The 103467-nt window shown below is 39.4% G+C and overlaps 2 protein-coding genes across 6 annotated transcripts in view; both read right to left on the bottom strand.

Moving 5' to 3' along the window:
• zgc:162879 (ras and EF-hand domain-containing protein) overlaps positions 1-9381 on the bottom strand; it is a 14973-nt gene extending 5592 nt beyond the window's left edge. Inside the window, exons 1-7 of one of the 3 annotated variants that reach the window (XM_031283326.2) lie at positions 8784-9381; positions 5770-5922; positions 4707-4797; positions 4289-4384; positions 2014-2091; positions 1812-1927; positions 1623-1691 (exon numbers count right to left, since the gene is read on the bottom strand). In XM_031283326.2, coding sequence (XP_031139186.1) covers positions 1623-1691; positions 1812-1927; positions 2014-2091; positions 4289-4384; positions 4707-4797; positions 5770-5922; positions 8784-9094 — 914 coding nt within the window. In that variant the 5' untranslated portion in view covers positions 9095-9381. Of the gene's footprint in view, positions 1-1622; positions 1692-1811; positions 1928-2013; positions 2092-4288; positions 4385-4706; positions 4798-5769; positions 5923-8658; positions 8680-8783 lie in introns of those variants that run through there. The other 2 variants (XM_031283325.2, XM_036003699.1) reach the window with 2 other exon arrangements.
• A 971-nt stretch (positions 9382-10352) lies between these two features.
• On the bottom strand, positions 10353-88848 carry sema4ba (sema domain, immunoglobulin domain (Ig), transmembrane domain (TM) and short cytoplasmic domain, (semaphorin) 4Ba). Of its 3 annotated transcripts, XR_004102160.2 has the most exons (16): positions 53961-54206; positions 33235-33642; positions 22153-22313; positions 21904-21966; positions 21148-21246; positions 20495-20606; positions 20164-20280; positions 19710-19867; positions 15300-15481; positions 14842-14992; positions 14264-14474; positions 14010-14125; positions 13421-13578; positions 13222-13313; positions 11691-13036; positions 10353-11643 (listed from the first exon to the last, which is right to left on the bottom strand). XR_004102160.2 is itself a non-coding variant. In XM_031283323.2 (15 exons), exons 2-15 carry the CDS (start codon positions 33350-33352, stop codon positions 12264-12266), a joined length of 2511 nt encoding a protein of 836 aa, XP_031139183.1. In that variant the 5' UTR covers positions 33353-33642; positions 88770-88848; the 3' UTR covers positions 10353-12263. The 3 variants fall into 3 exon arrangements, 2 of the variants coding, with proteins under 2 accessions (XP_031139183.1, XP_031139182.1); XM_031283323.2 differs by lacking the exon at positions 53961-54206 and adding an exon at positions 88770-88848 and having other exon boundaries at positions 10353-13036; XM_031283322.2 differs by having other exon boundaries at positions 10353-13036.
• Positions 88849-103467: the final 14619 nt, after the last annotated feature.

The raw sequence follows: 103467 nt of genomic DNA, 5'->3' as shown, positions 1-103467 counted from the left end.
CAAGGCAGAGTCACATACATGCACACACATTTACTTTCATACAACTGTTGTGTGGTAAACAAGTTCTATGGACAATTCATGGAGCTCTTTGTATGTGGTTTAACATAACCTGGATGGTATTTTCCAGACTGGACAACACAGAGTGAAAGAAAAATAATCACACAAAAATAGCCGACTGGCCATACTGTCTTGTCCAGTACACTAAACCATCTCCTTCTGATAATCCAAGTATGGTAATGAAGTGGTTCACACAAATGGCATAAAACACATACTGTCGGGGCTATTTAGCCCCCTATTTAGCTTTTATAAGCATATTAAACATTACACAAATGGTTTATAACACACTTGTAGTTGTACAGAGATATGACGGGACATTTTTACTGTTCATTAATGTACAGTATTTGTTAACAATTATAATTTCTCCTATGAGACATATTTGATACTACAACAACAACAACAACAACAACTGTGTTTTACTAATTGTCATTCATTATTTGTTTATACAAAAGCCTCTGCATATGGGTGCCCACAAGAGTTATGGTTATTAAAAAAATACATTAATACTCATTTATATCCATTTACAGCTATATTATAGTGTGTTATAAACCATTTGTTACACGTGTATATTCCACTTATACATGCAAAATAAGGGGCAGTTAAAGAGCTGTTACAGTGAGGTCTGTGGGTTAAAGGAGAATCCCGGTCGATTTCAACACGTAGCTATGTAGTTTATGGTCATGGAGTGAGTCAGTAGCGAGAAAAACGAAAATAATCAGCTTTGCCTACACCGAGTTATGCTCCTGCTACAGTGCGCACCCAGGCGGCTGAAACGGGGCAAGTTTTAAACGTGCTTTTAGCCTCTTAACATGTTTGAGATGTCATATTTTTTACACCAAAAAATGACGGCAATTCGTGACCATCGTTTTTTGGTGGAAAAAATAAGTTTTGGAATATTGGATTGTATGAGTCATATGCAGTCATATTCACTGTGTTCACTCGGAAGGAATCAGTTCACATGGCTAGGCACTTGTAATGACATCTCGAACATGTTAAGAGGCTAAAAGCACGTTTAAAACCTGCCCCGTTTCTGCAGCCTGGGTGTGAACTGTAGCAGGAGCATAACTCGGTGTAGGCAACACTGATTATTTTTGTTTTTCTCGCTACTGACCACAAACAACATAGCTATGTGTTGAAATCGACCGGAATTCTCCTTTAAGCAATCGGGACATTGTTTCTGAAAAGAAATTTTGCTGATGTACCTTTTATATGTTTAGTGTATTTTTTACTTTTAATGAGTCCCACAAACAAAATTCCACTCACATCCACTGTATTTTGGTGGTAACAAATCTCAGGGACACATATCTCAAAACCTGAGCAATTAAAACCAACACTATCTTGCCTGGCACCAGATACCACCAGAGGTAAATGGGCATGAGGATTTTTTTTTTTAATTTTGATGAACCAAACCTTTAAAACAAAAGATGGTAATTATTAACTTTTCATTGTAGCTTTCAACTGCAGTCCAACTGCATTCTTGATTGAGACACCTCCCCCCCAAAAAAAAACAAAAAAAAAAAAAAAACTAGACAGCTTTATCTTATTTAAGTGAAAGGCAGACTTACTGGAGAATCTGAATCTGATTGGAATATGATTGGTATTCCATAACCATCCTCTTCAATTCATCCGTTTCTCTGTAAAGAAACACAAGCCACATGTACTGGATGTTACACTGGATGCTGGATTGTATTTTGTGTCAACTGACATGAGCCGAGCTGAGCCGAGCCGAGCTGAGCTTTAAGACACTGCCTCACCTTTCATGTTGAGCTTTCTGGTCTGCGTACATGTTCTTCAGCTTGTCCAGCTCGGAGTGCAGGATGGCGATGTTTGTCTGGGCTTGCAGCAGAGAGGCTCGCAGGTCCTCATTTTCCTGTGAGGAGATTTAGTGAATAAGGAACATTTCTACACAACATGCATGTGACTTTAACTAAAACAATCCCTTCGAACATGACGCACCTGTGAGAAAGCACTGATCTGTCTGTTCAGTCTGACCACCTCCTCTTTTGAATGGTTTAATTCAGAGTCCTCTTGGCTCTTGAAAATAATAAAAAATAAAAAGAATGTATATTTTTATTAATCCCGCAAGGGGAAATTACAATGACATGATACATAATACATTAACACAAGCAATTTGTCAACAACAGTGTTTTAATAGAACATTAAATAAAAAACACAGGCATTTCCAGAACTGCAGTTATGATCTAATTATATGCCCCACAGTTATTGCATTTACATTGTTTTATTTACTCTGCGATGTAGAGGGACAACGGGAAGGTTTTCCTCATCTGGGTAATTAATAGAAGACCACTGCCATGCAATCAATAGCTTAAGTAATTGTGTTTACACTCTTTAATTCAATTTGTGATATAAAGCATAATTGCTGTGAGAAGGTTTACTGTGGAAATGGCTTTCAAAGATGCGCGTTACTGAAAAGGAGAACATTGCTGAGCCTCTCTTTAACCTGCTTGATGTTGGTCTTCACTATCGGCAATCGTCATCACCTGTATTGGAAAGTTGTCGGAGAAAACACAAGCTGCCTGAGTAGACCAATCACAGTTCCGTCTCGACATGCTGTCTACGTAAACACTGTAGCCCTAACGCACATTAACTCCAGTTTAGCCTACAACTTAGCTACTGCAGGTACATTCAGAGGCTCTGCTGCTGCGCTGTAACCTTAAAGTATAAAGCTTTAATATAAACATGCGACTACTTCAACAGAATTTAACATTAAAGCTCATTTGTCTTAATGTTCAGATGCTGTAAAAATCTATTCAGTAACTTATAGCTGTTTAGAAAGGAAAGGATTGTAAGCATAAACTATGGGAGCTAGCAACAACAGCATTCCACAAGTTGTATTAGGGCTGTCAGCATTAACGCGTTAATCGCGATGCAATGAAGGGCCGAGCATAACGTGTAAATTTTTTTTTTTTTTTTTTAAATTGCATTAATCGCATGCCGCCATTTATTAATTTATTTTACACTTCACTCGGCTACGCGTCGTCCCTAACAGGCTACTATTTTGACCCTTTGCCGCACCTTTACTTATCATCAAGCTGCCATACTTTCTCGTAACACATCCTGCTGCTGCAGGCTGCAGGCATGATGGAGAAAGACAGCAAAAAACACAATTCTGAATGGCGCTTTTTATTTTCCAAAACTCCCGGATGGCTCAGTAGACAAGTCGAAAGCAACATGCCTACGAGCTAATTAACATGACTCAGGTTGATGCTAGCGGGCTCAGGCAAAGCACTATTTTGGAGAGTGCTACTCGCCGACCTGCTGATAAAACCAAATCCAAAAAAATTACTACAGCTCTTGCAAAATGGGTGGCAACTAACTGCAGACCTGTCAGCATCGTAGAACACTCGGGTCTTAAAGACGTACTACTGTTGGCATGTTCTGACCCGTCTTATACATTGCCGTCGTGGGGGACAGTAGTTTCACGCATACACAGCCTGTATGACACGGAGAAAGCAGCCCAACTGGAACTGCTGCAAAGTGCAAACGCTGTCTCATTAACCGGTGATCACTGGACGTCAGTGAGTAATCAAAATTATTTAGGAATTACTGCACACTATATTGACTCTGGTAAGGATAGGGATTTTTAGTTTTTTAGTTAGGTACTTGGAGGACTTGTGCAATAATGACATTCACACATTTTTCTTTTGTTTACAGTAAATAAATAATAAACAAATACAAATCTTAAAGTCAAGTTCATAAAGTAACTTTCCTTGCATTCATTTGATTCCCAGTCAAGATACACTGGTAAGAATTGTTTTCCATTGTTAATATATACTTAAAAACTGTTCTGAAATGCAAAATAATAGAATTGTAATGATGTGATAAAACTGTGATTAATCGCGATTAACTATAGAAATTCAGCGATTAATCGTGATTAAAAAAAATTCGTTTGACAGCCCTAAGTTGTATACATACAGCATCTTATCAAACATGACCCTCTATGCTTGTCCTTGCACTAACTGCATCTGAGCAGCATCACTAATTCCTCAATCTAACTACCTTTCTCATACTGGATATTGGATATTAGATCTTAGTAGGTCTTCAAAGGTCACCTAAAGAAAATGCAGAAATTAAGCCAGAGCTGCACATTGCAAGAGCTTTTGTGTTCCCTCTTTGTTTTTCATGATGTAAGAAAATATAATTATTATCTTCATACAATCTGTTTACCATGGAAGAACAAAGTAAATGCATGTTGTGTGGGAAAACCTACCTTTAACAGTCTGTCCACAGTTGCATGCAGGTCTGCGACCTTGTTATCGTGCTTCCTCTGCATGGTCGCTATAACTCCTTCCATTTTCTTACGCTCCTACAAACATTAAACCAAACTAGTTAGAGGTGCAGACCGGCTCAGGCCTTAAAGAGGGGCTTTCATCAGCCTTAACAGAGGCTCTTTGTGAGGAGACCTGCAACCTGCTGCTGTGAGCTGCACCACAAATATGCAGGTAGCTCACAAGAACCAGTGAAGAGAAATTTAACATTCTTTTAGTCCATTTATCGGTGTACTGTTTATTGATTAAATGCAGCTGCTTTTACGACAGCCAATTTATTTGGTTTTATTACATTTCACTTCACTTCTATGAATCACAGCAGCAATCGTCCACTATGAATACTGCAGGTATCACACTTACCTCGTCTCTCACCCTCTCCTCTGTTCTGGCAAGCTGCTGCTGTATGTCGTCCTCCAGTTCTGCCAGCTGACTGTTGTTCATCTCCTCAGCTCTGTTTAAACAGACAGGTACGTTCAAGTTTGTGCTGGCAGCCTCAGTGCTGCTGAATCAAAGCCAACAAGACAACAACAAGAATCCATTCACCTACAATCCATTTGTCGATTCTACCGGACTGATTTGACTTCAAACGTGCTGCAGTTGTGACTGCTCTGCTCTCGTCAAACACATGAAATAACCAGAGTCGAGGCAGGGACAGCCTCAACAGGTGCACTGAACGGTTTCAGTGAGATTTCTCAATGAGACCTCAACTTTACTTGAGTTTAACTTTAAATGTCAAGATTTCAAAAGGTCTATTATTTTAGGTTTATTTGGTATAGCCAGTTTGTAAAAGGACTAAAAGAACAAGGCAGCACATTTAAGTGTTCCTACTTCCTTGAATAAGGAATGTCACCTTTCTCATGCTGTGTAGTTACTGAACCACAGAAAAAGCTTAAAGAGTTCATTCCAATGTGTAGGAGTGTTTTAATGTTTTTACTGCCCTCTAGTCTAGTAGGCTTAAATCAATAAAGGCAGCTTTAAGTCAAGCAGCTAATCCCAGTTGATGTGGTGGACTCTGGGAACTCAAGTTCCAGGGTTATTCCAGCGTCTCCATAGGTTTACAGCCACAAGAGGGCAGTCTTTTTGCATTTAGTACAATTATGATTATTCAATATATTCTACAAAACTAAAAACTAACAGTCCAACATGTTATATTTGAATCATTCACTTAAATGTTAATACTCAATGTCACTGCTCATACACACATTATAACCACATAAGCTGAGTGTTCATCATCATTAACACCTATGTGACGTGGCTTATTATTTAAAGGTGCAGTAAGTAAGACTTATAAAACTAACTTTCTGTCATATTTGCTGAAACTGACCCTATGTTTGAGTAGAACTACATGAAGCAGGTAGTGCGATTTGCAAAAATCCACCGCTCCCTGTTCAGATGCCACCCCCTGGCCCTGATTGGTGATCACCTCTTTAAACTGGTCTCCAGCTGTTCACACTCTAGTCGGTTGTCCAGGCTTTGACTGATCAGAGAGTGGATGATTTCCTCATACTGCTGCAGCAGAGTTGTGTTTGCAGAGGAGTTCATGGCCTGGTAAAGATCAGCCAGCTGCTCCCTGAGACTGTGGGAGGAGAACAAATAGTTACTGCCAGCAATGAACAGGTCAGTGCCATGTTCTCAGTGTCATACTAATCTATCTTTATAGTATCAAATTCTCACCCCCTGTGGGCCTGAAAGGTGGTAGTGTCATAGTGGGTAAAAATGATCAAAACACCAATATAAACTTCTCATACCAATATGCTCCACTGGCAATATCTTATGCTCAGTATGTTTGATTTCACCACAACATCTAATAATAATAATAATAATAATAATAATAATAATAATAACAACAGTAAAATATTAAATTAGATCAAACAAATAGAAGCAGCATGCTTAGGCATTTTTTTTAGCAGAATGTAGAATTAAAACATTGTCTAAAAATCTCCAAACGTACACTTTGACAGGAACATTTATATTTTTTTAAAAGGTCCCATGGCATGAAAATTTCACTTTATGAGGTTTTTTAACATTAATATGCGTTCCCTCAGCCCACCAATTTGGCCCACCCATGAGAGAGAGACATCATGGCTTGAAAACGAGGAAAGTGGCAGTTGGTCAAGGCCACACCCCCACTCTCCACTTTGCCCCCCCTCTCTCCTCCTCAATAGCTAGAGACACAGAAATGGCACATACTAAGGAAAGCTCATTGTGGGACTGGCTCTAGTGGCTGTAATTCTGCACCAAGGCTGAATTTCGGGAAAGAGACTTCAGATACAGTATTAGGGGACCACTAAGGCCTATATAAAAGAGACTTCAGATACAGTATTAGGGGACCACTAAGGCCTATATAAAAATACTTCAGATACAGTATTAGGGGACCACTAAGGCCTATATAAAAATACTTCAGATACAGTATTAGGGGACCACTAAGGTCTATATAAAAGAGACTTCAGATACAGTATTAGGGGACCACTAAGGTCTATATAAAAATACTTCAGATACAGTATTAGGGGACCACTAAGGCCTATATAAAAGATACTTCAGATACAGTATTAGGGGACCACTAAGGTCTATATAAAAATACTTCAGATACAGTATTAGGGGACCACTAAGGTCTATATAAAAATACTTCAGATACAGTATTAGGGGACCACTAAGGTCTATATAAAAGAGACTTCAGATACAGTATTAGGGGACCACTAAGGTCTATATAAAAGTACTTCAGATACAGTATTAGGGGACCACTAAGGCCTATATAAAAATACTTCAGATACAGTATTAGGGGACCACTAAGGTATATATAAAAGAGACTTCAGATACAGTATTAGGGGACCACTAAGGCCTATATAAAAGATACTTCAGATACAGTATTAGGGGACCACTAAGGCCTATATAAAAGAGACTTCAGATACAGTATTAGGGGACCACTAAGGCCTATATAAAAATACTTCAGATACAGTATTAGGGGACCACTAAGGCCTATATAAAAATACTTCAGATACAGTATTAGGGGACCACTAAGGCCTATATAAAAGATACTTCAGATACAGTATTAGGGGACCACTAAGGCCTATATAAAAATACTTCAGATACAGTATTAGGGGACCACTAAGGCCTATATAAAAATACTTCAGATACAGTATTAGGGGACCACTAAGGCCTATATAAAAATACTTCAGATACAGTATTAGGGGACCACTAAGGTCTATATAAAAGATACTTCAGATACAGTATTAGGGGACCACTAAGGCCTATATAAAAGATACTTCAGATACAGTATTAGGGGACCACTAAGGTCTATATAAAAATACTTCAGATACAGTATTAGGGGACCACTAAGGCCTATATAAAAGATACTTCAGATACAGTATTAGGGGACCACTAAGGCCTATATAAAAGATACTTCAGATACAGTATTAGGGGACCACTAAGGCCCATATAAAAGCATCCAAAGAGCACCATGTCATGGGACCTTTAACAAATATGACCATGTGTGTAAATCCTACACAGATCATCATTAGTCTCTCTCTCTCTCTCTCTCTCTCTCTCTCAAATCTTCAACATGCATATCTACAACAGCTTGAATTTGTGTTGTCTAATGCACCTGCAATAAATCCTCCTTTCATGAAGATAAAGAGAGGTGTTCATTCAACGTGGCTATAGCTATAGGCCACTCCATTTAGGCTATATTAATTTAAATAAATGGTAGATCAACACCTCTTTGAAACACATCTTAACTCAATGTCCATTAACAAGCCTTTTCCGGGGCTTTTATTCACATCTCACGGTCTTCATAAAGCAATGGAGGTTGGTTGTCAAGATGATAGCACATATAGCCTATACCACTTAATTGGGGCACATGATAACGATGAGCTATCTCAATGACAACAAAACTAATTCCACACACTGAGCAAGCTCAGTAAAAGGCTAATAACGTTAGACCTTGAGTTAAGATTTGTCATTAAATTTTATTTCTCATGTATGAACACAGACCATTGTGGGAAAAGTGATAATAATAATAATAATAATAATAATAATAATAATAATAATAATAATAATAATAATAATAATAATAATGAGTTGCGCTACTGTTTAACCGATAGTCTCAATTTAACATAAACGTTACACCTGTATGACTAATCTGTGCGGCCGGGCAGAGCCGTTAAATCCATATCAAATTAAACCTCGACGTAGCTATATCTTGTGTACGCCGTATGCGTCACCAAGACAATCCGACACGCTTGAGAATAATGTAATAAATCCCTGTTGTACCCGGTAATGAAATTACAAAAAACCCCGACGAGGAACAGGTTACCAGCGCAGCAGTTAGATAACATTTAACTGACAGTTGGTTACTAAGTAACATTCCAGAAGCGGCAGTCAGTAGCCGTTGGCTAAACTTGGCTAAATCCTTGAGCGAGCAGCCGGATGTGAGTTTACCTTTCAGAGAGGAGTGACTCCGCATCTATCCTGCCTACAAACTCTTCCCACGGACAACCTTGGGTTTGGGACGAACCAGCACCAAAAGACGCCAAGTCCAGAGTCTCTGAAACCTCCTGAAACCTGGACGAAAACATGCTGTAGTCGATATATCCGCCTTCGTCTGCGTCGAACTTGTTGAACAGAGTTTTGATCTCAGTTTCGGAGACGTTGAGCTCCCTGCAGACAACGGTGAAGTCCTCGTACTCTATTTTACCGGACTTGTTAACATCACAAGCAGAAAATAACCTCCGAAGGCTGGGTCGGTCCATATTTGAATTAATCAAAAACACAAATAAAATGTTCAGTTAAAATTCAACCCGGCTTCTCTCACGAACTGATAAGCTGACAAATAGGCTGCGTGGCGTGCCAGCCAAAATAAAAGTTTCAATAAAGGTCTCACAGAGGTACTTTAAGAGCCACTCATTGGTCCACATCTCAGTGTAGGCGGGTATCATCCGAATCAATGGACCATGTTACGACCCAATGTGCCACTTTCTACCTGGATTCAATCAGGCACTAACTAAGTTTATCATTATTTGGCTTCATCCTGAGTTAGATGTCATCCCTGTGTGCACTTGGGCTGTAATACAATAGAAACACAACAGATACGCAAGTGCTGGCCTCTGTTTACCTTTAAGGTGTGTGGTGCATGAGTTTTATCAGAGACACTCCTCTGTTCCCCTGGGTTTGCAGTGTGTTTCTGACTCCACCCTACATTGTGGCCTCTTATGGAGATTATGTAACAGATTCATCTGCATAAATAATAGGACATTTTACTTAATATAATCATGAGCCATTCAAATGAAAAAAATATCCATTTGATCTTTATTTGAAAAATTAAAATAAAGTGCTTTTTATATACAATACAAAAACAAAAAAACAGTAGTGATGTATGAAACAAAAAAAATACAATTCACAAGATTTTTAACATTGGCAGCTGAATTTACAAAACAATTTTACATAAACAATTTTACAATAAAAACTCTTTACTTTACATGTTGAGCGACTTTTACTGTCACAAATAGAAGGCCAGACTATAGTGGTTCATTAAGAGCGAGAGCAGACGGCGATACTTTCAATGTGGCATTAACAGTTTAGGCTTGTATTCAAATAAAAACATGTTCAGTACCTGCACATATTTTACTAAACCACTGCCCCTTTATATTTGCTCTGCAATTTAATATTATTATTACAGCCACTTCACCAAAAACTTCCATTTGTTTGTTTTTAATAACAGTCAAAGCATGAATCTTTCATACGGCATGATCGATTTTAGCTGACCAGTCTTTGAAATTCACACAGTCATTTTTGCAGTGCCATTTACAAGAAACGTAACATACGGTAATGCTAATGGTTACCTATAATTCAGTATTTTAAAATCAGTCAGTGGTTATTCATGTGCTACAGTTTTAGAATAAAATTTAGTCCCTGACTAAGGTGTAAGCCACTTTGACAACAAATAAAACACCCCATGAGCACATACTTTACAACGTTGACAGTATTAAATCACATATATTCAATGTTCTCTTTTACTCGTTTCTGAGCATGGCCAGTCCTATCACACCTACAGTGTAGCATTTGACTCTACAGCACTACTACCTGGTTAGTTTATTATCCCAAGAGGCACATCTCTTGGTTATTGTTTCAGAAGGCATTATCCATTTCAGATTTGTTATCAAATCCATAACCTGCATTATACTAAGGCTTCTCGACATCATGTGCAAATCCTATGCATTGAGTCAAGCAGTATGCTTTCCTGCATTTTTGTGAAATTTAAACTTTGCTGGCCACATTGCAATACTTAAAATACAAGTAAGACTTAAATAATATTGTATAAAAATGCTTTCAAGTTACTCCAACATCTGACTCAAATTTAGTAAACAATAAGGTTTAAATTCATTATTTCTTAATAAGGACATGGCTAATCAAGACAATTAAAAATTCTAATGTTTATTACTGGATGAGAATGAAAAGTATTGCTTTTATGGTTGCCTTTAAAACCATTTAAGCAAGCAAGGGGCATTTTCTACCCTTCGTTAACACTCATCTATTAATATGTGTATCAAAGTTGAGGCTATACAGATGTGTGTTATTTAGATCAGATTATGAATAGGTGTAGTATTTAAATATTTATTATTATTTCCCTTTGAGAAAATTGATGATAGATATTTGTAACATTAAAGAATGACTATGAAAAATGTCTCTCTGTAAAAGAAACAATTGGTCAATCTTCCACACTAAAATACACCAAAATGGCTAAAATCTCTTGCATACTTATAGTTAGTGTAATGAGAGTGAATGTGTGTGTTGGTGTGTGTTTGCAGTGCCACTGATCCTAAAGTAATTAACAACGCCCTTGTGCTTACTCAGTCTCGAGGTGAGGTGTTCTTGGTGTTTACCCCACTTCACATTATTTGCTTTGCATAGACTGCCTATCTCATGAAGAACAGCGTGATAATACCTGGAATGAGATTTTTCCCTTTACAACATTTGGTGAAAGAAACACCTGTTGAAAGTCAGACTTCCATAGAGGAATATCTGTATCTACTAATAATATCAATACTTTAGAAAAAGCATAGGGTCTTCATTCATAACTATATAATGTTCATGTTTTTGGTGTGTAGTGATTGAGGTGGTAAGAGTTTCTACAACATTTCCACTGAGGTGATTCCTTGTTTGTGTTTTCTGTCACTTAAATAACAAATAATGCTAAATAATGGTCTTTTTTAAACAACCTTTTCAGTTTGTTGGCACAACTCTTCTGCTCTTAATTCTTTCTATGTTGCTGTGTTATATTCAAACCTAAACAATGAGTATACTTTGATGAATGCACACTGGCTATTGAAATACAATTTATGACAGGACTTTTTTTTTTCTTGCCTGCCGCTCGATTGTTAGTGTATATTCTTGTGAGAGTGTTTGCCTTGCTACAGTACAGTACATAGTGCATAGCCTCAGCAAAGGGTGGGCTCTTACCAGATGACAGAATTAAAATAAAACAGCAAACCCTGTAAGCCAGTAGTGGGAACATGTTTGAATATCACTCTGCCTTTTAAAGCATTACCAGTAGAGTATATGGACGGACTGAGTGGAAATGCTATGAAATCCAATCACTGAATCATATTCATTAGTTGTGACACCCCTTCTACGCTTGTTACATTCCTGTGAGCCGTATGTGATAGCGTCAAAAGTCTGAAGGCAAACTGGAACTTCTTCAGCGTGCTTCGAATGCACTTGAATAAGGGGGAGTGAGAGGGAAACAAAATGAAATGAACATGGACCACAGGGACAGAACAAGTGCAAAATCTGTGTAATGAAATGTCTCTCCATGAAGAGTCTAACGATCCTCAGTTTTCCCTCATAGGGTTTTGTCTCTCTCAGCAAGTGCACTCTTTCCTTCCAGTTTAAAATGTCACTCCACGCAACATGAAGCCAGCCTCACACTATAGAGTCTTTAATCTCAGAGCCCAGTCTGACTCTTGGCCGTGGACATGTGGGAGAAATCTCTACGTGGCTCTCTCTCAAGTTCAGAGGCTTCTTCTCCGACTCTGAGAAGCTCTTGCTGTTGTCAGGCGACGAGCACTCGTGCGGTGGAGTGCTGCACATGTAGTTGTCGTTAAGGGTCTGGTAGCCCTTGTGATCTGACGCCGATGCTGTGACTGTGTTGCCGTTTAGCGGCAAGTTCTCAGCCGGTTTCCCCACAATTCTGGGCTTCTTCTGCTGCATGTTGGGGCACTCTCCCTCCTTGAGCATGGACTTCATGTGGTCGCGGTTCCTGTACACCACAAATAGAGAGAAGACCACCAGAGAAAACGCCAGGAGGGCACACACCACTATCAGCTCGTTCCAGTAGGTCTTAGTGTTGATCTGCGGTGAGCGGGTCTCTCCTGGCAGGATGATAAACTCTTCCTGGGAGATCTGCGGCGTACGTGAACGGCCTGTCAGGGTGGTGCTCTCGTGCTTGGCCTCGCCCCTCACACAGTAGTTTGCCAGCAGCTGTCTGAAGCCTTCCTCCACTGACCAGCACTCGTAGGTTTCCTGCCTGTCAGCTTGAGCTACCACTACTAACCCCCCCTCTGGGCTGGGATAATGGAAGTGACTTGCGCTCTCACTGAACTCCCACTTTCTTTCAGCCAAATTAGAGCGTAGCTTGCAAGGGAGTACTTTGAACGTGTTGGCTGGGATAATGATCACCTGGCATAAAGACATTCCTGTGGAAAGGCAAAGCAGAGACATAGATTGAGTCAGATATGTCATGAAATAAGCTTCAGATTCAGAATAATAACGGTTTGATGAAATAAACACATTTGTAATCAAGACTCAAATTTAAAGGCAAAGTATGGAAAATCCAGTGCTGAGTAGTGCTCTGTAAATCTATGACAAAGAGTTCACTTACGTGTGGGTGGAGGTTTAGCAAACCGTGGGCTTGGCACTGTCTTGTCGCATATAGCTGATGTGTCTGCTTCGTCTACATCCTGTTGCCAGGCACTAAAACACAAATATTTAATCAATATATATATACAAATTATTAAAAAAATGTTTGTCTGCAGCTGCAGTACAACTGATTGTAGATTACTGTGCAGAGGGATGCATACTTGTTTGGTGGAGCCTGTCTGACATCCACACACTTCCTCCCGTTCCAGGCACAGTAAGGATCCCTGGAGAGGATGCACTCCCCGCAACTCTGATAATTAGTGCAGTTAGCTACTGGGACCTCCACCAGTTCAGAGAAAGAGGAAACATAAAGCTGGCCCTGTGGAAGAGAGATGACAAAACAGGGGACAGAAAGGAAGTGCCCCAAATACAGTTATTGGGTTACTACTTTCATCCAGAATCTTCCTTGTCTGACCCTGATCTAAACACAGCACACTTAGCTTTTCTTAACGTCAATTTAATAGGAATTTCTTTGCCCCAATGTACAGATCTAAGCAGAGTATCGAAGACAAGCCAGGATTCAATAAGTGTCAGAATTCCAGCTGTTAAAACCCCAGCTGTTTGCAGATCCCCTGAGAGAAAGTTGCATGTAATTAGCTCATTGAACATGAGGTCTGCTTTAGGCTATGACTTTCATGGCTCATGGAATCTCTAAACTGCCAATAAATGCATTTCCTGAGCTTAGTTCATACCACGAGTAAGGTCTTTAAACAAGCTGGGCTTGTTTTCTCTCTCATCACTCCACTATACCTTTTTGGTGTCCAGCTCGATGTGTTGCACTGGTTGGGAATCACTGAAGAGCGCCATCTCCTCAATGATGTGCATCTTGTTGTTGACATTAATGGCTTTATGAAGTCTGCCATCATCTAAAAGACACAGAATAACTTGAGTTTTGATTAAACTCTTTGTGAATATTGAGAAATGCTAGTAATGGATAACACAGGATGCTGCTAAAAAAAATGATGAGTGTGTTTGTGTGTGATTGTGGGCAAGGAGTCCTTTACCTGTGCCAATGAAGAGCACATTATACGCCTTTTTCGCTGTCTGGACTCGATGGACAGCAATCTGCGTGTAGCGAACGTTGCGTTTGAGCAGAAGAGGCTGGCTGCGGATCACGCTGTCCATCAGAAAGTGGTCTTTGACAAAATTCAGCACCTTGTCTGGCATGTGCAACGAGGATGAGATGCCCTGTTCCCTGGCAGCGTTTGTGATACACTGTGGAGGCAAAATATCGGGTAATTTACAAACATTCACTCACATTGTATAAAGACACATACTGCAGCTGTACAGCACCTCAATGTTTCTTTAGCTTACATTTTTCAGTGATTCAACTGTGATAAGTCTGCCAGGAAATGAAAGCGACAGTAATGATGAGAATGATGAGAATCATGTTTAGGTGGACACAATAATGCCAGCTCGGATATTTGTTTGAGCCTTGATTGTCAGTCAAAATCGAGGATGTGACTGATGAGCAGACAGGAACGTATGAAACTCGTTCATGCAACTGTCATGATATGATGCTGATAACTGACATGTACCTGTCTACAGGTTCTCCAGCAGAGGGCAGCAGGTAGTTACTCACCACTCCAGGCCGAGGCTCTGGGACCGGATGGTTGTATGTGTACCATTGTTGAGTCTCTCGGTTGACCTCGCGGTATCGCCCATGGAACGCCTTTTCCACTTGGTCCATAGTGAAGGAACACACTGCAGAGCTTCCTGAAGCACCTTTATACCTTATAAGACATAAAAAAGCATCTCAACAATACTGATTAATCTTTCTTTTTTTACATTTTGATGTCGTAAAATCTTTAGGAAAGCTGTCTGTGACATTAGGGGATATTTTACACTGAAAGCCTAAACAACTCTGTATAGAGACTAACTGATTTAAAAATACTGGAATACAAAGTTAAATGTGATTCAAAGTATCTCCTCTCTTCTTTTGCATTTGCTTTGGTTTCAATGTGCCAGATTTGCACAACATATCAGAAGATATTACTACATTAGTTTGATGTAATCAAAGCAGTGAAAGTTGGTCCTCACCACTGAGACGTGAAGACTCCATAAAACACAGTGTTTTTCCAATCATCGGGGCTGGGTGTCAGCACAAACATGTCTTGGATAATGTTGAAGGGGAAGCCATCATCTGGCAGAGAGCACAAGAGTTGAGCCTTCAGGAATGTTGTCCATTTCTTCTGCAGAACCCTCTCGCCTCCCATGTCGCCCTGCAACACAAATATTGTAGGGTTGTAAATGTTTAACATGTGGGCAGTAGAGGGTGCAAGCATATAAGATTGACACCTGTTTGAGGTGGTTGAAAATGCCTCTGAAAAAACGCTTTGATACACAAGTGTGATTTGATGGGATGTGACAGGCTTGTAAAAGGCATGAAATAATAATGTGCACCATATGGTATGTTGCCATGGCATACCTCACATACCATAACATACAGTACATACAGGTGAAACTCAGATAATTAGAATACTGTGCAAAAGTTCATTTATTTCAGTAATTCAACTTAAAAGGTGAAATTAATATATTATATAGACTCATTACATGCAAAGTGAGATATTTCAAGCCTTTATTTGTTATAATTTCTATGATAATGGCTTACAGCTTATGAAAACCCCAAATTCAAAATCTCAGAAAATTAGAATATTGTGAAAAGGTTCAATATTGTAGGTTCAAAGTGTCACACTCTAATCAGCTAATTAATCCAAAATACCTGCAAAAGGTTCCTGAGCCTTTAAATGGTCTCTCAGTCTCGTTCAGTAGAATTCACAATCATGGGGAAGACTGCTGACCTGACAGTTGTGCAGAAAACCATCATTGACACCCTCCACAAGGAGGGAAAGCCTTAAAAGGTAATTGCAAAATAAGTTGGATGTTCTCAAAGTGCTGTATCAAAGCACATTAATAGAAAGTTAAGTGGAAGGGAAAAGTGTAGAAGAAAACAGTGCACAAGCAGCAGGGATGACCGCAGCCTGGAGAGGATTGTCAGGAAAAGGCCATTCAAAAGTGTGGGGGAGCTTCACAAGGAGTGGACTGAGGCTGGAGTTACTGCATCAAGAGCCACCACACACAGACAGATCCTGGATGTGGGCTTGTCAAGCTGCTCCTGAACAACAAACAACGTCAGAAGCGTCTTACCTGGGCTAAAGAAAAAAGAACTGGTCTGTTGCTTAGTGGTCCAAAGTCCTCTTTTCTGATGAGAGCAAATGTTGCATCTTATTTGGAAACCAAGGTCCCAGAGTCTGGAGGAAGAATAGAGAGGCACACAATCCAAGATGCTTTAAGTCTAGTGTGAAGTTTCCAAAGTCTGTGTTGATTTGGGGAGCCATGTCATCTGCTGGTGTTGGTCCACTGTGCTTTTTTAAGTCCAAAGTCAACGCAGCCGTCTACCAGGACATTTTAGAGCACTTCATGCTTCCTTCAGCAGACAAGCTTTATGGAGATGCTGACTTCATTTTCCAGCACCTGCCCACACTGCCAAAAGTACCAAAACCTGGTTTAATGACCATGGGATTACTGTGCTTGATTGGCCTGAACCCCATAGTGAATCTATGGGGCATTGCCAAGAGAAAGATGAGAGACAATGCAGAAGAGCTGAAGGCCGCTACTGAAGCATCCTGGTCTTCCATAACACCTCAGCAGTGCCACAGGCTGATAGCATCCATGCCATGCCGCACTGAGGCAGTAATTCATGTAAAAGGGGCCCAAACCAAGTACTGAGTACATATGCATGATTATATTTTTCAGAGGGCTGACATTTCTGTATTTAAAATCCTTTTTTTTAATGATTTCATGTAATATTCTAATTTTCTGAGATTTTGAATTTGGGGTTTTCATAAGCTGTAAGCCACAATCATCAAAATTATAACAAATAAAGGCTTGAAATATCTCGCTTTGTATGTAATGAGGCTATAATATATTAGTTTCACCTTTTAAGTTGAATTACTGAAATAAATGAACTATTGCACGATATTCAAATTTTCCAAGTTTCCCCTGTATTGTATATTAGGAAAATAATCTTTATCTATCTTCTTCATGACTAAAAACAGAAACTGAAAGAAAGTGTCCAAAGGTGAATGACATAATTGAAAAACATTAACCCCATATAGTAAAACCATAATGAGCTAAATCAATTGTGCCGGTAACTCAGATATACCCTGAGGCAGCAGACTTCTAGGTCGTAAAAACAACATATATCACCACAACTGGCTTAGATTTAAAAAAAAACAAAAAAAAAAAAAACTTGGGTCTTTGAAGAGGGAAAATGCTTTTAAATAAAAAAGAGAAAGAGGCTTTGCTCCCTGACAATCTTTCTTCACTGACACTACCGCTGTGATTCAGCGCCTTTGGCACTAGCCTTCAAAGTGATGTGTGGCATGGGACCACCTTGCCATGGATACTAATTTGGCTACACACAGATTTCTGTGCAAATTGGAGAGCAACTACATCTTTAAACCTCAGTGTGAAAGTGATTTACAGTATGTGATATATGACTGTAAAACTATATTTTACAGGGAGTTTCAAGCCTCAGGAAGGTGTCTACAGATATTTTACCTACACAAACCAAGAGCGTATTTTAGTTTTGCAAAAAGACCTGGCATTTAAAGGTAGGATGATCTTCTGCACCAATATCATAGGCTACTGTCTGTTTACATTCAGTTCATGGCAACAATTATTCCAGTTTTCTCACAGGCTTAGATCTAACAAGATCAAAGTTGGCCGCTGAAGAAATGAGAGAAACACTTAATATTCTAAACTACATAAAACCCTTTAACACAAAGCTTCAATCGAGTCCACTTTAGTATTACATTAATCAGAGGAAATAGCAGCGCTGGATGGAAGGGGAAATGACATGACCAATACTGAGCTTCTGAAGCAATTACTTATTGCAGTAACCCAGGCAGATAATGAGTAACATACAGTATATTGTCTCGTCCTCCTGTCTGAACCTAGTTTTATAATTTAATGCCACTCTGTGCTTAAACTGACTTCTGAATAACTGAAGCAAAAGCATCCCATTCATTAATCCCTTGTGAAAGCATCCATAGTTCAAAAGGCCATTCAAAAAGCATGAACATGTCAGGCAATAATGGTTTCTTTCTGGGAAACTGAACAATCCAGCTAATAAGAAAATGCTTTGTTTTGTTTGTTTCAAGCAAAACAGTGTTTATCATTCAATAGTTAGCCTCTATGAAGAGGAACCTGTGTACTAAACACCTGGATAAACAACAAAGAGGGGGAATGCTGCCGACATAATAAGTCAAACAAGGGACAAGGGAGATAGTAACAGGATTTAAAGTAACAACTTATTTGAACAGGAATCACTATATGGTATTTCTTATAGGAAGTGACACTATCTTTCTTCAGAGCATTTACCTCATTTTAAAGCTTTGTTATATCCCACATTTGTTTGGGAAACACACTCCCAAAAAGTGACACATTATTACTCATTTCCTCATGGGTAATCTGTACCACAATACTGTGTGTGTATATGTTCAGCACATATTTTAAGCATAGGGAGAAAACCTATCAACATGATACATAAGTCAATATTTATATAACTGTTAGCTTTTTTTCTATTGGATGTATGAAAACACTGAGTGGATAATTGCATTAAGATGAAGAATATATAACCCTGTGTGCAGTGTCAGACTGACACAGCTGGACTTTCCATAACAAATAAATATACTGGCTCTCAATGTAGATTACTAAAACATTGTGATTGACAATAATGGAAAAAATACATACAAACATTTAAAAAATAACCTTTAAGATGATGTCACAGGACACATTTAAAATACAAATAAATGTCCTCACACAACGACTTTTCTCTGATGCGAACATCAACTAGTAGTTTTTCATTCAATAAACATAATTATTTTCACAGAGACAAGCAGCAGTCTGATCTGGAGAACTGGTTTGTGATAGTGATGTTTACAGAACTGAGAATATCCTAAAATATATTACAAAATACTGTGTGAGGTCGGCATGTTAGTTTAAAAACCCTGGTTTAAGTATTCCAGCAGGTGATAAACCTTTTCTGCGCATGGATCTTGTGCTACAGTAACACATTTCTGACTTGGCTACTCTCTGAAGGCAAATATTTGTTGAAAAATGATAAGAATTGAGGGAGGAGAGAGTCTGGAAAAAAAGAGTCAACAGAGGGAGACATGCAAGAGGAATGTTTTTCTGTAACAAGAGATCCTGCCGAGAAACACTGTGAGCTATACTCATCATATTCAGGCTGTAAGAAGCTTTCAGAATAATACATATACATCTGTATAGAAGCATGCACTGAACACAAACATGAAATGCACAAACACAAAACAAATCCCTTCCCTGGCTGATAGATTCCTATAGTGATGTGAGGGGGTGTCAGGATATATCGCTAAAGAGGAAAAAGGCCTTTAGATAGACTATATACCTTCAAACATCACTCACCTTACACACGCGAGCAATGCGTGACACAATGGTGTTGTCAAAGAAATCAAACTCTTTTCCTGCTTCACTGAAGAAGAAGTAAATCTTATCGTCATCGCCCACTAGGTTGCCCTTGGGCAGGCTCTCCTGTATGTAGGCTGAGCCAACAAATGCCGGGTCTGAAAGAAAAACGACACAAACAATACTGTCAGACTACAGCATATGAAATTCAGGCACCCAGGGACAACCATCCCTATTCCCTCTGACATAAAACACACTAAATTCTGACAGATTGCAGGTAAACACTTTTCATCTATATAATCTCCAATTGTGTCAAATTCTATTCTCATGCAGCATACAAACAGTTTTAGAACGGCATTTATCTCATATAAGATGTGATATCAAATAATATATATAATTTTTAATTACATGACGACATAATGAAAAGTATTGCCTTTCAGCCAAAGCACTGTACCTTGAAGCCAGTTGAGTGAGTTTTCTGTTTTTAGAGCAGTTCCTTGGCTTAGACTCTTGTAAATGATGGGTTCATTTCCTTGGAAATTACTGACTGTACCAGCATACAGATCTCCATCTGTAACGCAATGAAGAAGACCAGCATAATCACAGTGTTAACCAAAAGGGAATGGGCTTCTGCGTCATCCACAGTAATGAAATCTAGAGGTTATGCCCCAATTTGTCTCCATATCAACCACCTGTAGTTACTTTACTGATTCCCACAGTAGCTTCTATAAAGCAAAACATACATCACAAAGCTGGATTGTATCGACTGTCATTTTGGGACCTACCAGCCATGATGGCAGTGGACTTGTATTCAGGATTAAAAGGGCAGCGGCTTCGTCCATCTTCTGTAACAATCTCACCATTATCACTCTTGACAAGGGAGAAGTCTGCAGTGTTCTGGAGAGCACAGAAACACACAAACATCACACTTAGTTGAAAAGTAGAGCTGTAAGCTGCTCTGACAGTGACCTCCATCCGTCTGTCCCACAGTGAAAAGGTGGTCAGTCAGTCTTCAGGTAAAGTTGAAGCACAGTCATCCCTGTATGTTTGTTCTGGATAGTTCTAAAAGGCTTAAAACAATTTGTAAAAAGAGACTGGGTCGATTCTTATATAATCTGATTCCATGTATTAAATATTTTGATCCATTTCCCTTCAGCACAGGAGATAATAAAATAATGTACATACAGTATTTGCGTCTAGCTGGGCATGGGCCTCAGCCAGACTGCTAAGTGAGCTGAGAGGCAGGAAGCAGCATGGATCAGATTTGAGATGCTCTTCCTCTTGATTCTAATAAATATACACAACATATGGTTCTGCACCATGGGTAATCAACATGACAAAACAATGAATGACACAGCACTTTATATCCCCAACACAAGCGCAGGTTGCACACAGCATGTCACTGCAACAGATGTGACTGGTTCATATAAACACTTACTATGTAAGCACAGGTGGGGCTGAAGGCGTATGTTCCACACACATACAGATGAGTGCTGTTCATGCGTAGTAAAATCTTGACATAGTTGAAGCAATCCGTCTGTATTAGAAACAGAAAAGAATTTCATGTAAATGATTGACATTTTCTTTACAGCTGCTTAAATACTTTAAAGGATATAGGTGATTAGGATGTATTCATAAAGATAAATAAAGCTGATTGTGTTTGGATTGTACCGAATTTTAACCAAACAAGTTTTTCCAAAAAGAGCTTTTTTATCCACCATCCCAGTTATGTTGTTTCCTGTCTTAAGCCACTTACTTAGAAAGAAAAATTAGAAATGTAAAGTAGTTTAGAGAAACAACAAATTGTCAAACTAGAGTGTTTGAGAACATTTTTAATATTCAAAACAAACGCTGCTTCCTCATGCTCATGTGTTTCCTCCTAACAAATATGTAATCAGAAATTCACAAGGTTGTGGGTCTGTATGTTTGCATGTTAAACTGGTAGTGGAGTAAACTGAAAAAAGAAAGAGTATAATAGAGGAAACATTTGTTTGAAAGAAAGGGAAAAATCCATTGTTGTAGAATAGAAAGTTACAACTTGACAGGAAATGTCCAGGGTTCTTCCCTGGATCTGTTTCCAAAGTGCCCTGCAACAATGGTCAACTTGACCAAAAAGGTACACCTGCAGTCGTGTAAATACAGATGAGACATCTGAGTTTAGCTACTTGAGCTTTCACACTAACAGTTCACTTGCCTGCAGGTCTTTGCCTTTGAAACTGCACTCGTCTCTCTTCCTCTCTGGAGTTTTCCACGTGAGCTGCAGGAGAGAAACACTGTCAGACTCATACTGGAGGTATAATACAGTGAGGCAGGTTATATTTACATTGGACTTCTGGGACCTAATCATATTCATATTGTACCACTGGGTACCTATTATTACTACGTTCATATTGACACAAGATGCTGTATATGATACTGCAGTTTACAGATGCTTGGCTCTTACATTTCTTTGTAGCTTGACTGCACTGATATCAGTGAGGTTGAGTGCAAAGAGAATCTCCCGAGCGCCAACGTACAACGTGTTGTCTTCTTTACTGAGGAGGAGAGAGGTGTAGTTGAAGACTCCACCGACTGAGAAGCTCCTGGTTGTCCTCTCCTTCGCATCTGGGCAGACACAGACAGAGGAGGACACATAAGGTGTAATTCATAAATGAGCCATTATAAGCTATTGAAGACTGGAAATGCAAAAAGACACTCGAGTGTGTATTATTTTGATGTTTTGAGTATGGTCATAAAATTTGATGCACAACACAGAGTCTAGATAGTTAGATAGATTAGACACACTAGGACAATGTGTCACCCCTGACAAGCCTCACTGAGTTGTCCAGTTTCTAGCCCGGAAACGTTTAGTGTGTTTTAATGTTGATTAAATAGTTTGACTACAGTTTGAATTTCATAAAAAACTGAAATACACCCCTGCATTGTCTTTATGTCATCTACCTACTCAGAAACATTTAAGCTTTTTCTGACATTTCTACCTTTATCAGACAGTACATAGTAGAGAGCTGACAGAAATGGATATAAACACTGAGGTCATTTCAATCCATTTCATTACTTACTTGGTTACTGGACTTTGACTTTGTAGGGCAATATACCTACTGCAGGATATCTACACAGCTAAGGTCTGAGCCTCATGACGTATTCAATACCCCTGTGTAAAGAAATCAACATGCATGCGTTTCTATGTTTATGCAACTGCAACTTCTAAATCCTGTCAGCTTCGCATCAGAGAGAGATTAAGAAGTAAATAACAAGGAGAGAAAAATCCTCATGTCTCTTACAGAAAGTGAATGATTTGCCCTAACCACATTAAGACCTCCAGAGTAAAGCCAAGGGTTAAATCAAGGGTTAAATCATCAACCCTCCCAATCACTGCTTTAAAGGCCCATGTGTATCTCAGATTTGCAGCAGCCTGAAGGCTTTCAGTGCTGGCCCAGCTTGAACAACTTTCCTTAATTGCATGCCAGCATAAACAGAAGCAGGGAGCTGATGGAAACGTGAAGTGGCTAAAGCTATGATCCAGGACCTTTGCCCCTGTAATGTGACGAATGGGGGAAAAAAACAACTAAAAAACTCCATTCATGTTATTGAGGAGGGTCCTCTAATATTTGTAATTATAAATTTCTGCTCTAAGGTACTGTACAAAAATGACTGGGGTGGGGTTAAGAATGAACATTATCTTTTACTTCCAGCAAGGCCCAGTGTTAATATTTACTCACGCACCCTCCTTTTGGCTCAGAAAAAAAGAGCAACATCCTCCTCTCAAAAACTCAAAATAATAGAGTGAGTCCTGAACTGCTTCAACTAATTTAATAATTAATAACCAAAAGAGGCAAAAACAGCATTTAAGATGTGCATCCCAATTTAAACCATAATAACTTAATGGAACAATGGAGCTGAAAAAAAAAACCGCAAAAGGAAATTCATCTACCTTGCCACAGATGCTGGTGGTAATAATTACAATTATGGCACTTCCCGGCATAAAACTAATCCAGTCCAGATGGAGTAATGTGTCATTAAGTTGTACTGATAATAAGCACACTATGCGGTCCGTACCCTGTAGTACGTATGACCTGGTATAACCTCACCTCAGAGGGTATGTAGAGGAGGTTGACACTTCCTCACCCTCGAGAAAACATCATGTTAATAGCAGTCCATCACCGCGGCAACAGAGAGCCATATTGTAGTTAAATCCGTCAGTAAAACCACAAGAGGTCTACGTATGTTCATGGGCCCATTGGGGCCGTTCTCTCTCTCCTTCTCACTATCATCACAGGATAAATAGAGTGCTGCCCCCGCCCCCCCTTCTTTTTTTCTCCCCACAGTCTTGAGAAGTTTAACAGTGATTTACAGAGAGAGAGAGAGAGAGAGAGAGAGAGAGAGAGAGAGAGAGAGAGAGAGAGACCAAAGCCTGAATCAAAACAAAAGCTTTGAGGGATTTTCACAGAGGTGGATATCTACACAATTATTCTCTGGAGTCAGATCACCACTGTCTTACTTAGCGACCACAGCTGACAAAGAAAAACAAAGGGGTCTCTAATTGAGTATCATTAAAGAGATCCAGGAGGTTTTGCAACCACACAAAGCTTTCCATTTCCAATTACAGGAAAACATGAATTATCTCTCAGTATAGATCTATTGGTTTACAATGCTTTATTCCTCTGAGGGGCATTAATTGATAAATCGTATGTTCTAACATCATGTTTTGCCCATGTTCTCTATTAATAAAAATGTATGCTTAAAGAATTGATTGGTCAGTCTTAAAATGACAGGTTCAAATTGCAGCAAGATGTTTTAAGTTGCTCTAATCAATATTTCACAGCCTTGTTTTAATGTCATGCAGAAGGAAGAGACCTTTCACTGGACTCACCTTACCCATGTTTGAGACATCATGGTTCATTATGAAAAGTTTCAAACATGCTAACTGGCTTCTTCAACTTTAATATGTTTTTACTTTTACTTTTTTTTTACTATTAAGCCTAAGTCTTGATGGCAAATATTTCACACATTTACTGGTTCCAGCTTCTCAAATGTGAGGATTTGCTGCTTTTCTCGGTTTATTGTGAATCGAATAGTTTGGGGTCTTGGACTGTTGGTCAAAACAAAAAACAAGCAATTGGACGACATTACATTCAGCTCAATCAAATTGTGATGGCCACTGTTCACTATTTTCTGACATAATAAAGTGCCACAAACTTGAACTTAATCTCTGAACATGAGTGGCAGTCATAAGCAGCAACACAGTCCTGAGACCAGAAAACCCAGACAGAATAACTGCTAGAGGTCGAACACCCTGCAGACTGTTAATGCTAAAAAAAAACCATCACAAGCTAATTGAGTGTACCCTTCTAGAACTTGTCCTACTCTCCCCTCTGCATACACCAAAGTCTTATTCTTAAAGAATCCTCTCTATTGTTGCTTGACTGTCTGAGGTTGATTCCTGAGGGACCATTTCATGACAATGCAGCCCCAGAAATGTTGTGGTGTATCAGAAAAAGGGGAAACAGACAGGGCGGTTCAGAGGAAGCACTTAAGAGTGGAGGAGCAGCTTGTATCTGCTGCAGCCACAGAGACAGGGTGTCAGAAAGGGCAGCCAAGTGACCAGTAGGGCTGGGTACCGAATTCAATACTTTTTAGCCACCGACCAAATTGCCTCTGAAGTATCAAGTATCGAAAAATGCCTCGTCATTCAATAACCAATTTCAATACCTAAGGAGTAAATCTCATCAGCGTCAGTGAGCCAGTAAGCATGCAGCATGCTTCTATATCCTTGACGTTCCACTTCCAGGATTGCTCCGGTGCCACAGGAAATTCCACCGGATGCATTTATTTTCTTGACTGGGTAAACCCAGCCCGATCTGCCGGCGATTTGATTTTGCCCTGCAGCTCAGGCTGGAAACCTGTACATTATTCTATCCTGCTTCCATTACAAATTTGCGGGGACCAATCACAAACTGGCTTATCCACCTGGCGCGCCATTGACCGGTTTAACACGATGACGATAGAGAAGCGACCAAGCAGCTTTTTGTTTACATTCAACATGGTGGGCACCGAATTGCAGCAACCCGTTGATGCCGCTGTCGCTGCTACGTCACCTGGATCGTTGGTCTGATAGGTTGAAGGACTATCCAATTGCGTACAGTCATTTGAACTATGCCCGTTGATCATGCCTCTTGTGCAGTAGAAAATACAGAGCAGACTCCCCAGACTAACGTTCAATCTTAAAAGATTGAGCTTGGTCTGGTGATAGCCAGACTATTTATTTTCCGTTTCCTTCCGCTTTCTTTGTGGTGGAATTTTAAATTCGGTGGATTAATGAGGACTATTGTTAACTGCTCCTCAGATCTCTGCAGGGTAATTTGAGACAGTTAGCTAGACTATCTGTCCAATCTGAGTTTTCTCTCGCAAGACTATTTTGCAGCGGCTCTGTGCAATGCTTAGCGCCGGCCATGACGATTCTGATTGGTTTAAAGAAATGCCTTTAAAGAAATGCCTTTAAACCAGAGCACGTTTTCCTCCCATCCCTGAATGCTATGTGGAGTAGCCAGACCCTCCTTCAGAGCGTTTTGGAGGAGGGTCTGGCAAAGCGAGACTACCCTCCCGGTGACTTCGGGGGAAGCAGGAGGATTTCATCTCCAACTCCGGGAGTGGCCAAGTTGTCTGTAAAAGAGCAGCTGCAGGCTACTGGTAAGCTAACATTACCCTGTGTCTTTAGCTGAATGCTACCAGCCCGGTAAGCTACACTGTATTTTTTATTTTTTTTTCTTCTTTTGGACGTGTGCAAGTAGGCGGGGGGTGGAGATAGAAAAAAATACTGGGGGAATTGCCAACCAATTTTCGATTTAAAATTGAAATAGTGGCACCCCTAATATTTACACATATATACTGATATATATGTCTTGGATTAACTTATCTTTTAAAGGCAAGTAACTAATGAATTTTGACATTATTCACATTATGTAACTTAGGTAACAATACACATATTAAGTTCTCTCCACTTTGATTGATGATGGAAACACAGGTCACAGGTTAAGCAGGTATGACTGTCTGTTTATACTTCACAAAGAGGGAACCAACAGGCAGGACTTAAGGACTTTTCACCTTACTGTATCACCGTTACCTGACCTCTGATACAGAGAGAGCAGCTTTGTCTGGTTTGACTTCTGTGACCCTTTATAGAAGTGCATAAACAGCACACTCAGTGGTTCCCCCTCTGGCAGCTGCATGCAATATGAGATCATTGCCATTATTATGTAATTAAAAGTAATTTCTGCAAATGACACTGCTAAATGGATTGAAATACTCGTCTAGATTGCCTTGCTAATCTATTTAGGGGGGAAATTAATTATATTGGGCTTAAAGGAATCCTTCTACATTTATACAGCCGATTTCCTGATGGGTATGTGACCAGGAAGTGAAGAGGGATAATTAAAAGAGTGGAACATCCCCTCCAGAGGGGAACTGTGGAGTAATCTGTCCTTTGGTGACAGAGATCTAGGTGCCTTCTTTTACAGAGCAACTATAACAGGCTGATTTAATCAGTGCCCTCTTATGAGGGGGGCTGCCTTTATCAGCTCTTACAGCTGTATGTCCAGGAGATAAGACAACTGCATACCTTATTTAAAGCACCCAATCTTCTGCAAAACTAGAAGAAAATACTGCTGCAAACACATTTACGGTACTGTATATGAGTAGCAAATTGATCTGCAACAAAATCTCCATTCAACTGGAAAAAAGTCTGCTCATTAGTAAACTTGTCTTTGCAAAAAAGATAGACTGAGAAACATAATTATTGTCAACATTAAAAATAAGGTACAGCTCCTGACTTTGAGCTAAGATGATGTCTAAGTAGCTTGTAATTTCATAAAGATTAGAGCTGGTCGTAATTCACCAGTAGATGACCTGGAAAAAAAGACTGCCTCTCTTTGTTAAGATCAAGAGAAAGCAATAGACTCATGATAGGTCATCTTTAAGGGACGTCAGATGCTCCATTTCAAGTCTCCTGACCATAAGCATGACCTACATTCTTATCTCTAAAGGAATATAAGAAAAACTGATCCCTGCATTGCACCTTAACAATATGTAGTATTTTTGAATTGTTCCATTAAACCAACAAACCTAGGAAAATAGAGATTGATGTAATTAATCTAACTTTAATCACAATATCACACTCTAAAATCATAAACACAATGTGATAACAAGACAAAAAACAAAAATCCTTGCATTACATTAAAATATATGTTTTGAGTTTATTGACAACATTAAAATATATTTATAAACTAATATTTTATCATTGTCTATGGTCACAGTTCGCCATCTTATGTCATGCATTTAATGTTGGATATTAAGAAATATATAGTAAGTAAAAAAACAAGAAAATTAAATGAAATTAACAATCAATAAAAAATATTTTTCAGGGAGAAGATAAAGGTATTAGTAAAGTAAAGACTATTATAGACACCAACAAAAATTGTAAAAGATAATGGTTGTATTGTATTGATCTAAATGCAATAATATTAAAAGATACTCACTAACTAATGTATGAAGTGACAACCACAAAGGTCAGGCAAAATGTATCCCTGATGTCAGAGGTGAAACAATTCGTTTTTTGTTAAAAAGAGCAAGGATTGACAGTTAAACTGGGATATCTCAACATTAGAATAAGATTGCGAAAATAAAGACAAAAATGATACTTAAGTAAGAAACAGAAGTAAGGAAGAACCCGCTCAGGCAAAGCAAAGAGACACCAGAGGGACAAATCTCTTTTCTTTGTCTTCATCTGCTTAGTGTACTTGTTCAAGGACTTTGCTCGAGATAGAACACATGAACTAAATTCAATTTCTTTGAGAAGAAGTAATTACGACCCTCCGCCGAGAGAGAAGCAATGACCACTGCGACAGGAAGTTGCAGTGCCAATAGGAGTCCCACTGGGTCGGTGTCCCAGCAAAGCCAGAACTCTCACTATTGTTGCATTGTCAGTGGTGACATCAAGACAGAAAACAGGCCACAATGGAGCGCTAACTAAATTATCCAAAGTATTTTCAAACTAGCTATTAAGAGCTGCTGCTGAATGGGTAATTGTGTGGGAGAGTAGACCTGAGAAGCTGAAGGACAGAGACTGAAGCATCTGGAAGGCATTAAGACAACAGGCAAGAGGGTCAATTCACTAGGAGATTCATTAGGCAAGCTGTGAGCCTGCTGTTTGTATTGGTAACTTGTGGGGCTGCATCTTGTTAGCAGGATATTGTTTCCACTGCACCATGCTGAGGCTGAGATTGGTGGCAGTTTTGAACACAGCTTCAGGAAACAGAGGCTGAAAAAGCCATATTGTAAACTCTGCACATACTGTAAATATCTACAGGAAATTGTAAAGTGTAGAGATAAAGTATGTGCACTATGTATCCAGCATCCATGCTGTGCGGGGATGGGCAATAACAGGCTTTGGAGGTGCAATTTAATGGGGGGATAGAAACTAATTAATGTTTCAACATTTAAATTAAACACCTTTCTCCAAATCTATTAAATCTGTAGTTTGCAAAAGAGCATGCACCACGCCTTTAAAGGATCCTTTTCCCATGAAAAAGGTTGACAGGGCAATCTGTTGGTCAGGGAGCAACACAAGTTGACCCTGGATTAACCACAATAATGTAAACCAGCTGCTGGTTTATCAGGAACTCACCATGACCCCGTCCTCTGAACAAGGCTGGAGCATCAAGAACAGAGAGACTACATGAAGTCATGACATGTTTCTAAGTGTACAGCAGCACGCTGACGGTGACCTGACTCCATGCTGTGTATTTACAGTAGGAGCAGAAACACCGTTGGGGTGTCCTCGCAACACCTTGAAAATGAACGTGCAGTGAGAGTGTTTTCACAGGGTCTGCTGAGTTTGATTTATATCCTGCTCCCTGGTGGATTGGACAGGGTGGGTGTCAAAAACATCTGCAATATCAGGATCAACGATCTGTCTTTTCATGATGGACTGAAAACAATCACTTAGATGGAGACTGGTTAGTCACACATACTGCTGTATGTTCAAATACAATCAAATCACCTAATATTACTCTGATACAGGCTGAATCTATAAAACAAGATAATAACCCAAAAAGTCTTCTACCAAAAAAATTGGTTGATTAATTGATTAGTACATCGACAGAAAATGTATGTTTGATCTTTTTTTCTGTTTAAAATTATAATTTGCCTATTTTGGATTTATTAGCTGTTTGCCAGTAAACAATTTATCAGGGCTACAACTACCAATATTTTCAATCAGCCAATTATTTTCCCAATTGATTGTTTGGTCTTCAAAATGAAAGAAATAAAAAATCCCCCCTGCGCATCAAATTGCTTGTTTTGTGTTCAACGATCTGAACCCCACAGAAGTTTTAAGTTATTATCATAGATACCATAGAAAAGAAGCACATGCTCAAGCTGGATCCAGATAAGTTTTGGCATTTCTGCTTGAAAAAGGATTTTAACTGCTAAATTGATTATCAAAATTGTTGCGGTTGTTATGACACCACTTTGGGCTCTATTGAATTTTGATGAGCCCTGGTCACTATTTTTGCTATTATTCAGTTAATCAAAGCAAAAATAATACTGAACTAAGTCATAACAAAAATAATCCTCATAAAAGTTACAATAACTTTCCACTTTAACAGATCTTTAACAAGTGATCTAGTGGAGTGTGTTTGAGCATTCATTAAGAACTGCCGTTCAGGTATGTGGCACAAACACAATATTGAAAAGCTGTTATCTCACTTGACACTGCTGTCACTTTGAATTACCTGAGAGTGGTTGATTCCACTGGTCTAGACATGACAGCTTTTGAATAATTAAAAATGCTTTGCCCCCAGTGTGGCTGTGCGTATGGCCCCTAAATAAAATTAAAGCAGGACTGTCCACACGCATGATGTCTAACTAAGAGGGTTGAACAGATTAACAGGCAAAGACAGGCAACTTAAACGGCTTATAGGTGTGCCTTTTAATAGTGATCCAACACACTAAGCCATTCAGCATGGTCTGTATTAAAGCCTGGAACAAAAGCGGAGAGAAAAGCAGATGCAGGCTCTACACCCTGAACCCATGATCCGTCCTGATAGGCGCATAATGAGAACCAGACAAGTGTTCACACCATAACACATACAAATCCTCATTCATTATTCATGGTAGATTACCCTCTTCATTAAGGCAGAGGCGGGGACCAGGGGACAGAGAAAGCATGAGAGAAGAGGAGGGGAAGTCAGTCTACGAAAGTGTTAGGGGATGAGAAGCAACCATGCAGCTCCGGCTCGCTTACACTACCGAGGTTAAGGCATGCAAACCGTCAAGTTAACTGGCATCCAGATAGGACAGAGAGGACCAAAAAACCATGACGAGACCAGGCGGTTTCTGCTGTATAAAGTTCAGGTCCCTGAGGCCTGCAGCTCTGCATTCTGCTTTGATACTGTAAACACAATGTGACAAAGCCCTTCTGCGGGAGGCTGGGAAATGTCAGCGTAGCAGAACCGACATTGAAACAGCGAGACAACTTCTACCAGCAGGCCCAGCTAACCTTCATCAGCAGGATGAAGCTTGTTTTTTGCCTTACATCACAATCTAAAACCTAAATACTGGTCTTTTGAACATCCTGCTGAAATCTGACAGGAAGTTCAGTCTTTTTAGATATATTTTGTCAGACTTACTGCATATGCCAGCTAGTGAACTTAAAGTCACTATGAGCCCTTGACCATGTCAAGATATGTGAGAAGGACCTGATTAAATGACTCCCTGCTAAGTTTTATGGTGGTTTGTAACTACTTCTGTTGCTAAAGCTGTGTTGTTTCCTTAATGGCCCCATCATGGACAAAGCTTATCATTGTGGTTAAAGTTACAGCAACATAAATGCTATTTTGAAACAAGCTGATGACTGAGGATACATCTGGTTAGCTCCATCCTTGCTTAGCCTCAGCTATACTGAATCCATAGCCCATCTACACAGTCTAGTCTTCTAGACTTCTGACATGTGGGTTTTGCATGTTTTATGTTGGTGTTTAACATTGGCTGCACGCCCTAATAGCAAATCTTTCCATCAAACCAGGAAGAAGTGTGAACGCGAAGCTTCTTTTCAGTGAGTGATTGATGGTGCGTTGTTGTGAAATGCTCCGCCATTGCCCAAGCTTTGGGCTTTGTTGAGGCTGGCAGGTGAGAGAGATTACCTGTTGGTGTAGAGGTTCTATGAGGGAAGACACAGGCTCAGACAGGCAAGATGAATGACCTATTTGAAAGCTTGCCTGGTTCAAAATTAGCCCCATACTGGAAATGTTATCCATGTCTATAATAGATTAGTAAGAGCGAGCTATCAACATAATCTTCCCTGACAGTAAGACTCTAATGATGCCTGAACGTGAGTCACTAACAGCAGTTCAATCATTGAAAGCCTGCATTGATCGCATAATACATCATTTTGTTTAATTTTCTATGAAGCTACTTAAGCACAATACATGTTTAAATCCAGCTTGTCATCTCAAGTGCACTGGTACATCATTTAAAAGATTACATCAGTGATGATAAAATCACTACTTGGTACTAGTGGCCATGGCACCATCTACCAAGAGAGCACAGCAAATCATGCTCCACAGAAACCCAGCACCAAAGGCTAATTTAACAATATACCCAATATATTTTAAAGGTGAAATACGACAAGCATATTTGTTACTGTATGTTTCTAAGATGGCTGGATAGTATGGCATTCTGCAAGCAAACACAAAGATACAGATTATATCAGAGCAATAACTCTGTGCTTGTGAGACTATGTCAGACTGCCCTCAGTAAGTCGCAGCACAATAGGCCTGTTCATTTTGTAATTATGTCTGACCTGTAGGTACTCGACAGAGCCATCCTGATGGAGCTGCTCATAGTGCAGATTTACATGGACTTTAAATCATTGTGGTGTAGACAAACACCATTTCACCCATCTTAATCCTTTTAGCTCTTACAATGGACACATACGAGGTGTATTGATTTGTTTCACTGAACTGAGTTAATGAACAGGGACACCACTGGGAATTACATAATCTGTCCTGCAGGCAGGATGTGAGAGTCGAACATGTAGGTATATGTAATAATCAAGAACTACTACATAGTAAATAGTTCAACAGAAAACAGCGGATGTTTCTGTTGACCGTTCATGATATACAAGTTCCCAGATCATGCAGCTGTGTAAAGTTTTACCTTTGGCAATCTGATTTGAGGGAGCTTTACAACACAGAGCAAAGGAGAGCAAGTTTGCCAAGTGCTGCTGTTCATGCAAAAGGATTTCACAAAGCTCCATCTGGAGCCCCAGGCACCCCCAAAGCTCACATCATCCTTTCTTCACTGATAAATAACAGCCTGATGAGTCTGCTACCTTGCACTAAAGTGATTAAAGTGATGTAAGCATGTGGTGCCAGAAAAGCTTGGGACTAAATACTGCAAGAAACTTCCCATACAGTAGTTGACTGCAATGTCTTGGTAATTCTATAGTCAAGAAGTTAATAAAACTTACTGTAGGAGAAGGTGAGGCGTGGAGTGACATCGCTTTCCGTGACAGCTGTATGAAAGGAACCAACAAGGAGGATAGTGTAGGCTGCGAGACAGAGCCAAGCCATACTCATTGTCCACATGCTTCCTCAGGACCGCCAGCCAACTTGCAGTATTTGCCTTTCAGGTTTTTGGGGAATTCATGAAAAGCGTCTTTTTTAAGCTGTTTATTTTCTCTCCCTCTCTCTCTTTTCCTACAGCTCCGGCTCCCTGAATGAAAGGCCTATGCACTGTGGTGAAGTCGGAGCACTCCTTCGGGCCTGCAGAAGATGACGCTGGTTTGGAATGACGACCTGTGACCTCAAAACAAGACAGAAAGTATCCACCGATCAGCCTCCATGCGTACGCAGCACCGCTGGGTCTCAGCTGTGATCTGTGAAGATGAAGGAACGACATATACATTAGTGCTTTGCATAAGCAAGCTTGTGGGGTTCTTTATTGATCTGGAAGGATAAGTGGGTTAATTGATTAGTCAAAAATGAATCTGCAACTATTCTGATAGTCGATTAATCGTTAAGACACTGCTTTTCTTTGTCATATGAAATAGTAAATTATCTTTGAAACAGCCAAAACAAACAGTCAAGACAAACATTTGTGGATGTGACCTCGGAGACATTAAGACACTATAATGTTTTTTTTCCCACTATTTTGTAACATTCCATAGACTATACAAGCTATTAATTAATCAAAAACATATTGGCGGACCGATAATGAAAATGATTGCTAGTTGCAACTCTACTAGTTCTGTATAATGGGTGCAATTTAAGTGCCATCCTGTACAATAACAGCTGCAGTGCTAAGTGGGGCACTATGTTAAAAAAGATGTCCTTCCTTGTCATTGACAGTGTGCTTAGTGTTTATCTTAACAAAACAAAAACTCTGGCAACAACAATTGTGCCACATTACATTGACAGTTTGAGTGTAAAATCACAGTCTACTTTCTCCATCTATGGGGCTCCAGGTGACCTTTGACCACTCCATACTACATATCTAAGGTTGTGTGGTATTGCTTTTAGTTTCTGTTCAGAGGAATAACCAACAGGTATCACTGTAGTGATCATTAACATAATACTACATGAATGAGCTTAGCAGCAGGATATGTTTGAACACAATGCTCAGGTCAGGTTAATTTGATAGTGTCAGCTAATGACAAACAACCTTACACTCCAAAAACTCCATATCTCAACTGCACTTACCTGCTCTATTGTGCAATGCACAGGAAAGAAAAGAAAGCAGATAGTTCTCGGAAATCTTTGTTAAAGCTTAAAGAATGATAAGGTGTGACACCCCTATAACGGCTCATATTACAGGAGTTTCTGTCCCACTGTTTTTCTTGGATGAACTTTAGTTTAATTCCCACAGATCATAGAGGGGTTTAGTTCTGCATGCTCACAGTTGCGAAGAGGAATTTATGGAGATAAAAGTGTCCAAAGCAACAGAAAATTGGTTAAATATTTGCATAGGCCTGCTGTTCAGTTTTCCATAAATCAATATATCACTGCATGTTAGTAGACACTGGCAAACTCATGTATCCACAACGTCTACAACAATTCTTAAGAAAACATCAGAACAAAGCCACAAGACAACTATTATACCAATAATGCTGATTAACTGAACGTAGTAGTGAGACGTGAAGGGAAATTCAATACAGACATCCCAGTTACAACTGCAAACGCTCCATTACGGTTGCCACAGGGAGCTCCTCATTAAATGCAACCAACAGGAGATTCAGTTTCATGTGAGGTATAGCAATCAATAGAAAAATGTAGCGAGTGAAGCTATTCCTGGCTTCTATCAAGGGGCTCCTGACTCTTAGTCAATAAGCCGTCTGACGCTTGTTGCAAACACAGACATCTCCAAATCTGAGCTGGGGAGATGACATTTGAAGGAGCAGGAAAGCCATGATAAAGGCCAGAGATCAACACACAAAAATGGTTATTTCTAAAGCAGTAGACACACACAAGACTTGAATATGAGAAATACAGGCAGACATACTCTATTCTGTCAATTTAGTCTCCAAAATGAGGAATAACTCTTAGTAAAGCAAAGGACAAATTAAGTATAATTCTTCCCAGATAAGTTGTTTGAAATAGGCTCTTTCATTGATTTTAAGTCTCTGAAAAAATTATCTGAACATGAGAGCTAATAGATCAAAAATCATTATTCCTCTAACCAATGATGCACAGTCCAGATACTATGTAAAATCTGTTAAAAGGAAATATAATCAAGGATGTCTGAAGATTGAAGAATTTCAACCTACAGCAGAGGGGACTATGACTCTTAATGATCATGATGACAAAAGCAGACGAGGTTATGTTAAAACTCCAGGCTAGGTCACAGTCTGAAGTTTTTGGGACGATGCCCCCGTAACAGCAGCCGACGTGATGCCAGTGGACTGTAACATGTAACAGACAAGGAGGGCGGCCATAAGCATCATTAGCGTCCTTTGTGTGGAACAATTTCAAAGTGAGACACCACTTGTAAAGCTAACATTAATTCTGTGTTTGTGTGACAGTCAGAAAAAGAGGCCCGCATGCATCAAGCTGAATCCAACTGAGGTAGGTAGAGAGAGCTCGACTCAGCGTGAATGAGAGAACAAGGGCCCCTCTGACAGCACAGAAATCTATATGCAACTCTGCACTTCACTGCTCTCTCCTGCATGATGCATAAACTGAATCATCTCTTTCACTCCCTACACAGACGTGATAGTGTGCTCTGGCTATGGATGATACTCTCCCATCTCTCGGTCTATGATTTCCTCTTAAATCTTTCCAGGGTATCTTTGTACATCCCCTCCAGCAATATATATGCCTTATTAGATCAGTTTCACATAATCATTACATACTAGGTCTGGGTATCACCACTGTTTTGATTTAATTTAATTTCCGATTCAATGTCAATTTGGGATATTTCATTGCAAAACATTGCTTGGATATGAAAGTGATTCTACAATTGTACAAGGTTCACTCTAACCTGGTGCATTATTAAAAGTATCAATATTACATTAAGAATTGACCCCAAAGCAGTTACATTAATGTATTTTTTATTTTATTTCATTCAGATATATTGAGGAGAGAAGTCTTTTACAATGGCCTTGCCAGTTTTTCCCTCGCCAAAATGTATCTTTGGAGCGTTATTTAACGCCCTTCCTGACAATCGATAGATCGATTGTGGATTTTATAAATCAATATTAGATCATTTAAATTAAAATCAATTTGAATTGCAAAATACATTTTTTTAAACCCAGGCCTATTGCATATGTCGATTACAGATTATTAAACAGTGAGGGTCTAATCAAAGGCATAGGTTTGGTTTTAGTGGGAGGACACAATTAAGTCTCGGGTTCTTCAACCAATGAACCTGGCAAATAACACATTATAATGAAAACGTGCACATTCCATGAGACTAACAACGCCATAGAAATGTGGCCTACATTTCTTAATAATCCACACAACTGAAAAAACATAAGGTTTCATTAATAGAGAATGATATGGACTGAGATCATGTATTAACATCTCCACAAACCACAATAACCAAACAAACACAAATAAATAGATAAATAAAAAAAAGCATAAGACTTAAAGGCTGAAATACAGTTTAAGTCTCTCTAAAATCAATTCTTGTCACAGGAACATGCTGCCAAATTAGGACTTTAAAAAGTGAGGGGGGCATCTCCAGTAGAAATTGAATGTTATGCTTTTGGGTGGGAAATAAGTCACTTTTTGACTGATGGGACATAGGAATTTGCTCACTAGCCCATCATCCAAATAAGTAATAGCAATAGTTTTGTCAGTCCAGTTTTGTCAGATAGTCCATGAAGTGAAAATAATTAGCTGAAGAGGGGAAGAGACCATTAAATGAAGCAGTAAGAGGCTCTACTGGGAATAGGAAGTGAGTTCCACACAACAAAAAAACTGAATCATTAACACATGTGGTTGTAATAAGAAGAGAACTCCCATAAATAGGCAACTCCGTCAAAATGAAACTGAAAGCTTACAGAATATGAATGAGTAAATTAATAATTTTATTATTGCCTCATGCACAAAAAAGTATGCCCAGCCCAAACGGGCTTACAAGACACCATTATTTATAGCAAGGAACCAGAATAGCAACATAAATTAAACAAATAAACCTTCAACCCTAACCCTTAGACTAATATTGCCAACTTATATGTATATTGTAATAAGTTCCTGTAATGCAAAGTTAAATTTACTCTTTCTCAAAAAGTTTCATATACCAGAATAAACCATTGGACATTTTATTTTCAACACTGTAAAAAGTCTTCGCAGTAGAGTATGTCAACAAAGGGGTTTTATATTTAACCAAACAGGGAAATTTCCAGCACTCTTTACCAGTCATTTCCTGTAATACAGCTCTTGGTATACAGTTAAACTATCCCTGAATGGCAGAGACTGTCCAATGACAGCACTACTTATACAATTCTGAGTATTATAAATAGCAGCACTGCGTATCCTGCTTAAACCTTCTTATATACTGTCTATGGCTTAAACAGGTGGCACCAACATTAACATTTGCCATCCGAGTAGAGTAGGAGGGGTCAAGGCTCCCGGGATTCCACACACAACCTGTTGACTGGAAAAGTGTTGACTGATAAATACGACCTGTTCGCATGCCTGTCATCTCAGGAAGCCGCGCGCACACACACACCCCCACACCCACACCCACACCCACACACGGCCACCTACTTCACACCCCTTAGACAACCCAGGTCACATGCTCCCAGATGTGGCCTTCAACCTGTGATCAACATTTCCCCTCTTGCCCCCTTGACACCTCCACACTGCTGAAGGACTCTCAGATGTGTGAAGAAGCAGATGTTAAATGTGGAGGACATCATCTGTCAGGAGAGGCTTCAATGGAGGAGCACGCCTGCACATATGGACAGAGTGGCTGATTCACCATGCGGACGATGTGGGAGTAGTGTTGACACAGTTCTGCACTGGTCCTACTGCCTCTCAGGTTATTTTGCAACTACTCATCCAGATCCAAAGATACCCATCTATGAGTAAGACATTACAACACTTCTGTCAGAATATCAGGTGAACAGACTGATCTCATGAAGTGGCGTATGTATGTAGGGTTGCAAAATTCTGGGAATTTTGAAAGTTGGAAACTTTACATGGGAATTAACGTAAATTAACAGGAATAAACTGAATATTTTTAATATTGCTTGTTATGATACTATTAGTCTATGACAGGGAACTTAAATGTACTTGAAAAAAACCCATCTTGCAGCATAACCTGATTTAATGCAACTTCAGTTGAATGTCCTCCCTATATTCGTCAATGACATGCACACACGCAGTAATCAGCATAGGCTACTACATAGTTTTTAAAATATGGGAGGGGTAATACATAACCCATTGCTATTAACCTATGTGTGTTAATTGTATGGCCCACTTGTTCTTGATAGGCTGGAAACAATAGACAGCACTGATGGTTAGCTTAGCATGCATATAACCATAACCATAGTAAAAGGTAGGCAGCAAAGGCAGCATGCTAGCTACCTTTATGTTAAGCTAAAGGTCAATGGTTTGGGCTACTACTTAGCCTACTGCAGGGCTATTGAGGCCACACCCACTGCACGGATGATTTATAGAATCCAACATTCGTTTCCAAAAATTCCCCAGCTAAACTTTCCATGGAAAGTTTCCGGAAATTTACCGGGAAATTTCCACCCCTTTGCAACCCTATATGTATGACATGCCAATTCGTATGCCATTTTGGGAGTGTTATCAAGACGCATACTCGCTTTTTAACGTGTTTATCAACACCGTTTGGCCTCCATTGACTTACATTACCTTGCAATTGTGTGGAATTTATGCCGTAGCGAGTAGTATGAAAGGGCGAAATCGTGTCCCACGTGTCATGTTTCCTAAACCCAACCCCATTCTTCTTTTCCTAAACCCAACTGGTTCTTCTTTTCCTAAACCCAACCCTTCGCCGTGATGCTAATTCCTCGAGCCGTCTTTTCTGCTCCGTCTCTGTGTCGCTCTTACACTGTTGCCCCTGGCAACTGACACCTCCCAAATCGTCACGTGACAGCAAGCTACCATGACGTATGTCCTCATTGTCAATACAGCGTAGACATACATGCGGATAACTCAAAATGCAACATGCTGTATACGGTAGACATACAAGCGGATAGCTCAAAATGCATACATTTTGTCATGCTAATAACATTAAACTAAAAGACCAAATCAACTAGTTAAGCGTAATCAGATATGTCCCACTCATCCTCAATTCATGAATTTGACTAATTGTGAAACATAGATTTATTCATATATACAAATAGAAATAAAACAAAGTAATACCTAAACTTACAAAGGACTGGCAGGTAAGTTTAATATATTATGTGCGCAAGTAAAACCGTGACTTCCTGTTTACATAGTTTTGGGTATGCTAAAAAATGTTTCCTAGTAACAGACTGACACATTACTAAAGTATTTACTAGCTATCTAATTTCTTACATTATAATGGTGCAACCTGATTAGATACATTTCTTCTTTAAAACTTAGGAACGACTTTACACACAAACTAACAGTAGTAATGGATTCACGAATAACTGGTGTAAACCAACCCAGTTCCCCAGTTAATAGAAATTCAGAAGTCTGTATTTCTGATTAGGTGACTGTGAAGTCTGAAGAAATACCCTCTCTTTCCTGCTCGACCCATTTTAAGTCCAATCCCCAGACCCAGCTAAGAGTAATTAATGGCTCATTCATCCCTGAGTGAACCATACAGCAGTAATTATGACCATATGCCATTCCAAAGACTTTTAATTGCCTAATTAAAATCTTATTAAACTATTGAACAGAAATAGGGGACATTTTGAACTTAAGGTTCAGGGGAGTTAAATTCATCAAGCTTGCTTCTCCTCTGGGGCTTGTGACACACGGTCAGAGATTGTGAATTTTATCACAAGCGCTGACTTCTTAAAACATCCCAATTTTGAAGCTATCAGGCACTAAGAATGTATTGATAGATTAGAGTAATATATGGCTGTGAAAGTGGATGAGCATATTTCATCACCTATGTCTTTGAAACCTTTACAAGTGCCTAAATCAACCCAGTTTTAGAAGTGAAAATATTTGAAATGATATTCCATTTCATTCCATTTCACCTTGGTGCAAATTTCCATAACAGATGTGGAGCCAGCAGAAGCAGCTTGCTGATGAAATGTAAAGCAGCAGAGCTGGGTCTGTCGCCGGGCCTGCTATCACTATCAAGGCCGAAGTGGGTGAAAAAAGAGCAGCAGGGGCTCTGCGACAGACAGAAAAGTGCATTAATACTCAAAGGGGAAAGGACGACAGAGAAGCAAATGAAAAGGCAATGGAACATTTTTCCTTTCTGAAGGTGATAATAAGTATTTCTAGTCACCTCATCAAACTCAAAATGTATTTATTGGTACTATGGAGATGGAAATAACCTGAGAGTGACTAATAATATCACCAGACAAATACTAGAATCAATGAGATTTTTACAGCTGTGTGAGAGTCATTTGCCTCTCTTGGCTTAGTGCCCTTTTATTCCTGGTACTCAAGCCAAATCTCCCTGTCAAAACACATCACGCAGGGCATAAACCTGGATTAAAACTATTAATGTGTTGTCATTAATGAACCCCTCAAACATGGTAAACACTGAGGGATCGGGGAGAAACTGGCAGAAAATTTTACTTTTCTCCCTATCTGCACTCTTTTCAGATTCAGAACAATCCAGTGAAAGCTGATCCACTTTTAGGAAGCAGCCTGCCCTGTTGATCTTGCTGAGATGGCCTATTTCTTTTCTACAGTCTGTTTTACTGCTGTCACACCCTTTGCTGAGGAAAAGGTACACCTATAAGTTTGAGAGTATCCAGAGTTTTATCATTTGATACACCTTCCAGACACCAATTACTGGAATGATCAAAAATCTTCTTTATCCATCCATCTGTAGCATTTTGAACGCTCAGTCCACTGACCCATTACATGAATCCTGAGCATATGCAGTGTATGATAATATGATAAGCTGACAGATATTCTACAAATTCAGTGGTCAAAAGTTGAAATGATTTTGACGTTGACATTCAATAATTGCATCTGAAACTTATCTGCAACCCCCATAGAAATACTTTCTTCTTTACTGGGCTACGTAACATATTCTGACATTTGCTGGAGCACCAAAGCAAGAGCCATACTACAGCTCACTACTGCTGCTTACACCACAATTGTTTATACTATAATAAATATTTGTACTATAATAAAGATTGCTTATAAAAGGGTGAACACAAGTGCTCTGTAAGCAATGCCAGTGCTTGAATCTTTATACACTTTTGTATTTGTATTTAAAGTGAAATAAAACAATACTTCACTGATAACTAAGTTCAGGTTGAGGCTTCATCTTCCAGCTGCAGCTGTTGCTCAAAGACTCATTTAACAGCATAGTTTATGCATTAGTATATGTATTTATTGTGCAAGATTAATTAAATATCTCACACCCTCAGCTGCAGCTGGGAAATTCAAATCAGAGTCTCTGCTGTCAACACAGTAATGCTCATGAGCAAAGTTAACAATTATCATCTTGCACGTTTATGCTGCAGTATTAGGATCAGGGTGACATTTTTGTCAGCTTCCCTATGTCAAAGTCTTCTGCTGAAAACTAATACTAGGTTTACAATGTTGGTGATGAGATATACATATGAACCTCTTGCAATGAAATTATAGTGTAACTGTTTTTCCATTTCTCTTTTCCATTACACACATGGAGAAAACGCTTTCAGAATGGCTTGTCATATTAGCCATTCTGAAAGCGTTTGCTCAAACTGTCCTTTAAGAAGAAATAACATTTAAAAAACATACAAGGTAACATTTGGTTTAGATAGTCAAAAGTTCTTGCTCAATAATCAGGTGCCAAAAGGTAGATTTTTAAACAAAGAGAGTTTTACTAACTGGTAACGAATACTGAACTTGGCCCAACTCAAGTGCGGGCAGTAACCACTATTACTAGCTTCAGGTCTCGGATTAATTCTATCTTACATATTATATCCATTACTGTTTATAGAGTGGTTGTCCTGCTACTGAGAGCATTAGTTAAAAATAAGCAAGGGTTTTAGTATCACATACCGTAGTCAGCCAGAGAAAGTGCAGCCATATGCATTCCAGTCCAGTAAAGGCAACAAATTCATCAAGGATTGTTTTATGATAAAAAAACAACAACAACAGTATAATATTTTTCAGTGTACTGTTCAAGATATAGAGGGGCCTGTGTTTTTTATGAGGGGTCCTGGCATCAGCCAGACACAGGTGAGGAGCTGTTTCAGCCCTGGCTGCTGTAAGTAGGTCAGGCCTGTTGAAACACTCACTCCCATTTAAAATATCTCCACTTGTTTGCCATATAATTGTCTGCATCTGGAGTGAAATACTGATCCTGATAGAGTGAGTACTGATAACACAGCATCGACCTGAGGTGCTTTATCTTGCTTGTTCACCCTTCACTAACTTGATTTGTTATAATAGATAAGTCGACAATACAAAACTACAGTATGCAGAGGTTGTTGTTAAAATATGTTCATGTGTAATTACCCGAAATGTCAAACACAAAAAATTACATTATAGTATTCTATAATTAGGCTAGAATGTGCTTAAATGGACATGCCCTTACATTTTAATTTGGCATCTATAGCTTTTAATTGATCAGAGGACAGTATTCAACACATGGACTAGAAATGAATCACCAGATAAATAAATACATAAATAATTAATAACAATACTATGCTTTGCTAAAAAAGTCTGTGGGACACAAATGAAAAGCTCTGAAAAATGCTAAGCGAGCCTTGAGTTTAGAATATTTTATCACAAATACTATACACCTGTATCTTTTGGAGAAGTCAACTATAAAGGAACTATTGTGCTGCATTAATATTTGCTGCCCAAGTAAATGTATGGAACATTCAATCTCCAACAATGCATTGAAATATTTATCCTCTTCAAAATTGATTAGGCTGGTGTGGCATCCATGAAAGGCTATAAACAAAGCGGCGTGGCTGTTCTCCCTTGATGTCCACAGCAAGAAGCTGCACGCATTCCAGTAGCTTAGAGGCTTAGACAGAAGCTCATGCTATGGGCCATTGGGCAAAGAGCTGCACACATCCATCACTGTGTAAGACCGATAAAAGGCTCAGAATGTCCGCTTCTCCACATGCCCATCAACGGCGCAAACCATATAGACCCGCCTTAAACTTGACTCAAGTTTTTTTGAGTCTACGAAGCACATCGTAACCCTCAAGATCAAACCAGTAGGTGACTCGCTGTTTGAGGTTTCATAAGTCTTACTGTGGAGGTGTACTGTGGAGTTATGTAAACAAATAAAAGTTGTTTACAGTGTTACTCACCAAAATGCATTATGTGTATCTTGAGATACAGATGACAGTGAGATCTAACAAATGTGATAAATGCATTTCCTTCCTCATAAAACACTTGTGAAGCCCATTTTAGGTGTTAAAGGAGAGGTAGATCAGTGGAATAGTGTGACACCATTGGCAGGATATGAATTGCCCCCCCCCCCATGCAGGTGTGCATGCATGTGCATCCTCATGTTATCCTTATGTGCGAGACAAACAAAACCAGGACCTACTCATGAAAGAATGGCTCCATTGCGCTACTAAAGGGTCAAAAACTCCACAGTAAACCTTTAATGTACAGAGGAATGATGCAGTTCTAAACTGGTAAATGATGGCCTCCCAAAATGTAATCAACTAACTTTCTATCAAACAACTAATAGATTAACAAACTAATAGATTCAGCACTAATAATGATCTTGTAAAGCCCCATTAAGCTGGGCAGCTGAGACCGATTCCATTGATCAATCAAAGACTGAGAGAGAGTTAAGAAAAAATTAGATTTTTCCAGAGCAGCTGTCATGTTTTTTTTACCCTTGTTTTTTTTAAATCACAAGCAAGGATCAATGATAGCCCAAGGAGTGGTGTGTTCATCCAAGCGTGTGTAATCAGGTTCATGTTCACTCTTTAATCATCTATTGTACAGTCCATTTTAAATGACACCGGTGAGAACTGTTTAAAGGCTAATCCAGCTGTGTGCTAAGTAAATTTGATTTACTATGCCCCGAGCTTAAGCAAGTGCCTAGCACGCCTTGGAAGACTATAAGGAGCAAAGTGAAATTTGTACTTCTTGTTTGTGTTTTGTTTTTTTAAATATTAATTAACAAATATTAATGATAGGTCTCTAACTTGGTTTGATTATTTGCATATTTCAGAAATTTCATTTAAGTATACACAACTCTTAACATGCCATCAACATAGACGTAGCCTCCTTTATAATCACATTACACTCAGTAACATAAAAATATATTTTAAGGGATGCAGATGGCATGTATTGCTCTTAGAACACATTTGAACACAAATCAAAGATCTGATAACAACACAAAGACCAGCCGATACTCTCTAAATCTAGTTTATGAGACAGAGTATACAAATGATGAACAACTGATCCTGAGGCAACACATAAAGTACAAACAATTTGCTTTCTTAGGCCTGGGGCTGTACTGGTTCATCTGCTTCTCATCTCTGGCTACAATCCTCAACATATCTTAAAAGTTGATATCAAACATAAGACAAATCCTCTTTACTTGACCTATTTATTTATTCATCGGGGTAGTCTGTCCCCTTTATGTGGGGTCTGAGAGTGGGGCAGCTGCCCCCCACATGCAGTGACCTCACTTAGTAAAGATCAATAGCGGGCTGCACATTCCTCACTCCAAGTCCTCAGGAGTCACTTAGGCCTTGGTATCCCAGTCATCCAAGCCATCTTGTGAATCCTTTAGCACACTGATATTTGGGATAAATTCCAATCATTGACATCCAACATCCAAGACGACCAGATTTGACCTATGAGGGCAGCGTATGTGGTAAACCATACGGGGGAGGCAAACTCTTGTCACTCAAGAGTATCCCCCTATAGACCATGCTAATGCAGTCACTCAAGGGCAAATTTGTCAAGCTAGAAATGCTCAGTTTAGATCTAATTTTACATGTTTGTACATTTTGCCTGTGCCCTTTTCCATTTTCCCTTTCAAATCACACTGTACACAGCCTAGCACACAGCAAAATTATGGGGCCCACATTGATCCCTCGGCTAGATGATTTTATGGCTGACTGACTGTTCTATTTAACCAGACAAGCATAATAAGGGGATTAGCAACCTATCAGATGACAGAGTTCAGTGTGCTTGGCTGGAGGTATACAGGCAGATATCCTATATCACATGATTTGTTGATTGCTGTGCAGGTGGTATAAATACGTTTATTCTAGGGAAGTAAAATGTTTGGGAAGTAATAATTACTAAAGACTAAATCAGACCACAGTTCATGACATTGTTAGTGCCAAGTTGTTAGTTAAGACAGAAAGTGTTAAGCACTTCAAAAGGACCCTTAAGGTTCATGTACCTCTTTGTTTGCAGTGAAAAGCTCACACTAGTGTGCGTCTGAGATGCAATCAGAGTCCTGACACGTCCATACAGCGCCCAGGCCCCCACAGCTGGATGTGTGTAGGTGGGAGCTGATGTCATGGAGAGATGGAGATGAAATGATCTGTTACTAGAAAGCTGAGCCTCTTCACTGTGATATCAGAGTCTGTGACATGTCCTTAGACATCTTAACCTACTTTCACAACTTATAGCGGTAAGGCCTGGTCAATCATGTTGCAAACACACAAAGAAAAGTAGTACATTTCAAAATTTTACAGTTAATAATGAAACAAATTTTTACTTTCAGATGTAGTTTAGAAATAAAATCTATAATCCAAAAGGGTTAGACTCATATCAGAAAAAAAAGAAATGTTTTAAAAAAAAACATTTAAGTCATGTTGGCAATTATCTACTTTCTTGTGACATGTCTCACAGTCACTCAATTCCTACAAACCCAAAAGGCTGCTTGGTAGCTCACGCTATGCTCTGACGTTATTCAGCAAGTGATTCATCACATTATTTATAAACTATAAGATGGAAGGTCAGTGATTTGACCCATGAGCAGGGACAGGATAAATATGACTTGTTTTGCTTGCATCACAAACTAAACATAAGGAAACGTGGAAAAATACAGAGGCCAGAATTCAGACAGTGAACACTTTCTCTGAACTGACAGCAACTTTGAATCCATTGCTATGTAAGGGAAGCTTTATGCAGTATTGTTTAGTTAAGAAACAGAAAGACGTTTAGATTATTTTTTTCATATATAGCACATATTCTCGGTCAATGTAGAGGCAGACAAGATAAAATATATTCTGTTATTAGAAAGCATGTATCCTCTCTCTGTCACCTAAACCAGTAAGACCCACTGACCATAGCAGAAGTCATATTTAAAAAAAAAAATTAGTTCCTGTGAGCTTAAACTGCACCTGCATGCTGAACAGCTTCATCCCGTCCAGATGTCTGGAGGCTTCGCTAGACCCAGAGCCAGCTCATCTATAACTGTCTCCTCAACTGCCCAGACTCTGGTGGATAACTGCCATAAAGAAAGCAGAGATGCAGAAGGATCTGAGCCCTGCAGACACTCACACTGCACAAAAAGTGCTGAAAGAGGCCATAAGATGGCTTGTGTGCTGTGTCTTAATATATCACATTGTCAATCCCATCTGATGAATTATTCAGACGGTGCTATCTACTGTGCCTCTCACCTAAAACATCTGCCCTGCCAGCCTGTCTGCCAGATCTGGCTTACACTCTGTTCTGCCACAGGAAGCTTTTAGTCCGCTGCTGTCCTGTGGTCTCTGTTACATTTAACCCCCTTCCTCTATCTCTATTTCTATCTCTTGGACTAGAGGCATAAAGCATTGAGGGAAAGAGATTATGTTACTGTGTCAATGATCCATCTGTACAAGATTTTAAAAAGAAAACAGTATATTTTTGCTACTACTGTGCTAATCCCTGGGTTGTCAAGACTGGGGTATGCTTGACTCATACTAGTTTTTATGATGTGTCGTGCGACCATATCTAAAGGCAAAAGTGCTTAGTTCTAAAAGGCCAAACTCTGAGACCACAAGAAAAGCCTGCCTTTATTATGAGACATGACAAGTTAAAACCCTACTTCATTTCTCCCGTCAGCACAACTGGCCAATTTCTGCATTAAGTGGGATTGATTTTGTTAAAAAGTTACAAAAATTGTTGGACGCTGCCTCCCCTATTCTGACATCAGTGAGGTGTGGGGTCGAGGGAGTTTCAGACGCTGTTTGACGACCTAACAGGCACTTTTGATAAGGTATACTGACCCCTCGTGTCACATGGACACCAAACACTCGGCTATTTTCCATACTTTACCATAAAAACGTCAAATCTGGCAAAGCCTTTGAGGCGATTAGATGCATAGAATTTCAACTCTGGGCAACATCAACGAGGGGGGACACCAAGCAGAAAACACAGACCAGAGCAGGTTGCATTACATACTTCCAGACCATTAAAGTGAGGAGTGTACTTGAGGAATAAAAGGTGCACGCTCACCTCCCCATGCACTGTTGATGGATCTTAGCAGAGCGTGAAATGACTAAATAGCAGCATCATGTCTCCTTCGAGTCATCTTCCATTGCACATTTCTCATTCATAACTTTCAGCAAGGATGTCTGACTGAAAAGCATGCAACCCACCCAGCACTATTTGTGTCCAAGGTTACAGAAGAACAACTTTGTCAGTCAGAAGAGTCAAACGTGTGTAATTCAACCAGTCATGTGCATCAAATATCTCACTGCAACCTATTTCTTAGTAAAGAATGGTACTGTACATCAGTATATAAAAAAAGTACAGGTTGTTTACAGTGAGGCAATTAGACATCTGTGATCAGAGAGTTACAGCAGGAATGTCTGGGGTCAGTAGCACCATTAGCAGAGTAAAGGGCACAACCTGGAATGCTCAAAGATATCAAATCACAGCGGTGGGGGAGGGACAGGCCGCTAAACAAGGCTCGGTTAGAGGCGGATCCCATTAATCAGTCCTACTCACGTACTCATGTCAGGAGGCACACAAACATCTGACCACTAACAACAGCCTGATGCACGTTTTGCTGTGTGTGGCAACTTATAGCCGTCCCTTAAGTTCAGTGTCAGGGTTGCAGAAATACACATAGCTATGAGGATTAAAATAGAACTTTATTATTAAACATATAACATGCAAGAGGAACAGGTGTGAGGTGAAGGGGGATGGAAACACACCCCTAAAAGACAACTACCAACCAAACACCAACACATAAGAAATGCTGACATACGTGTAAAAATACTCCACATGGTTTTCCAAATCTGTTTCACCGGCTTATGTACAGTTAAAATAAGACACTGCGAGAACAAGGCAGGGCCCCAGAGTGCTTCATACGTATGTGATGTGTTATATATGTATGAATATGTATAAACCCTGCCTTTTTTGCCGGGTTAAAAGGCAGATCTGAGGTTCTGTGAGACACTAGAGTAAATACAGAGATCTGGCTATGTTCCATGTCCACAGTCATTTCCCACATTGTGGCACAGTGCTGGACTGGGAATAAACAGAGGAGCCCGCTGTGCTCCCAGAATGCATGTTTGCAGAGTTCCCATCAGTGAGTACACAGTAATAGGACTCCCTGAAGGCCTGTATTTAACCTTTAGGTTACAAGTGGCTGGCCACTCCACAGCCAACCCCTCCTCTGCCTCAGCTATTAACCCTTTTCTCACTCATTTTTTGTCAGCACAAACAGAAACAGAAACTAAGTCAGATAAAATCATAAGATATAAAGATCATGTGATATGATTGAAAGGTCCAGAACAGCTACTAAATAGACCTTTGGGATTATTTTGTCAACTGCTCTTTCCAAGGTCAAAAATTAACTTTAAATCTCAACTTTTAGACCAACATGGAAGAGAAGTCCTTAAAGTGCTCAGAAAAAAATTGGACATTTCAACATCTACAATTCCATGACAACTGGGAAAACTGCTGATGAGGCTCATGTGATATGATCAAAAACTCCAGTGCAATACCTTGTGGTCAGTGTCATTCTGACCATTCCCAAATTTAACAGGATGTGAAAGATTATCAATGAAGCTTGATAAATACAACAGAGATGGCTTTAAGTTAACAGGTTGTCCTTTTTAAGCAACATTTTTGAGTAAGAGCTTTTTTTTCTACAAATGATTGACTAATTTGATGGCAACTGAATATGGTGTGCAGGTTTCTACAACTGTTTATATATATTTTTTTCTGTTTTGCAGAGTAAGATAGGATATACAACATTAGACTATGCTTTAGTACTAGCTGTTTTTAAATATATATTGTGTTACTGCAGTAAGCATAGCTCTTGTCTTGGAAGGCAGCACGCAATATTTTAGCTAAAGTTTAAAAACATACCTTGAATTTCTTGAGAGAAATAACAGCATTGCATCCAATTCAGAGCCATGCACTTATCACGTAAATTCTTGCCTGTAATTGCACACAAAGGTTGTTTAAACTTGTGTTATTGGCGTGAAAACTAAACTTGCATTTGTGACATCAAACCATATGGAGGGCAAAACAGCACATAACAGGAAATCAAAAAGGAAAATCTCTCTCTCTCTCACACACACACATACAATGACAGGGAGAGAGTCAACCTGACTAAACAGATGAAGAAGAAGAGTAGCAGGGTAGCCTAATGCTGAGAAAAAGCCCTTGGGATATGCTGAAAAAATGGAAATATGTGCATATGGGGCCAGCATAGGGGAATAAGCTGTGATAAAACGATAGAGTATGATTTATTTCTTCTTTGTCTTTTCTCCTCTGAACAGATTTAGTAATCTGCAACAGGTTGCTCACTGCTTTGGGCAGCTTTACAACACAAGAGCATCATTCCTTTTGTGTAGATTCCTTTCAGCAGACTTGATGTAGAACATCACTGCATTAGATAAATGTTCACTCAAGAAAGGAATGTTTCAGCGTTCCAGTTTAACTCTGTACACTGATATACTCAGGCTTTCTCTGCAAGTGACTGTCACCATGTTATGAAATATAGTTTTACAAAGAAGTCTGGATTTGAGTTATTGATATTACAGGCACCATGCTTTACCAACGCGCCAAAGCTTTTCTGACAGCATCATACAGGCAGTTCATTGTCAAGGCCGCCGGTATCCAGAATGCAACTGCCAGCTGTTTTCTTTGTGGATCAAACCAAAAGAAAACAGCAGGCCAAGGTCAGCACAGACAGGCTTCTCTCCTACAGCAGACAGATGAATCTATATACCAGGCCATAAAACAAAAATTCTCTCTGTCACAAATGAGATAATATTCCACCCTCTTGTGGAAAAATCAACCATTCTCAAAAATTCATGAAAACTCCTTTTTACTTCATTTCTGTTGAAAGTTTGTTGAGCATGTTGAGGATCTGTGTCAGAAGGTGGGGTAGACAAAGTTGGTGTATTGATAGTCTCGCATTGCCAGACTCCACAGTGCTGTGGAATAAGATCTGGATACACCACACATAGGAGATAGGATAAATAGGAGAAAAAAATTGCTCAGGGTTGTTTACATTTCTTTAAACCAATCACAATCGTCTTAGTTCCGGACACAGCAACAGTGGCTCTGCAAAATCTTGGGAAGGAACTTGTTTTGGTGTAATATTTGCACCCCGTAAAAGAAAACGCCACATATAATATTAAATAAAGTTAACTGTTCACACAATACAGTAACATGAGCTATTTAAATTAGCTGGAAACATGGTTAAATAATTTGCTCTTAACAGTGTATCACAGTGTGTACTTTATCCAAAGCAATCCTCTCATATTGGTCCCAGTTAGATTGTTAATGTCGTAAACATTCCTTGTAAATCTTTACAATAATTTCCCGAAAGAACTAAGCAGGCCTGCCTTGTTGCTAGGGATGCAACGTTATGAAAATTTAATCTCACAGTTATAGTGACCAAAATTATATCGGTTTTCGGTATTATCGCGGTATTTTTAAAAGTGTGTTCAATATGTTCAGAAAGCACTGACAGGCCTACACAAGCTGAAATAGTTTCAAAAAGTGTAACAGTGTTTATTACATTACAAACATATAGGCAATAGGCTTGTAAAAACTATTGAAAACTGGCTACTGAAACACCGGCCCGCTGTAGGGTGTCCGGTAAGAACTTGAACCAGAGATGTCTGACTTTGAGATCCAGGAAGATTTATTTACAACTCCAACATGAAGTTAACTATGAAGTTGTATTTGACGTTACATGTGAAGTTGGATGTGGTTCTGAAATATAAGCAAATAATAATGCACATTAATAAGCATCTGACTTACTATGAACATTATTTACCAAAACTAAATTGCCACCAGCATACAAGAAACAATACTAAGATTTACATTCATTTCTCTGTAATAATTAACATAAATGTAACATATTGCTCAGTAACACAAACTGAGAATAAGCCACATCTATTACAGCACAGATATCCATAACGGAGCAAACCATGTAATACACCTTTAATAGCTAAGCACGTGGCTCCACAGCGCTAGTCTGTTTACTGGCGATTGCATGTTGCTAGCAAATTGCCCCAACACAACCTGAATATCAACACGTGGCTGCACAAGTAATATTAAACAATCTGCACATCTATCAGCTATGCAATAAGAAACACAGCAACAGCAATATTATCAAGGCGATAATATACATCTCTCACTCCAAATAAATGTCACGTCGTAACACGGGCTAAACTTATCCACATCGTAGCAGTACACTTATTGAAGATCACGAGGCAGCAAAACCCATGACAGTTTAGCAAGCTACAGAATAGTTTTAACTGTTCTGGGCTACACACATGTCTTCAACAAGTCCGAAAACGGGAAAGAATTAAAAAGAAAAAAGTCCGTTAAACAGCTGTCCTCCTCCTGTCTGAGCGCAGTGCGCCTGCGCGGCAACTTCAGGAGCCTCGGATGAAGCTGGGAAGGATTAAACACAGGGTTTCCACACCGTGGTAATCCACCGCGATAATAAGGATATTTTAAATGAAAAGGGTAATTGTTACCGTCAACATTTTTACCGTGGTTTACCGTTACACCGGTAACCATTATATCCATACTTGTTGCACAATCTAAATTTTCTTTTTTTCTTAAAAACTTGCAAATTTCAGCACGTAGCGTGCTAGCTCGAAGTTTGTTGTTGTTTCCCAAAGCGAACGGAGTTTGAGAACTGCAACACACAGAGAGCGGAAAGTGAGGGACATCTGGCGCATGAGTCACGAGTGGGATGTCAAGCAATTATCCTGGAAATGTACTTCCACTGATCCAGACTATGTATTAACAGAAAACTGTAACAAAGTGCAATAATAATAATAATAATAATAATAATAATAATAATAATAATACTTTTATTTAGAAATAAATTAATTTTATTAGAAAAGCCCTTTTCGGGACCCAAAGCGCCAGGCATAGTGAATAAATCATGACGTAGGCCTACATGAAGCATGTGATGTGTTTTCTTTTTTCAAAATTGGGAGGGATCAGCTTGTTCCAACTCTTCATTTGACCTAAAGGATGTTTAGACAGAGAGGGGGGGATCTTTAAATGTAAAAAAAAAATAAAATAAAATAAAAACAAAAGCCCAATCCAATAGTGGAAAATAACACATGCTGCTTCACAAAACAGTTGACAGGTTTGTCAAACTCTAATGACACCGGAGAAGCTTGAGAGCTTTTCAAGCTAAAGGTACTTGACAGTGCACACTCGAAAGTAAGCAAGAAGAGTAAATATAAATCTTAAGTTGACCTTATTGACTTCTGACAAACTTTTCCATTTATGGTTTCAATCCATCAACTACCACCCACACATCTAACAATTTGGCATTAGTCTGGATTGTGCTGCCAGCAGCGTGTGGGTGAGAGATTTGAATTTCACACAATAACACCTGATGCTTTTGTCTTGTAGCTGCCAGCATCACATCATGAACCCAGAAAAAAACTTACAATTTGACTGTGCTGGCTCTCAGCTATCACAACTAGACGCAAGACAATTAGGACTTTGTGTTGATATTTATGTTCTTGTTTTCGCCAATCAGCTTTTCCACACTCCTCTGGGTTCACACAAAGTTTCCAGGGTGGGAGAGGATGTGTGTGCACTGGCTGCCACATTCACTAACTCCTATATGTGGAAAGAGGCCCCACTCCCAGTCACAGGCTTACTCCTGATGAGTTGTGCCTCAGCTTAAAGAGTCAGAGCCATCCTCTGTTTTTATCTGCATTACTAGAGACACTCACACACAAGCCAGCAAGCCTTAAAATACGAACACACCCAGGTAAATAGCTGTGTTTTCAAAGAAAAAAAGTCAAAGACCAACATATCTTAATGCAAGGGTAGCTCCTACACATACACAAGCACACACACACACACACACACACACACACACACAGTCTTTAATGACCTCCTTGCCCTGCTATCACCTTGCGATAAAGACCTACTGGAGAGGGCGGAGGGCTGTTTCGTGTCTGCTCACACCCACTTTTCCCTTTAAAGAGAGAAACTAACAACAAACCACATAAGGGCTTAGTCATAAAATATTTTTATATAATTCTCTAAACAGGGAAATTACATCCTGGCATATTTTCAATAGGTAACCAGAACTGCAGCATAGGCTACTCACATCAATGATTCATGAAGCCACGGCACCACACAGTAAATGAACACAGAGGTAGTCGCTCATAGCAGTACTTACGCTCTGTCCAACTCAGCCGAGAAACAAAAACTTCCTTAAGATCTAAAAAAAAAAAAAAAAAAAAGGTTTCCTTTAGGTGACACAGACAGATTGATTCCTCCTCCAGGAAATGTCAGATACAAATCCAGAGAAACAACAGAGTTAAAGCTCTAGTACAGTAGATGACAGCTCTGAGGTCCACACTCTCCCTCTCCCTGACATTGTGTCGTACTACAGCCTGCCTCTGGCCACTCAACACACTGAAGCTCCTCCCATCACACACTGCCAGAGAAAGAGGGAGGGAGGGAGGCAAAGAGGGTGTAGAAGGAGTTACACTTGCACAGGATGATCTTGACTCCTTTTTTACCAAAGTGCAAGTTTAAATATTACTCATATTTTTTAAGAGCAGTTTAACTAACTATTATTACATTTGAGAGAATATGTTACACCGTATAATTAGGAAATTATTGCAGAGGGCTCAGGGCAAAGGGGCAATAAAGACCAAGTGTCCTTAAGAATGTAAAAAGAATAAGACTTTAATCTCCGTTTTTTTTTTGTTTTTTTTACAGTGTGAATGTGTTTTAGATTATCTGTAGTTTGGGACTTTTTTCTTTCCCTTCACACTAATTTCCATTGTTACATGGTTAATTTACTTGATTTCAACCTGTGCCAATAAATAAAACAAAACTTTCAAATGTATCCTGTGATTGAATGGTCACAAGGCTGCTGATTGTCCGCTTTTGGGAAATCATTCTCACATGATGCAAAAGCACATTTTGAGGTTACACAAGAAAAGTGTGAATTTCCCCATTGTGGGATTAATAAAGGCTTTTGAAAAACATTCATGCTACGTACCATGACATGACTGGATTTATAATGTGAGCAGGAACTAGGCCTAAATGAGACAAAGTCCTAATCACATTGAATGTAACGTTTTTGTTTTTTTTAGCTCTCTTGGGAGGTGGTTCCCTGTTATGGACTGCAGATGTTTGCCTCTCAGCCAGCTGCTTGCATCCATATAAAGACTGACTTTAATGATTGTAATTACCAGTAACTTCAAGCTACCGGAAAGAAACCCAAATCTGTCTGTCCTAAATCATTCATCAATTAACCACTTTCTTTGTATTTAATATCAGAGAGAAGTTAAACATTTTGAAAGTTAAGGCAACATCATTTATTTTTTATTTTTACACATAATTTGTGTAATCACACTGTAAAACAGATCTGCTATCAGAGGCCATCCATAAACCATTTACCTCGTGTAAAAAGCACCAATGATCATCATGAACATGCTCAGAAAAAAGTAGACCAGAACTGTAACTCTCAGAGTACAAAAACTCGTCACTAAGAGAAAATGCTCCTTATGTAAAACATGGTACTCTTTGTCTTTGTACTTCTACCTCTGTATTTCAGGCTTTAACCAGCACTACATTGTCCTTTTTTGGTGGATCAAATGATAGATCTAATATGTGCCTGGCATGGTCAAAATGTTCGTTTAGGTACAAATATGCACTTCTCCTGTGCCCTCAGTTTTAAGCATAAACGTTTACTTGTTTATTTCTTCATAAGGATTTTTTTCATTTTCAAGTGAATTATATATCTCCAGTTTTGCAACACTGCCACCCTGCTGGCATAAAATATTGCAAATTATTAAATATTTAATCAATGACAAATCCAGCAGAGAGATACAGGCTACATGAAAGGCACATGAAGAAGACAATAAGAGTCAAGTGTGTAAAGTTAGGCCACAAAGTAGTTCTAAAATAATACTCAAACTAACATTGGCAAGGACAAGGTTTTCAGGCCATGACATTGAAGGTACAACAGAAGTGATGCAACAGTCTCAGAAGGGGCCGTTTCATGACTTGTAAAGGGGACACTCAGCTCAAAAAAACTGCATGGTCTTTGTTTTATAAAAAAAGCCTGGATGTATACTAGTACTTTGATATTGATAAACCTATATCAACATTGTTATTAAATGTAAAATATGTATTCTATATATTGCAGAGAGAAAAGGAGATGTGCATGTGTGATGATATGCCAATGAATGTACACAAAAAAGCCCTCTTTAAAAGTAAAGTGTTACCAAGTAACTTCACATGCCTTCTCCAAAAATATTTCCAGGGTAAATAGAGAGAAGTGTAAGATACCGGGGTGTTGAGACAGGGATGCCGTTTTCTAAAATAGCAGATGCTAATTATACACTTTAGGCAACTGCTAAGGAGGGAGACGCGATGCCAAGTTTGAGGTGTTAGGATTCTGAATGTAGGCTCAGTGTATCGACAGAGTCAAGATTCCTCGCGGTCACCTGAGACGTACGTATGCCACGAAAAGGATACTCACTGGATGTCTTATTTACAGCACCAGTCAAACAGACTGGCCTTTTTCATTGCTTATGACCCTTTTAATGTGGCTGTTATCATAATGTTGCTTTTCATTGCCCCTGTTCTCCCTGACTTCTATACAAAGTGCACCCCAACAGTTACAATTAAAAAATGCAGAAACTTTAATTGGTTGCAAATTGTTAACACTTGTGTTTTGAGACAATGACACATTTTGGATGTCAACCCAAGGCTACTTTTGAAATGAGTTAGGGTTACCCATACATATTAAGAGATGGAAGACAATTGAATGTACTGATTGAAAAATTAGGTTGAAGAAATTTGGTTTAGTGTACAGAAATGTGTTGCTTTGTGTTGGAAAGTAAAATACAACCTTTTTACCCAATGATAGGTTGATATGAAAGGTTGTATTTGTTAGAGAATATTCTGAAAAGACAGTTATACCATTATATGTTTTGGATGTATGGTGATTTGTATTTCTGCTGTAAATATTGGTATCTTCAAAAAAAATTTTTTTATTGATGATAATGTTTTTGTAACAAACTGGAAACAGCTGCAGAAACCAACCTGATGAAGGCAGAAATATTTGGACCACATGAAAAATCAAGGTTTGAACGTTCTCCTCAGGATGCTTCACACACAGCTTGCTTAAGTGCTGACAGGTCATTCTATATAAATGAATAACAGTCTAGGAATTACAGCTCTGCGATAAGCCTTCGTGTTTCACATATTAGCTTAATGGAAACACACCAGATAGCAGCACTAGGCTACTTAGAGTCACTGAGGCTGACAGAAGCACTGAAGACAACTGAGCCATCCTGACACCCAACTCTCAGCTTCATGTTACCACTTCCGTGTTCAGCCATTACACTGTTTGACTGTGTCATCAAGACGAAACTCGGTTTTACAGCATTAATGTGTGCGTTAACAAAGCACTGTCCAATATGTTGAAACACTGTCATTTTGTGATTCATGTGACAGAAAAATGTGACCGATATAAAAACAACATAATTCCCAGTAAACAAACTGACTTCTCAAGCAAAACAGGTAACAAAGTCACAACTACTCAGTCAAGGCCGTACCTTGTCCTCGCACCACTTGCATTTGCCATTTGGCCTGATTTTTCAGCCTCAGTCTAAAGCTGCAGACACACAGACCAGACGGCCGACCCTCGGCAGAAAAGAGTTGGACTGATCAGTGTCCCCAAATTGGTCAAAAAAGTGCCTCGGAACACACCAAAGAGACGAGACGTAAGACGTCTCCATAACAGCAGGCGGTGCTAATCTGTATTGTCGCCCAAAAATGAAAACCGGCAGCTGATTGGACAAACGCATCGGGTCTGGTTTCTCCGGAAATTCAAAGACAGACTGTCATGGCGGCTTGTTCAGAATACGATCTCATATTGTACTAAAATAGTTCACCGAAATGTGTTTCTGAAAACATTTTAAGCGAGAAATAGGCCATGCAGTTGCTGAATCTGTCTTCATTTCAGATCAACAAAGGTCAGTTTAAAAGATTTTCATCAGATTTTGAGAGAATCTAGTCACGCTCATTCCGCTCCCCGTTTCCGGGTTAGCACTCTACCAATCAGATTGGTCATTTGAGTCCGACTGCCAGCAGTGCCCGCCCCGCCGATTATACATGTCAAATCAGCTAAAATGAAGGCTGACGGCCCCTCGGATGGATGACGGCACAGAACACACCGAACAGACTTGAGTCACTGACCTCGCCAGATTGTCCAACGGCTGATTATCGGCTTGGTGTGTCAGCGCCTTTACTGTAATGTAGAAACCAGGAAACTGTAAAACAGTGACGCTAATGTGTCATTACTTGTACATGGTTTGGATGTTTAACCCCTACACATATGGTTTTATTATTAAGTAGCTTAATAGTTGCTAACTACACTGTGACAGCATCAGCTTGTTCCAACTCTTCATTTGTCCTAAAGGATGTTTAGACAGAGAGAAATACTTTTTTATGGTGTACAACCCTTTTTTTTCTTTTGATAACTGATTTATATTTTAGAACATGAGCCCCCACTTTCTCCACCTGGAACACACACGCCGTCTTTTTTGGACTCAAACCCAAGAATGCTTTTTTATAAGCGTGCCATCAAATGTCTTGTTCATCATTTTATACACATTCCACCAATATTCAACCTGACGTGTTTGGTATCTTTTAAAACTTCTGGATTTTCACTAAAAGTAAAAAATAAAGTTGTGTGGGTTTGAATGCACAGCATATGTTTGTAATGATTGACCCAGCGGCTGCCAACTGCTTGTTATTAAAGCTTTAGTGCGTAACTTTTTGATATTATTGAACATCCGTTACATTCAAGCCATTGCTAAATGAGTTGCTACAAAGCTAACTAAGACTATCAGCTCCACACAACTCTCTCTGTATTTCTCAGTATGGCTATGTTCAGAAGATTGTGTCGTCCGGCGACTTTTGCGCGCAGAAACTTCGAGTGAGAATAATAACCTCTTCTGAAGAGTCTATCAGTTTCTGACATTTAATAAGTAAACTAAGCAAGGAAATAACCAGGATAATAATGTATAATAAAAATAAAAGTTAGTTGCAGCCCTACTTTAAATTTTTATTAAATTATTATTTGTCTTATAATTCTTGTGAACAAAAACAATTTTTTTAAGATTATTTTTTGGGCATTTTAGGCCTTTATTTATAGGACAGCTAAAGACATGAAAGGGGAGAGAGAGAGAGAGCACGCTCTACCAGGTGAGCTACCCAGGCACCCACAAAAACCTAATTTTAAACTAAATAGGATATATTTCCTATTTGTGGTAAAGGCGAATGAGCTGTCCGGAAAAGTACCAGCTGAGGTGGTATTGTGACCCACAACTGAGGTGAGTGACTAATTTTGTGTGACTGGTTCAGCACGTTGGATGGTGTGCAATATACTTAGCATATGATCAATCACGCTCTTCTCAGATGGCCTGGTGCATGTATATGGGATGTTGAGGTTTTTCATCCTGTGACAAAGCTTTGGGGAAAAAATGAACCTGTGATGGCTTGGCAGGACACAAGCAAAGGCATTACTCCACCACTTCTGCCATCGTAGCTCTCCAGCAGAGAAGGTTTGTGGGATGAGTGCCCTCTGGCAGGGAGATGATGCCAATGAACAATCCCTGGGGTGTGTGTGTGTGTGTGTGTGTGTGTGTGTGTGTGTGTGTGTGTGTGTGTTTATAGCCATCTACGTGACTCACCCCTGGTCCTTTCATTAGACTGTTGCATACATGCTCATTTTCTCTATGTCGGCATACTATCTATTACTCACTTGTCTGAAACCGCTGCTGGAGTTCCCAGTATTTCCAGTCACACGTCTACTACATCATCATCCTGTACCTGCGACTTATCACATGCTCTCTTTCCGGTGCTTGTTGCATGTGGCTGTTCTTCCCTCAATCCTTTTCTATACTGTGTTTATCTTTGTAAAGAGAAATATGTTTTTAGTGGCTTTGACTGCCAAACTATTTATTGGATTAACAATTTGTCAAACCAGAGCCAATGGCATAGCTCCAAAGCAAGTAGGCCTGCTTAAAATTCAGCAGACAGAGCAAGAGGAACAGCTCGGATGCTCCTCAGGTGGCCCTCCATGTCAGCAGCTCAACTTTCCTGTATTTTCTGTCTCAGGTCCCCTCCCCCACACATACACACCCCCACTACCACATACAGTAACAACCATGTCCTCCTCTGTGCAACAGAGGGGGAATTTAATCAAGTAATTATTTGTCTTCCTATGGCAAGAAATTAAGATTCAGCAGTCCAACAATATCTATATAATTTCTCAAACCTCATGCCAGAGTGACAGGGTAATCAATTTGACCTTATACTGTGATTTGTCTATTCTCATTATATTGTTGCATCTCTCCCTTTAATAAAGCCGGTTGTATCAAGTCATTCTAGGTGACGTTGTAAATCAATGAGCAGGGCAGCTGTATGGCAATATTACATTGAAATTATTGTTGCATCAATTTAAAAAGGTATTGTGATTTGTAAGATATTTAATTTAGTGAATAATCACCAAAACCAGACATTTCTGTCTGGTTTTTTTTATCATTCTTATCCATCCTATCTATTTATCTACACTGTATATCGTCAAGGTCCTATTAAAACCTGATGGTTTGTTAACACAGAACTTTCTGAGAAGCCGTTATTGGAAAATGTTTGGAAAAGGGCAGGCACTTTCAAAGAAATACCTGGCAAGTGGTTGGATAACCAATGTATCTCCAAAATGTCAACTTTTCATGAGCTAAGAAAGCAGCCCTATCACCTCATGTATGCATTAAAGCCGCAAAGATTAGTCGATTAATTGCTTAATCTGTGGACAGAGAATAATTGAGCAACTATTTTGATAATCAATTAATCATAAAACACTCAGTTTCGTAATAACACTCACACACTGGTGTGGTGACATTAATATGTCTTAAGGTGAAAATGACAGTGGGGTATTTGCTTTCAGTTTCAGCTGTCAGTTAATTACATACATGAAGCGGCTAGATTGCCTATTTTTCAACAAATGCAGAAGAATAATTGCCCCAAAGGATAATATGCTGTGTGTCCGCTGAGTCTCAAAGACCAATTACCTTCACTGTAAACATGACCCCTTCTCTATGGGGAAATCATAAAATGACCCTAAAAGTACCACATGGTTTCTCTTGACTTTATCCAAGCTGGGACCCTTCTCCAGAATATATATCCTGATGCCAAAGGGCTAATGAGATTGTAATTTAGAGATGTGTTAGTTCATCAAGCTGATTACAACAATAGAGAAATGCGAAGCTCATTTCACACATGCACTAGCCTGGTTGACACCAGACCCTTCTCAGTTGTAACTGAGAGTGGGTTTGGGGAAGGTTCATTCACAGCTCATTACCAAAGGGGCGTCACCAACGGACGCCACTCAAATGCCTCTGGGCGCAATTGGATAGTCCTTCAACCAATCAGACCAACGATCCGGGAGACGTAGCAGCAACAGCGGCATCAACGGGTTGTTGTGCTTCGGTGGCCGTCATGTTGAATGTAAACAAAAAGCTGCTTGCCATCGCTGCGCTATCGTCATCGTGCAAAGCCCGCCTCAACGGTTGTGATTGGTGCCTTGATTTGGAAAAATTGGAAATGGGCTTGAATGGGCTCTTGGCCAGATGGACTTGCAGAGCAAATCTCAAATTTGCCAGAAGTTCGTCAGGGTTTTCCCAGGCTACACATGCACTACAAATCTGAAATTATCTAGACATTACCCGTCAGAGCAGTATGTGAGGATCTAATGTCCGATCTGACTGATTAGGACATTAGGTTAGGTTGCCAGCTCCCTAGTACAAAGTATGTGTAATCTTTGACTGTGCCCAAAGTGTGAGAATTAAAATCAAATTCAAATTCAAAAATTCATTGTTTCATGTTTATGACCAAATTATGAACGGCTCTGTGACCGGTGTAATCCGTGTCATGTCCTGTCTGCTGCACCCTTTACCCAGCATCCCCCCTCTTCTAAACCATCAGAGTACTTCCAGTGAGGACGCATCTAACACGGACAATCTCCTGTTGTGTGCTACATGTGTGAACGGGACAGACCTGATTCCTCAGACATTGTCGGAGTTCATATGTGAAAACGACTTTATACTTCTAATGTACTGAGTAAATGACCTAAGGAGTTGAATGGATAGCATTAGACAAAAGAAAGTGGAAATGAGTGATGACTCAAACAGGAAAAATCCTGAGGATGAATTAGTTATAAGGCCATCTACATGTGGGGCAGACAAGACATAAAATATTAAGTTACCATCTGATATAGTGCAAGAGTTAAGGTTTAACAACTCCTGAAAAATCACCTACTGTACATTTACAACCAACCCTCCGTGGTCCTGTGCTAGAAATACACATCCCGTTAAAAGTCAATGACAAAGAAGGAAAAGTGTTGGGCTAAGCATCTACATAACACACCGTGAATCGCTGTTAAATTTCTGTAGCAGTCAAAAATCTGCATGCAGATAACACCCACCGCATCATTCATCTCGGTTACATGACTTTCATTGTACACGCCCAGTTTTTTGTGGAGCAGACGAATCAAAGTGACACATATGTTCCAAGGAAGTAAAATAAATAATTATCTCATGCAAATCTATTCTTTTTTTTTTAAATCAAAAAGTACAACTGAGCTGTGATCTTTTAAAAGATTGTCATATAAGTAAAAAAGAAGCTTACTGTACTGCACAGGAGATAAGAAATCACGTCACACCAAAAGGCTCTGCCGAGTGGTGACAGAGGAAAAGAAGCTCTGCAGGGATCCCGAGAGATGCCCAGGGATGCAGCTGAACCGGCACCGCACGCACGCACGCATCCACCACCACTATCACCACCAGTGAGAGCAGCAACGGCAGTAGCAAATCGGAAAGGGGAGGGGAATAAAATATAAAAAAAGCAGGAGAGGGGGTTGCTCTATCAGCAGCAGAAACATTACATCATAGGCTGCCTCTGTGGAAGGGTGGGAGAGGAGTGGACGGAGGAAGGGTGGTGCTTCTTGTAGCTGCACTCTCTCTGTCACTGCTGAGCTCTTTTCAGTGCATGCACAAGTCCAAATTTAATATTTATGATCTGGTAACTGTAAAATGCCCTCAGTGGTTAGAGCCAGACCTATGAAATAATTAGATCAACTGCTCTTAATTGTGTATGATCACTGGGGTTTGTTGTCAGAATGGATATAATATGATGTAGACTATAATGTGGCTTATCCCTTTGGGGCACGGGCACAGGCTGCGTGTGTGTGTGTGTGTGTGTGTGTGTGTGTGTGTGTCCAGTGTATGGGAGCCCACACAATGTCTATTCTGTGTGGTAATTCAATTGCGTGACAAGTGCTTGCTTACCAGTGCTCAAAACGCATGTTGATATTCAACCTCTGAAAAAGGTCATCTGAGACTCCTTACAGCAGTTGTCAGTAGATAGATACAATTGTTAAGACAATGATTATATTCAAACTTGGCCGTCACAACCTGTTTGTCAAAAACTGCTGAGTGAATATGTCGATGCTGTGAGCACATCTGAGAGGCAGAGTCCGACCATAAGGGACATGTAACTGTCGCCTTTTCCAAGAGGACAGCTGTTAACCACCTACACACACAGACCACCACCACTGACAACAATACTCACAACAATGGTTAGACAGAACCACATGATCTCTATGCTTCCGAACAAAATCAAAAACACAACCACAAGCACATGCTGTCAAAAGGACACATTACTGAACCAGGCTGAACCAAATACGTTCAAAAAGCATAAAATAAAATGTTTCTCTGCCCAACGTGGCATCATGACTTCGCGTAAACATACACGCCACTTTCCTAAAGCCAAGTGGCGTGTTATCTGTATGCATTTTGAGCTATCCGCATGTATATCTACTAGTATACAGCAGACAGCAGTCTGCTGTATACAGCGTAAACATACACTCCGCTTTCTAAAGCCACGGTTGGTTTTAACGTCACATGCGGGGGAAAAGAAAAAACGGTTGGGATTAGGAAAAGAAGAACTGGGTTGTGTTTAGGAAAAGAAAAACGTGGTAAGGAAACAACACACGTGGAAAACGCGGGTGAAAGTCCTGTGTTTGACCCATCCACCACCCCGACTAACCTCCCTATGCGGATTTTCGCCCTTTCATACTACTTGCTACGGCGTCAATTCACACGCAAACGCAAGGTAATGTAAGTCAATGGAGGACAAACGGCGTTGATAAACACGCTGAAAAGCAAGTGTGCGTCTTGATAACACGCCAATAACGGTATACCAATTGCCATGTCATACATACGCCACTTCATAAGATCAGTCTGCTCTTCCAGCTACAACTAGTTGTTGTGAGCACAGTGCAAAGATTCCCCATCTCATTTGCTGTGTTACTGTATGACCATTGGTTTTTCTTCAAATTCGCTTTGTTTTGTCCAACCAACTAAACCCAACATATTTGTGTGGGAAGCTAAAAAAAGACTTAAACAATTATCAATCAAATCAACTATTAAAAGTGTTGGCATTTTCTGTCTATCAATTAATCACTTACACACTGAAATCACTTAAAAAAGGTATCACTCATGCCAAAATCATGGAAAGTTATTACCCATCTCTGCAGCTTAAAGCAACACTAGAGAACTTTTCCCGCTTCGGTCCCCCCACAGGTTGGAAGCGGAATTGTCCATTACATTACATTATGAAAGTTTGCCAGATCGGGTAGCGGATCTGTAGTTTGAATGAACTGGACAATGTAATGTAATGGATAATTCCGCTTCCAACCTGTAGGGGGACCGAAGCGGGAAAAGTTCTCTAGTGTTGCTTTAAGATTTTAGCTTATTGTTTTCGTTTTACATATTGCATTGAAACTGAGTCAATCTCATCAGTGGCCATTTCCAGCAAAAGCTAATAAACCCACCATACGCTTCCTGCCTGCAGCGCCCTGAAAATAAGAAAGACAAACTGTGGCCTGGCTGAAACAAGCTGAAGACACAGATATTTTTGTAATGGATGGTTCAAACCCAAGCTTAAGTGTAGCCTAATTATAGTGAAAACGACTTGTTATTACTATTACTACTAATAATGATAATTATTCCATCTGCAATGTTTAATGTATTCAGTGGCACAGCAGTCGGTAGATAAAGTAAACAGACTGTAATGCATTGTGTAAATGGACTGCAGCTGTGTTCTCTCATATAGTCTGACATCTGTCAAAACTCAAACAATTTACACTAGCTATTGGATAAATGGGTTACACAAAGATGTAGCTATGTTGTTCATAGCAAGCAATGTGTTCAAGTAAACAACACAATAAATAATGAAGAAAAGCTAACTCATATGTATTGTACTGTAGCTCTGACCCAGTAATAGTTCTACTTTAGGCCCAGTTTAAGAGTAAACACAGGTAAGCAAACTGCTGTAGACAAGATCTGGTACATACACTTAAGTCATGTTTTTAAATAATGAAGCCACTCTAATAAAGGCTTGTTTCCACATTTCCTCAGTTGGTATGTTTTTAAAACTTTGAATGGAAATTACCAGCAACTTTCTAAAAAAAAAAAAAAAAACATCAATTATTGTTTACAAAGCAGAGTATGGACAAGCTTTCACTGACAAATTCAAAAACAAACATTATCGTTGACGTGCTCTATAAATATAACAAGAAAACAAAGTGAAGGGTTAGCGTGAATTTGAACAGTGACAGTAATTGTCACAGCATGTTTTGGCAGTCAAGCCATGAGCAGCAGCAATGACAGACCACAGAGACCTTTAATTTAAGGCCTGATGGCCAGCTAAAGAATGAAGCCTGACCCTTATGTGCACGGACAACTCACATCCGTCATAATCTGTACTCTATGTAGGATACATAATGTTTCCCACTCAAAAGAAAAGTATGAAAAAGTTCTTATGAGTGACATCAAGCAATGTATATGAGTGTTGTGAATACTGAAAAATAAATAATTAAGCCTAAATACAAACCAGAAAACTCAGAACAGAGATCCACCATTACAGCTTGCAGATGTGGCCTTCTGAAAAACAGTAACTATGTAATCTCAGTCGCAACACACCCAAACAAAGGGAGAAAATAAAGAAGCACTGTACTGTATGTGCGGCAAAGGCCTTAATATGTGTGACAGTGAAAGCAGAAAAATCAATCCAACTGCTCTTTTGTCCATCTCTCTCATTTTGAAATGGAGCGTACACAATTCCTCACATACCAAGTTTTGTAGGCTGGCTGGAATGCAGACTGTACTCGGACAAGGCTGTGTGATTTCCAGTGTGTGTGACACTATTCAGTGGATGACGCCTGAGGAAGGAGGGTACCACAAAATGTAAACAGCACTCCTGATGGATTTGACCTTTACTAACACAAATTGGCTGAACCCCTTATGACCGCAGGGGACAACAGCCTTGAAATATTATTGCTGCAGCACACAGACTATCATTCTACTTTCCCAATGAAAAGCCCCGTTCCCAACGAGCTATTGAGTCTCACTGTTGCAAATAGATTCAAGCACTTCAGTGCAAAAGGACAAAAAATACAATGACAGCATTGAGAGACAAGGGAGTGACCTTGACATGAGACCATCGTGCTCTCGAGGAACACAAAAAGCCATTTTTGCGGTTTGAAATATAAATTGTAGAAGATATGCTGAATGTAAGCATTATAACACAACCGGATGTGAAACTTGGACAAGCCACTTAGTATCAGATAAAAATGCACAGATGTGGTAGCACTTTGCCCATATGTCATGTTCATCGTGTCTGAAAAAAATGTCCTCCTAGCAGGTCCATGGAATATATTTAAGATGTATTTATAATTTATGTATTTAATCTGCAGGTTCTACTAGCAATGCTAGATTTAAGATTATTTTTTGGGGCCTTTCCCTTTATTTAAAAGTGACAGTGGATAGACAGGAAAGGTGGGAGAGAGATGGGGGATGACACGCAGCAAAGGGCCGCAGGTTGGACTCGAACCCGGGCCGATAGCTCACTCAGCTCTAACTGGGTGAGCTAGAGGTCGCCCCCTAGCAATACAAGTGTTGAGTGACAATTTCAAGTTAAAATCTCACTGGCCAAACATGCTTTTATTCATAGCACTTAATTAAAAAAAAAATGTTTGCAAGTATCAGAAAGAACACACAAAATTTACAAAATTGTGTTTTTGTTTACCACTCATAAATATTAAAATGTATATAACCTGGAATATAGCCTACATGTTCTCAAAAATCCACAGAAGCAATCTATTTTCATAATCCAATTTAACAAAATACCCCTGAAGGGTTAGGTGTCAATGAATTATTCAAATTTCACACATGCAGGAAGAGTTGGTCAACTGTAATACATGGTGTTGATTGATCACACTTAGCTGCAGCATCCTCATTCCCTTCCCCCCTCCGCGGGCCCTAGAGACTACTTCTGAAATTAAAAGGTCAAAGGTGATTGGCTGTTCCCTTCTGTAGCAACTAAACAGCAACAGAGATAATCAACCACCAGGACACACACTCTCATATTGTGTCACATGCAGTAGAGGATGTAGAAGTGGCATTAGCATTAGTGTAGCAATATCAAGCCTCATACAGCTATTACTAATACTGCAGGAAAATGCAATGCCATTAATGGTGAGAGGTTAATGCAATGCACAAACAGGTATACCCCACTCTGTTCATAAGATTAGTGAGTAGGGCTGCAGCTATCGATTATTTTAGTAATCAAGTATTCTACCGATTATTCCATCGATTAAGAGATATTTTTGCTTTATAGTAAACTTTGCTTTATAGTAAACAGCAATAGTTAATATACATATTTCAGTTAAAGCAACATTTTTATTGCCTAAATTGCATACAATAACAGGGATAGATGGTGATATTTTTAAGCACTGGCGGCACAGGCCCTTATTCTGTTGGCCTAAGTACATTTTTGGTGACCCAAAAGTAAATGTTTTTCGCCCCTCTACCCCTTCATACCTCTGGCTCTTTATACTGGATATGCAAAACAGCTGTTCACTAAGCCCAGGTTAATGTGACTGTACAAAGCTTATAGCACAGCAGGGCTATTCAACTATACTGTTCAGGGGGGCACATTTTGAGAAGGCTAATACTGAGTGAGGAGATGAGGAGAAAGAATGAAGAATGCATATTAAGTAGCCATGTGGATGTACCGCTCCAGCGGAGAGGGGCTGGTTTATCTCCGCCAGCAGCTAAGTTTACAAGAATTTGTCCAACAGTCAAGATTTGTGGCAAAGTAAGATAAACAGTAAGGGCCCTATCTTGCACCTGGTGCAACACAGCGCAAAGCCCGATGCAAGTGTCTTTGCTAGTTTAAGACCGATGCAGTTGTCAATTTCCCGTCCAGCGCCCGCGTCGTTTAAATAGCAAATGCACCTGCGCCCATCTTTGCGCCCATGGGCGTGCTGGTCTTATAGGGAAGCGTGTTCAGGTGAATTCTTGGCGTATTGCTATCTTGAGGCAGCAGGAAGTGATCGCGCCATTGACCAACAAAAAGACTGAAGTCAATAGCGCAGCATTTCATTGTTATTTTAACAGCAAATTAGTAAAATGTGCCTAGGCTTATGCACAGCGCATGCACACTATGCTTGTTATACATACACACACACACACACACACACACACACACACACACACACACACAAAGGGAAGCGCAGCAGCACACAAACATGCAAAAGATTACAAATAAAAAGATTACGGTGCAAATCCGCCATCATAATAGCAATGCGCCAAGGTACAAAGGCGCCTGGCTTTTAAAGAGAATGGGAGATGACACTTGGTTTATTGCATGTTACGCCCAAAATACACCTATGATTAATGAAGACACTATGTACAACCCTTTCGAACGCACAGACCCCTTTTTCCGCCGTCAAACTAGCAAAGTGGATTTGGACACGCCCTAAACGCACCTGCGCCATGCGCTTCACGCTGTGTGCTTAGATCGTTAAAATGCTGTAGTTGTGTAAAACAGCGCGGTGGACGACAGGAGCAGATGTTAATGTTACCTTGTGTCGGGTTCACTCCGTGGAATGGATGAGTAGACTGGATGTTTTCTACTGAGATGATGTAGCATTGACGGCATGCTATTGTGGTGAGCTACAATAGCTGTACAGAGTTTTGGTGTATTTGCATCAATGATTTTTAGTAATCTAATTATTTATTTATAATTATATTACTCGAGGAATTGTTTCAGCCCTATTAGTGAGCAAGAAGGTTCTCACTCTTGGTGAGAGGGGTCTAGGAAATCCAAAATAAAGATATCAGTAAATGCTGTCATAGAACACTGGTATCATTTTATAGTCCACATTTTAAGTGAAGACAAAAAAGAAATACGAAAATAAAGACAAAAACACATTTCAGAAATTAGCTTCCTTAATGTGCTAATAACCATTGGTGACAAATGTTAGCTGTCTTAAGAGGCGATTTCAGTCATCACTCAACTCTGGCTTTTGTCAACCAAAAACATAAACACATGACCTACCGTATGTCAGACCACATATACATACGCCAGCAGAAGATAGCTTAAAAGTATCACTTATGTGGCCTCTGTGAATAAACAAGCTTTTCTTATGTAAACCTCTTGACTTTCTTGTTAACTCTGACCACATCCATGTGCACATCACTACACGTTCCAGCTTAGAACGATCACGCAATTGCCTTGAAAGTTGGAGTGTTGATTTGTAGTGGGATCTGCTAGAACACCTTTTACATTATAGGGGATACTTTGATACAAAAATATGACTTAATGGAAGTTTATTTCTGACTTCTAACTTATTTACAAAAGGGCAGTCTGTGCAGATGCTGCTGTCAGTAAAAAGATGTGGAGCAGCAGTTGCATCTTATAACTTTAGTGATCTTAATCCCCAACATATAGCGCTTACAGCTGAAATATAACAGAGTGGTGCTCTGTTATCTTTCAGCTGTAAGCGCTATATGTTGGGCACCCTTCTCCAGAGTCTCAGGGGGCTCTGGTACGGCTGCTCTGATAAAGCTCTGGCAATGTGGAACATTCACAAAATCCCATCATGCCGCTCTTTGGTATCTGACCATGTGTTTGAGTAAGGCTAACTGAAGACAGCAATCTATAAACATGAATATTTTTCTCTCCTTACCCAGCAAGCGGGCTGGAGTTAACAGTGGATGTCACTGGTGTTCCTATTTCCTAATATGGTTTGCTTTGGTCAGCAGTTGAAACAGGTGTATTATTTTTGAGGATGCAGGGCTAAGAAAAGGAATCAGACACTTCTATGGCTCTTGACCTTGGGGCGATGATAATTTGCAGATGGAAAAGAGTGTTTTAAAAAACATTCACATCAACATGTGGAAAGTTCAATTTTTGTAAATGGCAATGACTGAAACGTGTAGTTTTTCCTTCTACATATAGAATAATTTCCACCCATATATGGATTAACAGAACTGAAAATAGCTATGACACTGTTCCGGAAACTCCTGATACTAGTGACATGATTTTGAGATCTGTCCCATCTGCTGCTGATCTAAGAGGCTACAGGTAACTACTTTGGGTCTCTTCTGTTACAGCACTGCCTAACCAGTCACCTTGTTTGCCGACTCTCCCTGCAGTATCATGTTCTATGTTACCGCGGCAACACAGCGATTATGTTCACCTCTCTATTCACGTCCCACTCTCGTCCCCCCAAGAAACACTCATCTTGTCACCACAATTGGTTGACAAAGCAGGCATATTACAATGGGCATTGTTAGAGTGATCTAAAGAAAGCTCGAGCCCCTTGGCAAGGTTAATCAGGCAACATCAAACAGATCATGTCTATGGATTTGGAGAAGAGAAGAAATTTAAACTGATTTTTTTTAAAGTCATGTGAATAAGTACCTTTAAACATAAACATGAATATTTTTACTGGAATGTTGCTTTTTTTTAAATATATCCTAATTTTGTATCGCAAAAGATAGAAATGTCAAAAATACCAAAAAGTAAACACATAATACCATGCCCTACCATTCTACACTACTATACAGTATACCATCTATATTCTATATATTGTACTCTGAATTAAAACATTAGCTGTTGGTCCCACTTGTAAACAGGAAAACTGAATGTGAAAATTGGTTGGAGCCATTTCAACCATTTTAATTACAACCAGAATCTGCTGGAATGTCCAAATGCAATGTGAATCTAAAAGGATAAGTAGCAACTATTTTTTTCTATTTATTATATCTGTCCTGGCTAGGGGCACAGGCTGTGCACCAAAATACAACAAACTACGTTCCAGCCAATCACTGACAAGATGGTTGGGGGAGGGGGTGGGGGTTAGTGTGTCTTTTTCACTGAAATTAAGGCTGCTGCTCTAAAAGCACCCCCTCCCCCAACCTTCTTGTCGGTGATTGGCTGGAACGTGGTTTGTTGTATTTTGGTGCACAGCCTGTGCCCCTAGTGTTTGTTTGACGTTTACGACCCCTGTGTTGTCTCCCGAGACCGGCCTTTTTCAGTGTATTCAGGGGGCAGGCAGCTAGCGGATCAAGGAGAGATGCCTACGATTTGAGACAAAAATGAAATCGCGCTGAAACCATGCAGGAACTCATAGTGCACCTTTAAGGAAAATATATATATATATATTTATTTATGCTAATATATAATTAGTATAAATAAAGTTCTTAGGGATCTGACGGGGCCTCTTTCATGCTTGCCCAATTTAGATTTATGACCAAACTAGGAGCCAATGACAGATGAATGCATCTGACAAGGGTTAAACATTTCTCAAGATGAAATAGTCCCACTAAATAGAGCCTTCCCTCCCCTGCACTTAGTGATAGCTCCTTCACAAACTACACATTATTCAGTTTTTTGCCTCTGTCTTAGGTGAGCTATTTGCGCAAAGATAATTTGAGGGCTCTACTTAAAAGGCAGGTATGTCAGGAGAAGCACAGTGAACTATAAGCACATAGCATGCCTGTTTATTTGATGCAAGCGCCTGTCTGCTGCACTTCTAACAAGGGTGTAAATTCAACAAAAAAACAAATCAGCCGTCTCTCAATCTGAAGTTGAAGATCACAGGGGGCACACTGCTGATCAACACCTAGGAAGATTCCTATCTGTTCACTGTCTATTTAAAACAGTATATTCGTCATAATATACATGTACTATGATGCTGAACTGTGAGCCGCAGAGTACTGTACCTAAGACTCAAAAGCTGAGTTTATTACAAACATCTGTAGAAAACTACTCTTAGCTGATCAACTGAGGGCATAATTACAATTTTTACAGTTAGTGAAAGTTGCATATGATTAACTATGGCACTATGTTCTGTAGCATCTCATCTTATACATAGGGCTGGGCATCGTTCAAAATCTTTCGATCCGGTGCCAATTTCGATACCTCAGTTTCGATGCCAGTTCCTTAACGATAATGTTTCCGATAACATATGTTTAAAATCAATGTCAACATCAACAAAAATACATTAAACGCAAAACTTTTATTTTCCACCTTAATTGTGAATCAAAATAGTTATCAAAAGTAAAAAAATTCTGTGCTTTTGGATAGGGGTGCGCCAGTCACATTTTGTGACATTATAAAATGAAATAAAAAAATGAAAATAAAAAAATGACATTGTGTACAGGCTAATATTGAATTAACTAAAATGCAAAGGAATGTAAACAACAAAGACTTTTTAGTGCAAACTGCATAATGACACAAACCTTTAACAATTAATTTGGTTAAAAATGGAGAACTAACTTAAGTGCAAAGGAATGTAATTGAATTGCCTTGTTGCTGAAAGGAGCTGTAGAAATAAAGTTGTCTTACCTTACAACCTCAGCCTGTCAGTCAGTCACCAGGGCATAGAAACCACTGTTGTGCCTGCTTGTCTCAGAGGAAGTGTAACGTCAACAGCACCGTGACCGCTTTCGCCTCTCCATTAATATCATATCGCAGCAAACGCTGTCTCCGTGAAGTTTTGAAAAACTGTAACCACACTTGAAACCACTTTATCTGCATTGCCGTGACTCACTGTGACTTAGGGGTGTAACGGTACGTGTATTCGTACCGGACCGTTTCGGTACAGGGCTTTCGGTACCGAATGCAATCTTTTGTGTGCGGAACATAGGTCAATTTTCGTGTTTCCACACAAACATATTAAGTGGCGGAAGTCTCCGCGTTCAGCGCAAATCCCGCCCTGCAGCTGATTCTAAAGTTTTCATTGGTCATGTCAATATGTCAATCACTGTACAGATTGCCTACACCAAACACTGATCTCTAAACCTACCCGCCGTCACTGTAACCTAAACCAATGAAATCGACTGCAGGGCGGGATTTCCGCTGAAGTGGTTTGGGGAAAAAAAATAAAAATCACACACCGTGCGCTGTACAACAACATACACGGCACGCTTTAGCCCAGCCTCTCGCTAGCTACCGTCATGGCCAATGCAGACAAGCCCATAGACAGTACGGACAAGCCGGAGCTTGAAGAGCCACCCGTATCATTACGGTCTCCTGTTTGGGAACACTTCGGTTTTCCAGTGAAATACGTCAACGGACAAAGACTAGTCGATAAGACGAAAGCAGTGTGCCGACATTGCTCAGTAATGATCGGGTATGTTTCTGGCAACACTTCAAACTTGTTAACGCACTTGAAAAGGCATCACGCGAGTATCACTGCTACAAGGAAAAAAACGACCGTAATTCAAACGCAGCTCCCGTTGGCATTTAAACAGACCTTTGCTGGTAATTCCGATCGGGCCAACGCAATAACGAAAGCAATTGGTGTTTTTATAGCAGCTGATCTACGACCATACTCGGTTGTTGACAAGCTGGAATTGGTAATGCTGCACTGTAATCCATAGTTATTAGTTATATTTTATTATGTGATATTGGTTTGAGACAGAGTATTTTATTTAGTGGAGAACTTTGCAGCAATATTTTATTTCTTATTCTTTTTTATTTTATATATATTTTATTTATTATATTTTATTAAAAAGTGTTTAAAAAAGTGTAAACAAATTGTTAAAAAAAAAGGTTTATAGTAATAAACAACCTGCAGTTTAATGTTTGCATTTCTTTCCCTTACTGTACCAAAAATGAACCGAACCGTGACTTTAAAACCGAGGTACGTACCGAACCGTGATTTTTGCGTACCGTTACACCCCTACTGTGACTTTAACAAAACTGCAGAGTCAACATAGTTTGCTTGAGTTTACTCTGTCCGCACCTCTGTGTGTGTGTGTGTCTCTGTCAATATGCAGAGAGGACAGATAAGCTTGCGCTTACACGCTCAGATGCTTTTGGAACCGAAATTTGGCACCGAAAGATAAATAATTTTTCAATACTCATAGGATCGGAGTATTTTCGGTCAGTGCCATAAAAGTATCAACGTTTGGTGCCCAGCTCAACTTATACACAGGTTGACGCAATGTATAACTTATTTCCACATAAGAACAGTATAGATTTCAACAATAGTTAACAAAAAAGTAAATACAAATAATGGCCATGTTGCAATGGTCTCTACCTGTCCTGTCTAACTTCTAATAAATAGTAAACCCTAGTAATTCAGGTGTCAGGAGGTATAATCAGTAAAGACAGCCTGATATATTAACACAGTATAAGCAGCAGAAAGCTGTAGGACTGTGCAGAGGGCTTCAATAGGCCTTAGATTGGCATCATCATCAGTCTACCCTGAGTCATTTCATGAAATATTTAGGATATGATGCATGCCAGCAGCGGTGCAGGAACAAGTGCATACTTCAGTCACATTAGGTAGCTCAGGTGGGAGTCGCATTTGAGGAGAAAAAACAGGGACTAGAGAGATATGAATCTGATGCAGTCATGAGAAAGGAGGATTATCACTGCATGGTAAGGACAGAAGTAAAGGAGTGAAAACAGCTCCATGTAGTACTGTACATTACAGTCATTCTAGAAGATAACAGATTTAGAAACTATGCCCTATTCTGGTATACCATGAAATAGAACAAAGCTATAAAACTATATCACAACACAATAGCTACTCAAGACAAAAGGTTCACATTAAATACACATTATTTTGTGAACTTGTGAAATTGTCCAACAACTTCACAGATTCCATACAGTAAACTTTCATGAAGTGTGACACTGTTTACTTTTTGAAAGGCAAATACAAACCAACAGTAGTCCTAAATTTACTGAGGTTAAGCCAGACACTAAGTTAAATTATGCAGTGTGTGCAAACTTTAGTCCAGGCCTAATAATACACTGACCAGAGCATACAGGGCACAGCCGATACAGCAGCAGTGGAGGCCCCCATTTCTCTGCCTCGCCCAGAAATCGTCTCAGGTCACTCCTCTCTGCAGGCCTCTAAACTTAGCTCAGCCCAGAAACAGATCAGAGGCTGTCTGCCTACTGCTGGGTCGCGTGGCAATCCCTCAAAGGGTGCAAAGATATGTGACAACTGCTCACATCACACCATGGACAGCATGGAACCACAACAACAGTTTAAATCCCCACAAGTAAGAGCAGCAGCCAAGGCCTCCAGACGGCAGGAAACAACAAAAAAAATACTCTACTAATGACTTAGAAAGGGTACAGAATTACATATTTGCATAATTAAAGACAATTGCAAAGGCACAGGAGTCTTTTAGACCTAAATTCAGATGAGTCAGTGAGGGTGAAACTCTTAATTTCTCTACACCTGCACATATCCAACTCAGTCATAATCGAAGCCAATGTTGCTGCATTCTCTATAGTAATTTTACTCTCTTTAATTTAACCCATTTACCTTTGTGTCAAAAATCATAATGTATGTTCCACACAGTGTTCCAATATAGATAAAATGTACTTCTTTGTCGTGGTTTTGAATCTTATCCCCACAGCTACGGGGCTCTCATAGTCAACTAACCATTCCCCACTTAACTCTTGTCAACTAAATAATTTTAGTGTTTAATTATGACAATTGCTGTGGACAACAACAACAACAGAAGCTCCAATGACACAGGTGTGTCCATGGCGGACAAGTCAAATCATGTGTGTACAGTCACCACCACCTCCTTCATATTACCACCACCTTAACTGTGTCATTCTTTTCTTGTCCCATTGGGAACTACAGAATACTAAGCTCACTCACAGCTTCCAGGAAAGCTTGGATATTGGGTAAATACTAGGGATGGGATTGTAACACATTTTCCAGTAGATGAATAGGCTTTTGCATGCTTACTGACTCACCAGTCAGTGAGCATGCAAAAGCATGACACTGATCCTGTCATTCTAATTAATAAAGAATCATGCAACCAGCTACAGGGAATTTGATGAGTTGGTGTGGGTTGAACAGAGTTGATGACTCTGAAGTAGAGTGGACACATTTTTTGGCACATGATACCGAAGGGCAGACATGTGCACTGGATAAACAACGTGCTAGAATATCAATGGCATTTACCCAGTGATCAGCATCTGGTTGTACCCAGCTCCAGGGTCAATTAGTATGCAGCAACAAATAGAATTGCCATGCAAATGTGATTTCAGAACTCTGGTAGTCAATTTGTCAGTTCAGTAACGGGAGATTTGCAAGCTGATCTTTACTGGTGTAAGCTTTAAAAAATATACTCATATAGTAAATAAAAACAGTGTATTGTACATATTTTCTAAATACAGGATCACCACCAAAGACACCGGAGACCTCCTCTGAGTTCTTTATGATCACAATGTGTACATGATTTCTGAAGTCTTAGTTTTAGAATATCTATTAGCTGAACATTGCATGATATTGCCAAGGGCATAAACACTGCCATGGCGACTGGCAATGTGTGTACTCAGGCCTAAGACAGTCAAGGAGCCCTAGATTATGAGTTCAGACAGAGAACATGAATCATGCAATTAATTATAGTGACTTAGTCTGTAAAACTAAGACACACCTGAATGGTGGATGGATTAAACAAAAACAATGTCAGATCTGTTCAGCTATGCTAACATACAGTTATATTGATTGAAGTGTGACTACAGAAAACAGACTGTACCCTTTCATTTGCATTTATGAAAGATACATTATTATCAATAACCTTTCCCACTAGGAGAAAACAAATTGATGAGCACTGACAGCTTAGCCCTATGTTGAGGTCTGGAGTAATTTAAAGCTTTAGTGCTTAACTTTTTTATATCAATGAACGTCCGTTACATTCAAGCCATTGCCAAATGAGTTGCTACAAAGCTAATTAAGACTATCAGCTCCACACAACTCTCTCTGTATTTCTCAGTATGGCTATGTTCAGAAGATTGTGTCGTCCAGTGACTTTCGCGCGCAATAACTTGAATGAATAATCACCTCTTCTGAAGAGTCCATGTTTTTTTAATCCTCCGTGTCCTCCTTGGCTACTAGCAACTGCGTGGAGGAGGGGCGGGGGCAGTGCGCGATCACAGAAGGCCTGTTGCTTGATGCGCCGGAAGTTTTGTTGTCATTACTTAGAATTCCTCATGGGGGCGACAGAAACTACGCACTATAGCTTGAAAAAAATCAAAAAATATTTTAAAATTCTACTGTACAGTATACTGTCTACTTACCAATATCAAATTGGTATCAAATGCTGACCAAATTACAAGCCTATATTATTTAAATATAGTAATTATAATAGTAAACAGATGTGAATGTCTGTTGTATTACACTTAAAAGGTACACTGTGTAGTGTTTTAAGTATTTTATTAGCTAAAATCAATGTCTTCATTCATAAATATGTCCTCATTGGTATAAAATTACCTCTGCCAATGATCTGACTTATCCCCGTAAGTGAAGAATTTCTTATCTGTTTACATTGGACGGGCAAGTCCAAGGAGACTTCCATGTTGTTCCGCCATTTTGAAAAACTATAATCGCTGAGAGGGACATAAAGCACTAGCCTACCTGTCTAGCTAATCCACAACGCATTTTCGTTCAGAGCCAGCATCACCTGACTGAAACCAGCTGAAACGGAGAAGGAGAGAGGTGCTTGTCACTGCCCCGGCAAATTTGAAAGCCTGCACTGCACTTTAGTTCATAATGGAGGATCATACTTATGCCGAGCCACAAGAGAAGGAATCCTCGTCGCCAAAAAAAACCGTCATGTTGTCATAGCTTCTTGGTACATATAACGGCTACCGGAGTTGCAACGCGCATTTGAAAAAGCGAGTCGCTAGAGAGCACTGTTCATTTGAATGCAAAATACAATTTCACTGCTAGATGGTAGAAATTCCTACACAGTGTACCTTTAAAAATGTCTTTATTCTTATAACAGTTAGTGTATGAACTGCACAGTTATGATTAGAATATTGATGAGCGCACAACTGGTGTCAATTTTAACTTTACAACTCATTGTAATTAGGTTTTTATACATTTTTATACAATGCATTATCTCAATTTTCTTTTGATATGTAAATCAGTTCAGAGGTAATCGTCAACAGATCGCCCACACTTGGGCTGCAACTAACTAAACTAAAATAATTATTTTCATTATCCATTAATATGTCAACTATTTAAAGGGACAGTTCACCCCCAAATCAAAAGTACATATTTTGCTCTTACCTGTCGTGCTATTTATTAATCCAGAGGTTTTGGTGTGAGTTGCCCAATGTTGGAGATATTGGTTGTATTCTCTCAAATATAATGGAACTAGATGACACTTGTGGGGCTCAAAATGGCCAAAAAATAAGAGTAACTGGGTCATGATTTTTCGAAAGAGACATTGCTGTGGAGCTTTTCAAATGTATTTTTTGGGTGCTTTGAGCACCACAAGCCGAGTGCCATCTAGCTCCATTATATTCGAGAGAAGGCAGACATATCTAAGGCAGTATCTCCAACACTGGGCAACTCACACAAAACAATATAGATTAGGTCTAGACTAAATAGCACTACAGGTAAGAGAATATATATTTTTGATTTTGGGGTGAACTGTCCCTTCAATAATGTTCATCTATAAAAAGTCAGAAAAGAGTAAAAAATACCCAGCCCAATATCCTGAAGCCCAATGTGAAATCTAGGGCTGTGCTCGATTGAAGAAATTCTTAGTCGACTAACACTCATTCAATTGTATCAACTAATCGATTAGTTGATTTAATCGACAGATCTGTAAATCTGAGTTTCTCCGCAAAGAGTCATGCAAAAGCACCACTTTAATTCTTGTGTTTACCAGAGATGTGCTCGTACGTTTCTTGGAAATAAGTCATTCAGCATGAAAAAAGCATAAAACATGACTAATCGACTAAAGAAATCTTAGTTGACTAAGACCAAAACGACCGATTAGTCGACTAATCGACTAAGAGGGGGCAGCCCTAGTGAAATCACCAAATTTCTGACCGAAAATTCAAAACCAAAGATAATCCTTACAACTGAGAGATGGAACCATTGATTATTTGGCATTTTTGCTTAAAAAAATGACTTAAACACTGAATGTTTATCAAAATAGTTGCTAAAGATGCTCTTTTATTTTTTAATACCTGCAGTAATGTCATCACGATTACATCCTGTCAAGACTGCTGGAGATCTTGGATGAAGGGACGTAAAAATACAAAAGTGACATGCTAAGATAGCATTAGCTCAGTGCTTTGGAGTTTGAAAATGCTTCATCAGATGAATGCCAGTATTTGACACAGAGACAGTGGAAGCTCCGAGCTGGTGCATGCTGTGATCTAGCCTGGTCAGTCTTGTTTCTGACCATCTGTCGTTGTGATATCAACACCTCCTGTGTATATTCTCTCCAGTGTTTACTAAAATCACTCTATAATACATCCTTTGAAAAGATATATTTTGACGACACATGACTCAACCTGCAGGGATTACTTCTGACGACTGACAGGAGGAGCCTGCAGAGATGATTTTAGAGGGCTCCTTTTTAAAAGATTTTAGCACCACACACTCACTCAGATCCATACAAGCACACGTATCCCTAGATCCATACGCCAGTTCTCCTTTCTCATGGTTAAAATGTCTTACACCCTACAATATAATGTAATCTAACACATGTTTTTAAGTCTATTGAATCAAGTCCAAGTCGAGTCTCAAGTCTTTTAGATGTGACAAGTCAAAAGGCAATTTTCTTCAGGTCTGTCAATGCTAGTACAAAAATTACAACAGATCCATACAAGCACACTGTGCACTACTGTATCACTGCCGTACAACTGAATGAGATTAGCTGACTGTGGTATCATATATCCCAAATCACAGGTTGATTTATAACAAATAGTGGCAATACTAGTCTTTCCTTACCACGGACTGTTGTTGACAGCTAAAGTTAGCTAAATTAGCATAGTCATAATTACGGACGTTACCCGATAAATCCAGTCTTGTGCTGATGCTCTGACAAGCAAAAGCCCCGCTGTCTATGACCTGATAACTGTTTAGAAAACAGTTTTATATTTTAGTGAACTCACAAACAGCAAGAATCAGTCTCTTGTTCATTGATTTGCACTGCGCGTTGCTCACGTAGGGAAAGTTCAACACAATTCAAATCTTGCAGCGGGCGGGCGTGTGACGAGCCTGAACGCGACAGTTTCACGGGATTGCGCCCACTTGTTGCGTCGCCTGTCAAACTGTCCGTGCCTCCCTATCTGCCCGCTCATCTCTCATTGAAAATGAATTACGAGGGGCGTCAATCGCCCCCCGTGTGAAAAGCCCTTATGAATGTTTCTGTGTAACGTGTTCAATCTTACTCTTGTCCTAAGGCTACTTCCGAAAGTCAAAAGAAAATTATATTTCACAGGTACAGCTTAAATAACCAAAATGTCACCCTTGATTCTTAATTTTATGACAGTTTTTCTCCCATGACAAATGACCACAGTTACCTTTAAGAAGACTTTAGATGAAAAACAATGACCATGAAGAGAAAAGGGGAATTTTACTAAGGATACATGTCAAAAACTGAAACTGCTGAAGTAACTGAATACCTTATCAAAGCCGAGAATTAGGCCTGCAGCACAGCATCACACATTGTACAGAGGCCTATTGACTATCAGTAGCCTAAAGGGGCCTTGTGATGGAGTTTGTCAGAATCATAGTACAGAGTACAACCAAAGTACAAGACTCTGGGAGATATCTGCCTTTAATCTCTGGTTGTGGATTTTGGACACAGCAAATATCCACTTACAGGGCTGTATTCAGATCAAACAAAATAGTTTCTGTTTGACCAGACTTCAGGCACACATCAACTGGCCAAGGTAAATTTTTATTTGCTTGTACTGCGGCCCTTGTTAGGTAATAAGAATGCATTTAAGTTTGAAACATTTAAAAGAAGTTATATGAAAGCAGTTATAAGGGCAATTGTAACTGCTGACTACTTGACAAAATTATCTCTCTTCTCAAACTCATTAATCCTTTTATTTAGACCATGCCATTTGACTTTTTTTGTTTGTTCTATATTTAGACTATATACAAATCTTCATACATTGTAAAAAGATACAAGATTTGTTTGATGCTTTTGGACAAACTCGATTTTAAGCCTCCAGTAGCTCTTTGATTTATTATTTATTCTTTTCAGGTCATGGTCTGACTTACAAACAGCTGGAACAGACTAGTGTGATCCAGTTTGAAATTATCCATATAGCTTCTATACTATCTTAGGAAATAAAAAATCAAGTACTCATGGCCACCCTTGGAGCACAGATTAGTGAGTGTATCAAAGTGATAGCATCAGATTTTGCATCAAACACACACATGCACACGCGCACACACAAACACACACAGACACACACACACCCCTATATCAAAGAGCCCTTCTTGAGGCTTTGCATAGCAAACAGGTGCTAGATTAAATCAGAAGGGTGGAGACAAAAGCTCAGTGTCTGTTACTTGGCTTGTCACCACAGAAGTCAAGTCAAAGCCTGAAACGATAAAACCAAGACCCGTGTTTAAAAGCAAGGGGAGAGAAAAGACAAATGTGAATGCTAAATAGAACAAATAAATCAAATCTAGTGTAGCAAAGGTAATTTCCAGCACTAGATCAATGCATTGTTTGTGTACTAATATATACTTAAGCTCAGGCAAAGCCCATGAACACTCAAAGCTATTATGGAATTAAACCAAGCGGCACACTTAGGCCCTGTTTACACGAATACGCTCACGGGTGAAAACGTAAAAATATTTTATCAGATGTGCCTTTCGTTTAGACGGCGACGGCATTTTTGGGGCTTAAAAAACACAAAAAAGTGAAACCACCCTCCAGAGTGGAAATCTTAAAAACGCTCCACTGTCGCGTTCTCGTCTAAAGGGTAAAAACGCACTGTGTGAGAGTGTGTGTGTGTGTGTGTGTGTGTGTGTGTGTGCCGTGTGTGCATTGTTTGGAGCAATAACTCCACCTCCTCATCTGTCCAGACAAAATTGTCAGCTTTTGTTGTTCGCTTCGCGCTACTAGGAAGAGAAGTAGAAGGAAGGTTCTACGCAGGCGCGCGGACTTGGTGGTGTTGTGTGTGGCAGTACTTCACACTACCACCTAGCCGCCTGGTGTGCATCTAACTGTCTATGGTGTGCATACTACATCGAATTTCACACACGCAGATTTCCCCCCCAAAATGCTCGTCTAAACGCGGAATAAAAAGTGAGAACGCAACGCCACTTTTGCGTTTTCTCTTCAGATCGTTTCCGTCTAAACATAGCCTTAGTATGCTTTAAAATTGTAATTACAAAATCACAGCTGATTAATTAACCAAAGCATGGCAAATGGCTGTGTCATTCTGAATTGTAATCATTTTTAACAAATCTCATTTAAAGACCAAAACCAACAATGTGTCAGCCCGTCTCTCAATACTTTTTATTGTCTGTGGCACTCAGCTCCAAGCCCATTCATGTATACTGAGAATTTTTTTTTTTTTTTTTTTTTAAATAGGCCACTAATATATTGTTTCATTTTGTAAATAGTACTCAAACAGGAGTAAATACTGTATTTGATTAATATACATTTGTGGTACTTGTAAGTATTTGTGGCAGCAGGACAGTGTTTGTGGGATTGATTCAAAATAAAACTCCACTGCCTGCCCAGGCTGATGGTAATGTACCAACATGTCAGCCAGTGCAACACTGCAGCTATTGATGCGCTTTAATAGTTTTGGCAAACAATGAAGGTCTATGGGACAGATGAATAAACTATATCAGGCTTTTGAATTCAACGGCAAATAATAACTAAGGATATTTTAATTGATTCAGCGTTTTGTCTAAAAAGATGTTAAAAAATAGTGAAAAAGTTCATTTTAATTTCCCCAGAGTCCAAGGAGGCAATCTTAATATTAACTAGATTTATCCAACCAGCAGTCAAAAACCCATGATTTAAGGCTTTGTAACATTTCAGTGGTTAGTGTGGATTATGGCCTAACTTACTTTGTTGCAGGTGGGTTCACAAACCCTATTACCCCAATGTGTGTAGTTGAAGAAAGTCCCCGACACTGTGTATATCGTAAATATTGCATTACGGTTTAAGGCAATGGCTGTTCTGAGAACAAAAGGAGTAAATCAACAACAAAGTCATAGGCAGGACAGGTCTGCACCTGTACAGCTGGGTGCTGCGGGCCATGACATCATGCAGAGTAACACAATCCCCAGACAGCCCCGTTGTGAGCAATATTAGCCCAAAGGGTCCAAACCAGCAACAGAATGAAATTGTCCTATTTTCTTACAGAAACTCAGTAGCTTTTAAATTTCTATTTTCTTCTTCTTCTAAATAATACATTTTCAAGCAGTAGCACAAAATGTTGATTTTTTTTCCTTGTGTCCAGTGCTTTTTTGTCAAGGTTATTTTCACACTTTTATGCAGAGCTGCATCTTGAGAGCAGCCAGACCAATGAATTTTCTACTTCTATCCTGCCTCATCTGTTCAATGTCAGTCTCAGCAGCGTCTCATGTATACCAAAGCCTCCCTAAACACATCAATCATGAAAGGCACACAGAGGTTATCTATGAATCTGAATTTGTAGATGCAGCTAAGAAAATATGAATTCTTCATCCTCGGTGTCTAGCTAAAATGATTCAGATGTTTCAAGGATTTAGCCAAGCCATGACTTTACCATGCTTTTATCCACAGAGAGTAATAGATTACCTGGAATACGCCCTAAAACCTGGTGACTGCAACCAGCAAAATCCCAACAAAAACAATGGGTAAATTACAACTGAGATAGGGTTACTCTAAAACATTAGAATTTGCATTTTGAGAGTGAGATTATACATGCAATGTCTTTTAAAACATTAAAAATAAAGAAGAGCAAAATCAGTCACTCTAATGTAATCAACATGTTAGATATATCAATTTCAAGTGTAACACCCTCATCCTTTTGCCTACTATCAATGAATGATATTGATGTCACCTTCAGGGGTGGAGAGAATAAAATCAACAGCTGTACAATGTAATAATCCAGTATTATAGCTCAGAAATAAAAACAAAAATAAAGTCACTTTTTGTTCAAGTCTATCTGTTAGTGAGGCCATGATTCAACTCTGGGGTGATTAACTAAGGCCATTGTTTGCATTAGTTGGAAATGCATTACATTAAAGAGGTTGCTTTTATTGTGACCACCCCTGCAAGATACAGTCTCACCATCTTATACTGCACCCACATCTCAAAGTAGACTGCAGTCAATTATGGCATATGATGATGGATTGGGTTCCCCCTAGTGGTCTCATGAACACACCTCTGTCAACATCCTGAATGTTTGTTTTGGAATGGACCAAATCTTGCCGTGACCTGGGGCCAGTTTCAGGAAGGAGGTTTAACAAACTCTGAGTCTAACCCTGATGTCTGAGTTGATTTATCCTGAGATGGGAAACTCTGAGTTTTCGGTTCCAGAACAGCTGATTTGAGTTGGTTCAATCAACTCAGAGTAGGTTCACTCGTGTGCACCACCACAATAAAAAGGCAGTATGAATGGAGCCATAATACTACGATTCACCATGGCAACAACCACAAACAAATCGATCGGCATACTTTACCCCTCTGGAACTGAAACTACTCATGCGTACATACAACGAGTTTGAATATATATTTTGTTAAAAAAAAAGCAACACGGCTGCTGCTGCAAAATAGCGATAATTGGTGTGGGAGAAAATTGCTGGTGGAGTCAATGCGTAAGCTCTAATATAGTGGATTAATTTCATATTTAATCACAGGTATAATATTACTAGTGAAAACTGGAATGGTATTTCACCTATAATTTCATTTAGGTGCAATCCTGCGGGTGAAAAAGTAAACTACTACTAATCCCATTATGAGGTTGCAGCACCATCATTAACAGAATTATAATTTATAATCATTAATTTCTTTTTAATGGCTCTCACTGGTTTGTGTCAAGAGAACACTATAAAAACGTTTGAAAAACATTTCAGAGCGAGTCACACTCTTCTGACGCGCTTTGCTATACAGTGGCTTTACTAATATGCTCCGCATCACCATGTAAAGAAAACTGCCGTTTGCAAAACAACGTAATGCGACACAAGAATCTGCTGGGATGTAGAGCATGTCCACCATGGGTGACGTTAGTGATATGAGGACGGATAAGGTTATGAAGGCTACATAACTGATAGACTGGGAAGAAAGACGATACCGCTCAAATAGGTAGGCTAGTATCTGGAAATGAAAATGCATCTATAGTCGGGGCCTCAATATCATCTCCCGACGTATGTTTAACTCCCTGCGAAGTAATACAGCTTCTTCATCAACGGGATCGTCGACAAAAGGACATGCCATGTTCGAGAACATTTTTTTTTATAGTCTGCCTAACACAGTTAATAAACCAACACTGTTTATTTATTCATGCAGATAACAAACTGCGCTAAAATGCGCCTGAAACAGACTGAATGAATGAATGAGGAAATGAAAGAGCGCTGTGTCAGAGGGAGGAGACTGAGAGAAACTCGAGGTTTATGTTACCTCTCTTTCTGAAATGAGCTGGAGTTACCCCTCTCTCTCAGGTTTGATTAACCTCCCTTTCTGAAACAGAAAACCCAGAGATCCCCTCATCTCAGGGTTAACAAACTCTAAACCTGCTTTCTGAAACGGGCCCCTGCACCACAGCACAACAATGACAAATGTCAAAAAACATAGGCACACTCAAGACATTGCTCTGGGAACTGCATTTCTCATTACTGTTACAAAAATGTAATGGTTAATTACTTACTTGAAAGAATGATCAAGAGATGGATCAATAATAATGAATGTCACTTTTTTATTTCATCTCATAACACAAATTCTCAAATGCTGTGTAATTTAAAGTTCTTATGAAGCTCTTAAAGTTAATTACATACCATATCTGATGTATTAGTTTATAGTAATGAGACCAACTGACTGCACCACTTACCATCATTTAATTAGCCTATTAAGATAAAAGTAAGGGGGCATGCAGCTGAACACCCTGTCTTACACACACAGAGAGAAAGAGATTCAAGCTTAAATGGCGTATGAAATCCTGAATATTGTATTTCATTAAAGCCGGATATTACTATTTCTTCCCAAAACATAGAAAGATGATTGTGGGCAATCCTTAACAGCACAGCTGAAACTATTAGTCAATTACTGTAATCAATAAGTTATTCTTTAGAAAATTAATTGGCAACTATTTAAAAGCAAAATGTCAACATTTGTGGGTACCAGCTTCTTAAATGTGAGTATTTTTTGTCTTTTCTTTGTTTATACATCATTGCAAACCGAATATATACAGTATTTGGTTTTTGGACTGTTCGCCAGCTTTGGCTGTTTTTATTGGTGGGTATCGGTGAGGGATTGTGTCTCTGCCACTGCACTACTTGATTATAGTGCCTACAAGGAGGGAGTGAGGTCTGGGGTAATATCATAGAGCTATGTACCCCCCAGCTGACCTCCTCACTGGCAAGTAAAAAGAAGTGAGTGGCGTGTGTAAAATGTGAAGTATGTGGCAAGTGTTTAAAATGTACATTAAGGTAATTTTAGAGGCAGAATAATTGCAGGCAAACCATGAATTGAGGTTAAAACACTTTCTCTTTAGTTGAAAAGGATTCAACTTGAGTGAAACATTTACACTTGTTACAACCTGTATGACTCACATCTTGAATGTAGCAGCCATATTAAAAAGGCAGCATTCTAGCAAGTTAGTTCAGTGTTGAATGGCAAAGTAGCATCCAGGGAAAAGCAGAGGGAGGTCACTTCATTGGGAAAATACTGGTTGATTAATTAAAGTTCAACATACAATAAATAATCCTCTCTGAGAAAATTATCAATTTAAGATCAACATACACTTAGGTTCTTGAACACCTGATTGAATTGAAAGCTACACACTTTAGCTAGCAACTGTCTGCTCTTCCGCCTCTCTGCCTCTGGCAGACTAATGCCAGGCCCAGGCGTGAGACTAGGGCTGGGGGATATGAAGAAAATCAGATATCACAAAATTCTTGATCAAATAAATCAATGTCGATATTGTGACAATATTGTTGGGTTGACTATTGGAGCTTTCACACATTTGTGATAAATAATCATCAGTATTGTGGATATAATGACTAAGTGGGTAAAGGCAAATAATAGAACAGGTATACACGATATTCCGATATCCAAAATCTAAGACGATATCTAGTCTCATATATCGATATTGATATAATATCGATATATTGCCCAGGATTACGCCAGACCTCAAAAATAGGTAGTATTTCTAAACCAAAGCAGGGGCATCTGGGTGTAGGCTACACGCTGTACAGTGCCTGGCTGTGATGACAAAAATTGTGTGAAAGTTATCGGGATGCCATAGAGAGGCGAAGTGTGTGAAGTGTAACATAGCTAAGCTAGCTAGCTCGCAAGCAGGCAAGGTGACGTATATTGTGCAAGATGAAATATGTAGTTTACTGTTAATGTAGTGTAAATTACAAGTTTTATCACTATACAATATTATGTTGATTCTTTAGACGATACGATATTTGCTGATATCACAAAGTCTGCCACAATACGATTTTTAAATTTGATTAAATTCCGGGGGCTGCGATATGAGAAGATATTCCTTTTAGCACATATGTTACATTTATATCAACAAAAAGCAACTAAAATATGATTTGACAATTATTACTGAGCTCTTCTAGACATTTAAATGAAAAACAAACTATTCTTTTTTTATTATAAAATAGTGGGAATTTCAAAATAAAGGTGCATGTTAAAGACAATATTTATCGATATTTTCCCTTTGCATCAATGATAATCATTAATCAATATATCAATCCAGATCAATGTATCGTTTCACCCCTGGTACTAAGACAAACCTACGACAGACTGTGACTTTCTTCACTTGGGATTATCTTATTTTTTAAATTGACAAACATCATATGTGTTATGCATGGCTCAATTGAAACGGGATTAAAATTGTGGGACTACTTGAAGCCTGACAAGATACGATTCTCGCGATATCACGGGATCATGCGTGAATCCAGCTGCCAAGGAATGACATCTCCCCCTTCAGTAACGTTTAAGAAATGTGAAACACCTCTAGTGACAAGCTTTTCACAGATACAAGTAAGTATAGTCAAGGTCAGACTTTTTAGGGGACATAACCATTTGTTTTTAGTGGAGGGGGACATTAACTGGTCAACTGTTAAAATAGGGGGCTAACGTTAGGCTAATTATAATATCCCACAGTAACGTTACTGTAGCTAGCTAGCTAGCTAGCTCAGTTATGAATCGGGAACAACAGTGTTAATACTTATTAGTAGGTACAGTTTAAGTTATAACATATAAAAGTATCAGTAAATTGGCTTCTCTCTTTTTTATAGCTTTTCGCAATTGCAACTGGGTAACTGTTAGCTAGTTTACCATTAAGCTAACGTTAACTAACGTAGGTTTCAGGGTGGTGGTAGGTGGGTTCAAGGTAAGTAACGTCACATAGGCTACGTGTATATAACCATAGATTATTCTATATCTACAGTATGTATATAACAATACCTAACGTTATGCGGCGTGTAACCCTAGACTGTAACGTTATAGGTATGCGTGTAACTCATAGCAGTCAGAGTTCGAATTAGGCCTCTGTTTTTAAAAACAATACAAAATAAAATAAATAGATAAAACGTCAGAGGTAGTTTGACACTCACCGCGGTTGTGAACACATTGTCTGGATCCTCGTAGACTCTAGCTAATGTTATACATCCATGCTCCTGTTCTGTCCTACTCGAAAAATATTCCGTCCGCTGCACAAAAGTTCCCAAAGTTTCTTCAATGAAACAAAGATGGCCGCCGGAAGTGACATGTCATACACATGGATGTACGTTCATTCACAATCAAGTATGTTATATTTCTAAACAGTATTATCACAATATTATTAGCCTACACTCTTTCTCTCTCTATAACTGGAAACAGCTTTACTAGCTGGAAGACAATATTTTAGGAGGGAAACAGTAAATGATTTATATCTATCTATCTATCTATCTATCTATCTATCTATCTATCTATCATACAACATTTACTTTTACTATGCATAATCTTCATCTAATCCTGGTTTAAGGGGAGTACTTGTTAATGCTTGTATATGCTGCAGCCTGACCATTAAGGTCTTGTCATGGATGTATTAAGGGTCTTGTACATCCAGTCAGCCAGTGCAGTTTTTTAAAACAGAGCACCAGTGCCATCTACTGGAACATGTTTGAAAATGCATGCATCACAAAGGCCCCTATCAATACTGAGTGGGCCTCTGTCTGCTGCCTGCAGTCATCAGAAAAGAGTCATGATTTATTACTAATTCAGAGAGGTGTTGAATTCAAACAAGCTACTACCAAAACAGGCATAATGTACAGTATTCAAGATGTACAGGATATGCATAGTATTTTGTAGCTCTTAAAATCTCTTTCAGACCTAACACAACTGCGGACCCATGCAACAAATCATTTTAGAGCCTGTGTGTTTTATCTTAAGGGTGAGGCATGTCTCCAGTGCTTCAAATAACTACCCCCCCCTTCATCATTACTTTACAGGGAATTACAAAACCTACAGAAATGGCTAAATATGCACCTACCCTCCTGAAAACAGGGATAATGCATACTGTGCCTTGCTTTGAAGAAGTCTGTGTTTCAATCTTATTTCAATGGCTTACAGATTTTAAAACATTAATGTATTTTCATGCAAAACAATTAACATCTTTTCCCTGTTCACCAATTGGATATCAAACCATTTCAGTTTCACAGATACAATTATTACTTACTTACTTAAATTTTTTTGCCAAAATAGCAAAGTAGGCAATTATTTTAAATGGTTGCTTGTTCATATGGCAAGAGGACAAGCGTCAGTGATAGTTAAAGGGACAAGACTAAGGTACAGTATGTGTTTTCATTCATTGGGAACATAGTTATTATTCTTTTCAAATAAAATACTGCAGTCCCCTATTTTGCGATTCTCTGCATGTACAAGAGGCAAAGAGCAAAAGTGGGGGATCTAAGCCATTTTGGTGTATCTCACACTCAGTGGGTGAGAGTTGGCAGCCCTGTCATGTTCAACCAATAGTGGAAAGGTTTATCTTTCTCTTTCTTTGTGTAAATCCTAAGGGAACAGCACCTCTCTGACGAAGCACTGGCTAAGCAGAGTAGCACTGGAGGGCATCCGCAACATACGATGCACGGTCAGCGCTAAATGACCAATGAAAAGTCAATCAAAGAGAGGTGAGTGCTAATGATTCAGTTTCTGTGTTCAAGAGGTTTTATGAAAAACAAAACAAAAATCTTTACTGCACTCCAACAAGACTTAAAAAACACTTTTTTTTGCAAAGTACAAGCTACATCTAACTAGATATTTAATAATTAAATGTAAATATCCCAGTGTCACTGCAGAACCTTGTTATCATAGCACCATACAAGAATAAATTAATTGGTTTAATTCTGTTGTTGATGACTTGACAAAAGCCTGGATTTTCCGTTCTCAAAGCTAGAGAATCATGACCAAGACTCTCATACATGACCTTGTTTGTTAGTAAGATGCAACTGACTTCTTTTAGCAGAGACATAGATGGAAAAATGTTGATATGAATATGATTTTAGATACATTTAAGTCATTGAGAAATGATCAACATCTGTTCCTATAATTAGCAACTCAACTCAACTCAACTGAAGGTTTCTGACTGTCAACAGGCAGAGATGGGGACTCGAGTCTGAGACTCGGACTTGAGTCGCACTTAAGTTGCACAAACGGCTGACTTCAGACTTGACTCGGACTCGACCCAAAAGACTTCAGACTTGACTTGCGACTCGACCCAAAATACTTCAGACTTGACTCGGACTGCAGCTTCAAGACTCGTCAACAACCTGTTTTCATGCAATTATTGCTTTTTAAATCTAAATTTATTCATGTATCTCTATTTTCTTTTATTGGCGCATATACGTTGGGGAACCGTATGACGACCTGCATGTCCCCTGCCCTCTGCCATAATGTGCAACGTAACGCACGTGTTATGCCTTATGTGCGCGCACTCACATAAAAAAATGCATTGATGATGGCGACACCAAGTCCTCCCGGAGTTGTGCCTTTTGTCATTAGTTTTGCTTTCAATAACTTCGTAAACAGTGGCAGTAAGTGACCAGCTACATGCAAGGTGTGTGGCAACAAGATAAATGATGCCGGATCAACAACGTCGAACTTCATCAGGCATCTCAAAACGCACCCAAATTGGTCAGTCACTTGCTAATGTGAAAGAGACGTTACATTTAGCATATATGGTCACAGGTAACAAGCTAACCATCGCAAAGTGTTGTGCTAATGCTAGGAACAGGCAAATTGTATCTTTATATCAGTAGTTGCTGAGGCTCAGACATCCATGGCGCACAGGAGGCAGGACGCACGGATCCATCTCCCCAGGAACAAACGCTGTATCAGGTGGGCAAACTCATGTGATGCGTAATTGATCCCGTGGATGATTTGTAGGCTATTAAGTGAACAAGGTGTACCCGGTCCACCAAACACTGGGCCGTCTTGACTGTCTTAATTCTGCACATATTTCTGTTACTGTAGTCATCCATGCATGGCGCAGCGGATCCGTGCGCACTGTCACCTGCCGTGGAGACGCTGGCCTCACTAAGGGACTGTTCGTTATTTAATTAAGGGGCCACCGGAGGAGTTTTGTGGCCTCTAACCTAAAAAGACTTGACCCTCCCTTCGTCAGTAATAATTTTTCTATGACCCTCCAACATGATATGAAAAAGAGGCATGACCCTCCCCTTGCATGCAAGTTTGTACTTAGCAAAGAAGTACAGATGCCATTTGATTTTTACAGCCATGATGTACACAAGTTAACCTCTGCATTCTCATCTTACACATCATACTCCTCTGTTATGGTGTGGTGGCCGTTTCAGTAGATTTACTCACTGACATTGTTGTGGAAACACAATAAGCATGGAAACTAAATGCACACTTCATGCAGTACTGCATTACTTCAAATACTAGGTTCCTCCTCTAGTAAACTAGTATTCACATGAAATAAAACAATAAATCATTGAGACCATTCAGCAAAGGACACTGGGAAATAACAATTCAACACTGGTTGCTATGGACTTGTCACTAGGCTTCGTCATTGTATATTTTAGCACATAGGTAAAGCTGCCGAAGCTGAACATTATATTCCAAAACACATATGTTTATTTTTAAAGCAGATTTGAAATTACTTTAATAACTTTAATTTAACAACTCGCCCTTATGAAATCCAATCGCGGCACGGCTGTTTTGGAATGCAATAGACAGACGGTGGCGGAATGCCCCGACACTTAAATTCAACTAAAATGTAACAGTGACAATCAGTGTTCGACCTACAGTCTGTTGAGATGCCTCTCCAAACTCACCATAAAACGTTAAGCCACGTTCAGAAAACAAATCCGTATTTTACCGGAAACCCCCCCCCCCCCCAGACTAAAAAATGTTGGGTGACCCTCCCCTCAACAAAGAATAAAAAGACATGACCCTCCCCTATTTTCCTCCGGTGGTCCATTCCATAAATACCGAACGGTCTCTAAGCTCTCCTCCTCTGAGTCGGATCTCCCTCGCGCTGGACTCAGTTTCACTGAGCGTATTAACACTTCGAAAATAAATAAATGGCATTACATCAGTGAGTTGAAATTGCTTATTGTGCGTAATTTGGACTGACACTGAGATGCATGTTGTTCTGTAACTGGTGTGGCGCTGCCACTATTCTCTTGATTTCCACTTCGACATTAGACATTTTTTTGAGTGAAAGAGACGTTACATTTAGCATATATCGTCACAGGTAACAAGCTAACCATCGCAAAGTGTTGTGCTAATGCTGGGATTGCCTGGGAACAAGCAAATTGTATCTTTATAGTTGTATCCATATGATGTGACAGACTTAGGTTAATATTTCACCAGGTCCGAGGGCTAGAGGGATGTGTTAAGTAGACCCCATAAGTTATCCTACAACTGATTTTGATACTGTACTGTATGGATGGTAGCTACAGGACATGCTTTGAATTCATAAGATTTAACAATACAGTGTTAGGGACAGATCAGATGGCCAGACTTGAGACTTGACTTGAACTCGTGGCAAAGGACTTGAGACTTGACTTGAACTTGCCCCTCAAAGACTTGAGACTTGACTTGGACTTCCAAAAAATGACTTGTGAACATCTCTGTCAACAGGTCAGAGGAACCAGAAAACATGGCATTTGATTGACATTTGAATGTTAAATATACACTTAATTAGCCTCCTACGTACTTACGCTTAATTTTCATTTCCCTTCAGTACTACGTCTGGGTTCGCGGTATAGTCTTGGGTTTTCTCCAGCCAAATTTTTGCCGGTCCAATCAGCAAACAGAGGGAGTGGCTGAGAACGATGACGTTGAGGCCGTGCGCTAGAGTTGTAGTTCAGTTTTGTTTTCAATTGTAGTTTTGCTGAGTTCTGTTGGTGGCCATGATGTTGTGGCCCTCCTCCCCACGGGGTTCAGGAAAAGTTTGATTTTCTCTGGTTTTCTCTCTCATTTTACAGTATAGAGTATATGCAACGTGATATCATGACTTTGGGTAAACATACATGCCCACTTTCTACAAGTGGTGTGTTATCGCGTAAACATACACGCCACTTTGTTATCTGCACGCATTTTGAGTGCCGTATACAGCGGACGGGGTTTAGGAAAAGAACAACAGGGTTGGATTTAGTAAAAGAAGAAAACGACGGTTGAGTTTAGGAAACGTGACACGCGGGTTGGGTTTAGGAAAAGAACAACCGGTTGGGTTTAGGAAAAGAAGAACGGGTTGGTTTTAGTAAAAGAAGAAAGCGACGGTTGAGTTTAGGAATCGTGACACGCGGAACACGATCCCCGGTCTCCTGAATGAAAGTCCTGTGTTTTACCCATCCACCACCCTGACCAACCTCCCTGCCAATGTCAGTGTGTGTGCATTAACAGACACATTGTGCTTTTTGTTTTACATAAGAACACACTGTTTTTCTAATATGAACAAATCAATCCTCCAACTGCATTTGAAGAAATGCAACGCAATTTAATGATAAATGAACGGTATCACTTTGGCTGGCTAACATCATGGATTCGTTAACATGATGTTGACATGATGAGGTCCTTTACGATACAATAAAGCATTTGCAAAGCCTCATTGTTTTGAAATGGAATTTACTGTACATGGACTTACAGCCTTCTTCTTCTTGTTCTTTTTCTTCTTCTTCACCAATTTCATTTTTATTGCTACTTATTACAGCACAGTACCGCCATAAACAGTTTCCACCGCTGCAGTCTAAATGTAATATGTATCACATCACATGCTCATTGATTGTGTGCAGGTACATCAGATACAGAGACAAGTAATACACAAACCTATTCATCAAAACATTTCACTACGGTACAGCTAGTGGTCAGAAACCCTCATAGGGTAAACTTACCCTTAAATTAAAAACAAACAAACAAAAAAATATTTTATAATCACTTCTACTTTTACCTGTGGAGGTTTTTCCTTTTTTATTTCAACATGAACACACACAAATGTAATGAGAATTAGTCTCCTGCAGCAAAGTTGAGACAACGGATTGTGAGGATGGTGGGTGTTTTTTTACCCTGAAAGATGAAATGCATGGCCATCTGGGGTTACTAGACTTGTTTTCAGTTATTATTTAAGGCAATTTCTGCTGAACCCATTGGACTAATGAAAGAATGTCTGTAAAGCCACCATCTTGTATTTGCGATTGTTATCATTGACAAGAACATTTGGCACACTGTTTGGATTGTGATAGTAAGCTTTAGAGGAGGGAGTTAAATTACACATAATACAAAATAAATCTGAAATGGGTAATCTAGCCACTTAAAGCGTAACTCTCGCCAAAATTCAACCTAGGGTCTTTTTGTGAATGTACCCGAGTCAAACTTTCGTTTAAAAGTATATTTCAGACGGAATCGCCACTTTTAAGATTTACCGTATTTTCGTTTTTCGGTCAAATGGCCTTTTGAATGGGAGTATAGGGGCACGTTTATGCTAGCCTCAAAATAGCTATTTTTAAAACACTAAGAAGGCTCGACACAGGCTTTTGTCAGTCAAAAACAATCGATTTCCGAATGCAACATAACAGGGAGGAGAGTAAAGATGGCTCCTAAAGCTTAGTTCCATATAAATGCACGGATTATTTCTTGTTTTGTCGTTATTGAAAAACAATATTGACCTTGTAGTTGAAAAAGGAGCCTCATATGGAGTCCGTTCATTCGCATTCGGATATTGACTCGTTTTGACTGCCGAGGTGGTAGCGGCCGGAAACAACAAGACCTACGATGAGTTGTTCAAAACCTTTCTTTTTAGTAAACTCTGGGTACACAAACAATATTGTCAATGCTTTCGTTAAGGTGTAGAGCCCCTGGTGATACTTCAAGCAAAGTTTCATGTTGTGTCGAGCCTTCTTAGTGTTTTAAGAATAGCTATTTTGAGGCTAGCATAAAAGTGCCCCTAGCACTCCCATTCAAAAGGCCATTTGACCGAAAAACGAAAATACGGTAAATCTTAAAAGTGGCGATTCCGTCCTAAATATGCTTTTAAACGAAAGTTTGACTCTGTTACATTCATAAAAAGACCCTAGGTTGCATTTTGGCGAGAGTTACGCTTTAAGATAAATTATACTTATAATTGTATATGTCAGCACAGTGTGGTCTGTAAAGCACAACATTAATCCAGTCTCCAAACCTGTATCCTAACATTGTATATAGTGCAAGATGGTGTATACAACATGTCCAGGATGCTTTCTGGACATGCAGCCAGTGATTAAGATTTGATTATGTGATAATGATTTAATGATGACACAGTGATTTTGTGTAGAGTGTGAACCAAATTCTCATAGAAATAAGGTACATAAGAGTACTGTTGGTTCATGCATAATCCAAGTATTTTTTTGTACCCTGTAGGTCATTCCAAATCATTTCAGAGGTCACTGTATGCTTAGAATAAAAAACTCATCAAACATCAGAACGTTGTTTACAGTTTAAATGGCTTAAAAATATGAGCGTATGTTTTTTTTTTTAACCAGGTTGAGCATTTATTCTCAGTATTTATTCAGATAGTGCAGTTAGGAAGCATACAGTATATGGAGAAAGAGTAGAGGATAGACTGCACAAGACAATGTTAATAAGATTTAATTATCTGCCAGCAAAGGGCTGTCATACCAAAAGCTGCCCCATCTTGATCTCTTTCCTCTCCTGCTTGTTCATCATTTTAATTTCTGTGTCGTGCATACTAAACTCTCCCACATTTCCAAAATAAAAAAACCAAGATAGCTCAATCTGCAATGAGTGCGGTACTCCAGACAATTTGAGCACTACAGTCAGAGTTTCCCTCTCTATTTACTTCCTCTCCTGCTCGTTGGCTCCCCCTTCTGTCTCCTCTCGGTGGGCATCATTGACACCCTGCTATCAATTCCTAAACACCAGCCACCACCAGGTGGTCCAGGTGTGGAGCGTCCATTTCTTTTTATTTATCAGTTAAAAGAAAACAGATGGCAGGATATAAAGCAAGAGATAGATTGGAAATTACATGCAAGAAAAGTCTCCAGCTGGACATGAACTGGCAATGTTGCTGTTCATGGTCAGTGCCATAAAGGGGAACTCTGCCGATTTTTTACGCATCAAAGTCTGTTTACAGGTATTGGAGAGCGCTACTGCATATGTGAAAAAGTTGGCAGAAGCTTTTTGTGGCTCCAGAGGAAGCTGCAAGAAATCTGATGAATTGTTGCATGTAGGTTGTGGTTGAAGTGCATGTTTAAAAACAAAAAATATAGTTCAGTTACAAAGAAGCGCTCCTCATCTCTGCTTCTGGCTCGCGGCTCGAGGCTACATTAGCCGCTACTAGAATGAAACACCCAAATCTCTGACCAAACTGCCAGCAGCTCAGTTGCATCGTGGGTACTGTAGGCGCCAGGTTTTGTCTCAGTATTAAAACTCCATTGTTAGTCTGACAATGTTATGGAAGTGCAATGCTAAGTTGGTGGAGTACTCTTTTAACCCCTGGGCCACCAGAGCACCCAAGTACCATCCATTCCTCACAATTGCTCGCTGATTTTTTAACCTCAACGTTATTCTTTCTCTTCAGAGAGGTCTTAAGTAGCATACGGTACTTAATCTCCCTGTAAAATGAAGAGCCTGGTGTTCAGCCAAGTGGGAGAGGTAATCAAAGCATCTGGAGTGCTAACCACCCAAGGGAGAGGTAAGAGGGAGAAATGTCTAACTCTCTTATCAACTCATCATAGAGACAGTGTCCTGCACAGTTGTGAGAGCTACACCAGACCCAGCAAAACCCATGCAGTTAGGTTGAACTAAATTGTCTGCAGAAGAGTGATAACATTGCCTAAAGGAGTGTCTGTATTGTGGCATTCAGGGCATTTTGTGTTCACCTGTCTGGTAAAAGACAGCCTGTTTGACTAGTCTATCTCAGTTTCAGTCTTCGTTGATTTAGCTGCTGAAAGTTTTTTTTATGGACTACATTCAAGCTTGGCGTTTTCTTGGTTTGTGCTTGGTTATGTCAGGTAACCACCACTAGATTACTACTCCCAATAGTCAGTTTGGTCTGTATGCAGAAATACAACCCCCCCATGTTCTGCTTCCTGTTTCTAAGAATAACCTTCCTCTGAGTTCCCCTCTCTGAGGTTCCTTCCGAATATAAGGAACTTAAAGTAGTGTTCAACAAATCCACCTTCTGGGCACATCACCTCCTCAGGAACCTATGTACTTGCTGCATGCGGGTCTCCATGGCCTCATTCCTGGGCTTAATTGTGTTTGTAGACAGTGTTTAGATGAACAGTCAAGGTTAATGCAGTCTCTAATTGGCCAGCACCCTCTTCTTGCAGGAACCTTCAGAGATTCCTGGGTTTGCCACTTACTGCAGGGGATTCATACAGTACCTTGCCGGGTCACCCAATGCACTTGCCTCTTGTTCTGTTCTTTAAAAGTGGCCATCAATAGGCAAGCAGGCCATAAGACCTCAAACAGCATTTTATCTAAGCCCAGTTTGTGGTCATATGTAGTTGGCATTCCAGGTATGGGAGATAAGAAGACATTTCATCAAGCTCAAATGATAAACTGTCTCAGACGTTTCCTTGTTACAGGTCAGTTTGCTGAGATCTGAAACCTCTACCAGAGAATACAGACAAACTAGCTTGAGAATTATGCCCATATGAGGCAAAAGTATCTTCAGGACTTGATCTTTGTACTGAACACTTGTGCTTCTGACCTACAGTCAAAGGGTGTTTCATTGTGTGCAATGGGACACCCAGCTAACCAGCATTACTTGCAACCTGCGCTTAAATCCACTGGTGGCTTCCAACACAATTCACCTTCCAAAACTGACAATCCACAAAGCAAGCCCAGTTCATAGAGCAACTGGTGAGGTGTGCAGAGGTGAGAAAGTAGGTAGGGTTTGACCTTCTCTCTCAAGCTCTCCTTTTTCATTCTTTAAACAAGTAGCCCTGTCCCTTTTCGTGAATACAACAGTGTGCAACACCAAGAATACCTTTGGGGACAGACTTATAAAAGTTTGCACCCTTATTCCATTGGCACAATTCATTGCGTCATAACTAGAAAGACCCACAAAAGACAAAGTTCAAGAAGAGAGATCAGTGAGGTACTGTGATGCTACCAGGAGGAGTTTATGATGGCAGGCTTTTTGCCTCGCCTTCCATTGTGGCTCATTTAGACAAGGTCGGACAAATCATTCTACAAACTAGTTGGTTTCAAGCATATCGAACCTCCTTAAGGTTAGTAGTTAGCCACTTACCCATCAAGTAAACTTGATCCTGCTGAGAAAGAAAACAAATGTTATGTGAGCTTTACATACTGTATTAACATATTTCAGGATGCACATTCTAATCTGCTTTGTTTCAGTTATTTTATATAATGATGTCACAATAAGATCTGGAGGTACATGAGGCAGACTCAAACTTCTGCCTTCTGCCAAACCCAAGATAATGCCAATTCCTCTCTCACAGACCAAGATGAAACCTCATGGCAACGTTGCCTCTGGCAAACAGGCAGTTAATCAACTGGTCTTGATGAAGGTCACTGTCTGAACAGAAAAAGAAAAAAAAAAGAGAAACGTATGCTTGGGACTCCCAGTATGCAGTTTTGTTTTGTTTGAGCGTTAACTGCAGTCATTTGGAAGCATGTTACAGTTTTCTGCCTGGATGAGAATAATGGAATGAGAGTGTGTTTTACTGGCCACCACCACTGGCTGGTGAGTTGAATTCTCCATTGTGTTACTACTAGCATTAAGTCATTGATGTGCGTCTTTTGAAATCTAACACACTGTAGAGTAGGGGTGGGGGGGGAAATCGATACAGCATAGTATTGCGATATTTTCTGTGGCAATACTATATCAACACACAGACGGCAAGTTGCCAATATTGCAATATATTTAAAATCGCAAAAAACAATTATCACGGTTTTCGGTATTATTGCGGTATTTTTTAAAAGTGTGTTCAGTAAGCACTGATAGGCCTACCCAATGTGAAATAGTTTCAAAAAGTGTAACAGTGTTTATTATATTACAAAAATATAGGCAATAGGCTTGTAAAAACTATTGAAAACTGGCTACTGAAACACCGGCCCGCTGTAGGGTGTCCGGTAAGAACTTGAACCAGAGATGTCTGACTTTGAGATCCAGGAAGATTTATTTACAACTCCAACATGAAGTTAACTATGAAGTTGTATTTGACGTTACATGTGAAGTTGGATGTGGTTCTGAAATATAAGCAAATAATAATGCACATTAATAAGCATCTGACTTACTATGAACATTATTTACCAAAACTAAATTGTATAGCCACCAGCATACAAGAAACAATACTAAGATTTACATTCATTTCTCTGTAATAATTAACATAAATGTAACATACTGCTCAGTAACACAAACTGAGAATAAGCCACATCTATTACAGCACAGATATCCATAACGGAACAAACCATGTAATACACCTTTAATAGCTAAGCACGTGGCTCCACAGCGCTAGTCTGTTTACTGGCGATTGCATGTTGCTAGCAAATTGCCCCAACACAACCTGAATATCAACACGTGGCTGCACAAGTAATATTAAACAATCTGCACAGCTATCAGCTATGCAATAAGAAACACAGCAACAGCAATATTATCAAGGCGATAATATATATCTCTCACTCCAAATAAATGTCATGTCGTTGGCTAACACGGGCAAAACTTAATCCACATTGTAGCAGTACACTTATTGAAATATGAATAAACGTAGCTTAAACGTTTACACAGATAACGAGGCAGTAAAACCCATGACAGTTTAGCAAGCTACAGAATAGTTTTAACTTATGTTCTGGGCTACACACATGACTTCAACAACTCCGAATACGGGAAAGGAATGATAAAGAAAAAAGTCCGTTTACAGCTGTTCTGTCCCCTTCTCCTGTCTGAGCGCGAGTGATTGGCAGGAGATCAAAGCGATGACTCTCATCACTGATTGGTCAATCATCTCAGGAGAGAGAGCAGGTGTTACTATGAGCTTTTTTACAAGGCTGATAAATGTCCTGAGCGCTGTCATCTCCTCCTCACGCCATGATTCCAACTTCAAGAAACGCACTGTAGGCTACGCAGTGCGCCCGTGCGGCAAATTCAGGAGACTCGATGAGGCTGGGAACATGCGGTTTCCACACCGTGATAATAATGACATTTTAAATGAAAACGGTTATTGTTATCATCAACATTTTTACCTAACTACAGATAACTTGTATAAGTTACTGTCAGCAGTTACATAAGTTTGGGCCAATTTCAAGTTTCTGCAGCATTCTGCAGCAGGCATGTATGTTAATGGAAATGAAAAAAAAAAATGTAATAAAGCCTTTCAATATAATGCAGTCCAATACAATAGTCACTGACTAAAATTTTAATTATAATTCAATATACCACATTTTTTTATCAATTCGATTTGTTCTGGCTCCTGCAGTCTGCATGATAAGTGTCCTTGGGCAAGACACTGAACCCTGAATTGCTCCCGATGCTGCGCCATCGGTGTGTAATGTGCATGAATGTTTATCTGATGAGCAGGTGGCACCTTGTATGGCAGCCTTGGCCACCAGTGTATGAATGTGTGAGAATGGTGAATGGTGCCTGTAGTGTGTAAGCGCTTTAAGTAGTTGTTAAGACTAGAAAAGCGCTATATAAATGCAGTCCATTTACACAGAGGGCGGGATTTTGAAATTTGAACATTGAACATTTTGCAGATACATTCTCTATGAACATTTTGCAACTTCGCAAGTATGCTCATTTAAACATTTCCTCATTATGTGGATAAGAAACGTAACTCAGGTGGCATCATGTTTTGTTCTTTAAATTGTATTGCTGTTGCAAATCAGTAGTATATAAATGTAATTTCTAAGAGACAGGACACTAACTTGCGTCATCTCAAATGTAGCCAACATTTTGTTGATTTTTGCACAATTTTTGGAGATTACGTAAAATTGTGCACTAACCAATGTCCACACAGTTCTCATCCTAGGAACAAATATGTTTAATTAAAGCAGGCTGAGGAGAATTAAAAGACATATTAAAGATAACAGGAAAGTTACAACTAAACAACTTATAGGATATGATGTAACTTCTAAGTTTGAATTAAGGTAATTTTACCATCAGTGTAGAACCCAAAATACTTCCATATACTGCTATTCAGATGCTTTCGATTTCATGATTATCCAATCAGCACTGCTGTACTCGTTAGTGTCCTCCTTCAAGCTGATAGTAAATTTTAAGAGCGCCCTCATCTGGCAAACTACTGTAACTGTTATGGTGCGCTTATAGACAGTACATTTTGAATTCCAACAGGTCAGGAACAGTTTGAATATGAAAAAAAATACACTTTCAAACAAATGTTTAAATTTGGAATAAAAAGTGACAGCATTAACAACTTACTATACAGTCATAGTTTAAGCAATGAAGCATCTGGATGAGCCCACGGTGTGTGCATTCTGTACATTTACATTTCTTTGTAATCAAAGTAAGTTGTGTACTGTTACACTGTCCACTGCAACTGAGATGTAACAACCCATAGGTTATTTGATTCAAGGTAAAAAAAAAAAACAGAGCTTACTTGTCAATCTTAGAAACTATTCTTGGCATGTTTGTCCATTAATCTGGTTTCTTTTTTTTAACAATATATTTATTGTTTTGCACATAGAAAATATACAGTCACAGGGACAATTAATCTGGTTTCTTTGTGTGTTTTGATTCAGTGCCACAAAGATAAACTGGATGCAATGTGATGTTTTTGAAACAAAAGCAGCGTACAGTAGCTAGTAGTAGTAGGGAAACAATGATTTTTTTCAAAAATAGCCATTGACATACATAGTTGTTGTGTTATATTCATGTCTCCTATTAGCCTGTAAACTCAATGACTGTTGTTCCCCCGGTTTACAGTATCTCTTAATGTCAGTTTACCCTTTTTTTAAATGGATTTTTCTACTAGAATAATAAAAAAAAAAACTATATGTAAAAATAAAAACATGACAATAACTTAGTTTAAAACATCGTCCTTTGTAACTCCTCAACCCTTTTGGGATGAGGTCATATTTGCTGCACAAAGATGTCTTAAAATATCTGCAAAATCTACATTATGGTATTAAGTAATCATGGATCAAAATGAATATTTATGTCTCAAAGATATTCTGATCTTTACCTCAAGAACCCATTTAAGGAGGTCCAATAATGATTGTCTGTAACAAACCTTACCTTGTATTACCTAAAAGGAAGTAATGGTGCTCACTGTACTATTGCTGCTACCTGGATGCAGTGTAGTAACAATATAGGCCTATTACTCATTTAAGATATGTGGGGGGTTTTTTTGGATAATGACTTGACTTGATATTTTGCAATAGTCCCAGAAATTTAGAATTTTTCAATTTAAAGAATGCATGATGCTCAATTTACTCCTTCTGAGATGTGGTTACACATCATTCATACCAATCATGCATTTAGGATGATGTTGGACTAAAATGTAGATTATACCTGCAGTGTTTAGAAGGTCCACATAACCATAGCAACTCATAACATGAGCTTACATATTGGCCAACACAATTATGACATCTTTGCTAGAGTAGAGCTGGAAGGTCAGTGTTTTCAATTACAGATTGTATTGCTGATACCTAGTATCAGATTCTTGATCATGACATCACTGGTGCCAGTGAACAGAGTTAACCTACTGCAGGCCACATTAACTTATAACTGCACTGTTATTACCTCAGTCAGATGGTGGGGCTGCAATCATATTAAAGTCAAATAGGGAATAAGTGAGATGTATAACAATTTCTCAAAAG

The sequence above is a fragment of the Sander lucioperca genome, chromosome 7, assembly GCF_008315115.2.
Source record: "Sander lucioperca isolate FBNREF2018 chromosome 7, SLUC_FBN_1.2, whole genome shotgun sequence".
In the NCBI taxonomy this organism is placed as follows: domain Eukaryota; kingdom Metazoa; phylum Chordata; class Actinopteri; order Perciformes; family Percidae; genus Sander; species Sander lucioperca.
Note: the sequence above shows the minus strand (reverse complement) of the source record. Positions and strands in the feature narration are given on the sequence as shown.

What these genes read in the sequence shown, in the direction of transcription:
- sema4ba (XM_031283323.2), bottom strand. Translation starts at nt 33,352, where the DNA reads ATGTGGACAATGAGTATGGCTTGGCTCTGTCTCGCAGCCTACACTATC. An exon ending in GCCCCACCTGTGCTTACATA is followed by an intron (nt 20,607 to 21,147) that starts GTAAGTGTTTAT and finishes TGTGCTCTCCAG; the next exon opens with AACACTGCAGACTTCTCCCT. An exon ending in GCATTGCTCGCGTGTGTAAG is followed by an intron (nt 15,482 to 19,709) that starts GTGAGTGATGTT and finishes TTTGTGTTGCAG; the next exon opens with GGCGACATGGGAGGCGAGAG.